Source organism: Gorilla gorilla, chromosome 18 (genome assembly GCF_029281585.2).
Source record: "Gorilla gorilla gorilla isolate KB3781 chromosome 18, NHGRI_mGorGor1-v2.1_pri, whole genome shotgun sequence".
NCBI classification, from domain to species: domain Eukaryota; kingdom Metazoa; phylum Chordata; class Mammalia; order Primates; family Hominidae; genus Gorilla; species Gorilla gorilla.
In genome coordinates this window covers 56240968-56385146 of record NC_073242.2, presented here as the reverse complement: position 1 = coordinate 56385146, position 144179 = coordinate 56240968, and positions in this window count along the sequence as shown.

The following is a 144179-nucleotide window of genomic DNA, read 5'->3' as shown; positions in this document are numbered from 1 at the left end:
GAATGGAATCAACCCGAGTAGAACGGAATGGAATGGAATGGAATTGAATGGAACAGAATTCAATGGAATGGAATGGAATGGAATGGAATGGAATGGAATGGAATGGAATGGAATGGAATTCAATGGAATGGAATGGAATGGAATGGAATGGAATGGAATGGAATCGAATGGAATCGAATGGAATCGAATGGAATCGAATGGAATCGAATGGAATCGAATGGAATCGAATGGAATGGAATGGAATAGAATGGAATCAATCCGAGTAGAACGGAACGGAATGGAACGGAACGGAACGGATCGGAACGGAAAGGAATGGAATGGAATGGAATGGAACGGAATTCAATGCAATGGATCGGAATTCAATGGAATGGAACGGAATGGAACGGAATGGAACGGAACGTAATGGAATGGAATGGAATGGAATGGAATGGAATGGAATGGAAGGGAATGGAACGGAATGGAATGGAACGGAATGGAATGGAATGGAATTCAATGGAATGGAATGGAATGGAATGGAATGGAATGGAATGGAATGGAATCGAATTGAATCGAATGGAGTCGAATGGAATAGAATGGAATCGAATGGAATGGAATGGAATAGAATGGAATCAACCCGAGTAGAACGGAACGGAACGGAACGGAACGGAATGGAACGGAACGGAAAGGAATGGAATGGAATGGAACGGAATTCAATGCAATGGAACGGAATTCAATGGAATGGAACGGAATGGAAAGGAATGGAACGGAACGGAATGGAATGGAAAGGAATGGAATGGAATGGAACGGAATGGAATGGAACGGAACGGAATGGAATGGAATGGAATGGAATGGAATTCAATGGAATGGAATGGAATTCAATGGAATGGAATTCAATGGAATTCAATGGAATGGAATGGAATGGAATGGAATGGAATGGAATTCTATGGAATGGAATGGAATCGAATGGAATGGAATGGAAAGGAATTCAATTGAATGGAATGGAATGGAATGGAATGCAATGGAATGGAATGGAATGGAATGGAATGTAATTCAATGGAATGGAATGGAATGGAATGGAATGGAATTCTATTGAATGGAATTCAATGGAATAGAATGGAATGGAATGGAATCAACACAAGTAGAAAGGAATGGAACGGAACGGAACGGAATGGAATGGAATGAATCCGAGTAGAACGGAATGGAATGGAATGGAATGGAATGGAATGGAATGGAATGGAATGGAATAGAATGGAAACAACCCGAGTAGAACGGAATGGAACGGAATGGAACGGAATGGAACGGAACGGAAAGGAACGGAACGGAACGGAATTCAATGCAATGGAACGGAATGGAATGGAATTCAATGGAATGGAACGGAATTCAATGGAATGGAATGGAATGGAATGGAACGGAACGGAACGGAACGGAACGGAACGGAATGGAACGGAATTCAGTGGAATGGAATGGAATGGAATGGAATTCAATGGAATGGAATGGAATGGAATGGAATGGAATGGAATGGAATGGAATGGAATCGAATGTAATCGAATGGAATCGAATGGAATGGAATGGAATAGAATGGAATCAACCCGAGTAGAATTGAATGGAATGGAATGGAATGGAATGGAATAGAATTGAATGGAATGGAACGGAATTCAATGGAATGGAATGGAATGGAATGGAATGGAATTCAATGGAATGGAATGGAATCGAATGGAATCGAATGGAATCAAATGGAATGGAATGGAATAGAATGGAATCAACCCGAGTGGAATGGAACGGAACGGAACGGAACGGAACGGAACGGAACGGAATGGAATAGAATGGAATCAACCCGAGTAGAACGGAATGGAATGGAATGGAATGGAATGGAACAGAATTCAATGGAATGGAATGGAATGGAATGGAATTCAATGGAATGGAATGGAATGGAATGGAATGGAATTCAATGGAATGGAATGGAATGGATTGGAATGGAATGGAATCGAATGGAATCGAATGGAATCGAATGGAATGGAATGGAATAGAATGGAATCAATCCGAGTAGAACGGAACGGAACGGAATGGAACGGAACGTAATGGAATGGAATGGAATGGAATGGAATGGAATGGAATGGAATGGAATGGAATGGAATGGAATTCAATTGAATGGAATGGAATGGAATGGAATGGAATGGAATGGAATCGAATGGAATCGAATGGAATCGAATGGAATGGAATGGAATAGAATGGAATCAACCCGAGTAGAATGGAATGGAATGGAATGGAATGGAATGGAATGGAATCGAATGGAATGGAATTCGATGGAATGGAATGGAATGGAATGGAATGGAATGGAATGGAATGGAAAGCAATGGAATTCAAATGGAATGGAATGGAATGGAATCGAATGGAATCGAATGGAATGTAAAGGAATAGAATGGAATCAACCCGAGTAGAATGGAACAGAACGGAACGGAACGGAACGGAAAGGAATGGAATTCAATGGAACGGAATTCAATGGAATGGAATGGAATGGAATGGAATTCAATGGAATGGAATGGAATTCAATGGAATGGAATGGAATGGAATGGAATGGAATGGAATGGAATTCGATGGAATGGAATGGAATGGAATGGAATGGAATGGAATGGAATTCAATTGAATGGAATGGAATGGAATGGAATCGAATGGAATCGAATGGAATCGAATGGAATCGAATGGAATGGAATGTAATAGAATGGAATCAACCCGAGTAGAATGGAATGGAATGGAATGGAATGGAATGGAATGGAATGGAATGGAATGGAATGGAATGGAATGGAATGGAATTCGATGGAATGGAATGGAATGGAATGGAATGGAATGGAATGGAATGGAATGGAATGGAATGGAATTCCATGGAATGGAATGGAATTCGATGGAATGGAATGGAATGGAATGAAATGGAATGGAATGGAATGGAATTCGAATGGAATGGAATGGAATGGAATGGAATGGAATGGAATTCCAATGGAATGGAATGGAATGGAATGGAATGGAATGGAATGGAATTGAACGGAATTCAATGGAATGGAATTGAAAGGAATGGAATTCAATGGAATGGAATGGAATTCAATGGAATTCAATGGAATGGAATGGAATGGAATGGAATGGAATGGAATGGAATGGAATGGAATGGAATTCCATGGAATGGAATGGAATCGAGTGGAATGGAATGGAATGGAATTCAATGGAATGGAATGGAATGGAATGGAATTCAATGGAATGGAATGGAATTCAATGGAATGGAATGGAATGGAATGGAATCGAATTGAATCGAATGGAATCGAATGGAATAGAATGGAATCGAATGGAATGGAATGTAATAGAATGGAATCAACCCGAGTAGAATGGAATGGAATGGAATGGAATGGAATGGAATGGAATGGAATGGAATGGAATGGAATGGAATGGAATTCGATGGAATGGAATGGAATGGAATGGAATGGAACGGAATGGAATGGAATGGAATTCAAATGGAATGGAATGGAATGGAATGGAATTGAATGGAATGGAACGGAATTCAATGGAATGGAATGGAATGGAACGGAATTCAATGGAATGGAATGGAATCGAATGGAATCGAATGGAATCGAATGGAATCGAATGGAATCGAATGGAATCGAATGGAATCGAATGCAATGGAATGGAATAGAATGGAATCAACCCGAGTGGAATGGAATGGAACGGAAAGGAACGGAACGGAACGGAATGGAATAGAATGGAATCAACCCGAGTAGAACGCAATGGAATGGAATGGAATTGAATGGAACAGAATTCAATGGAATGGAATGGAATGGAATGGAATGGAATGGAATGGAATGGAATGGAATGGAATGGAATTCAATGGAATGGAATGGAATGGAATGGAATGGAATCGAATGGAATCGAATGGAATCGAATGGAATCGAATGGAATCGAATGGAATGGAATGGAATAGAATGGAATCAATCCGAGTAGAACGGAACGGAATGGAACGGAACGGAACGGAACGGAACGGAAAGGAATGGAATGGAATGGAATGGAATGGAACGGAATGGAATGGAACGGAATGGAATGGAATGGAATTCAATGGAATGGAATGGAATGGAATGGAATGGAATCGAATTGAATCGAATGGAATCGAATGGAATAGAATGGAATCGAATGGAATGGAATGGAATAGAATGGAATCAACCCGAGTAGAATGGAACGGAACGGAACGGAACGGAATGGAACGGAACGGAAAGGAATGGAATGGAATGGAACGGAATTCAATGCAATGGAACGGAATTCAATGGAATGGAACGGAATGGAAAGGAATGGAACGGAACGGAATGGAATGGAAAGGAATGGAATGGAATGGAACGGAATGGAATGGAACGGAATGGAATGGAATGGAATGGAATGGAATTCAATGGAATGGAATGGAATTCAATGGAATGGAAATCAATGGAATTCAATGGAATGGAATGGAATGGAATGGAATGGAATGGAATTCAATGGAATGGAATGGAATCGAATGGAATGGAATGGAAAGGAATTCAATTGAATGGAATGGAATGGAATGGAATGGAATGGAATGGAATGGAATGGAATGGAATGGAATTCAATGGAATGGAATGGAATGGAATGGAATGGAATTCTATTGAATGGAATTCAATGGAATAGAATGGAATGGAATGGAATCAACACAAGTAGAAAGGAATGGAACAGAACGGAACGGAACGGAACGGAATGGAATGGAATGAATCCGAGTAGAACGGAATGGAATGGAATGGAATGGAATGGAATGGAATGGAATGGAATGGAATAGAATGGAAACAACCCGAGTAGAACGGAATGGAACGGAATGGAACGGAATGGAACGGAACGGAAAGGAACGGAACGGAACGGAATTCAATGCAATGGAACGGAATGGAATGGAATTCAATGGAATGGAACGGAATTCAATGGAATGGAATGGAATGGAATTGAACGGAACGGAACGGAACGGAACGGAACGGAATGGAATGGAATTCAGTGGAATGGAATGGAATGGAATGGAATTCAATGGAATGGAATGGAATGGAATGGAATGGAATGGAATGGAATGGAATCGAATGGAATCCAATGGAATCGAATGGAATGGAATGGAATAGAATGGAATCAACCCGAGTAGAATGCAATGGAATGGAATGGAATGGAATGGAATAGAATTGAATGAAATGGAACGGAATGGAATGGAATTCGATGGAATGGAATGGAATGGAATGGAATGGAATGGAATGGAATTCAATGGAATGGAATGGAATTCAATGGAATGGAATGGAATTCGATGGAATGGAATGGAATGGAATGAAATGGAATGGAATGGAATGGAATTCGAATGGAATGGAATGGAATGGAATGAAATGGAATGGAATTCGAATTGAATGGAATGGAATGGAATGGAATGGAATGGAATGGAATTGAACGGAATTCAAAGGAATGGAATGGAAAGGAATGGAATTCAATGGAATGGAATGGAATTCAATGGAATTCAATGGAATGGAATGGAATGGAATGGAATGGAATGGAATGGAATGGAATTCCATGGAATGGAATGGAATCGAGTGGAATGGAATGGAATGGAATTCAATGGAATGGAATGGAATGGAATGGAATTCAATGGAATGGAATGGAATGGAATGGAATGGAATGGAATGGAATGGAATGGAATGGAATGGAATCGAATGGAATCGAATGGAATAGAATGGAATCGAATGGAATGGAATGGAATAGAATGGAATCAACCCGAGTAGAATGGAATGGAATGGAATGGAATGGAACGGAATGGAATGGAATGGAATTGAAATGGAATGGAATGGAATGGAATGGAATTGAATGGAATGGAACGGAATTCAATGGAATGGAATGGAATGGAACGGAATTCAATGGAATGGAATGGAATGGAATGGAATCGAATGGAATCGAATGGTATCGAATGGAATCGAATGGAATGGATTGGAATAGAATGGAACCAACCCGAGTGGAATGGAATGGAACGGAAAGGAACGGAACGGAACGGAACGGAACGGAATGGAATAGAATGGAATCAACCCGAGTAGAACGGAATGGAATGGAATGGAATTGAATGGAACAGAATTCAATGGAATGGAATGGAATGGAATGGAATTCAATGGAATGGAATGGAATGGAATGGAATGGAATGGAATGGAATGGAATGGAATTCAATGGAATGGAATGGAATGGAATGGAATGGAATGGAATGGAATGGAATCGAATGGAATCGAATGGAATCGAATGGAATGGAATGGAATGGAATGGAATAGAATGGAATCAATCCGAGTAGAACGGAACGGAACGGAACGGAACGGAGCGGAACGGAAAGGAATGGAATGGAATGGAATGGAACGGAATTCAATGCAATGGATCGGAATTCAATGGAATGGAACGGAATGGAACGGAATGGAACGGAAAGTAATGGAATGGAATGGAATGGAATGGAATGGAATGGAATGGAATGGAATGGAATGGAACGGAATGGAATGGAACGGAATGGAATCGAATGGAATTCAATGGAATGGAATGGAATGGAATGGAATGGAATGGAATGGAATGGAATCGAATTGAATCGAATGGAATCGAATGGAACAGAATGGAATCGAATGGAATGGAATGGAATAGAATGGAATCAACCCGAGTAGAACGGAACGGAACGGAACGGAACGGAATGGAATGGAACGGAAAGGAATGGAATGGAATGGAACGGAATTCAATGCAATGGAACGGAATTCAATGGAATGGAACGGAATGGAACGGAATGGAACGGAACGGAATGGAATGGAAAGGAATGGAATGGAATGGAACGGAATGGAATGGAAAGGAATGGAATGGAATGGAATGGAATGGAATTCGATGGAATGGAATGGAATTCAATGGAATGGAATTCAATGGAATTCAATGGAATGGAATGGAATGGAATGGAATGGAATGGAATGGAATTCAATGGAATGGAGTGGAATCGAATGGAATGGAATGGAAAGGAATTCAATTGAATGGAATAGAATGGAATGGAATGGAATGGAATGGAATGGAATGGAATGGAATGGAATTCAATGAAATGGAATGGAATGGAATGGAATGGAATGGAATTCTATGGAATGGAATTCAATGGAATAGAATGGAATGGAATGGAATCAACACAAGTAGAAAGGAATGGAACGGAACGGAACGGAACGGAACGGAATGGAATGGAATGAATCCGAGTAGAACGGAATGGAATGGAATGGAATGGAATTCAATGGAATAGAATGGAATGTAATGTAATGGAATGGAATGGAATGGAATGGAATGGAATCGAATGGAATCGAATGGAATCGATTGGAATGGAATGGAATGGAATGGAATGGAATGGAATGGAACGGAATGGAAGGAATGGAATGGAATTCAATGGAATAGAATGGAATGGAATGGAATGGAATGGAATGGAATCGAATGGACTTGAATGGAATCGAATGGAATGTAATGGAATAGAATGGAATCAACCCGAGTAGAACGGAATGGAATGGAATGGAATGGAATGGAATGGAACGGAATGGAACGGAACGGAATGGAACGGAGCGGAACGGAATGGAACGCAACGCAACGGAACGGAACGGAATGGAACGGAACTGAAAGGAATGGAATGGAATGAAATCAACCCGAGCAGAACGGAATGGAATGGAGTGGAACGGAATGGAATTCAATGGAATAGAATGGAATGGAATGGAATGGAATGGAATGGAATGGAATGGAATCGAATGGAATCGAATGGAATAGAATGGAATGGATTGGAATAGAATGGAATCAACCCGAGTAGAGCGGAATGGAATGGAATGGAACGGAATGGAACGAACCCGAATAGAACGGAACTGAACTGAATGGAACGGAACGGAACGGAACGGAACGGAGTGAAATGGAATGGAATGGAATCGAATGGAACCGAATGGAATGGAATGGAATGGAATGGAATGGAATGGAATGGAACGGAAAGGAACGGAACGCAACGGAATGGAATGGAATGATAAACCCGAGTAGAACGGAATGGAATGGAATGGAATGGAATGGAATGGAACGAACCCGAGTAGAACGGAACAGAACGGAACGGAACGGAACGGAACGGAACGGAACGGAATGGAGTGAAATGGAATGGAATGGAATCGAATGGAATGGAATGGAATGGAATGGAATGGAATCGAATCGAATCGAATGGAATCGAATGGAATGGAATGGAATGGAATGGAATGGAATAGAATCGAATCGAATCGAATGGAATCGAATTTAATGGAATGGAATGGAATGGAATGGAATGGAATGGAATTCAATGGAATGGAACGGAATTCAATGGAATGGAACGGAATGGAATGGAACGGAACGGAACGGAACGGAACGGAATGGAATGGAATGAACCCGAGTAGAACGGAATGGAATGGAATGGAATGGAATCGAATAGAATGGAATGGAATAGAATGGAATCAACCCGAGTAGAACGGAATGGAACGGAATGGAATGGAATGGAACGGAACGGAACGGAACGGAATTCAATGGAATGGAACGGAATGGAATGGAATTCAATGGAATGGAACGGAATTCAATGGAATGGAATGGAATGGAATGGAACGGAACGGAACGGAACGGAACGGAACGGAACGGAATGGAATGGAATTCAATGATATGGAATGGAATGGAATGGAATGGAATGGAATGGAATGGAATTGAATGGAATGGAACGGAATTCAATGGAATGGAATGGAATGGAATGGAATTCAATGGAATGGAATGCAATCGAATGGAATCGAATGGAATCGAATGGAATCGATTGGAATCGAATGGAATCAACACGAGTGGAATGGAACGGAACGGAACGGAACGGAACGGAACGGAATGGAATAGAATTGAATCAACCCGAGTAGAACGGAATGGAATGGAATGGAATTGAATGGAACAGAATTCAATGGAATGGAATGGAATGGAATGGAATTCAATGGAATGGAATGGAATGGAATGGAATGGAATGGAATTCAATGGAATGGAATGGAATGGAATGGAATGGAATGGAATGGAATGGAATGGAATCGAATGGAATCGAATGGAATCGAATGGAATGGAATGGAATAGAATGGAATCAATCCGAGTAGAACGGAACGGAACGGAACGGAACGGAAAGGAATGGAATGGAATGGAAGGGAATTCAATGCAATGGATCGGAATTCAATGGAATGGAACGGAATGGAACGGAAAGTAATGGAACGGAATGGAATGGAATGGAATGGAATGGAACGGAATGGAATGGAACGGAATGGAATGGAATGGAATTCAATGGAATGGAATGGAATGGAATGGAATGGAATGGAATGGAATGGAATCGAATTGAATCGAATGGAATCGAATGGAATAGAATGGAATAGAATGGAATGGAATGGAATAGAATGGAATCAACCCGAGTAGAACGGAAAGGAACGGAACGGAACGGAACGGAAAGGAATGGAATGGAATGGAACGGAATTCAATGCAATGGAACGGAATTCAATGGAATGGAACGGAATGGAACGGAATGGAACGGAACGGAATGGAAAGGAATGGAATGGAATGGAATGGAATGGAACGGAATGGAATGGAACGGAATGGAATGGAATGGAATGGAATGGAATGGAATTCAATGGAATGGAATGGAATGGAATGGAATGGAATGGAATGGAATTCAATGGAATGGAATGGAATCGAATGGAATGGAATGGAATGGAATTCCATGGAATTCCATGGAATGGAATGGAATGGAATGGAATGGAATGGAATTCCATGGAATGGAATGGAATGGAATGGAATGGAATGGAATTCCATGGAATGGAATGGAATGGAATGGAATGGAATGGAATGGAATTCAATGGAATAGAATGGAATGGAATGAAATCAACACAAGTAGAAAGGAATGGAACGGAACGGAATGGAATGGAATGAACCCGAGTAGAACGGAATGGAATGGAATGGAATGGAATGGAAGGGAATGGAATCGAGTGGAATGGAATGGAATAGAATGGAATCAACCCGAGTAGAACGGAATGGAATGGAATGGAACGGAATGGAACGGAACGGAACGGAACGGAACGGAACGGAACGGAATTCAATGGAATGGAACGGAATGGAATGGAATTCAATGGAATGGAACGGAATTCAATGGAATGGAATTCAATGGAATGGAATGGAATGGAATGGAATTCAATGGAATGGAATTCAATGGAGTGGAATGGAATGGAATGGAATGGAATGGAACGGAATTCAATGGAATGGAATGGAATGGAATGGAATTCAATGGAATGGAATGGAATTCAATGGAATGGAATGGAATGGAATGGAATGGAATGGAATGGAATGGAATGGAATCGAATGGAATCGAATGGAATCGAATGGAATCGAATGGAATGGAATGGAATAGAATGGAATCAACCCGAGAGGAATGGAATGGAATGGAATGGTATGGAATGGAATGGAATGGAATGGTATGGAATGGAATGGAATGGAATGGAATGCAATGGAATGGAATGGAACGGAATTCAATGGAATGGAATGGAATGGAATGGAATTCTATGGAATGGAATGGAATCGAATGGAATCAAATGGAATCGAATGGAATCGAATGGAATCGAATGGAATGGAATGGAATGGAATGGAATAGAATGGAATCAACCCGAGTGGAATGGAACGGAACGGAACGGAACGGAACGGAACGGAACGGAACGGAATGGAATAGAATGGAATCAACCCGAGTAGAACGGAATGGAATGGAATGGAATTGAATGGAACAGAATTCAATGGAATGGAATGAAATGGAATGGAATTCAATGGAATGGAATGGAATGGAATGGAATGGAATGGAATGGAATGGAGTTCAATGGAATGGAATGGAATGGAATGGAATGGAATGGAATGGAATGGAATGGAATCGAATGGAATCGAATGGAATCGAATGGAATGGAATGGAATAGAATGGAATCAATCCGAGTAGAACGGAATGGAATGGAACGGAACGGAACGGAAAGGAATGGAATGGAATGGAACGGAATTCAATGCAATGGATCGGAATTCAATGGAATGGAACGGAATGGAACGGAATGGAACGGAACGTAATGGAATGGAATGGAATGGAATGGAATGGAACGGAATGGAATGGAATGGAATTCAATGGAATGGAATGGAATGGAATGGAATGGAATCGAATTGAATCGAATGGAATCGAATGGAATAGATTGGAATGGAATGGAATGGAATGGAATAGAATGGAATCAACCCGAGTAGAACGGAACGGAACGGAACGGAACGGAACGGAAAGGAATGGAATGGAATGGAACGGAATTCAATGCAATGGATCGGAATTCAATGGAATGGAACGGAATGGAACGGAACGTAATGGAATGGAATGGAATGGAATGGAATGGAACGGAATGGAATGGAACGGAACGGAATGGAATAGAATGGAATCAAACCGAGTAGAACGGAACGGAACGGAACGGAACGGAATGGAAAGGAATGGAATGGAATGGAATTGAATGGAATGGAACGGAATTCAATGGAATGGAATGGAATGGAATGGAATTCAATGGAATGGAATGGAATCGAATGGAATCGAATGGAATCGAATGGATTCGAATGGAATCGAATGGAATCGAATGGAATGGAATGGAATAGAATGGAATCAACCCGAGTAGAACGGAAAGGAACGGAATGGAACGGAATGGAACGGAACGGAACGGAACGGAACGGAACAGAATTCAATGGAATGGAACGGAATGGAATGGAATTCAATGGAATGGAACGGAATTCAATGGAATGGAATGGAATGGAATGGAACGGAACGGAACGGAACGGAACGAAACGGAACGGAACGGAATGGAACGGAACGGAATGGAATGGAATTCAATGGAATGGAATGGAATTCAATGGAATGGAATTCAATGGAATGGAATGGAATGGAATGGAATTGAATGGAACGGAATTCAATGGAATGGAATGGAATGGAATGGAATTCAATGGAATGGAATGGAATTCAATGGAATGGAATGGAATGGAATGGAATGGAATGGAATGGAATGGAATCGAATGGAATCGAATGGAATCGAATGGAATCGAATGGAATGGAATGGAATAGAATGGAATCAACCCGAGAGGAATGGAATTGAATGGAATGCTATGGAATGGAATGGAATGGAATGGAATGGAATGGAATGGAATGGAATGGAATGGAATGGAATGGAATTCAAATGGAATGGAATGGAATGGAATGCAATGGAATGGAATGGAACGGAATTCAATGGAATGGAATGGAATGGAATGGAATTCTATGGAATGGAATGGAATCGAATGGAATGGAATCGAATTGAATCGAATGGAATCGAATGGAATAGATTGGAAACGAATGGAATGGAATGGAATAGAATGGAATCAACCCGAGTAGAACGGAACGGAATGGAACGGAACGGAACGGAAAGGAATGGAATGGAATGGAACGGAATTCAATGCAATGGATCGGAATTCAATGGAATGGAACGGAATGGAACGGAACGTAATGGAATGGAATGGAATGGAATGGAATGGAATGGAATGGAACGGAATGGAATGGAACGGAATGGAATGGAATGGAATTCAATGGAATGGAATGGAATGGAATGGAATCGAATTGAATAGAATGGAATCGAATGGAATAGAATGGAATCGAATGGAATGGAATGGAATAGAATGGAATCAACCGGAGTAGAACGGAACGGAACGGAACGGAAAGGAATGGAATGGAATGAACCCGAGTAGAACGGAATGGAATGGAATGGAATGGAATCGAATGGAATGGAATCGAGTGGAATGGAATGGAATAGAATGGAATCAACCCGAGTAGAACGGAATGCAACGGAATGGAACGGAATGGAACGGAACGGAACGGAACGGAACGGAACGGAATTCAATGGAATGGAACGGAATGGAATGGAATTCAATGGAATGGAACGGAATTCAATGGAATGGAATGGAATGGAATGGAACGGTACGGAACGGAACGGAATGGAACGGAACGGAATGGAATGGAATTCCATGGAATGGAATGGAATGGAATGGAATTCAATGTAATGGAATTCAATGGAATGGAATGGAATGGAATGGAATGGAATGGAACGGAATTCAATGGAATGGAATGGAATGGAATGGAATGGAATGGAATGGAATGGAATGGAATGGAATGGAATGGGATTCAATGGAATGGAATGGAATGGAATGGAATGGAATGGAATGGAATGGAATGGAATGGAATTCAATTGAATGGAATGGAATGGAATGGAATCGAATGGAATCGATTGGAATCGAATGGAATCGAATGGAATGGAATGTAATAGAATGGAATCAACCCGAGTAGAATGGAATGGAATGGAATGGAATGGAATGGAATGGAATGGAATGGAATGGAATTCAAATGGAATGGAATGGAATGGAATGGAATGGAATGGAATGGAATGGAACGGAATTCAATGGAATGGAATGGAATGGAATGGAATTCAATGGAATGGAATGGAATCGAATGGAATCGAATGGAATCGAATGGAATCTAATGGAATCGAGTGGAATGGAATGGAATGGAATGGAATAGAATGGAATCAACCCGAGTGGAATGGAACGGAACGGAACGGAACGGAACGGAACGGAATGGAATAGAATGGAATCAACCCGAGTAGAACGGAATGGAATGGAATGGAATGGAATGGAACAGAATTCAATGGAATGGAATGGAATGGAATGGAATTCAATGGAATGGAATGGAATGGAATTGAATGGAATGGAATGGAGTTCAATGGAATGGAATGGAATGGAATGGAATGGAATGGAATGGAATGGAATGGAATGGAGTCGAATGGAATCGAATGGAATCGAATGGAATCGAATGGAATGGAATGGAATAGAATGGAATCAATCCGAGTAGAACGGAACCGAACGGAACGGAACGGAACGGAAAGGAATGGAATGGAATGGAACGGAATTCCATGCAATGGATCGGAATTCAATGGAATGGAACGGAATGGAACGGAATGGAAGGGAATGTAATGTAATGTAATGTAATGGAATGGAATGGAATGGAACGGAATGGAATGGAACGGAATGGAATGGAATGGAATTCAATGGAATGGAATGGAATGGAATGGAATGGAATGGAATGGAATCGAATTGAATCGAATGGAATCGAATGGAATAGAATGGAATCGAATGGAATGGAATGGAATAGAATGGAAACAACCCGAGTAGAACGGAACGGAACGGAACGGAACGGAACGGAAAGGAATGGAATGGAATGAACCCGAGTAGAACGGAATGGAATGGAATGGAATGGAATCGAATGGAATGGAATCGAGTGGAATGGAATGGAATAGAATGGAATCAACCCGAGTAGAACGGAATGGAACGGAATGGAACGGAATGGAACGGAACGGAACGGAACGGAACGGAACGGAACGGAATTCAATGGAATGGAACGGAATGGAATGGAATTCAATGGAATGGAACGGAATTCAATGGAATGGAATGGAATGGAATGGAACGGTACGGAACGGAACGGAATGGAACGGAACGGAATGGAATGGAATTCCATGGAATGGAATGGAATGGAATGGAATTCAATGTAATGGAATTCAATGGAATGGAATGGAATGGAATGGAATGGAATGGAACGGAATTCAATGGAATGGAATGGAATGGAATGGAATGGAATGGAATGGAATGGAATGGAATGGAATGGAATTCAATGGAATGGAATGGAATGGAATGGAATGGAATGGAATGGAATTCAATTGAATGGAATGGAATGGAATGGAATCGAATGGAATCGATTGGAATCGAATGGAATCGAATGGAATGGAATGTAATAGAATGGAATCAACCCGAGTAGAATGGAATGGAATGGAATGGAATGGAATGGAATGGAATGGAATGGAATGGAATTCAAATGGAATGGAATGGAATGGAATGGAATGGAATTGAATGGAATGGAACGGAATTCAATGGAATGGAATGGAATGGAATGGAATTCAATGGAATGGAATGGAATCGAATGGAATCGAATGGAATCGAATGGAATCTAATGGAATCGAGTGGAATGGAATGGAATGGAATGGAATAGAATGGAATCAACCCGAGTGGAATGGAACGGAACGGAACGGAACGGAACGGAACGGAATGGAATAGAATGGAATCAACCCGAGTAGAACGGAATGGAATGGAATGGAATGGAATGGAACAGAATTCAATGGAATGGAATGGAATGGAATGGAATTCAATGGAATGGAATGGAATGGAATTGAATGGAATGGAATGGAGTTCAATGGAATGGAATGGAATGGAATGGAATGGAATGGAATGGAATGGAATGGAATGGAATGGAGTCGAATGGAATCGAATGGAATCGAATGGAATCGAATGGAATGGAATGGAATAGAATGGAATCAATCCGAGTAGAACGGAACCGAACGGAACGGAACGGAACGGAAAGGAATGGAATGGAATGGAACGGAATTCCATGCAATGGATCGGAATTCAATGGAATGGAACGGAATGGAACGGAATGGAAGGGAATGTAATGTAATGGAATGGAATGGAATGGAATGGAATGGAACGGAATGGAATGGAACGGAATGGAATGGAATGGAATTCAATGGAATGGAATGGAATGGAATGGAATGGAATGGAATGGAATCGAATTGAATCGAATGGAATCAAATGGAATAGAATGGAATCGAATGGAATGGAATGGAATGGAATGGAATAGAATGGAATCAACCCGAGTAGAACGGAAAGGAACGGAATGGAATGGAATGGAACGGAACGGAATGGAACGGAACGGAACAGAATTCAATGGAATGGAACGAAATGGAATGGAATTCAATGGAATGGAACGGAATTCAATGGAATGGAATGGAATGGAATGGAACGGAACGGAACGGAACGAAACGGAGCGGAACGGAACGGAACGGAATGGAATGGAATTCAATGGAATGGAATGGAATGGAATGGAATGGAATGGAATTCGATGGAATGGAATGGAACGGAATGGAATGGAATGGAATGGAATGGAATGGAATGGAATTCAATTGTATGGAATGGAATGGAATGGAATCGAATGGAATCGAATGGAATCGAATGGAATGGAATGGAATAGAATGGAATCAACCCGAGTAGAATGGAATGGAATGGAATGGAATGGAATGGAATGGAATGGAATGGAATGGAATGGAATTCGATGGAATAGAATGGAATGGAATGGAATGGAATGGAATGGAATGGAAATTAATTCTATGGAATGGAATGGAATGGAATGGAATGGAATGGAATGGAATTCATTGGAATGGAATTCAATGGAATTCAATGGAATGGAATGGAATGGAATGGAATGGAATGGAATGGAAAGGAATGGAATGGAATGGAATTCAATGGAATCGAATGGAATCGAATGGAATGGAATGGAATGGAATTCAATGGAATGGAAAGGAATTCAATGGAATGGAATGGAATGGAATGGAATGGAATGGAATGGAATGGAATGGAATGGAATGGAATGGAATGGAATGGAATGGAATGGAATGGAATGGAATTCGATGGAATGGAATGGAATGGAATGGAATGGAACAGAATTGAATGGAATGGAATGGAATGGAATGGAATTCAATGGAATGGAATGGAATGGAATGGAATGGAATGGAACGGAATGGAATGGAACGGAATGGAATGGAATGGAATTCAATGGAATGGAATGGAATGGAATGGAATGGAATGGAATCGAATTGAATAGAATGGAATCGAATGGAATAGAATGGAATCGAATGGAATGGAATGGAATAGAATGGAATCAACCCGAGTAGAACGGAACGGAACGGAACGGAAAGGAATGGAATGGAATGAACCCGAGTAGAACGGAATGGAATGGAATGGAATGGAATCGAATGGAATGGAATCGAGTGGAATGGAATGGAATAGAATGGAATCAACCCGAGTAGAACGGAATGGAACGGAATGGAACGGAATGGAACGGAACGGAACGGAACGGAACGGAACGGAATTCAATGGAATGGAACGGAATGGAATGGAATTCAATGGAATGGAACGGAATTCAATGGAATGGAATGGAATGGAATGGAACGGTACGGAACGGAACGGAATGGAACCGAACGGAATGGAATGGAATTCCATGGAATGGAATGGAATGGAATGGAATTCAATGTAATGGAATTCAATGGAATGGAATGGAATGGAATGGAATGGAATGGAATGGAACGGAATTCAATGGAATGGAATGGAATGGAATGGAATGGAATGGAATGGAATGGAATTCAATGGAATGGAATGGAATGGAATGGAATGTAATGGAATTCAATTGAATGGAATGGAGTGGAATGGAATCGAATGGAATCGAATGGAATCGAATGGAATCGAATGGAATGGAATGTAATAGAATGGAATCAACCCGAGTAGAATGGAATGGAATGGAATGGAATGGAATGGAATGGAATGGAATGGAATGGAATGGAATGGAATTCAAATGGAATGGAATGGAATGGAATGGAATGGAATTGAATGGAATGGAACTGAATTCAATGGAATGGAATGGAATGGAATGGAATTCAATGGAATGGAATGGAATCGAATGGAATCGAATGGAATCGAATGGAATCGAATGGAATGGAATGGAATGGAATGGAATGGAATGGAATGGAATAGAATGGAATCAACCCGAGTGGAACGGAACGGAACGGAACGGAACGGAACGGAACGGAATGGAATAGAATGGAATCAACCCGAGTAGAACGGAATGGAACGGAATGGAACGGAACGGAACGGAACGGAACGGAACGGAATTCAATGGAATGGAACGGAATGGAATGGAATTCAATGGAATGGAACGGAATTCAATGGAATGGAATGGAATGGAATGGAATGGAATGGAATGGAATGGAATGGAACGGAATGGAATGGAACGGAATGGAGTGGAATGGAATTCAATGGAATGGAATGGAATGGAATGGAATGGAATGGAATGGAATGGAATCGAATTGAATCGAATGGAATCGAATGGAATAGAATGGAATGGAATGGAATGGAATGGAATAGAATGGAAACAACCCGAGTAGAACGGAACGGAACGGAACGGAACGGAACGGAACGGAAAGGAATGGAATGGAATGAACCCGAGTAGAACGGAATGGAATGGAATGGAATGGAATCGAATGGAATGGAATCGAGTGGAATGGAATGGAATAGAATGGAATCAACCCGAGTAGAACGGAATGGAACGGAATGGAACGGAATGGAACGGAACGGAACGGAACGGAACGGAACGGAATTCAATGGAATGGAACGGAATGGAATGGAATTCAATGGAATGGAACGGAATTCAATGGAATGGAATGGAATGGAATGGAATGGTACGGAACGGAACGGAATGGAACGGAATGGAATGGAATGGAATTCCATGGAATGGAATGGAATGGAATGGAATTCAATGTAATGGAATTCAATGGAATGGAATGGAATGGAATGGAATGGAATGGAACGGAATTCAATGGAATGGAATGGAATGGAATGGAATGGAATGGAATGGAATGGAATGGAATGGAATGGAATTCAATGGAATGGAATGGAATGGAATTCAACGGAATGGAATGGAATTCAATTGAATGGAATGGAATGGAATGGAATCGAATGGAATCGATTGGAATCGAATGGAATCGAATGGAATGGAATGTAATAGAATGGAATCAACCCGAGTAGAATGGAATGGAATGGAATGGAATGGAATGGAATGGAATGGAATGGAATGGAATGGAATGGAATGGAATTCAAATGGAATGGAATGGAATGGAATGGAATGGAATTGAATGGAATGGAACGGAATTCAATGGAATGGAATGGAATTCAATGGAATGGAATGGAATCGAATGGAATCGAATGGAATCGAATGGAATCTAATGGAATCGAGTGGAATGGAATGGAATGGAATAGAATAGAATGGAATCAACCCGAGTGGAATGGAACGGAACGGAACGGAACGGAACGGAACGGAATGGAATAGAATGGAATCAACCCGAGTAGAACGGAATGGAATGGAATGGAATGGAATGGAACAGAATTCAATGGAATGGAATGGAATGGAATGGAATTCAATGGAATGGAATGGAATGGAATTGAATGGAATGGAATGGAGTTCAATGGAATGGAATGGAATGGAATGGAATGGAATGGAATGGAATGGAATGGAATGGAATGGAGTCGAATGGAATCGAATGGAATCGAATGGAATCGAATGGAATGGAATGGAATAGAATGGAATCAATCCGAGTAGAACGGAACCGAACGGAACGGAACGGAACGGAAAGGAATGGAATGGAATGGAACGGAATTCCATGCAATGGATCGGAATTCAATGGAATGGAACGGAATGGAACGGAATGGAAGGGAATGTAATGTAATGGAATGGAATGGAATGGAATGGAATGGAACGGAATGGAATGGAACGGAATGGAATGGAATGGAATTCAATGGAATGGAATGGAATGGAATGGAATGGAATCGAATTGAATCGAATGGAATCGAATGGAATAGAATGGAATCGAATGGAATGGAATGGAATAGAATGGAAACAACCCGAGTAGAACGGAACGGAACGGAACGGAACGGAACGGAACGGAAAGGAATGGAATGGAATGGAATTGAATGGAATGGAACGGAATTCAATGGAATGGAATGGAATGGAATGGAACGGTACGGAACGGAACGGAATGGAACGGAATGGAATGGAATGGAATTCAATGGAATGGAATGGAATTCAATTGAATGGAATGGAATGGAATGGAATCGAATGGAATCGATTGGAATCGAATGGAATCGAATGGAATGGAATGTAATAGAATGGAATCAACCCGAGTAGAATGGAATGGAATGGAATGGAATGGAATGGAATGGAATGGAATGGAATGGAATGGAATGGAATGGAATTCAAATGGAATGGAATGGAATGGAATGGAATGGAATTGAATGGAATGGAACGGAATTCAATGGAATGGAATGGAATTCAATGGAATGGAATGGAATCGAATGGAATCGAATGGAATCGAATGGAATCTAATGGAATCGAGTGTAATGGAATGGAATGGAATAGAATAGAATGGAATCAACCCGAGTGGAATGGAACGGAACGGAACGGAACGGAACGGAACGGAATGGAATAGAATGGAATCAACCCGAGTAGAACGGAATGGAATGGAATGGAATGGAATGGAACAGAATTCAATGGAATGGAATGGAATGGAATGGAATTCAATGGAATGGAATGGAATGGAATTGAATGGAATGGAATGGAGTTCAATGGAATGGAATGGAATGGAATGGAATGGAATGGAATGGAATGGAGTCGAATGGAATCGAATGGAATCGAATGGAATCGAATGGAATGGAATGGAATAGAATGGAATCAATCCGAGTAGAACGGAACCGAACGGAACGGAACGGAACGGAAAGGAATGGAATGGAATGGAACGGAATTCCATGCAATGGATCGGAATTCAATGGAATGGAACGGAATGGAACGGAATGGAAGGGAATGTAATGTAATGGAATGGAATGGAATGGAATGGAATGGAACGGAATGGAATGGAACGGAATGGAATGGAATGGAATTCAATGGAATGGAATGGAATGGAATGGAATGGAATCGAATTGAATCGAATGGAATCGAATGGAATAGAATGGAATCGAATGGAATGGAATGGAATAGAATGGAAACAACCCGAGTAGAAAGGAACGGAACGGAACGGAACGGAACGGAACGGAAAGGAATGGAATGGAATGGAATTGAATGGAATGGAACGGAATGGAATGGAATGGAATTCGATGGAATGGAATGGAACGGAATGGAATGGAATGGAATGGAATGGAATGGAATGGAATTCAATTGAATGGAATGGAATGGAATGGAATGGAATGGAATCGAATGGAATCGAATGGAATCAATGAAATAGAATGGAATCAACCCGAGTAGAATGGAATGGAATGGAATGGAATGGAATGGAATGGAATGGAATGGAATGGAATGGAATGGAATGGAATTCGATGGAATAGAATGGAATGGAATGGAATGGAATGGAATGGAAATTAATTCAATGGAATGGAATGGAATGGAATGGAATGGAATGGAATGGAATTCATTGGAATGGAATTCAATGGAATTCAATGGAATGGAATGGAATGGAATGGAATGGAATGGAATGGAAAGGAATGGAATGGAATGGAATTCAATGGAATCGAATGGAATGGAATGGAATGGAATGGAATGGAATTCAATGGAATGGAAACGAATGGAATGGAATGGAATTCAATGGAATCGAATGGAATGGAATGGAATGGAATGGAATGGAATTCAATGGAATGGAAAGGAATTCAATGGAATGGAATGGAATGGAATGGAATGGAATGGAATGGAATCGAATGGAATCGAATGGAATCGAATGGAATCGAATGGAATCGAATGGAATGGAATGGAATAGAATGGAATAAACCCGAGTAGAAGGGAACGGAACGGAACGGAAAGGAATGGAATGGAATGGAAAGGAATTCAATGCAATGGATCAGAATTCAATGGAATGGAACGGAATGGAACGGAATGGAACGGAACGGAATGGAATTGAATGGAATGGAATGGAATGGAATGGAACATAATGGAATGGAACGGAATGGAATGGAATGGAAGTCAATGGAATGGAATGGAATTCCATGGAATGGAATGGAATGGAATGGAATTCAATGGAATGGGATGGAATGGAATGGAATGGAATGGAATTCAATGGAATGGAATGGAATGGAATGGAATCGAATGGAATCGAATGGAATGGAATGGAATGGAATGGAATAGAATGGAATCAACCCGAGTAGAATGGAATGGAATGGAATGGAATGGAATGGAATTCAAATGGAATGGAACGGAATGGAATGGAATGGAACGGAATTCAATGGAATGGAATGGATTGGAATGGAATTCAATGGAATGGAATTCAATGGAATGGAATGGAATGGAATGGAATGGAATGGAATGGAATTCAATGGAATGGAATGGAATCGAATGGAATGGAATGGAATGGAATTCAATGGAATGGAATGGAATTCAATGGAATGGAATGGAATGGAATTCAATGGAATGGAATGGAATGGAATTCAATGGAATGGAATGGAATGGAATGGAATGGAATGGAATCGAATTGAATCGAATAGAATCGAATGGAATAGAATGGAATCGAATGGAATGGAATGGAATAGAATGGAATCAACCCTAGTAGAACGGAACGGAACGGAACGGAACGGAACGGAACGGAAAGGAATTGAATGGAATGGAACGGAATTCAATGCAATGGAACGGAATTCAATGGAATGGAACGGAATGGAACGGAATGGAACGGAACGGAATGGAATGGAATGGAACGGAATGGAATGGAACGGAATGGAATGGAATGGAATGGAATGGAATTCCATGGAATGGAATGGAATGGAATGGAACGGAACGGAACGGAACGGAACGGAACGGAACGGACTGGAATGGAATTCAATGGAATGGAATGGAATGGAATGGAATTCAATGGTATGGAATTCAATGGAATGGAATGGAATGGAATGGAATGGAATGGAACGGACTTCAATGGAATGGAATGGAATGGAATGGAATTCAATGGAATGGAATGGAATTCAATGGAATGGAATTCAATGGAATGGAATGGAATGGAATGGAATGGAATCGAATGGAATCGAATGGAATCGAATGGAATCGAATGGAATGGAATGGAATAGAATGGAATCATCCCGAGTAGAATGGAATGGAATGGAATGGAATGGAATGGAACGGAATGGAATGGAATGGAATTCAAATGGAATGGAATGGAATGGAATGGAATGGAATGGAATGGAACGGAATTCAATGGAATGGAATGGAATGGAACGGAATTCAATGGAATGGAATGGAATCGAATGGAATCGAATGGAATCGAATGGAATCGAATGGAATCGAATGGAATCGAATGGAATCGAATGCAATGGAATGGAATAGAATGGAACCAACCCGAGTGGAATGGAATGGAACGGAAAGGAACGGAACTGAACGGAACGGAACGGAATGGAATAGAATGGAATCAACCCGAGTAGAACGGAATGGAATGGAATGGAATTGAATGGAACAGAATTCAATGGAATGGAATGCAATGGAATGGAATTCAATGGAATGGAATGGAATGGAATGGAATGGAATGGAATGGAATGGAGTTCAATGGAATGGAATGGAATGGAATGGAATGGAATGGAATGGAATGGAATGGAATGGAATCGAATGGAATCGAATGGAATGGAATGGAATAGAATGGAATCAATCCGAGTAGAACGGAATGGAACGGAACGGAACGGAACGGAAAGGAATGGAATGGAATGGAACGGAATTCAATGCAATGGATCGGAATTCAATGGAATGGAACGGAATGGAAAGGAATGGAACGGAACGTAATGGAATGGAACGGAATGGAATGGAACGGAATGGAATGGAATGGAATTCAATGGAATGGAATGGAATGGAATGGAATGGAATCGAATTGAATCGAATGGAATCGAATGGAATAGATTGGAATCGAATGGAATGGAATGGAATAGAATGGAATCAACCCGAGTAGAACGGAACGGAACGGAACGGAACGGAACGGAAAGGAATGGAATGGAATGGAACGGAATTCAATGCAATGGATCGGAATTCAATGGAATGGAACGGAATGGAACGGAACGTAATGGAATGGAATGGAATGGAATGGAATGGAATGGAATGGAACGGAATGGAATGGAACGGAATGGAATGGAATGGAATTCAATGGAATGGAATGGAATGGAATGGAATGGAATGGAATGGAATCGAATTGAATAGAATGGAATCGAATGGAATAGAATGGAATGGAATGGAATGGAATGGAATAGAATGGAATCAACCCGAGTAGAACGGAACGGAACGGAACGGAAAGGAATGGAATGGAATGAACCCGAGTAGAACGGAATGGAATGGAATGGAATGGAATCGAATGGAATGGAATCGAGTGGAATGGAATGGAATAGAATGGAATCAACCCGAGTAGAACGGAATGGAACGGAATGGAACGGAATGGAACGGAACGGAACGGAACGGAACGGAACGGAATTCAATGGAATGGAACGGAATGGAATGGAATTCAATGGAATGGAACGGAATTCAATGGAATGGAATGGAATGGAATGGAACGGTACGGAACGGAACGGAATGGAACCGAACGGAATGGAATGGAATTCCATGGAATGGAATGGAATGGAATGGAATTCAATGTAATGGAATTCAATGGAATGGAATGGAATGGAATGGAATGGAATGGAATGGAACGGAATTCAATGGAATGGAATGGAATGGAATGGAATGGAATGTAATGGAATGGAATTCAATGGAATGGAATGGAATGGAATGGAATGTAATGGAATTCAATTGAATGGAATGGAGTGGAATGGAATCGAATGGAATCGAATGGAATCGAATGGAATCGAATGGAATGGAATGTAATAGAATGGAATCAACCCGAGTAGAATGGAATGGAATGGAATGGAATGGAATGGAATGGAATGGAATGGAATGGAATGGAATGGAATGGAATTCAAATGGAATGGAATGGAATGGAATGGAATGGAATTGAATGGAATGGAACTGAATTCAATGGAATGGAATGGAATGGAATGGAATTCAATGGAATGGAATGGAATCGAATGGAATCGAATGGAATCGAATGGAATCGAATGGAATGGAATGGAATGGAATGGAATGGAATGGAATGGAATGGAATGGAATAGAATGGAATCAACCCGAGTGGAATGGAACGGAACGGAACGGAACGGAACGGAACGGAATGGAATAGAATGGAATCAACCCGAGTAGAACGGAATGGAATGGAATGGAATGGAATGGAATGGAATGGAATGGAATGGAACGGAATGGAATGGAACGGAATGGAATGGAATGGAATTCAATGGAATGGAATGGAATGGAATGGAATGGAATGGAATGGAATGGAATCGAATTGAATAGAATGGAATCGAATGGAATAGAATGGAATCGAATGGAATGGAATGGAATAGAATGGAATCAACCCGAGTAGAACGGAACGGAACGGAACTGAAAGGAATGGAATGGAATGAACCCGAGTAGAACGGAATGGAATGGAATGGAATGGAATCGAATGGAATGGAATCGAGTGGAATGGAATGGAATAGAATGGAATCAACCCGAGTAGAACGGAATGGAACGGAATGGAACGGAATGGAACGGAACGGAACGGAACGGAACGGAACGGAATTCAATGGAATGGAACGGAATGGAATGGAATTCAATGGAATGGAACGGAATTCAATGGAATGGAATGGAATGGAATGGAACGGTACGGAACGGAACGGAATGGAACGGAACGGAATGGAATGGAATTCCATGGAATGGAATGGAATGGAATGGAATTCAATGTAATGGAATTCAATGGAATGGAATGGAATGGAATGGAATGGAATGGAACGGAATTCAATGGAATGGAATGGAATGGAATGGAATGGAATGGAATGGAATGGAATTCAATGGAATGTAATGGAATGGAATGGAATGGAATGGAATTCAATTGAATGGAATGGAATGGAATGGAATCGAATGGAATCGAATGGAATCGAATGGAATCGAATGGAATGGAATGCAATAGAATGTAATCAACCCGAGTAGAATGGAATGGAATGGAATGGAATGGAATGGAATGGAATGGAATGGAATGGAATGGAATGGAATTCAAATGGAATGGAATGGAATGGAATGGAATGGAATTGAATGGAATGGAACGGAATTCAATGGAATGGAATGGAATGGAATGGAATTCAATGGAATGGAATGGAATCGAATGGAATCGAATGGAATCGAATGGAATCGAATGGAATGGAATGGAATGGAATGGAATGGAATGGAATAGAATGGAATCAACCCGAGTGGAATGGAACGGAACGGAACGGAACGGAACGGAATGGAATAGAATGGAATCAACCCGAGTAGAACGGAATGGAATGGAATGGAATGGAATGGAACAGAATTCAATGGAATGGAATGGAATGGAATGGAATTCAATGGAATGGAATGGAATGGAATGGAATGGAATGGAATGGAATGGAGTTCAATGGAATGGAATGGAATGGAATGGAATGGAATGGAATGGAATGGAATGGAGTCGAATGGAATCGAATGGAATCGAATGGAATGGAATGGAATGGAATGGAATAGAATGGAATCAATCCGAGTAGAACTGAACGGAACGGAACGGAACGGAACGGAAAGGAATGGAATGGAATGGAACGGAATTCAATGCAATGGATCGGAATTCAATGGAATGGAACGGAATGGAACGGAATGGAAGGGAATGTAATGTAATGGAATGGAATGGAATGGAATGGAATGGAACGGAATGGAATGGAACGGAATGGAATGGAATGGAATTCAATGGAATGGAATGGAATGGAATGGAATGGAATGGAATTGAATCGAATTGAATCGAATGGAATCGAATGGAATAGAATGGAATCGAATGGAATGGAATGGAATAGAATGGAAACAACCCGAGTAGAACGGAACGGAACGGAACGGAACGGAATGGAACGGAAAGGAATGGAATGGAATGGAATTGAATGGAATGGAACGGAATTCAATGGAATGGAATGGAATGGAATGGAATTCAATGGAATGGAATGGAATCGAATGGAATCGAATGGAATCGAATGGATTCGAATGGAATCGAATGGAATCGAATGGAATGGAATGGAATAGAATGGATTCAACCCGAGTAGAACGGAAAGGAACGGAATGGAACGGAATGGAACGGAACGGAATGGAACGGAACGGAACAGAATTCAATGGAATGGAACGAAATGGAATGGAATTCAATGGAATGGAACGGAATTCAATGGAATGGAATGGAATGGAATGGAATGGAATTCGATGGAATAGAATGGAATGGAATGGAATGGAATGGAATGGAAATTAATTCAATGGAATGGAATGGAATGGAATGGAATGGAATGGAATGGAATTCATTGGAATGGAATTCAATGGAATTCAATGGAATGGAATGGAATGGAATGGAATGGAATGGAAAGGAATGGAATGGAAGGGAATTCAATGGAATCGAATGGAATCGAATGGAATGGAATGGAATGGAATTCAATGGAATGGAAAGGAATTCAATGGAATGGAATGGAATGGAATGGAATGGAATCGAATGGAATCGAATGGAATCGAATGGAATCGAATGGAATCGAATGGAATGGAATGGAATAGAATGGAATCAACCCGAGTAGAACGGAACGGAACGGAACGGAAAGGAATGGAATGGAATGGAAAGGAATTCAATGCAATGGATCGGAATTCAATGGAATGGAACGGAATAGAACGGAATGGAACGGAACGGAATGGAATGGAATGGAATGGAATGGAATGGAATGGAACATAATGGAATGGAACGGAATGGAATGGAATGGAATTCAATGGAATGGAATGGAATTCCATGGAATGGAATGGAATGGAATTGAATTCCATGGAATGGAATGGAATGGAATGGAATTCAATGGAATGGGATGGAATGGAATGGAATGGAATGGAATTCAATGGAATTGAATGGAATGGAATGGAATCGAATGGAATCGAATGGAATCGAATGGAATGGAATGGAATAGAATGGAATCAACCCGAGTAGAATGGAATGGAATGGAATGGAATGGAATGGAATTCAAATGGAATGGAACGGAATGGAATGGAATGGAACGGAATTCAATGGAATGGAATGGATTGGAATGGAATTCAATGGAATGGAATGGAATTCAATGGAATGGAATTCAATGGAATGGAATGGAATGGAATGGAATGGAATGGAATGGAATGGAATCGAATGGAATCGAATGGAATGGAATGGAATAGAATGGAATCAACCCGAGTAGAATGGAATGGAATGGAATGGAATGGAATGGAATTCAAATGGAATGGAACGGAATGGAATGCAATGGAACGGAATTCAATGGAATGGAATGGATTGGAATGGAATTCAATGGAATGGAATGGAATTCAATGGAATGGAATTCAATGGAATGGAATGGAATGGAATGGAATGGAATGGAATGGAATGGAATCGAATGGAATGGAATGGAATGGAATTCAATGGAATGGAATGGAATTCAATGGAATGGAATGGAATGGAATGGAATGGAATGGAATGGAATGGAATTCAATGGAATGGAATGGAATGGAATGGAATGGAATGGAATGGAATCGAATTGAATCGAATGGAATCGAATGGAATAGAATGGAATCGAATGGAATGGAATGGAATAGAATGGAATCAACCCGAGTAGAACGGAACGGAACGGAACGGAACGGAACGGAAATGAAAGGAATGGAATGGAATGGAACGGAATTCAATGCAATGGAACGGAATTCAATGGAATGGAACGGAATGGAATGGAATGGAACGGAACGGAATGGAATGGAATGGAATGGAATGGAACGGAATGGAATGGAACGGAATGGAATGGAAAGGAATGGAATGGAATTCCATGGAATGGAATGGAATGGAATGGAATTCCATGGAATGGAATGGAATGGAATGGAACGGAACGGAACGGAACGGAACGGAACGGAACGGACTGGAATGGAATTAAATGGAATGGAATGGAATGGAATGGAATTCAATGGTATGGAATTCAATGGAATGGAATGGAGTGGAATGGAATGGAATGGAACGGACTTCAGTGGAATGGAATGGAATGGAATGGAATTCAATGGAATGGAATGGAATTCAATGGAATGGAATTCAATGGAATGGAATGGAATGGAATGGAATGGAATCGAATGGAATCGAATGGAATCGAATGGCATCGAATGGAATCGAATGGAATGGAATGGAATAGAATGGAATCAACCCGAGTAGAATGGAATGGAATGGAATGGAATGGAATGGAATGGAATTCAAATGGAATGGAACGGAATGGAATGGAATGGAACGGAATTCAATGGAATGGAATGGATTGGAATGGAATTCAATGGAATGGAATGGAATTCAATGGAATGGAATTCAATGGAATGGAATGGAATGGAATGGAATGGAATGGAATGGAATGGAATCGAATGGAATGGAATGGAATGGAATTCAATGGAATGGAATGGAATTCAATGGAATGGAATGGAATGGAATGGAATGGAATGGAATGGAATGGAATTCAATGGAATGGAATGGAATGGAATGGATTGGAATGGAATCGAATTGAATCGAATGGAATCGAATGGAATAGAATGGAATCGAATGGAATGGAATGGAATAGAATGGAATCAACCCGAGTAGAACGGAACGGAACGGAACGGAACGGAACGGAACTGAAAGGAATGGAATGGAATGGAACGGAATTCAATGCAATGGAACGGAATTCAATGGAATGGAACGGAATGGAATGGAATGGAACGGAACGGAATGGAATGGAATGGAATGGAATGGAATGGAATGGAATGGAATTCCATGGAATGGAATGGAATGGAATGGAATTCCATGGAATGGAATGGAATGGAATGGAATTCCATGGAATGGAATGGAATGGAATGGAATTCCATGGAATGGAATGGAATGGAATGGAACGGAACGGAACGGAACGGAACGGAACGGAACGGACTGGAATGGAATTCAATGGAATGGAATGGAATGGAATGGAATTCAATGGTATGGAATTCAATGGAATGGAATGGAGTGGAATGGAATGGAATGGAACGGACTTCAATGGAATGGAATGGAATGGAATGGAATTCTATGGAATGGAATGGAATGGAATGGAATGGAATTCCATGGAATGGAATGGAATGGAATGGAATGGAATGGAATGGAATGGAATTCAATGGAATGGAATGGAGTGGAATGGAATGGAATCGAATGGAATTGAATGGAATCGAATGGAATCAAATGGGATCGAATGGAATGGAATGGAATAGAATGGAATCAACCCGAGTAGAATGGAATGGAATGGAATGGAATGGAATGGGATGGAATGGAATGGAATGGAATGGAATGGAATGGAATGGAATTCAATGGAATGGAATGGAATGGAATGGAATGGAATGGAATGGAATGGAATGGAATGGAATGGAATGGAATGGAATGGAATGGAATTCCATGGAATGGAATGGAATGGAATGGAATTCAATGGAATGGAAAGGAATGGAATCGAATGGAATGGAATGGAATGGAATGGAATGGAATGGAATGGAATAGAATGGAATCAACCTGAGTAGAACGGAATGGAATGGAATGGAATGTAATGGAATGGAATGGAATGGAATGGAATGGAATGGAATGGAATGTACCAAAGTAGAACGGAAAGGAATGGAATGGAATGGAATGGAATGGAATGGAATGGAACGGAATGTACCCGAGTAGAACGGAATGGAATGGAATGGAATGGATTGGAATGGAATGGAATGGAATGGAATGGAATGTAACCGAGTAGAACGGAATGGAATGTAATTGAATGGAATGTAACTGAGTTGAACGGAACGGAATGGAATGGAATGGAATGGAATGGAATGGAATGGAATGGAATTGAGTGCAATGCAATGCAATGGAATGCAATGGAATGGAAAGGAATGGAATGGAATGGAATGGAATCTACCCGAGTAGAACGGAATGGAATGGAATTGAATGGAATGTAACCGAGTAGAACGGAACGGAATGGAATGGAATGGAATGGAATGCAATGGAATGGAATGGAATGGAATGGAATGGAATGGAATGGAATGGAATGGAATGGACACCAGTAGAATGGAATGGAATGGAATGGAATGGAATGGAATGGAATGGAATGGAATGGAATCTACCCGAGTAGAACGGAATGGAACGGATTGGAATGGAATGGAATGGACAGGAGCAGAACGGAATGGAATGCAATGGAATGGAATGGAATGTAACCGAGCAGAACGGAATGGAATGAAATGGAAATGGAAAGGGAATGGAAATGGAACGGGAATGGAAATGGAACGGGAACGGAAATGGAACGGGAATGGAAATGGAACGGGAACGGAAACGGAACGAGAACGGAAATGGAACGGGAACGGAAACGGAACGGGAACGGAAATGGAACGGGAATGGTAATGGAACGGGAATGGAAATGGAACGGGAATGGAAATGGAACGGGAATGGAAATGGATCGGGAATGGAAATGGAACGGGAATGGTAATGGAACTGGAATGGAAATGGAACGGGAATGGAAAAGAAACGGGAATGGAAATGGAACGGGAATGGAAATGGAATGGGAATGGAAATGGAATGGAATGGAATGGAATGGAATGGAATGGAATGGAATGTACCGGAGTGGAGTGGAGTGGAGTGGAGTGGAGTAGAGTGCACTGGAACGGAATGGAATGGAATGGAATGGAATGGAACGGAACGGAATGTACCCGAGAAGCACGGAATGGAATGGAATGGAATGGAATGGAATGGAATGGAATGGAATGGAATGGAATGTACCGGAGTGGAGTGGAGTGGAATGGAGTGGAGTGGAGTGGAGTGGAGTGGAATGGAATGGAATGGAATGGAATGGAATGGAATGGAATGGAATGCAATGGAATGCAATGGAATGGAAAGGAATGGAATGGAATGGAATGGAATGGAATGGAATGGAATGGACACCAGTAGAATGGAATGGAATGGAATGGAATGGAATGGAATGGAATGGAATGGAATGGAATTCAATGGAATGGAATGGATTGGAATGGAATGGAATGGAATGGAATGGAATGTAACCGAGTAGAACGGAATGGAATGTAATTGAATGGAATGTAACCGAGTTGAACGGAACGGAATGGAATGGAATGGAATGGAATGGAATGGAATGGAATGGAATGGAATGGAATTGAGTGCAATGCAATGCAATGGAATGCAATGGAATGGAAAGGAATGGAATGGAATGGAATGAAATCTACCCGAGTAGAACGGAATGGAATGGAATTGAATGGAATTTAACCGAGTAGAACGGAACGGAATGGAATGGAATGGAATGGAATGCAATGGAATGGAATGGAATGGAATGGAATGGAATGGAATGGAATGGAATGGAATGGAATGGAATGGACACCAGTAGAATGGAATGGAATGGAATGGAATGGAATGGAATGGAATGGAATGGAATGGAATGGAATGGAATGGAATCTACCCGAGTAGAACGGAATGGAACGGATTGGAATGGAATGGAATGGACAGGAGCAGAACGGAATGGAATGCAATGGAATGGAAAGGAATGTACCCGAGCAGAACGGAATGGAATGAAATGGAAATGGAAAGGGAATGGAAATGGAACGGGAATGGAAATGGAACGGGAACGGAAATGGAACGGGAATGGAAATGGAACGGGAACGGAAACGGAACGAGAACGGAAATGGAACGGGAACGGAAACGGAACGGGAACGGAAATGGAACGGGAATGGTAATGGAACGGGAAAGGAAATGGAACGGGAATGGAAATGGAACGGGAATGGAAATGGATCGGGAATGGAAATGGAACGGGAATGGTAATGGAACTGGAATGGAAATGGAACGGGAATGGAAATGGATCGGGAATAGAAATGGAACGGGAATGGTAATGGAACTGGAATGGAAATGGAACGGGAATGGAAAAGAAACGGGAATGGAAATGGAACGGGAATGGAAATGGAATGGGAATGGAAATGGAATGGAATGGAATGGAATGGAATGGAATGGAATGTACCGGAGTGGAGTGGAGTGGAATGGAGTGGAGTGGAGTGGAGTGGAGTGGAATGGAATGGAATGGAATGGAATGGAATGGAATGGAATGGAATGCAATGGAATGCAATGGAATGCAATGGAATGGAAAGGAATGGAATGGAATGGAATGGAATGGAATTCCATGGAATGGAATGGAATGGAATGGAATGGAATGGAATTCCATGGAATGGAATGGAATGGAATGGAATGGAATGGAATGGAATGGAATTCCATGGAATGGAATGGAATGGAATGGAATTCAATGGAATGGAATGGAATGGAATCGAATGGAATGGAATGGAATGGAATGGAATGGAATGGAATGGAATGGAATGGAATGGAATGGAATAGAATGGAATCAACCCGAGTAGAACGGAATGGAATGGAATGGAATGGAATGGAATGGAATGGAATGGAATGGAATGGAATGTACCCGAGTAGAACGGAATGGAATGGAATGGAATGGATTGGAATGGAATGGAATGGAATGGAATGGAATGTAACCGAGTAGAACGGAATGGAATGTAATTGAATGGAATGTAACCGAGTTGAACGGAACGGAATGGAATGGAATGGAATGGAATGGAATGGAATGGAATGGAATGGAATGGAATTGAGTGCAATGCAATGCAATGGAATGCAATGGAATGGAAAGGAATGGAATGGAATGGAATCTACCCGAGTAGAACGGAATGGAATGGAATTGAATGGAATGTAACCGAGTAGAACGGAACGGAATGGAATGGAATGGAATGGAATGGAATGCAATGGAATGGAATGGAATGTAATGGAATGGAATGGAATGGAATGGAATGGAATGGAATGGACACCAGTAGAATGGAATGGAATGGAATGGAATGGAATGGAATGGAATGGAATGGAATGGAATCTACCCGAGTAGAACGGAATGGAACGGAATGGAATGGAATGGAATGGACAGGAGCAGAACGGAATGGAATGCAATGGAATGGAATGGAATGTACCGGAGCAGAACGGAATGGAATGAAAAGGAAATGGAAAGGGAATGGAAATAGAACGGGAATGGAAATGGAACGGGAACGGAAATGGAACGGGAATGGAAATGGAACGGGAACGGAAATGGAACGGGAATGGAAATGGAACGGGAACGGAAACGGAACGAGAACGGAAATGGAACGGGAACGGAAACGGAACGGGAACGGAAATGGAACGGGAATGGTAACGGAACGGGAATGGAAATGGAACGGGATTGGAAAAGGAACGGGAATGGAAATGGATCGGGAATGGAAATGGAACGGGAATGGTAATGGAACTGGAATGGAAATGGATCGGGAATGGAAAAGAAACGGGAATGGAAATGGAACGGGAATGGAAATGGAATGGGAATGGAAATGGAATGGAATGGAATGGAATGGAATGGAATGGAATGGAATGTACCGGAGTGGAGTGGAGTGGAGTGGAGTGGAGTAGAGTGCACTGGAACGGAATGGAATGGAATGGAATGGAATGGAACGGAACGGAATGTACCCGAGAAGCACGGAATGGAATGGAATGGAATGGAATGGAATGGAATGGAATGTACCGGAGTGGAGTGGAGTGGAATGGAGTGGAGTGGAGTGGAGTGGAGTGGAATGGAATGGAATGGAATGGAATGGAATGGAATGGAATGGAATGGAATGCAATGGAATGCAATGGAATGGAAAGGAATGGAATGGAATGGAATGGAATGGAATGGAATGGAATGGAATGGAATGGAATGGAATGGACACCAGTAGAATGGAATAGAATGGAATGGAATGGAATGGAATGGAATGGAATGGAATGGAATGGAATTCAATGGAATGGAATGGAATGGAATGGAATTCTATGGAATGGAATGGAATGGAATGGAATTCAATGGAATGGAATGGAATGGAATGGAATTCTATGGAATGGAATGGAGTGGAATCGAATGGAATCGAATGGAATCGAATGGAATGGAATGGAATAGAATGGAATCAACCCGAGTAGAACGGAACGGAACGCAAAGGAACGGAACGGAACGGAACGGGACGGAAAGGAACGGAATGGAATGGAATGGAACGGAATTCCATGGAATGGAATGGAATGGAATGGAATTCAATGGAATGGAATGGAATGGAATGGAATGGAATGCAATGGAATTCAATGGAATGGAATGGAATGGAATGGAATGGAATGGAATTCAATGGAATGGAACGGAATGGATTGGAATGGAATGGAATAGAATGGAATCAACCCGAGTAGAACGGAACGGAACACAACGGAATGGAACGGAACGCAACGGAACGGAACGGAACGGAACGGAACGGAATGGAATGGAATGGAACGGAATTCAGTGGAATGGAATGGAATGGAATGGAATTCTATGGAATTCCATGGAATGGAATGGAATGGAATTCCATGGAATGGAATGGAATGGAATGGAATGGAATGGAATGGAATTCAATGGAATGGAATGGAGTGGAATGGAATGGAATCGAATGGAATTGAATGGAATCGAATGGAATCAAATGGGATCGAATGGAATGGAATGGAATAGAATGGAATCAACCCGAGTAGAACGGAATGGAATGGAATGGAATGGAATGGGATGGAATGGAATGGAATGGAATGGAATGGAATGGAATTCAATGGAATGGAATGCAATGGAATGGAATGGAATGGAATGGAATTCAATGGAATGGAATGGAACGGAATGGAATTCAATGGAATGGAATGGAATGGAATGGAATGGAATGGAATTCAATGGAATGGAATGGAATGGAATGGAATGGAATGGAATGGAATGGAATGGAATGGAATGTACCAAAGTAGAACGGAATGGAATGGAATGGAATGGAATGGAATGGAATGTACCCGAGTAGAACGGAATGGAATGGAATGGAATGGATTGGAATGGAATGGAATGGAATGGAATGGAATGTAACCGAGTAGAACGGAATGGAATGTAATTGAATGGAATGTAACCGAGTTGAACGGAACGGAATGGAATGGAATGGAATGGAATGGAATGGAATGGAATGAAATGGAATGGAATTGAGTGCAATGCAATGCAATGGAATGCAATGGAATGGAAAGGAATGGAATGGAATGGAATGGAATCTACCCGAGTAGAACGGAATGGAATGGAATTGAATGGAATGTAACCGAGTAGAACGGAACGGAATGGAATGGAATGGAATGGAATGCAATGGAATGGAATGGAATGGAATGGAATGGAATGGAATGGAATGGAATGGACACCAGTAGAATGGAATGGAATGGAATGGAATGGAATGGAATGGAATGGAATGGAATGGAATGGAATGGAATGGAATGGAATGGAATCTACCCGAGTAGAACGGAATGGAACGGATTGGAATGGAATGGAATGGACAGGAGCAGAACGGAATGGAATGCAATGGAATGGAATGGAATGTACCCGAGCAGAACGGAATGGAATGAAATGGAAATGGAAAGGGAATGGAAATGGAACGGGAATGGAAATGGAACGGGAACGGAAATGGAACGGGAATGGAAATGGAACGGGAACGGAAACGGAACGAGAACGGAAATGGAACGGGAACGGAAACGGAACGGGAACGGAAATGGAACGGGAAGGGAAATGGAACGGGAAGGGAAATGGAACGGGAACGGAAACGGAACGAGAACGGAAATGGAACGGGAACGGAAACGGAACGGGAACGGAAATGGAACGGGAATGGTAACGGAACGGGAATGGAAATGGAACGGGAATGGAGAAGGAACGGGAAGGGAAATGGATCGGGAATGGAAATGGAACGGGAATGGTAATGGAACTGGAATGGAAATGGAACGGGAATGGAAAAGAAACGGGAATGGAAATGGAACGGGAATGGAAATGGAATGGGAATGGAAATGGAATGGAATGGAATGGAATGGAATGTACCGGAGTGGAGTGGAGTGGAGTGGAGTGGAGTAGAGTGCACTGGAACGGAATGGAATGGAATGGAATGGAATGGAACGGAACGGAATGTACCCGAGAAGCACGGAATGGAATGGAATGGAATGGAATGGAATGGAATGGAATGTACCGGAGTGGAGTGGAGTGGAATGGAGTGGAGTGGAGTGGAGTGGAGTGGAATGGAATGGAATGGAATGGAATGGAATGGAATGGAATGGAATGGAATGGAATGCAATGGAATGCAATGGAATGGAAAGGAATGGAATGGAATGGAATGGAATGGAATGGAATAGAATGGAATGGAATGGAGACCAGTAGAATGGAATGGAATGGAATGGAATGGAATGGAATAGAATGGAATGGAATGGAGACCAGTAGAATGGAATGGAATGGAATGGAATGGAATGGAATGGAATGGAATGGAATGGAATGGAATTCAATGGAATGGAATGGAATGGAATGGAAATCAATGGAATGGAATGGAATGGAATGGAATGGAATTCAATGGAATGGAATGGAATGGAATGGAATGGAATGGAATGGAATGGAATGGAATTCCATGGAATGGAATGGAATGGAATGGAATTCAATGGAATGGAATGGAATGGAATCGAATGGAATGGAATGGAATGGAATGGAATGGAATGGAATGGAATAGAATGGAATCAACCTGAGTAGAACGGAATGGAATGGAATGGAATGTAATGGAATGGAATGGAATGGAATGGAATGGAATGGAATGGAATGTACCAAAGTAGAACGGAAAGGAATGGAATGGAATGGAATTGAATGGAATGGAATGGAACGGAATGTACCCGAGTAGAACGGAATGGAATGGAATGGAATGGATTGGAATGGAATGGAATGGAATGGAATGGAATGTAACCGAGTAGAACGGAATGGAATGTAATTGAATGGAATGTAACTGAGTTGAACGGAACGGAATGGAATGGAATGGAATGGAATGGAATGGAATGGAATGGAATTGAGTGCAATGCAATGCAATGGAATGCAATGGAATGGAAAGGAATGGAATGGAATGGAATGGAATCTACCCGAGTAGAACGGAATGGAATGGAATTGAATGGAATGTAACCGAGTAGAACGGAACGGAATGGAATGGAATGGAATGGAATGCAATGGAATGGAATGGAATGGACACCAGTAGAATGGAATGGAATGGAATGGAATGGAATGGAATGGAATGGAATAGAATGGAATGGAATCTACCCGAGTAGAACGGAATGGAACGGATTGGAATGGAATGGAATGGACAGGAGCAGAACGGAATGGAATGCAATGGAATGGAATGGAATGTACCCGAGCAGAACGGAATGGAATGAAATGGAAATGGAAAGGGAATGGAAATGGAACGGGAATGGAAATGGAACGGGAACGGAAATGGAACGGGAATGGAAATGGAACGGGAACGGAAACGGAACGAGAACGGAAATGGAACGGGAACGGAAACGGAACGGGAAAGGAAATGGAACGGGAAGGGAAATGGAACGGGAAGGGAAATGGAACGGGAACGGAAACGGAACGAGAACGGAAATGGAACGGGAACGGAAACGGAACGGGAACGGAAATGGAACGGGAATGGTAACGGAACGGGAATGGAAATGGAACGGGAATGGAAAAGGAACGGGAATGGAAATGGATCGGGAATGGAAATGGAACGGGAATGGTAATGGAACTGGAATGGAAATGGAACGGGAATGGAAAAGAAACGGGAATGGAAATGGAACGGGAATGGAAATGGAATGGGAATGGAAATGGAATGGAATGGAATGGAATGGAATGTACCGGAGTGGAGTGGAGTGGAGTGGAGTGGAGTAGAGTGCACTGGAACGGAATGGAATGGAATGGAATGGAATGGAACGGAACGGAATGTACCCGAGAAGCACGGAATGGAATGGAATGGAATGGAATGGAATGGAATGGAATGTACCGGAGTGGAGTGGAGTGGAATGGAGTGGAGTGGAGTGGAGTGGAGTGGAATGGAATGGAATGGAATGGAATGGAATGGAATGGAATGGAATGCAATGGAATGCAATGGAATGGAAAGGAATGGAATGGAATGGAATGGAATGGAATGGAATAGAATGGAATGGAATGGACACCAGTAGAATGGAATGGAATGGAATGGAATGGAATGGAATGGAATGGAATGGAATGGAATGGAATTCAATGGAATGGAATGGAATGGAATGGAATGGAATTCAATGGAATGGAATGGAATGGAATGGAATGGAATGGAATGGAATGGAATGGAATAGAATGGAATGGAATGGACACCAGTAGAATGGAATGGAATGGAATGGAATGGAATGGAATGGAATGGAATGGAATGGAATGGAATTCAATGGAATGGAATGGAATGGAATGGAATTCAATGGAATGGAATGGAATGGAATGGAATTCAATGGAATGGAACGGAATGGATTGGAATGGAATGGAATAGAATGGAATCAATCCGAGTAGAACGGAACGGAACACAACGGAACGGAACGGAACGCAACGGAACGGAACGGAACGGAACGGAACGGAATGGAATGGAATGGAACGGAACTCAGTGGAATGGAATGGAATGGAATGGAATTCTATGGAATGGAATGGAATGGAATGGAATGGAATTCCATGGAATGGAATGGAATGGAATGGAATGGAATGGAATGGAATGGAATTCAATGGAATGGAATGGAGTGGAATGGAATGGAATCGAATGGAATTGAATGGAATCGAATGGAATCAAATGGGATCGAATGGAATGGAATGGAATAGAATGGAATCAACCCGAGTAGAATGGAATGAAATGGAATGGAATGGAATGGGATGGAATGGAATGGAATGGAATGGAATGGAATGGAATTCAATGGAATGGAATGGAATGGAATGGAATGGAATGGAATGGAATTCAATGGAATGGAATGGAACGGAATGGAATGGAATGGAATGGAATGGAATGGAATGGAATAGAATGGAATCAACCTGAGTAGAACGGAATGGAATGGAATGGAATGTAATGGAATGGAATGGAATGGAATGGAATGGAATGGAATGTACCAAAGTAGAACGGAAAGGAATGGAATGGAATGGAATGGAATGGAATGGAATGGAACGGAATGTACCCGAGTAGAACGGAATGGAATGGAATGGAATGGATTGGAATGGAATGGAATGGAATTCCATGGAATGGAATGGAATGGAATGGAATGGAATGGAATGGAATGGAATGGAATGGAATACAATGGAATGGAATGGAGTGGAATGGAATGGAATCGAATGGAATTGAATGGAATCGAATGGAATCAAATGGGATCGAATGGAATGGAATGGAATAGAATGGAATCAACCCGAGTAGAACGGAATGGAATGGAATGGAATGGAATGGGATGGAATGGAATGGAATGGAATGGAATGGAATGGAATTCAATGGAATGGAATGGAATGGAATGGAATGGAATGGAATGGAATTCAAAGGAATGGAATGGAACGGAATGGAATGGAATGGAATGGAATGGAATGGAATGGAATGGAATGGAATGGAATTCAATGGAATGGAATGGAATGGAATGGAATGGAATGGAATGGAATGGAATGGAATGGAATGGAATTCCATGGAATGGAATGGAATGGAATGGAATTCAATGGAATGGAATGGAATGGAATCGAATGGAATGGAATGGAATGGAATGGAATGGAATGGAATGGAATAGAATGGAATCAACCTGAGTAGAACGGAATGGAATGGAATGGAATGGAATGGAATGGAATGGAATTGAATGGAATGGAATGGAATGGAATGTACCAAAGTAGAACGGAAAGGAATGGAATGGAATGGAATGGAATGGAATGGAATGGAACGGAATGTACCCGAGTAGAACGGAATGGAATGGAATGGAATGGATTGGAATGGAATGGAATGGAATGGAGTGGAATGTAACCGAGTAGAACGGAATGGAATGTAATTGAATGGAATGTAACTGAGTTGAACGGAACGGAATGGAATGGAATGGAATGGAATGGAATGGAATGGAATGGAATTGAGTGCAATGCAATGCAATGGAATGCAATGGAATGGAAAGGAATGGAATGGAATGGAATGGAATCTACCCGAGTAGAACGGAATGGAATGGAATTGAATGGAATGTAACCGAGTAGAACGGAACGGAATGGAATGGAATGGAATGGAATGCAATGGAATGGAATGGAATGGAATGGAATGGAATGGAATGGACACCAGTAGAATGGAATGGAATGGAATGGAATGGAATGGAATGGAATGGAATGGAATGGAATGGAATGGAATGGAATGGAATCTACCCGAGTAGAACGGAATGGAACGGATTGGAATGGAATGGAATGGACAGGAGCAGAACGGAATGGAATGCAATGGAATGGAATGGAATGTACCCGAGCAGAACGGAATGGAATGAAATGGAAATGGAAAGGGAATGGAAATGGAACGGGAATGGAAATGGAACGGGAACGGAAATGGAACGGGAATGGAAATGGAACGGGAACGGAAACGGAACGAGAACGGAAATGGAACGGGAACGGAAACGGAACGGGAACGGAAATGGAACGGGAAGGGAAATGGAACGGGAAGGGAAATGGAACGGGAACGGAAACGGAAAGAGAACGGAAATGGAACGGGAACGGAAACGGAACGGGAACGGAAATGGAACGGGAATGGTAACGGAACGGGAATGGAAATGGAACGGGAATGGAAAAGGAACGGGAATGGAAATGGATCGGGAATGGAAATGGAACGGGAATGGTAATGGAACTGGAATGGAAATGGAACGGGAATGGAAAAGAAACGGGAATGGAAATGGAACGGGAATGGAAATGGAATGGGAATGGAAATGGAATGGAATGGAATGGAATGGAATGGAATGGAATGTACCGGAGTGGAGTGGAGTGGAATGGAGTGGAGTGGAGTGGAGTGGAATGGAATGGAATGGAATGGAATGGAATGGAATGGAATGCAATGGAATGCAATGGAATGGAAAGGAATGGAATGGAATGGAATGGAATGGAATGGAATGGAATGGAATGGAATGGACACCAGTAGAATGGAATGGAATGGAATGGAATGGAATGGAATGGAATGGAATTCAATGGAATGGAATGGAATGGAATGGAATTCAATGGAATGGAATGGAATGGAATGGAATGGAATTCAATGGAATGGAATGGAATGGAATGGAATGGAATGGAATGGAATGGAATGGAATGGAATGGAATTCAATGGAATGGAATGGAGTGGAATGGAATGGAATCGAATGGAATTGAATGGAATCGAATGGAATCAAATGGGATCGAATGGAATGGAATGGAATAGAATGGAATCAACCCGAGTGGAACGGAATGGAATGGAATGGAATGGAATGGGATGGAATGGAATGGAATGGAATGGAATGGAATGGAATGGAATTCAATGGAATGGAATGGAATGGAATGGAATGGAATGGAATGGAATGGAATGGAATGGAATTCAATGGAATGGAATGGAACGGAATGGAATTCAATGGAATGGAATGGAATGGAATGGAATGGAATTCAATGGAATGGAATGGAATGGAATGGAATGGAATGGAATGGAATGGAATTCCATGGAATGGAATGGAATGGAATGGATTTCCATGGAATGGAATGGAATGGAATCGAATGGAATGGAATGGAATGGAATGGAATGGAATGGAATGGAATGGAATAGAATGGAATCAACCCGAGTAGAACGGAATGGAATGGAATGGAATGGAATGGAATGGAATGGAATGGAATGGAATGGAATGGAATGGAATGGAATGGAATGTACCAAAGTAGAACGGAATGGAATGGAATGGAATGGAATGGAATGGAATGGAATGGAATGGAATGTACCCGAGTAGAACGGAAAGGAATGGAATGGAATGGATTGGAATGGAATGGAATGGAATGGAATGGAATGTAACCGAGTAGAACGGAATGGAATGTAATTGAATGGAATGTAACCGAGTTGAACGGAACGGAATGGAATGGAATGGAATGGAATGGAATGGAATGGAATGGAATGGAATGGAATTGAGTGCAATGCAATGCAATGGAATGCAATGGAATGGAAAGGAATGGAATGGAATGGAATGGAATCTACCCGAGTAGAACGGAATGGAATGGAATTGAATGGAATGTAACCGAGTAGAACGGAACGGAATGGAATGGAATGGAATGGAATGCAATGGAATGGAATGGAATGGAATGGAATGGAATGGAATGGAATGGACACCAGTAGAATGGAATGGAATGGAATGGAATGGAATGGAATGGAATGGAATGGAATGGAATGGAATGGAATGGAATCTACCCGAGTAGAACGGAATGGAACGGATTGGAATGGAATGGAATGGACAGGAGCAGAACGGAATGGAATGCAATGGAATGGAATGGAATGTACCCGAGCAGAACGGAATGGAATGAAATGGAAATGGAAAGGGAATGGAAATGGAACGGGAATGGAAATGGAACGGGAACGGAAATGGAACGGGAATGGAAATGGAACGGGAACGGAAACGGAACGAGAACGGAAATGGAACGGGAACGGAAACGGAACGGGAACGGAAATGGAACGGGAAGGGAAATGGAACGGGAAGGGAAATGGAACGGGAACGGAAACGGAACGAGAACGGAAATGGAACGGGAACGGAAACGGAACGGGAACGGAAATGGAACGGGAATGGTAACGGAACGGGAATGGAAATGGAACGGGAATGGAAAAGGAACGGGAATGGAAATGGATCGGGAATGGAAATGGAACGGGAATGGTAATGGAACTGGAATGGAAATGGAACGGGAATGGAAAAGAAACGGGAATGGAAATGGAACGGGAATGGAAATGGAATGGGAATGGAAATGGAATGGAATGGAATGGAATGGAATGTAACGGAGTGGAGTGGAGTGGAGTGGAGTGGAGTAGAGTGCACTGGAACGGAATGGAATGGAATGGAATGGAATGGAACGGAACGGAATGTACCCGAGAAGCACGGAATGGAATGGAATGGATTGGAATGGAATGGAATGGAATGTACCGGAGTGGAGTGGAGTGGAATGGAGTGGAGTGGAGTGGAGTGGAGTGGAATGGAATGGAATGGAATGGAATGGAATGGAATGGAATGGAATGGAATGCAATGGAATGCAATGGAATGGAAAGGAATGGAATGGAATGGAATGGAATGGAATGGAATAGAATGGAATGGAATGGACACCAGTAGAATGGAATGGAATGGAATGGAATGGAATGGAATGGAATGGAATGGAATGGAATGGAATGGAATTCAATGGAATGGAATGGAATGGAATGGAATTCAATGGAATGGAATGGAATGGAATGGAATGGAATTCAATGGAATGGAATGGAATGGAATGGAATGGAATGGAATTCCATGGAATGGAATGGAATGGAATGGAATGGAATGGAATGGAATGGAATTCAATGGAATGGAATGGAATGGAATCGAATGGAATGGAATGGAATGGAATGGAATGGAATGGAATAGAATGGAATCAACCTGAGTAGAACGGAATGGAATGGAATGGAATGTAATGGAATGGAATGGAATGGAATGGAATGGAATGGAATGGAATGTACCAAAGTAGAACGGAAAGGAATGGAATGGAATGGAATTGAATGGAATGGAATGGAACGGAATGTACCCGAGTAGAACGGAATGGAATGGAATGGAATGGATTGGAATGGAATGGAATGGAATGGAATGGAATGTAACCGAGTAGAACGGAATGGAATGTAATTGAATGGAATGTAACTGAGTTGAACGGAACGGAATGGAATGGAATGGAATGGAATGGAATGGAATGGAATTGAGTGCAATGCAATGCAATGGAATGCAATGGAATGGAAAGGAATGGAATGGAATGGAATGGAATCTACCCGAGTAGAACGGAATGGAATGGAATTGAATGGAATGTAACCGAGTAGAACGGAACGGAATGGAATGGAATGGAATGGAATGCAATGGAATGGAATGGAATGGAATGGAATGGAATGGAATGGAATGGAATGGACACCAGTAGAATGGAATGGAATGGAATGGAATGGAATGGAATGGAATGGAATGGAATGGAATGGAATGGAATCTACCCGAGTAGAACGGAATGGAACGGATTGGAATGGAATGGAATGGACAGGAGCAGAACGGAATGGAATGCAATGGAATGGAATGGAATGTACCCGAGCAGAACGGAATGGAATGAAATGGAAATGGTAAGGGAATGGAAATGGAACGGGAATGGAAATGGAACGGGAACGGAAATGGAACGGGAATGGAAATGGAACGGGAACGGAAACGGAACGAGAACGGAAATGGAACGGGAACGGAAACGGAACGGGAACGGAAATGGAACGGGAAGGGAAATGGAACGGGAAGGGAAATGGAACGGGAACGGAAACGGAACGAGAACGGAAATGGAACGGGAACGGAAACGGAACGGGAACGGAAATGGAACGGGAATGGTAACGGAACGGGAATGGAAATGGAACGGGAATGGAAAAGGAACGGGAATGGAAATGGATCGGGAATGGAAATGGAACGGGAATGGTAATGGAACTGGAATGGAAATGGAACGGGAATGGAAAAGAAACGGGAATGGAAATGGAACGGGAATGGAAATGGAATGGGAATGGAAATGGAATGGAATGGAATGGAATGGAATGTACCGGAGTGGAGTGGAGTGGAGTGGAGTGGAGTAGAGTGCACTGGAACGGAATGGAATGGAATGGAATGGAATGGAACGGAACGGAATGTACCCGAGAAGCACGGAATGGAATGGAATGGAATGGAATGGAATGGAATGGAATGTACCGGAGTGGAGTGGAGTGGAATGGAGTGGAGTGGAGTGGAGTGGAGTGGAATGGAATGGAATGGAACGGAATGGAATGGAATGGAATGGAATGGAATGCAATGGAATGCAATGGAATGGAAAGGAATGGAATGGAATGGAATGGAATGGAATGGAATGGAATAGAATAGAATGGAATGGACACCAGTAGAATGGAATGGAATGGAATGAAATGGAATGGAATGGAATGGAATGGAATTCAATGGAATGGAATTCAATGGAATGGAATTCAATGGAATGGAATGGAATGGAATGGAATGGAATGGAATGGAATGGAATGGAATAGAATGGAATGGAATGGACACCAGTAGAATGGAATGGAATGGAATGGAATGGAATGGAATGGAATGGAATGGAATGGAATGGAATGGAATTCAATGGAATGGAATGGAATGGAATGGAATTCAATGGAATGGAATGGAATGGAATGGAATTCAATGGAATGGAATGGAATGGAATGGAATTCAATGGAATGGAACGGAATGGATTGGAATGGAATGGAATAGAATGGAATCAACCCGAGTAGAACGGAACGGAACACAACGGAACGGAACGGAACGCAACGGAACGGAACGGAACGGAACGGAACGGAATGGAATGGAATGGAACGGAACTCAGTGGAATGGAATGGAATGGAATGGAATTCTATGGAATGGAATGGAATGGAATGGAATGGAATGGAATGGAATGGAATGGAATGGAATTCAATGGAATGGGATGGAGTGGAATGGAATGGAATCGAATGGAATTGAATGGAATCGAATGGAATCAAATGGGATCGAATGGAATGGAATGGAGTAGAATGGAATCAACCCGAGTAGAATGGAATGGAATGGAATGGAATGGAATGGAATGGGATGGAATGGAATGGAATGGAATGGAATGGAATGGAATTCAATGGAATGGAATGGAATGGAATGGAATGGAATGGAATGGAATGGAATTCAATGGAATGGAATGGAACGGAATGGAATGGAATGGAATGGAATGGAATGGAATGGAATTCAATGGAATGGAATGGAATGGAATGGAATGGAATGGAATGGAATGGAATGGAATTGGAATGGAATGGAATTCCATGGAATGGAATGGAATGGAATGGAATTCAATGGAATGGAAAGGAATGGAATCGAATGGAATGGAATGGAATGGAATGGAATGGAATGGAATGGAATGGAATGGAATGGAATAGAATGGAATCAACCTGAGTAGAACGGAATGGAATGGAATGGAATTCAATGGAATGGAATGGAATGGAATGGAATTCAATGGAATGGAATGGAATGGAATGGAATTCAATGGAATGGAACGGAATGGATTGGAATGGAATGGAATAGAATGGAATCAACCCGAGTAGAACGGAACGGAACACAACGGAACGGAACGGAACGCAACGGAACGGAACGGAACGGAATGGAACGGAATGGAATGGAATGGAACGGAACTCAGTGGAATGGAATGGAATGGAATGGAATTCTATGGAATGGAATGGAATGGAATGGAATGGAATGGAATGGAATGGAATGGAATGGAATGGAATGGAATTCAATGGAATGGGATGGAGTGGAATGGAATGGAATCGAATGGAATTGAATGGAATCGAATGGAATCAAATGGGATCGAATGGAATGGAATGGAGTAGAATGGAATCAACCCGAGTAGAATGGAATGGAATGGAATGGAATGGAATGGGATGGAATGGAATGGAATGGAATGGAATGGAATGGAATTCAATGGAATGGAATGGAATGGAATGGAATGGAATGGAATGGAATTCAATGGAATGGAATGGAACGGAATGGAATGGAATGGAATGGAATGGAATGGAATGGAATTCAATGGAATGGAATGGAATGGAATGGAATGGAATGGAATGGAATGGAATGGAATTGGAATGGAATGGAATGGAATGGAATGGAATGGAATGGAATGGAATTCAATGGAATGGAAAGGAATGGAATCGAATGGAATGGAATGGAATGGAATGGAATGGAATGGAATGGAATGGAATAGAATGGAATCAACCTGAGTAGAACGGAATGGAATGGAATGGAATGTAATGGAATGTAATGGAATGGAATGGAATGGAATGGAATGGAATGTACCAAAGTAGAACGGAAAGGAATGGAATGGAATGGAATGGAATGGAATGGAATGGAACGGAATGTACCCGAGTAGAACGGAATGGAATGGAATGGAATGGATTGGAATGGAATGGAATGGAATTCCATGGAATGGAATGGAATGGAATGGAATGGAATGGAATGGAATGGAATGGAATGGAATGGAATTCAATGGAATGGAATGGAGTGGAATGGAATGGAATCGAATGGAATTGAATGGAATCGAATGGAATCAAATGGGATCGAATGGAATGGAATGGAATAGAATGGAATCAACCCGAGTAGAACGGAATGGAATGGAATGGAATGGAATGGGATGGAATGGAATGGAATGGAATGGAATGGAATGGAATTCAATGGAATGGAATGCAATGGAATGGAATGGAATGGAATGGAATGGAATGGAATTCCATGGAATGGAATGGAATGGAATGGAATTCAATGGAATGGAATGGAATGGAATCGAATGGAATGGAATGGAATGGAATGGAATGGAATGGAATGGAATAGAATGGAATCAACCTGAGTAGAACGGAATGGAATGGAATGGAATGTAATGGAATGGAATGGAATGGAATGGAATGGAATGGAATGGAATGTACCAAAGTAGAACGGAAAGGAATGGAATGGAATGGAATTGAATGGAATGGAATGGAACGGAATGTACCCGAGTAGAACGGAATGGAATGGAATGGAATGGATTGGAATGGAATGGAATGGAATGGAATGGAATGTAACCGAGTAGAACGGAATGGAATGTAATTGAATGGAATGTAACTGAGTTGAACGGAACGGAATGGAATGGAATGGAATGGAATGGAATGGAATGGAATGGAATTGAGTGCAATGCAATGCAATGGAATGCAATGGAATGGAAAGGAATGGAATGGAATGGAATGGAATCTACCCGAGTAGAACGGAATGGAATGGAATTGAATGGAATGTAACCGAGTAGAACGGAACGGAATGGAATGGAATGGAATGGAATGCAATGGAATGGAATGGAATGGACACCAGTAGAATGGAATGGAATGGAATGGAATGGAATGGAATGGAATGGAATAGAATGGAATGGAATCTACCCGAGTAGAACGGAATGGAACGGATTGGAATGGAATGGAATGGACAGGAGCAGAACGGAATGGAATGCAATGGAATGGAATGGAATGTACCCGAGCAGAACGGAATGGAATGAAATGGAAATGGAAAGGGAATGGAAATGGAACGGGAATGGAAATGGAACGGGAACGGAAATGGAACGGGAATGGAAATGGAACGGGAACGGAAACGGAACGAGAACGGAAATGGAACGGGAACGGAAACGGAACGGGAAAGGAAATGGAACGGGAAGGGAAATGGAACGGGAAGGGAAATGGAACGGGAACGGAAACGGAACGAGAACGGAAATGGAACGGGAACGGAAACGGAACGGGAACGGAAATGGAACGGGAATGGTAACGGAACGGGAATGGAAATGGAACGGGAATGGAAAAGGAACGGGAATGGAAATGGATCGGGAATGGAAATGGAACGGGAATGGTAATGGAACTGGAATGGAAATGGAACGGGAATGGAAAAGAAACGGGAATGGAAATGGAACGGGAATGGAAATGGAATGGGAATGGAAATGGAATGGAATGGAATGGAATGGAATGTACCGGAGTGGAGTGGAGTGGAGTGGAGTGGAGTAGAGTGCACTGGAACGGAATGGAATGGAATGGAATGGAATGGAACGGAACGGAATGTACCCGAGAAGCACGGAATGGAATGGAATGGAATGGAATGGAATGGAATGGAATGTACCGGAGTGGAGTGGAGTGGAATGGAGTGGAGTGGAGTGGAGTGGAGTGGAATGGAATGGAATGGAATGGAATGGAATGGAATGGAATGGAATGCAATGGAATGCAATGGAATGGAAAGGAATGGAATGGAATGGAATGGAATGGAATGGAATAGAATGGAATGGAATGGACACCAGTAGAATGGAATGGAATGGAATGGAATGGAATGGAATGGAATGGAATGGAATGGAATGGAATTCAATGGAATGGAATGGAATGGAATGGAATGGAATTCAATGGAATGGAATGGAATGGAATGGAATGGAATGGAATGGAATGGAATGGAATAGAATGGAATGGAATGGACACCAGTAGAATGGAATGGAATGGAATGGAATGGAATGGAATGGAATGGAATGGAATGGAATGGAATTCAATGGAATGGAATGGAATGGAATGGAATTCAATGGAATGGAATGGAATGGAATGGAATTCAATGGAATGGAACGGAATGGATTGGAATGGAATGGAATAGAATGGAATCAATCCGAGTAGAACGGAACGGAACACAACGGAACGGAACGGAACGCAACGGAACGGAACGGAACGGAACGGAACGGAATGGAATGGAATGGAACGGAACTCAGTGGAATGGAATGGAATGGAATGGAATTCTATGGAATGGAATGGAATGGAATGGAATGGAATTCCATGGAATGGAATGGAATGGAATGGAATGGAATGGAATGGAATGGAATTCAATGGAATGGAATGGAGTGGAATGGAATGGAATCGAATGGAATTGAATGGAATCGAATGGAATCAAATGGGATCGAATGGAATGGAATGGAATAGAATGGAATCAACCCGAGTAGAATGGAATGAAATGGAATGGAATGGAATGGGATGGAATGGAATGGAATGGAATGGAATGGAATGGAATTCAATGGAATGGAATGGAATGGAATGGAATGGAATGGAATGGAATTCAATGGAATGGAATGGAACGGAATGGAATGGAATGGAATGGAATGGAATGGAATGGAATAGAATGGAATCAACCTGAGTAGAACGGAATGGAATGGAATGGAATGTAATGGAATGGAATGGAATGGAATGGAATGGAATGGAATGTACCAAAGTAGAACGGAAAGGAATGGAATGGAATGGAATGGAATGGAATGGAATGGAACGGAATGTACCCGAGTAGAACGGAATGGAATGGAATGGAATGGATTGGAATGGAATGGAATGGAATTCCATGGAATGGAATGGAATGGAATGGAATGGAATGGAATGGAATGGAATGGAATGGAATACAATGGAATGGAATGGAGTGGAATGGAATGGAATCGAATGGAATTGAATGGAATCGAATGGAATCAAATGGGATCGAATGGAATGGAATGGAATAGAATGGAATCAACCCGAGTAGAACGGAATGGAATGGAATGGAATGGAATGGGATGGAATGGAATGGAATGGAATGGAATGGAATGGAATTCAATGGAATGGAATGGAATGGAATGGAATGGAATGGAATGGAATTCAAAGGAATGGAATGGAACGGAATGGAATGGAATGGAATGGAATGGAATGGAATGGAATGGAATGGAATGGAATTCAATGGAATGGAATGGAATGGAATGGAATGGAATGGAATGGAATGGAATGGAATGGAATGGAATTCCATGGAATGGAATGGAATGGAATGGAATTCAATGGAATGGAATGGAATGGAATCGAATGGAATGGAATGGAATGGAATGGAATGGAATGGAATGGAATAGAATGGAATCAACCTGAGTAGAACGGAATGGAATGGAATGGAATGGAATGGAATGGAATGGAATTGAATGGAATGGAATGGAATGGAATGTACCAAAGTAGAACGGAAAGGAATGGAATGGAATGGAATGGAATGGAATGGAATGGAACGGAATGTACCCGAGTAGAACGGAATGGAATGGAATGGAATGGATTGGAATGGAATGGAATGGAATGGAGTGGAATGTAACCGAGTAGAACGGAATGGAATGTAATTGAATGGAATGTAACTGAGTTGAACGGAACGGAATGGAATGGAATGGAATGGAATGGAATGGAATGGAATGGAATTGAGTGCAATGCAATGCAATGGAATGCAATGGAATGGAAAGGAATGGAATGGAATGGAATGGAATCTACCCGAGTAGAACGGAATGGAATGGAATTGAATGGAATGTAACCGAGTAGAACGGAACGGAATGGAATGGAATGGAATGGAATGCAATGGAATGGAATGGAATGGAATGGAATGGAATGGAATGGACACCAGTAGAATGGAATGGAATGGAATGGAATGGAATGGAATGGAATGGAATGGAATGGAATGGAATGGAATGGAATGGAATCTACCCGAGTAGAACGGAATGGAACGGATTGGAATGGAATGGAATGGACAGGAGCAGAACGGAATGGAATGCAATGGAATGGAATGGAATGTACCCGAGCAGAACGGAATGGAATGAAATGGAAATGGAAAGGGAATGGAAATGGAACGGGAATGGAAATGGAACGGGAACGGAAATGGAACGGGAATGGAAATGGAACGGGAACGGAAACGGAACGAGAACGGAAATGGAACGGGAACGGAAACGGAACGGGAACGGAAATGGAACGGGAAGGGAAATGGAACGGGAAGGGAAATGGAACGGGAACGGAAACGGAAAGAGAACGGAAATGGAACGGGAACGGAAACGGAACGGGAACGGAAATGGAACGGGAATGGTAACGGAACGGGAATGGAAATGGAACGGGAATGGAAAAGGAACGGGAATGGAAATGGATCGGGAATGGAAATGGAACGGGAATGGTAATGGAACTGGAATGGAAATGGAACGGGAATGGAAAAGAAACGGGAATGGAAATGGAACGGGAATGGAAATGGAATGGGAATGGAAATGGAATGGAATGGAATGGAATGGAATGGAATGGAATGTACCGGAGTGGAGTGGAGTGGAATGGAGTGGAGTGGAGTGGAGTGGAATGGAATGGAATGGAATGGAATGGAATGGAATGGAATGCAATGGAATGCAATGGAATGGAAAGGAATGGAATGGAATGGAATGGAATGGAATGGAATGGAATGGAATGGAATGGACACCAGTAGAATGGAATGGAATGGAATGGAATGGAATGGAATGGAATGGAATTCAATGGAATGGAATGGAATGGAATGGAATTCAATGGAATGGAATGGAATGGAATGGAATGGAATTCAATGGAATGGAATGGAATGGAATGGAATGGAATGGAATGGAATGGAATGGAATGGAATGGAATTCAATGGAATGGAATGGAGTGGAATGGAATGGAATCGAATGGAATTGAATGGAATCGAATGGAATCAAATGGGATCGAATGGAATGGAATGGAATAGAATGGAATCAACCCGAGTGGAACGGAATGGAATGGAATGGAATGGAATGGGATGGAATGGAATGGAATGGAATGGAATGGAATGGAATGGAATTCAATGGAATGGAATGGAATGGAATGGAATGGAATGGAATGGAATGGAATGGAATGGAATTCAATGGAATGGAATGGAACGGAATGGAATTCAATGGAATGGAATGGAATGGAATGGAATGGAATTCAATGGAATGGAATGGAATGGAATGGAATGGAATGGAATGGAATGGAATTCCATGGAATGGAATGGAATGGAATGGATTTCCATGGAATGGAATGGAATGGAATCGAATGGAATGGAATGGAATGGAATGGAATGGAATGGAATGGAATGGAATAGAATGGAATCAACCCGAGTAGAACGGAATGGAATGGAATGGAATGGAATGGAATGGAATGGAATGGAATGGAATGGAATGGAATGGAATGGAATGGAATGTACCAAAGTAGAACGGAATGGAATGGAATGGAATGGAATGGAATGGAATGGAATGGAATGGAATGTACCCGAGTAGAACGGAAAGGAATGGAATGGAATGGATTGGAATGGAATGGAATGGAATGGAATGGAATGTAACCGAGTAGAACGGAATGGAATGTAATTGAATGGAATGTAACCGAGTTGAACGGAACGGAATGGAATGGAATGGAATGGAATGGAATGGAATGGAATGGAATGGAATGGAATTGAGTGCAATGCAATGCAATGGAATGCAATGGAATGGAAAGGAATGGAATGGAATGGAATGGAATCTACCCGAGTAGAACGGAATGGAATGGAATTGAATGGAATGTAACCGAGTAGAACGGAACGGAATGGAATGGAATGGAATGGAATGCAATGGAATGGAATGGAATGGAATGGAATGGAATGGAATGGAATGGACACCAGTAGAATGGAATGGAATGGAATGGAATGGAATGGAATGGAATGGAATGGAATGGAATGGAATGGAATGGAATCTACCCGAGTAGAACGGAATGGAACGGATTGGAATGGAATGGAATGGACAGGAGCAGAACGGAATGGAATGCAATGGAATGGAATGGAATGTACCCGAGCAGAACGGAATGGAATGAAATGGAAATGGAAAGGGAATGGAAATGGAACGGGAATGGAAATGGAACGGGAACGGAAATGGAACGGGAATGGAAATGGAACGGGAACGGAAACGGAACGAGAACGGAAATGGAACGGGAACGGAAACGGAACGGGAACGGAAATGGAACGGGAAGGGAAATGGAACGGGAAGGGAAATGGAACGGGAACGGAAACGGAACGAGAACGGAAATGGAACGGGAACGGAAACGGAACGGGAACGGAAATGGAACGGGAATGGTAACGGAACGGGAATGGAAATGGAACGGGAATGGAAAAGGAACGGGAATGGAAATGGATCGGGAATGGAAATGGAACGGGAATGGTAATGGAACTGGAATGGAAATGGAACGGGAATGGAAAAGAAACGGGAATGGAAATGGAACGGGAATGGAAATGGAATGGGAATGGAAATGGAATGGAATGGAATGGAATGGAATGTAACGGAGTGGAGTGGAGTGGAGTGGAGTGGAGTAGAGTGCACTGGAACGGAATGGAATGGAATGGAATGGAATGGAACGGAACGGAATGTACCCGAGAAGCACGGAATGGAATGGAATGGATTGGAATGGAATGGAATGGAATGTACCGGAGTGGAGTGGAGTGGAATGGAGTGGAGTGGAGTGGAGTGGAGTGGAATGGAATGGAATGGAATGGAATGGAATGGAATGGAATGGAATGGAATGCAATGGAATGCAATGGAATGGAAAGGAATGGAATGGAATGGAATGGAATGGAATGGAATAGAATGGAATGGAATGGACACCAGTAGAATGGAATGGAATGGAATGGAATGGAATGGAATGGAATGGAATGGAATGGAATGGAATGGAATTCAATGGAATGGAATGGAATGGAATGGAATTCAATGGAATGGAATGGAATGGAATGGAATGGAATTCAATGGAATGGAATGGAATGGAATGGAATGGAATGGAATTCCATGGAATGGAATGGAATGGAATGGAATGGAATGGAATGGAATGGAATTCAATGGAATGGAATGGAATGGAATCGAATGGAATGGAATGGAATGGAATGGAATGGAATGGAATAGAATGGAATCAACCTGAGTAGAACGGAATGGAATGGAATGGAATGTAATGGAATGGAATGGAATGGAATGGAATGGAATGGAATGGAATGTACCAAAGTAGAACGGAAAGGAATGGAATGGAATGGAATTGAATGGAATGGAATGGAACGGAATGTACCCGAGTAGAACGGAATGGAATGGAATGGAATGGATTGGAATGGAATGGAATGGAATGGAATGGAATGTAACCGAGTAGAACGGAATGGAATGTAATTGAATGGAATGTAACTGAGTTGAACGGAACGGAATGGAATGGAATGGAATGGAATGGAATGGAATGGAATTGAGTGCAATGCAATGCAATGGAATGCAATGGAATGGAAAGGAATGGAATGGAATGGAATGGAATCTACCCGAGTAGAACGGAATGGAATGGAATTGAATGGAATGTAACCGAGTAGAACGGAACGGAATGGAATGGAATGGAATGGAATGCAATGGAATGGAATGGAATGGAATGGAATGGAATGGAATGGAATGGAATGGACACCAGTAGAATGGAATGGAATGGAATGGAATGGAATGGAATGGAATGGAATGGAATGGAATGGAATGGAATCTACCCGAGTAGAACGGAATGGAACGGATTGGAATGGAATGGAATGGACAGGAGCAGAACGGAATGGAATGCAATGGAATGGAATGGAATGTACCCGAGCAGAACGGAATGGAATGAAATGGAAATGGTAAGGGAATGGAAATGGAACGGGAATGGAAATGGAACGGGAACGGAAATGGAACGGGAATGGAAATGGAACGGGAACGGAAACGGAACGAGAACGGAAATGGAACGGGAACGGAAACGGAACGGGAACGGAAATGGAACGGGAAGGGAAATGGAACGGGAAGGGAAATGGAACGGGAACGGAAACGGAACGAGAACGGAAATGGAACGGGAACGGAAACGGAACGGGAACGGAAATGGAACGGGAATGGTAACGGAACGGGAATGGAAATGGAACGGGAATGGAAAAGGAACGGGAATGGAAATGGATCGGGAATGGAAATGGAACGGGAATGGTAATGGAACTGGAATGGAAATGGAACGGGAATGGAAAAGAAACGGGAATGGAAATGGAACGGGAATGGAAATGGAATGGGAATGGAAATGGAATGGAATGGAATGGAATGGAATGTACCGGAGTGGAGTGGAGTGGAGTGGAGTGGAGTAGAGTGCACTGGAACGGAATGGAATGGAATGGAATGGAATGGAACGGAACGGAATGTACCCGAGAAGCACGGAATGGAATGGAATGGAATGGAATGGAATGGAATGGAATGTACCGGAGTGGAGTGGAGTGGAATGGAGTGGAGTGGAGTGGAGTGGAGTGGAATGGAATGGAATGGAACGGAATGGAATGGAATGGAATGGAATGGAATGCAATGGAATGCAATGGAATGGAAAGGAATGGAATGGAATGGAATGGAATGGAATGGAATGGAATAGAATAGAATGGAATGGACACCAGTAGAATGGAATGGAATGGAATGAAATGGAATGGAATGGAATGGAATGGAATTCAATGGAATGGAATTCAATGGAATGGAATTCAATGGAATGGAATGGAATGGAATGGAATGGAATGGAATGGAATGGAATGGAATAGAATGGAATGGAATGGACACCAGTAGAATGGAATGGAATGGAATGGAATGGAATGGAATGGAATGGAATGGAATGGAATGGAATGGAATTCAATGGAATGGAATGGAATGGAATGGAATTCAATGGAATGGAATGGAATGGAATGGAATTCAATGGAATGGAATGGAATGGAATGGAATTCAATGGAATGGAACGGAATGGATTGGAATGGAATGGAATAGAATGGAATCAACCCGAGTAGAACGGAACGGAACACAACGGAACGGAACGGAACGCAACGGAACGGAACGGAACGGAACGGAACGGAATGGAATGGAATGGAACGGAACTCAGTGGAATGGAATGGAATGGAATGGAATTCTATGGAATGGAATGGAATGGAATGGAATGGAATGGAATGGAATGGAATGGAATGGAATTCAATGGAATGGGATGGAGTGGAATGGAATGGAATCGAATGGAATTGAATGGAATCGAATGGAATCAAATGGGATCGAATGGAATGGAATGGAGTAGAATGGAATCAACCCGAGTAGAATGGAATGGAATGGAATGGAATGGAATGGAATGGGATGGAATGGAATGGAATGGAATGGAATGGAATGGAATTCAATGGAATGGAATGGAATGGAATGGAATGGAATGGAATGGAATGGAATTCAATGGAATGGAATGGAACGGAATGGAATGGAATGGAATGGAATGGAATGGAATGGAATTCAATGGAATGGAATGGAATGGAATGGAATGGAATGGAATGGAATGGAATGGAATTGGAATGGAATGGAATTCCATGGAATGGAATGGAATGGAATGGAATTCAATGGAATGGAAAGGAATGGAATCGAATGGAATGGAATGGAATGGAATGGAATGGAATGGAATGGAATGGAATGGAATGGAATAGAATGGAATCAACCTGAGTAGAACGGAATGGAATGGAATGGAATTCAATGGAATGGAATGGAATGGAATGGAATTCAATGGAATGGAATGGAATGGAATGGAATTCAATGGAATGGAACGGAATGGATTGGAATGGAATGGAATAGAATGGAATCAACCCGAGTAGAACGGAACGGAACACAACGGAACGGAACGGAACGCAACGGAACGGAACGGAACGGAATGGAACGGAATGGAATGGAATGGAACGGAACTCAGTGGAATGGAATGGAATGGAATGGAATTCTATGGAATGGAATGGAATGGAATGGAATGGAATGGAATGGAATGGAATGGAATGGAATGGAATGGAATTCAATGGAATGGGATGGAGTGGAATGGAATGGAATCGAATGGAATTGAATGGAATCGAATGGAATCAAATGGGATCGAATGGAATGGAATGGAGTAGAATGGAATCAACCCGAGTAGAATGGAATGGAATGGAATGGAATGGAATGGGATGGAATGGAATGGAATGGAATGGAATGGAATGGAATTCAATGGAATGGAATGGAATGGAATGGAATGGAATGGAATGGAATTCAATGGAATGGAATGGAACGGAATGGAATGGAATGGAATGGAATGGAATGGAATGGAATTCAATGGAATGGAATGGAATGGAATGGAATGGAATGGAATGGAATGGAATGGAATTGGAATGGAATGGAATGGAATGGAATGGAATGGAATGGAATGGAATTCAATGGAATGGAAAGGAATGGAATCGAATGGAATGGAATGGAATGGAATGGAATGGAATGGAATGGAATGGAATAGAATGGAATCAACCTGAGTAGAACGGAATGGAATGGAATGGAATGTAATGGAATGTAATGGAATGGAATGGAATGGAATGGAATGGAATGTACCAAAGTAGAACGGAAAGGAATGGAATGGAATGGAATGGAATGGAATGGAATGGAACGGAATGTACCCGAGTAGAACGGAATGGAATGGAATGGAATGGATTGGAATGGAATGGAATGGAATTCCATGGAATGGAATGGAATGGAATGGAATGGAATGGAATGGAATGGAATGGAATGGAATGGAATTCAATGGAATGGAATGGAGTGGAATGGAATGGAATCGAATGGAATTGAATGGAATCGAATGGAATCAAATGGGATCGAATGGAATGGAATGGAATAGAATGGAATCAACCCGAGTAGAACGGAATGGAATGGAATGGAATGGAATGGGATGGAATGGAATGGAATGGAATGGAATGGAATGGAATGGAATTCAATGGGATGGAATGGAATGGAATGGAATGGAATGGAATGGAATTCAATGGAATGGAATGGAACGGAATGGAATGGAATGGAATGGAATGGAATGGAATGGAATGGAATTCAATGGAATGGAATGGAATGGAATGGAATGGAATGGAATGGAATGGAATTCCATGGAATGGAATGGAATGGAATTCCATGGAATGGAATGGAATGGAATGGAATTCAATGGAATGGAATGGAATGGAATCGAATGGAATGGAATGGAATGGAATGGAATGGAATGGAATGGAATAGAATGGAATCAACCTGAGTAGAACGGAATGGAATGGAATGTAATGTAATGGAATGGAATGGAATGGAATGGAATGGAATGGAATGGAATGTACCAAAGTAGAACGGAAAGGAATGGAATGGAATGGAATGGAATGGAATGGAATGGAATGGAACGGAATGTACCCGAGTAGAACGGAATGGAATGGAATGGAATGGATTGGAATGGAATGGAATGGAATGGAATGGAATGTAACCGAGTAGAACGGAATGGAATGTAATTGAATGGAATGTAACTGAGTTGAACGGAACGGAATGGAATGGAATGGAATGGAATGGAATGGAATGGAATGGAATGGAATTGAGTGCAATGCAATGCAATGGAATGCAATGGAATGGAAAGGAATGGAATGGAATGGAATGGAATCTACCCGAGTAGAACGGAATGGAATGGAATTGAATGGAATGTAACCGAGTAGAACGGAACGGAATGGAATGGAATGGAATGGAATGCAATGGAATGGAATGGAATGGAATGGAATGGAATGGAATGGAATGGACACCAGTAGAATGGAATGGAATGGAATGGAATGGAATGGAATGGAATGGAATGGAATGGAATGGAATGGAATGGAATCTACCCGAGTAGAACGGAATGGAACGGATTGGAATGGAATGGAATGGACAGGAGCAGAACGGAATGGAATGCAATGGAATGGAATGGAATGTACCCGAGCAGAACGGAATGGAATGAAATGGAAATGGAAAGGGAATGGAAATGGAACGGGAATGGAAATGGAACGGGAACGGAAATGGAACGGGAATGGAAATGGAACGGGAACGGAAACGGAACGAGAACGGAAATGGAACGGGAACGGAAACGGAACGGGAACGGAAATGGAACGGGAAGGGAAATGGAACGGGAAGGGAAATGGAACGGGAACGGAAACGGAACGAGAACGGAAATGGAACGGGAACGGAAACGGAACGGGAACGGAAATGGAACGGGAATGGTAACGGAACGGGAATGGAAATGGAACGGGAATGGAAAAGGAACGGGAATGGAAATGGATCGGGAATGGAAATGGAACGGGAATGGTAATGGAACTGGAATGGAAATGGAACGGGAATGGAAAAGAAACGGGAATGGAAATGGAACGGGAATGGAAATGGAATGGGAATGGAAATGGAATGGAATGGAATGGAATGGAATGTACCGGAGTGGAGTGGAGTGGAGTGGAGTGGAGTAGAGTGCACTGGAACGGAATGGAATGGAATGGAATGGAATGGAACGGAACGGAATGTACCCGAGAAGCACGGAATGGAATGGAATGGAATGGAATGGAATGGAATGGAATGGAATGTACCGGAGTGGAGTGGAGTGGAATGGAGTGGAGTGGAGTGGAGTGGAGAGGAATGGAATGGAATGGAATGGAATGGAATGGAATGGAATGGAATGGAATGGAATGGAATAGAATGGAATGGAATGGACACCAGTAGAATGGAATGGAATGGAATGGAATGGAATGGAATGGAATGGAATGGAATTCCATGGAATGGAATGGAATGGAATGGAATTCAATGGAATGGAATGGAATGGAATGGAATGGAATGGAATGGAATGGAATGGAATGGAATAGAATGGAATGGAATGGACACCAGTAGAATGGAATGGAATGGAATGGAATGGAATGGAATGGAATGGAATGGAATGGAATGGAATTCAATGGAATGGAATGGAATGGAATGGAATTCAATGGAATGGAATGGAATGGAATGGAATTCAATGGAATGGAATGGAATGGAATGGAATTCAATGGAATGGAACGGAATGGATTGGAATGGAATGGAATAGAATGGAATCAACCCGAGTAGAACGGAACGGAACACAACGGAACGGAACGGAACGCAACAGAACGGAACGGAACGGAACGGAACGGAATGGAATGGAATGGAACGGAACTCAGTGGAATGGAATGGAATGGAATGGAATTCTATGGAATGGAATGGAATGGAATTCCATGGAATGGAATGGAATGGAATGGAATGGAATGGAATGGAATTCAATGGAATGGAATGGAGTGGAATGGAATGGAATCGAATGGAATTGAATGGAATCGAATGGAATCAAATGGGATCGAATGGAATGGAATGGAATAGAATGGAATCAACCCGAGTAGAATGGAATGGAATGGAATGGAATGGAATGGGATGGAATGGAATGGAATGGAATGGAATGGAATGGAATGGAATTCAATGGAATGGAATGGAATGGAATGGAATGGAATGGAATGGAATGGAATGGAATGGAATGGAATGGAATTCCATGGAATGGAATGGAATGGAATGGAATTCAATGGAATGGAAAGGAATGGAATGGAATGGAATGGAATGGAATGGAATGGAATGGAATGGAATGGAATAGAATGGAATCAACCTGAGTAGAACGGAATGGAATGGAATGGAATGTAATGGAATGGAATGGAATAGAATGGAATGGAATGGAATGGAATGGAATGTACCAAAGTAGAACGGAAAGGAATGGAATGGAATGGAATGGAATGGAATGGAATGGAACGGAATGTACCCGAGTAGAACGGAATGGAATGGAATGGAATGGATTGGAATGGAATGGAATGGAATGGAATGGAATGGAATGGAATGTAACCGAGTAGAACGGAATGGAATGTAATTGAATGGAATGTAACTGAGTTGAACGGAACGGAATGGAATGGAATGGAATGGAATGGAATGGAATGGAATGGAATTGAGTGCAATGCAATGCAATGGAATGCAATGGAATGGAAAGGAATGGAATGGAATGGAATGGAATCTACCCGAGTAGAACGGAATGGAATGGAATTGAATGGAATGTAACCGAGTAGAACGGAACGGAATGGAATGGAATGGAATGGAATGCAATGGAATGGAATGGAATGGAATGGAATGGAATGGAATGGAATGGAATGGAATGGAATGGACACCAGTAGAATGGAATGGAATGGAATGGAAAGGAATGGAATGGAATGGAATGGAATGGAATCTACCCGAGTAGAACGGAATGGAACGGATTGGAATGGAATGGAATGGACAGGAGCAGAACGGAATGGAATGCAATGGAATGGAATGGCATGTAACCGAGCAGAACGGAATGGAATGAAATGGAAATGGAAAGGGAATGGAAATGGAACGGGAATGGAAATGGAACGGGAACGGAAATGGAACGGGAATGGAAATGGAACGGGAACGGAAACGGAACGAGAACGCAAATGGAACGGGAACGGAAACGGAACGGGAACGGAAATGGAACGGGAATGGTAATGGAACGGGAATGGAAATGGAACGGGAATGGAAATGGAACGGGAACGGAAACGGAACGAGAACGCAAATGGAACGGGAACGGAAACGGAACGGGAACGGAAATGGAACGGGAATGGTAATGGAACGGGAATGGAAATGGAACGGGAATGGAAATGGAACGGGAATGGAAATGGATCGGGAATGGAAATGGAACGGGAATGGTAATGGAACGGGAATGGAAATGGAACGGGAATGGAAAAGAAACGGGAATGGAAATGGAACGGGAATGGAAATGGAATGGGAATGGAAATGGAATGGAATGGAATGGAATGGAATGGAATGGAATGTACCGGAGTGGAGTGGAGTGGAGTGGAGTGGAGTAGAGAGCACTGGAACGGAATGGAATGGAATGGAATGGAATGGAACGGAACGGAATGTACCCGAGAAGCACGGAATGGAATGGAATGGAATGGAATGGAATGGAATGGAATGGAATGGAATGTACCGGAGTGGAGTGGAGTGGAATGGAGTGGAGTGGAGTGGAGTGGAGTGGAATGGAATGGAATGGAATGGAATGGAATGGAATGGAATGCAATGGAATGCAATGGAATGGAAAGGAATGGAATGGAATGGAATGGAATGGAATGGAATGGAATGGAATGGACACCAGTAGAATGGAATGGAATGGAATGGAATGGAATTCAATGGAATGGAACGGAATGGATTGGAATGGAATGGAATAGAATGGAATCAACCCGAGTAGAACGGAACGGAACACAACGGAACGGAACGGAACGCAACGGAACGGAACGGAACGGAACGGAACGGAATGGAATGGAATGGAACGGAACTCAGTGGAATGGAATGGAATGGAATGGAATTCTATGGAATGGAATGGAATGGAATGGAATGGAATTCCATGGAATGGAATGGAATGGAATGGAATGGAATGGAATGGAATGGAATTCAATGGAATGGAATGGAGTGGAATGGAATGGAATCGAATGGAATTGAATGGAATCGAATGGAATCAAATGGGATCGAATGGAATGGAATGGAATAGAATGGAATCAACCCGAGTAGAATGGAATGGAATGGAATGGAATGGAATGGGATGGAATGGAATGGAATGGAATGGAATGGAATGGAATGGAATTCAATGGAATGGAATGGAATGGAATGGAATGGAATGGAATGGAATGGAATGGAATTCCATGGAATGGAATGGAATGGAATGGAATGGAATTCCATGGAATGGAATGGAATGGAATTCCATGGAATGGAATGGAATGGAATGGAATTCAATGGAATGGAATGGAATGGAATCGAATGGAATGGAATGGAATGGAATGGAATGGAATGGAATGGAATAGAATGGAATCAACCTGAGTAGAACGGAATGGAATGGAATGTAATGTAATGGAATGGAATGGAATGGAATGGAATGGAATGGAATGGAATGTACCAAAGTAGAACGGAAAGGAATGGAATGGAATGGAATGGAATGGAATGGAATGGAATGGAACGGAATGTACCCGAGTAGAACGGAATGGAATGGAATGGAATGGATTGGAATGGAATGGAATGGAATGGAATGGAATGTAACCGAGTAGAACGGAATGGAATGTAATTGAATGGAATGTAACTGAGTTGAACGGAACGGAATGGAATGGAATGGAATGGAATGGAATGGAATGGAATGGAATGGAATTGAGTGCAATGCAATGCAATGGAATGCAATGGAATGGAAAGGAATGGAATGGAATGGAATGGAATCTACCCGAGTAGAACGGAATGGAATGGAATTGAATGGAATGTAACCGAGTAGAACGGAACGGAATGGAATGGAATGGAATGGAATGGAATGCAATGGAATGGAATGGAATGGAATGGAATGGAATGGAATGGAATGGACACCAGTAGAATGGAATGGAATGGAATGGAATGGAATGGAATGGAATGGAATGGAATGGAATGGAATGGAACGGAATCTACCCGAGTAGAACGGAATGGAACGGATTGGAATGGAATGGAATGGACAGGAGCAGAACGGAATGGAATGCAATGGAATGGAATGGAATGTACCCGAGCAGAACGGAATGGAATGAAATGGAAATGGAAAGGGAATGGAAATGGAACGGGAATGGAAATGGAACGGGAACGGAAATGGAACGGGAATGGAAATGGAACGGGAACGGAAACGGAACGAGAACGGAAATGGAACGGGAACGGAAACGGAACGGGAACGGAAATGGAACGGGAAGGGAAATGGAACGGGAAGGGAAATGGAACGGGAACGGAAACGGAACGAGAACGGAAATGGAACGGGAACGGAAACGGAACGGGAACGGAAATGGAACGGGAATGGTAACGGAACGGGAATGGAAATGGAACGGGAATGGAAAAGGAACGGGAATGGAAATGGATCGGGAATGGAAATGGAACGGGAATGGTAATGGAACTGGAATGGAAATGGAACGGGAATGGAAAAGAAACGGGAATGGAAATGGAACGGGAATGGAAATGGAATGGGAATGGAAATGGAATGGAATGGAATGGAATGGAATGTACCGGAGTGGAGTGGAGTGGAGTGGAGTGGAGTAGAGTGCACTGGAACGGAATGGAATGGAATGGAATGGAATGGAACGGAACGGAATGTACCCGAGAAGCACGGAATGGAATGGAATGGAATGGAATGGAATGGAATGGAATGGAATGTACCGGAGTGGAGTGGAGTGGAATGGAGTGGAGTGGAGTGGAGTGGAGAGGAATGGAATGGAATGGAATGGAATGGAATGGAATGGAATGGAATGGAATGGAATGGAATGGAATGGAATAGAATGGAATGGAATGGACACCAGTAGAATGGAATGGAATGGAATGGAATGGAATGGAATGGAATGGAATGGAATTCCATGGAATGGAATGGAATGGAATGGAATTCAATGGAATGGAATGGAATGGAATGGAATGGAATGGAATGGAATGGAATGGAATGGAATAGAATGGAATGGAATGGACACCAGTAGAATGGAATGGAATGGAATGGAATGGAATGGAATGGAATGGAATGGAATGGAATGGAATTCAATGGAATGGAATGGAATGGAATGGAATTCAATGGAATGGAATGGAATGGAATGGAATTCAATGGAATGGAATGGAATGGAATGGAATTCAATGGAATGGAACGGAATGGATTGGAATGGAATGGAATAGAATGGAATCAACCCGAGTAGAACGGAACGGAACACAACGGAACGGAACGGAACGCAACAGAACGGAACGGAACGGAACGGAACGGAATGGAATGGAATGGAACGGAACTCAGTGGAATGGAATGGAATGGAATGGAATTCTATGGAATGGAATGGAATGGAATTCCATGGAATGGAATGGAATGGAATGGAATGGAATGGAATGGAATTCAATGGAATGGAATGGAGTGGAATGGAATGGAATCGAATGGAATTGAATGGAATCGAATGGAATCAAATGGGATCGAATGGAATGGAATGGAATAGAATGGAATCAACCCGAGTAGAATGGAATGGAATGGAATGGAATGGAATGGGATGGAATGGAATGGAATGGAATGGAATGGAATGGAATGGAATTCAATGGAATGGAATGGAATGGAATGGAATGGAATGGAATGGAATGGAATGGAATGGAATGGAATTCCATGGAATGGAATGGAATGGAATGGAATTCAATGGAATGGAAAGGAATGGAATGGAATGGAATGGAATGGAATGGAATGGAATGGAATGGAATGGAATAGAATGGAATCAACCTGAGTAGAACGGAATGGAATGGAATGGAATGTAATGGAATGGAATGGAATGGAATGGAATGGAATGGAATGGAATGGAATGTACCAAAGTAGAACGGAAAGGAATGGAATGGAATGGAATGGAATGGAATGGAATGGAACGGAATGTACCCGAGTAGAACGGAATGGAATGGAATGGAATGGATTGGAATGGAATGGAATGGAATGGAATGGAATGGAATGGAATGTAACCGAGTAGAACGGAATGGAATGTAATTGAATGGAATGTAACTGAGTTGAACGGAACGGAATGGAATGGAATGGAATGGAATGGAATGGAATGGAATGGAATTGAGTGCAATGCAATGCAATGGAATGCAATGGAATGGAAAGGAATGGAATGGAATGGAATGGAATCTACCCGAGTAGAACGGAATGGAATGGAATTGAATGGAATGTAACCGAGTAGAACGGAACGGAATGGAATGGAATGGAATGGAATGCAATGGAATGGAATGGAATGGAATGGAATGGAATGGAATGGAATGGAATGGAATGGAATGGACACCAGTAGAATGGAATGGAATGGAATGGAAAGGAATGGAATGGAATGGAATGGAATGGAATCTACCCGAGTAGAACGGAATGGAACGGATTGGAATGGAATGGAATGGACAGGAGCAGAACGGAATGGAATGCAATGGAATGGAATGGCATGTAACCGAGCAGAACGGAATGGAATGAAATGGAAATGGAAAGGGAATGGAAATGGAACGGGAATGGAAATGGAACGGGAACGGAAATGGAACGGGAATGGAAATGGAACGGGAACGGAAACGGAACGAGAACGCAAATGGAACGGGAACGGAAACGGAACGGGAACGGAAATGGAACGGGAATGGTAATGGAACGGGAATGGAAATGGAACGGGAATGGAAATGGAACGGGAACGGAAACGGAACGAGAACGCAAATGGAACGGGAACGGAAACGGAACGGGAACGGAAATGGAACGGGAATGGTAATGGAACGGGAATGGAAATGGAACGGGAATGGAAATGGAACGGGAATGGAAATGGATCGGGAATGGAAATGGAACGGGAATGGTAATGGAACGGGAATGGAAATGGAACGGGAATGGAAAAGAAACGGGAATGGAAATGGAACGGGAATGGAAATGGAATGGGAATGGAAATGGAATGGAATGGAATGGAATGGAATGGAATGGAATGTACCGGAGTGGAGTGGAGTGGAGTGGAGTGGAGTAGAGAGCACTGGAACGGAATGGAATGGAATGGAATGGAATGGAACGGAACGGAATGTACCCGAGAAGCACGGAATGGAATGGAATGGAATGGAATGGAATGGAATGGAATGGAATGGAATGTACCGGAGTGGAGTGGAGTGGAATGGAGTGGAGTGGAGTGGAGTGGAGTGGAATGGAATGGAATGGAATGGAATGGAATGGAATGGAATGCAATGGAATGCAATGGAATGGAAAGGAATGGAATGGAATGGAATGGAATGGAATGGAATGGAATGGAATGGACACCAGTAGAATGGAATGGAATGGAATGGAATGGAATTCAATGGAATGGAACGGAATGGATTGGAATGGAATGGAATAGAATGGAATCAACCCGAGTAGAACGGAACGGAACACAACGGAACGGAACGGAACGCAACGGAACGGAACGGAACGGAACGGAACGGAATGGAATGGAATGGAACGGAACTCAGTGGAATGGAATGGAATGGAATGGAATTCTATGGAATGGAACGGAATGGAATGGAATGGAACGGAACTCAGTGGAATGGAATGGAATGGAATGGAATTCTATGGAATGGAATGGAATGGAATGGAATGGAACGGAACGGAATGTACCCGAGAAGCACGGAATGGAATGGAATGGAATGGAATGGAATGGAATGGAATGGAATGGAATGGAATGGAATGTACCGGAGTGGAGTGGAGTGGAATGGAGTGGAGTGGAGTGGAGTGGAGTGGAATGGAATGGAATGGAATGGAATGGAATGGAATGGAATGCAATGGAATGCAATGGAATGGAAAGGAATGGAATGGAATGGAATGGAATGGAATGGAATGGAATGGACACCAGTAGAATGGAATGGAATGGAATGGAATGGAATGGAATGGAATGGAATGGAATGGAATTCAATGGAATGGAATGGATTGGAATGGAATGGAATGGAATGGAATGGAATGTAACCGAGTAGAACGGAATGGAATGTAATTGAATGGAATGTAACCGAGTTGAACGGAACGGAATGGAATGGAATGGAATGGAATGGAATGGAATGGAATGGAATGGAATGGAATGGAATTGAGTGCAATGCAATGCAATGGAATGCAATGGAATGGAAAGGAATGGAATGGAATGGAATGAAATCTACCCGAGTAGAACGGAATGGAATGGAATTGAATGGAATGTAACCGAGTAGAACGGAACGGAATGGAATGGAATGGAATGGAATGCAATGGAATGGAATGGAATGGAATGGAATGGAATGGAATGGAATGGAATGGAATGGAATGGACACCAGTAGAATGGAATGGAATGGAATGGAATGGAATGGAATGGAATGGAATGGAATGGAATCTACCCGAGTAGAACGGAATGGAACGGATTGGAATGGAATGGAATGGACAGGAGCAGAACGGAATGGAATGCAATGGAATGGAAAGGAATGTACCCGAGCAGAACGGAATGGAATGAAATGGAAATGGAAAGGGAATGGAAATGGAACGGGAATGGAAATGGAACGGGAACGGAAATGGAACGGGAATGGAAATGGAACGGGAACGGAAACGGAACGAGAACGGAAATGGAACGGGAACGGAAACGGAACGGGAACGGAAATGGAACGGGAATGGTAATGGAACGGGAAAGGAAATGGAACGGGAATGGAAATGGAACGGGAATGGAAATGGATCGGGAATGGAAATGGAACGGGAATGGTAATGGAACTGGAATGGAAATGGAACGGGAATGGAAATGGATCGGGAATGGAAATGGAACGGGAATGGTAATGGAACTGGAATGGAAATGGAACGGGAATGGAAAAGAAACGGGAATGGAAATGGAACGGGAATGGAAATGGAATGGGAATGGAAATGGAATGGAATGGAATGGAATGGAATGGAATGGAATGTACCGGAGTGGAGTGGAGTGGAATGGAGTGGAGTGGAGTGGAGTGGAGTGGAATGGAATGGAATGGACTGGAATGGAATGGAATGGAATGCAATGGAATGCAATGGAATGGAAAGGAATGGAATGGAATGGAATGGAATGGAATGGAATGGAATGGAATTCCATGGAATGGAATGGAATGGAATGGAATGGAATGGAATGGAATTCCATGGAATGGAATGGAATGGAATGGAATGGAATGGAATGGAATTCCATGGAATGGAATGGAATGGAATGGAATTCAATGGAATGGAATGGAATGGAATCGAATGGAATGGAATGGAATGGAATGGAATGGAATGGAATGGAATGGAATGGAATAGAATGGAATCAACCCGAGTAGAACGGAATGGAATGGAATGGAATGGAATGGAATGGAATGGAATGGAATGGAATGGAATGTACCCGAGTAGAACGGAATGGAATGGAATGGAATGGATTGGAATGGAATGGAATGGAATGGAATGGAATGTAACCGAGTAGAACGGAATGGAATGTAATTGAATGGAATGTAACCGAGTTGAACGGAACGGAATGGAATGGAATGGAATGGAATGGAATGGAATGGAATGGAATGGAATGGAATTGAGTGCAATGCAATGCAATGGAATGCAATGGAATGGAAAGGAATGGAATGGAATGGAATGGAATGGAATCTACCCGAGTAGAACGGAATGGAATGGAATTGAATGGAATGTAACCGAGTAGAACGGAACGGAATGGAATGGAATGGAATGGAATGGAATGCAATGGAATGGAATGGAATGGAATGGAATGGAATGGAATGGAATGGAATGGACACCAGTAGAATGGAATGGAATGGAATGGAATGGAATGGAATGGAATGGAATGGAATGGAATGGAATCTACCCGAGTAGAACGGAATGGAACGGAATGGAATGGAATGGAATGGACAGGAGCAGAACGGAATGGAATGCAATGGAATGGAATGGAATGTACCCGAGCAGAACGGAATGGAATGAAAAGGAAATGGAAAGGGAATGGAAATAGAACGGGAATGGAAATGGAACGGGAACGGAAATGGAACGGGAATGGAAATGGAACGGGAACGGAAATGGAACGGGAATGGAAATGGAACGGGAACGGAAACGGAACGAGAACGGAAATGGAACGGGAACGGAAACGGAACGGGAACGGAAATGGAACGGGAATGGTAACGGAACGGGAATGGAAATGGAACGGGAATGGAAAAGGAACGGGAATGGAAATGGATCGGGAATGGAAATGGAACGGGAATGGTAATGGAACTGGAATGGAAATGGATCGGGAATGGAAAAGAAACGGGAATGGAAATGGAACGGGAATGGAAATGGAATGGGAATGGAAATGGAATGGAATGGAATGGAATGGAATGGAATGGAATGGAATGTACCGGAGTGGAGTGGAGTGGAGTGGAGTGGAGTAGAGTGCACTGGAACGGAATGGAATGGAATGGAATGGAATGGAACGGAACGGAATGTACCCGAGAAGCACGGAATGGAATGGAATGGAATGGAATGGAATGGAATGGAATGTACCGGAGTGGAGTGGAGTGGAATGGAGTGGAGTGGAGTGGAGTGGAGTGGAGTGGAATGGAATGGAATGGAATGGAATGGAATGGAATGCAATGGAATGCAATGGAATGGAAAGGAATGGAATGGAATGGAATGGAATGGAATGGAATGGAATGGAATGGAATGGACACCAGTAGAATGGAATAGAATGGAATGGAATGGAATGGAATGGAATGGAATGGAATGGAATGGAATGGAATTCAATGGAATGGAATGGAATGGAATGGAATTCTATGGAATGGAATGGAATGGAATGGAATTCAATGGAATGGAATGGAATGGAATGGAATTCTATGGAATGGAATGGAGTGGAATCGAATGGAATCGAATGGAATGGAATGGAATGGAATGGAATAGTATGGAATCAACCCGAGTAGAACGGAACGGAACGCAACGGAACGGAACGGAACGGAACGGGACGGAAAGGAACGGAATGGAATGGAATGGAACGGAATTCCATGGAATGGAATGGAATGGAATGGAATTCAATGGAATGGAATGGAATGGAATGGAATGGAATGCAGTGGAATTCAATGGAATTCCATGGAATGGAATGGAATGGAATGGAATTCAATGGAATGGAACGGAATGGATTGGAATGGAATGGAATAGAATGGAATCAACCCGAGTAGAACGGAACGGAACACAACGGAATGGAACGGAACGCAACGGAACGGAACGGAACGGAACGGAACGGAATGGAATGGAATGGAACGGAATTCAGTGGAATGGAATGGAATGGAATGGAATTCTATGGAATGGAATGGAATGGAATGGAATGGAATTCCATGGAATGGAATGGAATGGAATGGAATGGAATGGAATGGAATGGAATTCAATGGAATGGAATGGAGTGGAATGGAATGGAATCGAATGGAATTGAATGGAATCGAATGGAATCAAATGGGATCGAATGGAATGGAATGGAATAGAATGGAATCAACCCGAGTAGAACGGAATGGAATGGAATGGAATGGAATGGGATGGAATGGAATGGAATGGAATGGAATGGAATGGAATTCAATGGAATGGAATGCAATGGAATGGAATGGAATGGAATGGAATTCAATGGAATGGAATGGAACGGAATGGAATTCAATGGAATGGAATGGAATGGAATGGAATGGAATGGAATTCAATGGAATGGAATGGAATGGAATGGAATGGAATGGAATGGAATGGAATGGAATTCCATGGAATGGAATGGAATGGAATGGAATTCAATGGAATGGAATGGAATGGAATCGAATGGAATGGAATGGAATGGAATGGAATGGAATGGAATGGAATGGAATAGAATGGAATCAACCTGAATAGAACGGAATGGAATGGAATGGAATGGAATGGAATGGAATGTAATGGAATGGAATGGAATGGAATCGAATGGAATGGAATGTACCAAAGTAGAACGGAATGGAATGGAATGGAATGGAATGGAATGGAATGGAATGGAATGGAATGTACCCGAGTAGAACGGAATGGAATGGAATGGAATTGATTGGAATGGAATGGAATGGAATGGAATGGAATGGAATGTAACCGAGTAGAACGGAATGGAATGTAATTGAATGGAATGTAACCGAGTTGAACGGAACGGAATGGAATGGAATGGAATGGAATGGAATGGAATGGAATGGAATGGAATGGAATTGAGTGCAATGCAATGCAATGGAATGCAATGGAATGGAAAGGAATGGAATGGAATGGAATGGAATCTACCCGAGTAGAACGGAATGGAATGGAATTGAATGGAATGTAACCGAGTAGAACGGAACGGAATGGAATGGAATGGAATGGAATGCAATGGAATGGAATGGAATGGAATGGAATGGAATGGAATGGAATGGAATGGACACCAGTAGAATGGAATGGAATGGAATGGAATGGAATGGAATGGAATGGAATGGAATGGAATGGAATGGAATCTACCCGAGTAGAACGGAATGGAACGGATTGGAATGGAATGGAATGGACAGGAGCAGAACGGAATGGAATGCAATGGAATGGAATGGAATGTACCCGAGCAGAACGGAATGGAATGAAATGGAAATGGAAAGGGAATGGAAATGGAACGGGAATGGAAATGGAACGGGAACGGAAATGGAACGGGAATGGAAATGGAACGGGAACGGAAACGGAACGAGAACGGAAATGGAACGGGAACGGAAACGGAACGGGAACGGAAATGGAACGGGAATGGTAATGGAACGGGAATGGAAATGGAACGGGAATGGAAATGGAACGGGAATGGAAATGGATCGGGAATGGAAATGGAACGGGAATGGTAATGGAACTGGAATGGAAATGGAACGGGAATGGAAATGGATCGGGAATGGAAATGGAACGGGAATGGTAATGGAACTGGAATGGAAATGGAACGGGAATGGAAAAGAAACGGGAATGGAAATTTAACGGGAATGGAAATGGAATGGGAATGGAAATGGAATGGAATGGAATGGAATGGAATGGAATGGAATGTAATGGAATGTACCGGAGTGGAGTGGAGTGGAATGGAGTGGAGTGGAGTGGAGTGGAGTGGAATGGAATGGAATGGAATGGAATGGAATGGAATGGAATGGAATGCAATGGAATGCAATGGAATGGAAAGGAATGGAATGGAATGGAATGGAATGGAATGGAATGTACCGGAGTGGAGTGGAGTGGAATGGAGTGGAGTGGAGTGGAGTGGAGTGGAATGGAATGGAATGGAATGGAATGGAATGGAATGGAATGCAATGGAATGCAATGGAATGGAAAGGAATGGAATGGAATGGAATGGAATGGAATGGAATGGACACCAGTAGAATGGAATGGAATGGAATGGAATGGAATGGAATGGAATGGAATGGAATTCAATGGAATGGAATGGAATGGAATGGAATGGAATGGAATGGAATGGAATGGAATGGAATTCAATGGAATGGAATGGAGTGGAATGGAATGGAATCGAATGGAATTGAATGGAATCGAATGGAATCAAATGGGATCGAATGGAATGGAATGGAATAGAATGGAATCAACCCGAGTAGAACGGAATGGAATGGAATGGAATGGAATGGGATGGAATGGAATGGAATGGAATGGAATGGAATGGAATGGAATTCAATGGAATGGAATGGAATGGAATGGAATGGAATGGAATGGAATGGAATGGAATGGAATGGAATGGAATTCAATGGAATGGAATGGAACGGAATGGAATTCAATGGAATGGAATGGAATGGAATGGAATGGAATTCAATGGAATGGAATGGAATGGAATGGAATGGAATTCAATGGAATTCCATGGAATGGAATGGAATGGAATGGAATTCAATGGAATGGAATGGAATGGAATCGAATGGAATGGAATGGAATGGAATGGAATGGAATGGAATGGAATGGAATGGAATAGAATGGAATCAACCCGAGTAGAACGGAATGGAATGGAATGGAATGGAATGGGATGGAATGGAATGGAATGGAATGGAATGGAATGGAATGGAATTCAATGCAATGGAATGGAATGGAATGGAATGGAATGGAATGGAATGGAATTCCATGGAATGGAATGGAATGGAAAGGAATTCAATGGAATGGAATGGAATGGAATGGAATGGAATGGAATGGAATGGAATGGAATGGAATGGAATGGAATGGAATTCAATGGAATGGAATGGAATTCAATGGAATGGAATGGAATGGAATGGAATGGAATTGAGTGCAATGCAATGCAATGGAATGCAATGGAATGGAAAGGAATGGAATGGAATCGAACGGAATCTACCCGAGTAGAACTGAATGGAATGGAATTGAATGGAATGTAACCGAGTAGAACGGAACGGAATGGAATGGAATGGAATGGAATGGAATGCAATGGAATGGAATGTACCAAAGTAGAACGGAAAGGAATGGAATGGAATGGAATGGAATGGAATGGAATGGAACGGAATGTACCCGAGTAGAACGGAATGGAATGGAATGGAATGGATTGGAATGGAATGGAATGGAATGGAATGGAATGTAACCGAGTAGAACGGAATGGAATGTAATTGAATGGAATGTAACCGAGTTGAACGGAACGGAATGGAATGGAATGGAATGGAATGGAATGGAATGGAATGGAATGGAATGGAATTGAGTGCAATGCAATGCAATGGAATGCAATGGAATGGAAAGGAATGGAATGGAATGGAATGGAATCTACCCGAGTAGAACGGAATGGAATGGAATTGAATGGAATGTAACCGAGTAGAACGGAACGGAATGGAATGGAATGCAATGGAATGGAATGGAATGGAATGGAATGGAATGGAATGGACACCAGTAGAATGGAATGGAATGGAATGGAATGGAATGGAATGGAATGGAATGGAATGGAATGGAATGGAATGGAATGGAATGGAATGGAATGGAATCTACCCGAGTAGAACGGAATGGAACGGATTGGAATGGAATGGAATGGACAGGAGCAGAACGGAATGGAATGCAATGGAATGGAATGGAATGTACCCGAGCAGAACGGAATGGAATGAAATGGAAATGGAAAGGGAATGGAAATGGAACGGGAATGGAAATGGAAGGGGAACGGAAATGGAACGGGAATGGAAATGGAACGGGAACGGAAACGGAACGAGAACGGAAATGGAACGGGAACGGAAACGGAACGGGAACGGAAATGGAACGGGAATGGTAATGGAACGGGAATGGAAATGGAACGGGAATGGAAATGGAACGGGAATGGAAATGGATCGGGAATGGAAATGGAACGGGAATGGTAATGGAACTGGAATGGAAATGGAACGGGAATGGAAAAGAAACGGGAATGGAAATGGAACGGGAATGGAAATGGAATGGGAATGGAAATGGAATGGAATGGAATGGAATGGAATGGAATGGAATGTACCGGAGTGGAGTGGAGTGGAGTGGAGTGGAGTAGAGAGCACTGGAACGGAATGGAATGGAATGGAATGGAATGGAATGGAATGGAATGGAATGGAATGTACCGGAGTGGAGTGGAGTGGAATGGAGTGGAGTGGAGTGGAGTGGAGTGGAATGGAATGGAATGGAATGGAATGGAATGGAATGGAATGCAATGGAATGCAATGGAATGGAAAGGAATGGAATGGAATGGAATGGAATGGAATGGAATGGAATGGACACCACTAGAATGGAATGGAATGGAATGGAATGGAATGGAATGGAATGGAATCTACCCGAGTAGAACGGAATGGAATGGAATTGAATGGAATGTAACCGAGTAGAACGGAACGGAATGGAATGGAATGGAATGGAATGCAATGGAATGGAATGGAATGGAATGGAATGGAATGGAATGGAATGGAATGGAATGGACACCAGTAGAATGGAATGGAATGGAATGGAATGGAATGGAATGGAATGGAATGGAATGGAATGGAATGGAATCTACCCGAGTAGAACGGAATGGAACGGATTGGAATGGAATGGAATGGACAGGAGCAGAACGGAATGGAATGCAATGGAATGGAATGGAATGTACCCGAGCAGAACGGAATGGAATGAAATGGAAATGGAAAGGGAATGGAAATGGAACGGGAATGGAAATGGAACGGGAAAGGAAATGGAACGGGAATGGAAATGGAACGGGAACGGAAACGGAACGAGAACGGAAATGGAACGGGAACGGAAACGGAACGGGAACGGAAATGGAACGGGAATGGTAATGGAACGGGAATGGAAATGGAACGGGAATGGAAATGGAACGGGAATGGAAATGGATCGGGAATGGAAATGGAACGGGAATGGTAATGGAACTGGAATGGAAATGGAACGGGAATGGAAATGGATCGGGAATGGAAATGGAACGGGAATGGTAATGGAACTGGAATGGAAATGGAACGGGAATGGAAAAGAAACGGGAATGGAAATGGAACGGGAATGGAAATGGAATGGGAATGGAAATGGAATGGAATGGAATGGAATGGAATGGAATGGAATGTACCGGAGTGGAGTGGAATGGAATGGAGTGGAGTGGAGTGGAGTGGAGTGGAATGGAATGGAATGGAATGGAATGGAATGGAATGGAATGCAATGGAATGCAATGGAATGGAAAGGAATGGAATGGAATGGAATGGAATGGAATGGAATGGAATGGAATGGACACCAGTAGAATGGAATGGAATGGAATGGAATGGAATGGAATGGAATGGAATGGAATGGAATTCAATGGAATGGAATGGAATTCAATGGAATGGAATGGAATGGAATGGAATGGAATTCAATGGAATGGAATGGAATGGAATGGAATGGAATGGAATGGAATGGAATGGAATGGAATGGAATTCAATGGAATGGAATGGAGTGGAATGGAATGGAATCGAATGGAATTGAATGGAATCGAATGGAATCAAATGGGATCGAATGGAATGGAATGGAATAGAATGGAATCAACCCGAGTAGAACGGAATGGAATGGAATGGAATGGAATGGGATGGAATGGAATGGAATGGAATGGAATGGAATGGAATGGAATTCAATGGAATGGAATGGAATGGAATGGAATGGAATGGAATGGAATGGAATGGAATGGAATTCAATGGAATGGAATGGAACGGAATGGAATTCAATGGAATGGAATGGAATGGAATGGAATGGAATTCAATGGAATGGAATGGAATGGAATGGAATGGAATTCAATGGAATTCCATGGAATGGAATGGAATGGAATGGAATTCAATGGAATGGAATGGAATGGAATCGAATGGAATGGAATGGAATGGAATGGAATGGAATGGAATGGAATGGAATGGAATAGAATGGAATCAACCCGAGTAGAACGGAATGGAATGGAATGGAATGGAATGGAATGGAATGGAATGGAATGTAACCGAGTAGAACGGAATGGAATGTAATTGAATGGAATGTAACCGAGTTGAACGGAACGGAATGGAATGGAATGGAATGGAATGGAATGGAATGGAATTGAGTGCAATGCAATGCAATGGAATGCAATGGAATGGAAAGGAATGGAATGGAATGGAATGGAATGGAATCTACCCGAGTACAACGGAATGGAATGGAATTGAATGGAATGTAACCGAGTAGAACGGAACGGAATGGAATGGAATGCAATGGAATGGAATGCAATGGAATGGAATGGAATGGAATGGAATGGAATGGAATGGAATGGACACCAGTAGAATGGAATGGAATGGAATGGAATGGAATGGAATGGAATGGAATGGAATGGAATGGAATGGAATGGAATGGAATCTACCCTAGTAGAACGGAATGGAACGGAATGGAATGGAATGGAATGGACAGGAGCAGAACGGAATGGAATGCAATGGAATGGAATGGAATGTACCCGAGCAGAACGGAATGGAATGAAATGGAAATGGAAAGGGAGTGGAAATAGAACGGGAATGGAAATGGAACGGGAACGGAAATGGAACAGGAATGGAAATGGAACGGGAACGGAAATGGAACAGGAAGGGAAATGGAACGGGAACGGAAACGGAACGAGAACGGAAATGGAACGGGAATGGTAACGGAACGGGAATGGAAATGGAACGGGAATGGAAAAGGAACGGGAATGGAAATGGATCGGGAATGGAAATGGAACGGGAATGGTAATGGAACTGGAATGGAAATGGAACGGGAATGGAAAAGAAACGGGAATGGAAATGGAACGGGAATGGAAATGGAATGGGAATGGAAATGGAATGGAATGGAATGGAATGGAATGGAATGGAATGTACCGGAGTGGAGTGGAGTGGAGTGGAGTGGAGTAGAGTGCACTGGAACGGAATGGAATGGAATGGAATGGAATGGAACGGAACGGAATGTACCGGAGTGGAGTGGAGTGCAATGGAGTGGAGTGGAGTGGAGTGGAGGGGAATGGAATGGAATGGAATGGAATGGAATGGAATGGAATGCAATGGAATGCAATGGAATGGAAAGGAATGGAATGGAATGGAATGGAATGGAATGGAATAGAATGGAATGGAATGGACACCAGTAGAATGGAATGGAATGGAATGGAATGGAATGGAATGGAATGGAATGGAATGGAATGGAATGGAATTCAATGGAATGGAATGGAATGGAATGGAATGGAATGGAATTCAATGGAATGGAATGGAATGGAATGGAATTCAATGGAATGGAATGGAATGGAATGGAATTCAATGGAATGGAATGGAATGGAATGGAATTCTATGGAATGGAATGGAGTGGAATCGAATGGAATCGAATGGAATCGAATGGAATGGAATGGAATAGAATGGAATCAACCCGAGTAGAACGGAACGGAACGCAACGGAACGGAACGGAACGGAACGGGACGGAAAGGAACGGAATGGAATGGAATGGAACGGAATTCCATGGAATGGAATGGAATGGAATGGAATGGAATGGAATGGAATGGAATGGAATGGAATGGAATTCAATGGAATGGAATGGAATGGAATGGAATGGAATGGAATGGAATTCTATGGAATGGAACGGAATGGATTGGAATGGAATGGAATAGAATGGAATCAACCCGAGTAGAACGGAACGGAACACAACGGAACGGAACGGAGCGCAACGGAACGGAACGGAACGGAACGGAACGGAATGGAATGGAATGGAACGGAATTCAGTGGAATGGAATGGAATGGAATGGAATTCTATGGAATGGAATGGAATGGAATGGAATGGAATTCCATGGAATGGAATGGAATGGAATGGAATGGAATTCAATGGAATGGAATGGAGTGGAATGGAATGGAATCGAATGGAATTGAATGGAATCGAATGGAATCAAATGGGATCGAATGGAATGGAATGGAATAGAATGGAATCAACCCGAGTAGAACGGAATGGAATGGAATGGAATGGAATGGGATGGAATGGAATGGAATGGAATGGAATGGAATGGAATTCAATGGAATGGAATGGAATGGAATGGAATGGAATGGAATGGAACGGAATGGAATGGAATGGAATGGAATGGAATGGAATTCCATGGAATGGAATGGAATGGAATGGAATGGAATGGAATAGAATGGAATCAACCTGAGTAGAACGGAATGGAATGGAATGGAATGTAATGGAATGGAATGTAATGGAATGGAATGGAATGGAATGGAATGTACCAAAGTAGAACGGAAAGTAATGGAATGGAATGGAATGGAATGGAATGGAATGGAACGGAAAGTACCCGAGTAGAACGGAATGGAATGGAATGGAATGGATTGGAATGGAATGGAATGGAATGGAATGGAATGTAACCGAGTAGAACGGAATGGAATGTAATTGAATGGAATGTTACTGAGTTGAACGGAACGGAATGGAATGGAATGGAATGGAATGGAATGGAATGGAATGGAATTGAGTGCAATGCAATGCAATGGAATGCAATGGAATGGAAAGGAATGGAATGGAATGGAATGGAATCTACCCGAGTAGAACGGAATGGAATGGAATTGAATGGAATGTAACCGAGTAGAACGGAACGGAATGGAATGGAATGGAATGGAATGCAATGGAATGGAATGGAATGGAATGGAATGGAATGGAATGGAATGGAATGGACACCAGTAGAATGGAATGGAATGGAATGGAATGGAATGGAATGGAATGGAATGGAATGGAATGGAATGGAATTCCATGGAATGGAATGGAATGGAATGGATTTCCATGGAATGGAATGGAATGGAATCGAATGGAATGGAATGGAATGGAATGCAATGGAATGGAATGGAATGGAATAGAATGGAATCAACCCGAGTAGAACGGAATGGAATGGAATGGAATGGAATGGAATGGAATGGAATGGAATGGAATGGAATGGAATGTACCAAAGTAGAACGGAATGGAATGGAATGGAATGGAATGGAATGGAATGGAATGGAATGGAATGTACCCGAGTAGAACGGAATGGAATGGAATGGAATGGATTGGAATGGAATGGAATGGAATGGAATGGAATGTAACCGAGTAGAACGGAATGGAATGTAATTGAATGGAATGTAACCGAGTTGAACGGAACGGAATGGAATGGAATGGAATGGAATGGAATGGAATGGAATGGAATGGAATGGAATTGAGTGCAATGCAATGCAATGGAATGCAATGGAATGGAAAGGAATGGAATGGAATGGAATGGAATCTACCCGAGTAGAACGGAATGGAATGGAATTGAATGGAATGTAACCGAGTAGAACGGAACGGAATGGAATGGAATGGAATGGAATGGAATGCAATGGAATGGAATGGAATGGAATGGAATGGAATGGAATGGAAAGGAATGGAATGTAACCGAGTAGAACGGAATGGAATGTAATTGAATGGAATGTAACCGAGTTGAACGGAACGGAATGGAATGGAATGGAATGGAATGGAATGGAATGGAATGGAATTGAGTGCAATGCAATGCAATGGAATGCAATGGAATGGAAAGGAATGGAATGGAATGGAATGGAATGGAATCTACCCGAGTAGAACGGAATGGAATGGAATTGAATGGAATGTAACCGAGTAGAACGGAACGGAATGGAATGGAATGCAATGGAATGGAATGCAATGGAATGGAATGGAATGGAATGGAATGGAATGGAATGGAATGGACACCAGTAGAATGGAATGGAATGGAATGGAATGGAATGGAATGGAATGGAATGGAATGGAATGGAATGGAATGGAACGGAACGGAATGTACCCGAGAAGCACGGAATGGAATGGAATGGATTGGAATGGAATGGAATGGAATGTACCTGAGTAGAGTGGAGTGGAATGGAGTGGAGTGGAGTGGAGTGGAGTGGAGTGGAATGGAATGGAATGGAATGGAATGGAATGGAATGGAATGGAATGGAATGCAATGGAATGCAATGGAATGGAAAGGAATGGAATGGAATGGAATGGAATGGAATGGAATAGAATGGAATGGAATGGACACCAGTAGAATGGAATGGAATGGAATGGAATGGAATGGAATGGAATGGAATGGAATGGAATGGAATGGAATTCAATGGAATGGAATGGAATGGAATGGAATTCAATGGAATGGAATGGAATGGAATGGAATGGAATTCAATGGAATGGAATGGAATGGAATGGAATGGAATGGAATTCCATGGAATGGAATGGAATGGAATGGAATGGAATGGAATGGAATTCAATGGAATGGAATGGAATGGAATCGAATGGAATGGAATGGAATGGAATGGAATGGAATGGAATAGAATGGAATCAACCTGAGTAGAACGGAATGGAATGAAATGGAATGTAATGGAATGGAATGGAATGGAATGGAATGGAATGGAATGTACCAAAGTAGAACGGAAAGGAATGGAATGGAATGGAATGGAATGGAATGGAATGGAACGGAATGTACCCGAGTAGAACGGAATGGAATGGAATGGAATGGATTGGAATGGAATGGAATGGAATGGAATGGAATGTAACCGAGTAGAACGGAATGGAATGTAATTGAATGGAATGTAACTGAGTTGAACGGAACGGAATGGAATGGAATGGAATGGAATGGAATGGAATGGAATTGAGTGCAATGCAATGCAATGGAATGCAATGGAATGGAAAGGAATGGAATGGAATGGAATGGAATCTACCCGAGTAGAACGGAATGGAATGGAATTGAATGGAATGTAACCGAGTAGAACGGAACGGAATGGAATGGAATGGAATGGAATGCAATGGAATGGAATGGAATGGAATGGAATGGAATGGAATGGAATGGAATGGACACCAGTAGAATGGAATGGAATGGAATGGAATGGAATGGAATGGAATGGAATGGAATGGAATGGAATCTACCCGAGTAGAACGGAATGGAACGGATTGGAATGGAATGGAATGGACAGGAGCAGAACGGAATGGAATGCAATGGAATGGAATGGAATGTACCCGAGCAGAACGGAATGGAATGAAATGGAAATGGTAAGGGAATGGAAATGGAACGGGAATGGAAGTGGAACGGGAACGGAAATGGAACGGGAATGGAAATGGAACGGGAACGGAAACGGAACGAGAACGGAAATGGAACGGGAACGGAAACGGAACGGGAACGGAAATGGAACGGGAAGGGAAATGGAACGGGAAGGGAAATGGAACGGGAACGGAAACGGAACGAGAACGGAAATGGAACGGGAACGGAAACGGAACGGGAACGGAAATGGAACGGGAATGGTAACGGAACGGGAATGGAAATGGAACGGGAATGGAAAAGGAACGGGAATGGAAATGGATCGGGAATGGAAATGGAACGGGAATGGTAATGGAACTGGAATGGAAATGGAACGGGAATGGAAAAGAAACGGGAATGGAAATGGAACGGGAATGGAAATGGAATGGGAATGGAAATGGAATGGAATGGAATGGAATGGAATGTACCGGAGTGGAGTGGAGTGGAGTGGAGTGGAGTAGAGTGCACTGGAACGGAATGGAATGGAATGGAATGGAATGGAACGGAACGGAATGTACCCGAGAAGCACGGAATGGAATGGAATGGAATGGAATGGAATGGAATGTACCGGAGTGGAGTGGAGTGGAATGGAGTGGAGTGGAGTGGAGTGGAGTGGAGTGGAATCGAATGGAATGGAATGGAATGGAATGCAATGGAATGGAATGGAATGGAATAGAATGGAATCAACCCGAGTAGAACGGAATGGAATGGAATGGAATGGAATGGAATGGAATGGAATGGAATGGAATGGAATGGAATGTACCAAAGTAGAACGGAATGGAATGGAATGGAATGGAATGGAATGGAATGGAATGGAATGGAATGTACCCGAGTAGAACGGAATGGAATGGAATGGAATGGATTGGAATGGAATGGAATGGAATGGAATGGAATGTAACCGAGTAGAACGGAATGGAATGTAATTGAATGGAATGTAACCGAGTTGAACGGAACGGAATGGAATGGAATGGAATGGAATGGAATGGAATGGAATGGAATGGAATGGAATTGAGTGCAATGCAATGCAATGGAATGCAATGGAATGGAAAGGAATGGAATGGAATGGAATGGAATCTACCCGAGTAGAACGGAATGGAATGGAATTGAATGGAATGTAACCGAGTAGAACGGAACGGAATGGAATGGAATGGAATGGAATGGAATGCAATGGAATGGAATGGAATGGAATGGAATGGAATGGAATGGAATGGAATGGAATGGAATGGAATGGAATGGAATGTAACCGAGTAGAACGGAATGGAATGTAATTGAATGGAATGTAACCGAGTTGAACGGAACGGAATGGAATGGAATGGAATGGAATGGAATGGAATGGAATGGAATTGAGTGCAATGCAATGCAATGGAATGCAATGGAATGGAAAGGAATGGAATGGAATGGAATGGAATGGAATCTACCCGAGTAGAACGGAATGGAATGGAATTGAATGGAATGTAACCGAGTAGAACGGAACGGAATGGAATGGAATGCAATGGAATGGAATGCAATGGAATGGAATGGAATGGAATGGAATGGAATGGAATGGAATGGACACCAGTAGAATGGAATGGAATGGAATGGAATGGAATGGAATGGAATGGAATGGAATGGAATGGAATGGAATGGAATGGAACGGAACGGAATGTACCCGAGAAGCACGGAATGGAATGGAATGGATTGGAATGGAATGGAATGGAATGTACCTGAGTAGAGTGGAGTGGAATGGAGTGGAGTGGAGTGGAGTGGAGTGGAGTGGAATGGAATGGAATGGAATGGAATGGAATGGAATGGAATGGAATGGAATGCAATGGAATGCAATGGAATGGAAAGGAATGGAATGGAATGGAATGGAATGGAATGGAATAGAATGGAATGGAATGGACACCAGTAGAATGGAATGGAATGGAATGGAATGGAATGGAATGGAATGGAATGGAATGGAATGGAATGGAATTCAATGGAATGGAATGGAATGGAATGGAATTCAATGGAATGGAATGGAATGGAATGGAATGGAATTCAATGGAATGGAATGGAATGGAATGGAATGGAATGGAATTCCATGGAATGGAATGGAATGGAATGGAATGGAATGGAATGGAATTCAATGGAATGGAATGGAATGGAATCGAATGGAATGGAATGGAATGGAATGGAATGGAATGGAATAGAATGGAATCAACCTGAGTAGAACGGAATGGAATGAAATGGAATGTAATGGAATGGAATGGAATGGAATGGAATGGAATGGAATGGAATGTACCAAAGTAGAACGGAAAGGAATGGAATGGAATGGAATGGAATGGAATGGAATGGAACGGAATGTACCCGAGTAGAACGGAATGGAATGGAATGGAATGGATTGGAATGGAATGGAATGGAATGGAATGGAATGTAACCGAGTAGAACGGAATGGAATGTAATTGAATGGAATGTAACTGAGTTGAACGGAACGGAATGGAATGGAATGGAATGGAATGGAATGGAATGGAATTGAGTGCAATGCAATGCAATGGAATGCAATGGAATGGAAAGGAATGGAATGGAATGGAATGGAATCTACCCGAGTAGAACGGAATGGAATGGAATTGAATGGAATGTAACCGAGTAGAACGGAACGGAATGGAATGGAATGGAATGGAATGCAATGGAATGGAATGGAATGGAATGGAATGGAATGGAATGGAATGGAATGGACACCAGTAGAATGGAATGGAATGGAATGGAATGGAATGGAATGGAATGGAATGGAATGGAATCTACCCGAGTAGAACGGAATGGAACGGATTGGAATGGAATGGAATGGACAGGAGCAGAACGGAATGGAATGCAATGGAATGGAATGGAATGTACCCGAGCAGAACGGAATGGAATGAAATGGAAATGGTAAGGGAATGGAAATGGAACGGGAATGGAAGTGGAACGGGAACGGAAATGGAACGGGAATGGAAATGGAACGGGAACGGAAACGGAACGAGAACGGAAATGGAACGGGAACGGAAACGGAACGGGAACGGAAATGGAACGGGAAGGGAAATGGAACGGGAAGGGAAATGGAACGGGAACGGAAACGGAACGAGAACGGAAATGGAACGGGAACGGAAACGGAACGGGAACGGAAATGGAACGGGAATGGTAACGGAACGGGAATGGAAATGGAACGGGAATGGAAAAGGAACGGGAATGGAAATGGATCGGGAATGGAAATGGAACGGGAATGGTAATGGAACTGGAATGGAAATGGAACGGGAATGGAAAAGAAACGGGAATGGAAATGGAACGGGAATGGAAATGGAATGGGAATGGAAATGGAATGGAATGGAATGGAATGGAATGTACCGGAGTGGAGTGGAGTGGAGTGGAGTGGAGTAGAGTGCACTGGAACGGAATGGAATGGAATGGAATGGAATGGAACGGAACGGAATGTACCCGAGAAGCACGGAATGGAATGGAATGGAATGGAATGGAATGGAATGTACCGGAGTGGAGTGGAGTGGAATGGAGTGGAGTGGAGTGGAGTGGAGTGGAATGGAATGGAATGGAACGGAATGGAATGGAATGGAATGGAATGGAATGCAATGGAATGCAATGGAATGGAAAGGAATGGAATGGAATGGAATGGAATGGAATGGAATAGAATGGAATGGAATGGACACCAGTAGAATGGAATGGAATGGAATGAAATGGAATGGAATGGAATGGAATGGAATTCAATGGAATGGAATGGAATGGAATGGAATTCAATGGAATGGAATGGAATGGAATGGAATGGAATGGAATGGAATGGAATAGAATGGAATGGAATGGACACCAGTAGAATGGAATGGAATGGAATGGAATGGAATGGAATGGAATGGAATGGAATGGAATGGAATGGAATGGAATGGAATGGAATGGAATGGAATGGAATTCAATGGAATGGAATGGAATGGAATGGAATTCAATGGAATGGAATGGAATGGAATGGAATTCAATGGAATGGAACGGAATGGATTGGAATGGAATGGAATAGAATGGAATCAACCCGAGTAGAACGGAACGGAACACAACGGAACGGAACGGAACGCAACGGAACGGAACGGAACGGAACGGAACGGAATGGAATGGAATGGAACGGAACTCAGTGGAATGGAATGGAATGGAATGGAATTCTATGGAATGGAATGGAATGGAATGGAATGGAATGGAATGGAATGGAATGGAATGGAATGGAATGGAATTCAATGGAATGGAATGGAGTGGAATGGAATGGAATCGAATGGAATTGAATGGAATCGAATGGAATCAAATGGGATCGAATGGAATGGAATGGAATAGAATGGAATCAACCCGAGTAGAATGGAATGGAATGGAATGGAATGGAATGGGATGGAATGGAATGGAATGGAATGGAATGGAATGGAATTCAATGGAATGGAATGGAATGGAATGGAATGGAATGGAATGGAATTCAATGGAATGGAATGGAACGGAATGGAATGGAATGGAATGGAATGGAATGGAATGGAATTCAATGGAATGGAATGGAATGGAATGGAATGGAATGGAATGGAATGGAATGGAATTGGAATGGAATGGAATTCCATGGAATGGAATGGAATGGAATGGAATTCAATGGAATGGAAAGGAATGGAATCGAATGGAATGGAATGGAATGGAATGGAATGGAATGGAATGGAATGGAATAGAATGGAATCAACCTGAGTAGAACGGAATGGAATGGAATGGAATGGAATGGAATGGAATGGAATGGAATGGAATGGAATGGAATGTACCAAAGTAGAACGGAAAGGAATGGAATGGAATGGAATGGAATGGAATGGAATGGAACGGAATGTACCCGAGTAGAACGGAATGGAATGGAATGGAATGGAATGGAATTCAATGGAATGGAATGGAGTGGAATGGAATGGAATCGAATGGAATTGAATGGAATCGAATGGAATCAAATGGGATCGAATGGAATGGAATGGAATAGAATGGAATCAACCCGAGTAGAACGGAATGGAATGGAATGGAATGGAATGGGATGGAATGGAATGGAATGGAATGGAATGGAATGGAATGGAATGGAATGGAATGGAATGGAATGGAATGGAATTCCATGGAATGGAATGGAATGGAATGGAATTCAATGGAATGGAATGGAACGGAATGGAATTCAATGGAATGGAATGGAATGGAATGGAATGGAATTCAATGGAATGGAATGGAATGGAATGGAATGGAATTCAATGGAATTCCATGGAATGGAATGGAATGGAATGGAATTCAATGGAATGGAATGGAATGGAATCGAATGGAATGGAATGGAATGGAATGGAATGGAATGGAATGGAATGGAATGGAATGGAATGGAATAGAATGGAATCAACCCGAGTAGAACGGAATGGAATGGAATGGAATGGAATGGAATGGAATGGAATGGAATGTAACCGAGTAGAACGGAATGGAATGTAATTGAATGGAATGTAACCGAGTTGAACGGAACGGAATGGAATGGAATGGAATGGAATGGAATGGAATGGAATGGAATGGAATGGAATGGAATTGAGTGCAATGCAATGCAATGGAATGCAATGGAATGGAAAGGAATGGAATGGAATGGAATGGAATCTACCCGAGTAGAACGGAATGGAATGGAATTGAATGGAATGTAACCGAGTAGAACGGAACGGAATGGAATGGAATGGAATGGAATGGAATGCAATGGAATGGAATGGAATGGAATGGAATGGAATGGAATGGAATGTAACCGAGTAGAACGGAATGGAATGTAATTGAATGGAATGTAACCGAGTTGAACGGAACGGAATGGAATGGAATGGAATGGAATGGAATGGAATGGAATGGAATTGAGTGCAATGCAATGCAATGGAATGCAATGGAATGGAAAGGAATGGAATGGAATGGAATGGAATGGAATCTACCCGAGTAGAACGGAATGGAATGGAATTGAATGGAATGTAACCGAGTAGAACGGAACGGAATGGAATGGAATGCAATGGAATGGAATGCAATGGAATGGAATGGAATGGAATGGAATGGAATGGAATGGAATGGAATGGACACCAGTAGAATGGAATGGAATGGAATGGAATGGAATGGAATGGAATGGAATGGAATGGAATGGAATGGAATGGAATGGAATCTACCCTAGTAGAACGGAATGGAACGGAATGGAATGGAATGGAATGGACAGGAGCAGAACGGAATGGAATGCAATGGAATGGAATGGAATGTACCCGAGCAGAACGGAATGGAATGAAATGGAAATGGAAAGGGAATGGAAATAGAACGGGAAAGGAAATGGAACGGGAACGGAAATGGAACAGGAATGGAAATGGAACGGGAACAGAAATGGAACAGGAAGGGAAATGGAACGGGAACGGAAACGGAACGAGAACGGAAATGGAACGGGAATGGTAACGGAACGGGAATGGAAATGGAACGGGAATGGAAAAGGAACGGGAATGGAAATGGATCGGGAATGGAAATGGAACGGGAATGGTAATGGAACTGGAATGGAAATGGAACGGGAATGGAAAAGAAACGGGAATGGAAATGGAACGGGAATGGAAATGGAATGGGAATGGAAATGGAATGGAATGGAATGGAATGGAATGGAATGGAATGTACCGGAGTGGAGTGGAGTGGAGTGGAGTGGAGTAGAGTGCACAGGAACGGAATGGAATGGAATGGAATGGAATGGAACGGAACGGAATGTACCGGAGTGGAGTGGAGTGCAATGGAGTGGAGTGGAGTGGAGTGGAGTGGAATGGAATGGAATGGAATGGAATGGAATGGAATGGAATGCAATGGAATGCAATGGAATGGAAAGGAATGGAATGGAATGGAATGGAATGGAATGGAATAGAATGGAATGGAATGGACACCAGTAGAATGGAATGGAATGGAATGGAATGGAATGGAATGGAATGGAATGGAATGGAATGGAATTCAATGGAATGGAATGGAATGGAATGGAATTCAATGGAATGGAATTCAATGGAATGGAATGGAATGGAATGGAATGGAATGGAATGGAATGGAATGGAATGGACACCAGTAGAATGGAATGGAATGGAATGGAATGGAATGGAATGGAATGGAATGGAATGGAATGGAATTCAATGGAATGGAATGGAATGGAATGGAATTCAATGGAATGGAATGGAATGGAATGGAATTCAATGGAATGGAATGGAATGGAATGGAATTCTATGGAATGGAATGGAGTGGAATCGAATGGAATCGAATGGAATCGAATGGAATGGAATGGAATAGAATGGAATCAACCCGAGTAGAACGGAACGGAACGCAACGGAACGGAACGGAACGGAACGGGACGGAAAGGAACGGAATGGAATGGAATGGAACGGAATTCCATGGAATGGAATGGAATGGAATGGAATGGAATGGAATGGAATGGAATGGAATGGAATGGAATTCAATGGAATGGAATGGAATGGAATGGAATGGAATGGAATGGAATTCTATGGAATGGAACGGAATGGATTGGAATGGAATGGAATAGAATGGAATCAACCCGAGTAGAACGGAACGGAACACAACGGAACGGAACGGAACGCAACGGAACGGAACGGAACGGAACGGAACGGAATGGAATGGAATGGAACGGAATTCAGTGGAATGGAATGGAATGGAATGGAATTCTATGGAATGGAATGGAATGGAATGGAATGGAATTCCATGGAATGGAATGGAATGGAATGGAATGGAATTCAATGGAATGGAATGGAGTGGAATGGAATGGAATCGAATGGAATTGAATGGAATCGAATGGAATCAAATGGGATCGAATGGAATGGAATGGAATAGAATGGAATCAACCCGAGTAGAATGGAATGGAATGGAATGGAATGGAATGGGATGGAATGGAATGGAATGGAATGGAATGGAATGGAATTCAATGGAATGGAATGGAATGGAATGGAATGGAATGGAATGGAATTCAATGGAATGGAATGGAACGGAATGGAATGGAATGGAATGGAATGGAACGGAATGGAATGGAATGGAATGGAATGGAATGGAATGGAATTCCATGGAATGGAATGGAATGGAATGGAATGGAATGGAATAGAATGGAATCAACCTGAGTAGAACGGAATGGAATGGAATGGAATGTAATGGAATGGAATGTAATGGAATGGAATGGAATGGAATGGAATGTACCAAAGTAGAACGGAAAGTAATGGAATGGAATGGAATGGAATGGAATGGAATGGAACGGAATGTACCCGAGTAGAACGGAATGGAATGGAATGGAATGGATTGGAATGGAATGGAATGGAATGGAATGGAATGTAACCGAGTAGAACGGAATGGAATGTAATTGAATGGAATGTTACTGAGTTGAACGGAACGGAATGGAATGGAATGGAATGGAATGGAATGGAATGGAATGGAATTGAGTGCAATGCAATGCAATGGAATGCAATGGAATGGAAAGGAATGGAATGGAATGGAATGGAATCTACCCGAGTAGAACGGAATGGAATGGAATTGAATGGAATGTAACCGAGTAGAACGGAACGGAATGGAATGGAATGGAATGGAATGCAATGGAATGGAATGGAATGGAATGGAATGGAATGGAATGGAATGGAATGGAATGGAATGGACACCAGTAGAATGGAATGGAATGGAATGGAATGGAATGGAATGGAATGGAATGGAATGGAATGGAATTCCATGGAATGGAATGGAATGGAATGGATTTCCATGGAATGGAATGGAATGGAATCGAATGGAATGGAATGGAATGGAATGGAATGGAATGGAATGGAATGGAATAGAATGGAATCAACCCAAGTAGAACGGAATGGAATGGAATGGAATGGAATGGAATGGAATGGAATGGAATGGAATGGAATGTACCAAAGTAGAACGGAATGGAATGGAATGGAATGGAATGGAATGGAATGGAATGGAATGGAATGTACCCGAGTAGAACGGAATGGAATGGAATGGAATGGATTGGAATGGAATGGAATGGAATGGAATGGAATGTAACCGAGTAGAACGGAATGGAATGTAATTGAATGGAATGTAACCGAGTTGAACGGAACGGAATGGAATGGAATGGAATGGAATGGAATGGAATGGAATGGAATGGAATGGAATTGAGTGCAATGCAATGCAATGGAATGCAATGGAATGGAAAGGAATGGAATGGAATGGAATGGAATCTACCCGAGTAGAACGGAATGGAATGGAATTGAATGGAATGTAACCGAGTAGAACGGAACGGAATGGAATGGAATGGAATGGAATGCAATGGAATGGCATGGAATGGAATGGAATGGAATGGAATGGAATGGAATGGAATGGACACCAGTAGAATGGAATGGAATGGAATGGAATGGAATGGAATGGAATGGAATGGAATGGAATGGAATGGAATCTACCCGAGTAGAACGGAATGGAACGGATTGGAATGGAATGGAATGGAGAGGAGCAGAACGGAATGGAATGCAATGGAATGGAATGGAATGTACCCGAGCAGAACGGAATGGAATGAAATGGAAATGGAAAGGGAATGGAAATGGAACGGGAATGGAAATGGAACGGGAACGGAAATGGAACGGGAATGGAAATGGAACGGGAACGGAAAAGAAACGAGAACGGAAATGGAACGGGAACGGAAACGGAACGGGAACGGAAATGGAACGGGAAGGGAAATGGAACGGGAAGGGAAATGGAACGGGAACGGAAACGGAACGAGAACGGAAATGGAACGGGAACGGAAACGGAACGGGAACGGAAATGGAACGGGAATGGTAACGGAACGGGAATGGAAATGGAACGGGAATGGAAAAGGAACGGGAATGGAAATGGATCGGGAATGGAAATGGAACGGGAATGGTAATGGAACTGGAATGGAAATGGAACGGGAATGGAAAAGAAACGGGAATGGAAATGGAACGGGAATGGAAATGGAATGGGAATGGAAATGGAATGGAATGGAATGGAATGGAATGTACCGGAGTGGAGTGGAGTGGAGTGGAGTGGAGTAGAGTGCACTGGAACGGAATGGAATGGAATGGAATGGAATGGAACGGAACGGAATGTACCCGAGAAGCACGGAATGGAATGGAATGGAATGGAATGGAATGGAATGGAATGTACCGGAGTGGAGTGGAGTGGAATGGAGTGGAGTGGAGTGGAGTGGAGTGGAGTGGAATGGAATGGAATGGAATGGAATGGAATGGAATGGAATGGAATGGAATGCAATGGAATGCAATGGAATGGAAAGGAATGGAATGGAATGGAATGGAATAGAATGGAATCGAATGGAATCGAATGGAATCGAATGGAATGGAATGGAATAGAATGGAATCAACCCGAGTAGAATGGAATGGAATGGAATGGAATGGAATGGAATGGAATGGAATTCAAATGGAATGTAATGGAATGGAATGCAATGGAATCAACCCGAGTGGAATGGAACGGAACGGAACGGAACGGAACGGAACGGAATGGAACGGAATGGAATAGAATGGAATCAACCCGAGTAGAACGGAATGGAATGGAATGGAATTGAATGGAACAGAATTCAATGGAATGGAATGGAATGGAATGGAATTCCATGGAATGGAATGGAATGGAATGGAATGGAATGGAATGGAGTTCAATGGAATGGAATGGAATGGAATGGAATGGAATGGAATGGAATGGAATGGAATCGAATGGAATCGAATGGAATCGAATGGAATCGAATGGAATGGAATGGAATAGAATGGAATCAATCCGAGTAGAACGGAATGGAACGGAACGGAATGGAACGGAAAGGAATGGAATGGAATGGAATGGAATGTAACCGAGTAGAACGGAATGGAATGTAATTGAATGGAATGTTACTGAGTTGAACGGAACGGAATGGAATGGAATGGAATGGAATGGAATGGAATGGAATGGAATTGAGTGCAATGCAATGCAATGGAATGCAATGGAATGGAAAGGAATGGAATGGAATGGAATGGAATCTACCCGAGTAGAACGGAATGGAATGGAATTGAATGGAATGTAACCGAGTAGAACGGAACGGAATGGAATGGAATGGAATGGAATGCAATGGAATGGAATGGAATGGAATGGAATGGAATGGAATGGAATGGAATGGAATGGACACCAGTAGAATGGAATGGAATGGAATGGAATGGAATGGAATGGAATGGAATGGAATGGAATGGAATTCCATGGAATGGAATGGAATGGAATGGATTTCCATGGAATGGAATGGAATGGAATCGAATGGAATGGAATGGAATGGAATGGAATGGAATGGAATGGAATGGAATAGAATGGAATCAACCCAAGTAGAACGGAATGGAATGGAATGGAATGGAATGGAATGGAATGGAATGGAATGGAATGGAATGTACCAAAGTAGAACGGAATGGAATGGAATGGAATGGAATGGAATGGAATGGAATGGAATGGAATGTACCCGAGTAGAACGGAATGGAATGGAATGGAATGGATTGGAATGGAATGGAATGGAATGGAATGGAATGTAACCGAGTAGAACGGAATGGAATGTAATTGAATGGAATGTAACCGAGTTGAACGGAACGGAATGGAATGGAATGGAATGGAATGGAATGGAATGGAATGGAATGGAATGGAATTGAGTGCAATGCAATGCAATGGAATGCAATGGAATGGAAAGGAATGGAATGGAATGGAATGGAATCTACCCGAGTAGAACGGAATGGAATGGAATTGAATGGAATGTAACCGAGTAGAACGGAACGGAATGGAATGGAATGGAATGGAATGCAATGGAATGGCATGGAATGGAATGGAATGGAATGGAATGGAATGGAATGGACACCAGTAGAATGGAATGGAATGGAATGGAATGGAATGGAATGGAATGGAATGGAATGGAATGGAATGGAATCTACCCGAGTAGAACGGAATGGAACGGATTGGAATGGAATGGAATGGAGAGGAGCAGAACGGAATGGAATGCAATGGAATGGAATGGAATGTACCCGAGCAGAACGGAATGGAATGAAATGGAAATGGAAAGGGAATGGAAATGGAACGGGAATGGAAATGGAACGGGAACGGAAATGGAACGGGAATGGAAATGGAACGGGAACGGAAAAGAAACGAGAACGGAAATGGAACGGGAACGGAAACGGAACGGGAACGGAAATGGAACGGGAAGGGAAATGGAACGGGAAGGGAAATGGAACGGGAACGGAAACGGAACGAGAACGGAAATGGAACGGGAACGGAAACGGAACGGGAACGGAAATGGAACGGGAATGGTAACGGAACGGGAATGGAAATGGAACGGGAATGGAAAAGGAACGGGAATGGAAATGGATCGGGAATGGAAATGGAACGGGAATGGTAATGGAACTGGAATGGAAATGGAACGGGAATGGAAAAGAAACGGGAATGGAAATGGAACGGGAATGGAAATGGAATGGGAATGGAAATGGAATGGAATGGAATGGAATGGAATGTACCGGAGTGGAGTGGAGTGGAGTGGAGTGGAGTAGAGTGCACTGGAATGGAATGGAATGGAATGGAATGGAATGGAACGGAACGGAATGTACCCGAGAAGCACGGAATGGAATGGAATGGAATGGAATGGAATGGAATGGAATGTACCGGAGTGGAGTGGAGTGGAATGGAGTGGAGTGGAGTGGAGTGGAGTGGAGTGGAATGGAATGGAATGGAATGGAATGGAATGGAATGGAATGGAATGGAATGCAATGGAATGCAATGGAATGGAAAGGAATGGAATGGAATGGAATGGAATAGAATGGAATCGAATGGAATCGAATGGAATCGAATGGAATGGAATGGAATAGAATGGAATCAACCCGAGTAGAATGGAATGGAATGGAATGGAATGGAATGGAATGGAATGGAATTCAAATGGAATGTAATGGAATGGAATGCAATGGAATCAACCCGAGTGGAATGGAACGGAACGGAACGGAACGGAACGGAACGGAATGGAACGGAATGGAATAGAATGGAATCAACCCGAGTAGAACGGAATGGAATGGAATGGAATTGAATGGAACAGAATTCAATGGAATGGAATGGAATGGAATGGAATTCCATGGAATGGAATGGAATGGAATGGAATGGAATGGAATGGAGTTCAATGGAATGGAATGGAATGGAATGGAATGGAATGGAATGGAATGGAATGGAATCGAATGGAATCGAATGGAATCGAATGGAATCGAATGGAATGGAATGGAATAGAATGGAATCAATCCGAGTAGAACGGAATGGAACGGAACGGAATGGAACGGAAAGGAATGGAATGGAATGGAATGGAATGGAATGGAACGGAATGGAATGGAACGGAATGGAATGGAATGGAATTCAATGGAATGGAATGGAATGGAATGGAATGGAATGGAATGGAATGGAATCGAATTGAATCGAATGGAATCGAATGGAATAGATTGGAATCGAATGGAATGGAATGGAATAGAATGGAATCAAACCGAGTAGAACGGAACGGAACGGAACGGAACGGAAAGGAATGGAATGGAATGGAACGGAATTCAATGCAATGGAACGGAATTCAATGGAATGGAACGGAATGGAACGGAATGGAACGGAACGTAATGGAATGGAATGGAATGGAATGGAATGGAACGGAATGGAATGGAACGGAATGGAATGGAATGGAATTCAATGGAATGGAATGGAATGGAATGGAATGGAATGGAATCGAATGGAATCGAATTGAATCGAATGGAATCGAATGGAATAGAATGGAATCGAATGGAATGGAATGGAATAGAATGGAATCAACCCGAGTAGAACGGAACGGAACGGAACGGAACGGAACGGAACGGAAAGGAATGGAATGGAATGGAACGGAATTCAATGCAATGGAACGGAATTCAATGGAATGGAACGGAATGGAATGGAATGGAAAGGAATGGAATGGAATGGAACGGAATGGAATGGAACGGAATGGAATGGAATGAAATGGAATGGAATTCAATGGAATGGAATGGAATTCAATGGAATGGAATTCAATGGAATTCAATGGAATGGAATGGAATGGAATGGAATTCAATGGAATGAAATGGAATCGAATGGAATGGAATGGAATGGAATTCAATGGAATGGAATGGAATGGAATTCAATGGAATGGAATGGAATGGAATGGAATGGAATGGAATGGAATTCCATGGAATGGAATGGAATGGAATGGAATGGAATGGAATGGAATTCAATGGAATGGAATGGAATTCAATGGAATGGAATGGAATTCAATGGAATGGAATGGAATGGAATGGAAAGGAATGGAACAGAACGGAATTCAATGGAATGGAATGGAATGGAATGGAATGCAATGGAATGGAATCGAATGGAATCGAATTGAATCGAATGGAATCGAATGGAATCGAATGGAATCGAATGGAATGGAATGGAATAGAATGGAATGAACCCGAGTAGAATGGAATGGAAAGAATGGAATGGAATGGAAAGGAATGGAATGGAATTCGAATGGAATGGAATGGAATGGAATGGAATGGAATGGAATTGAACGGAATTCAATGGAATGGAATGGAAAGGAATGGAATTCAATGGAATGGAATGGAATTCAATGGAATGGAATGGAATGGAATGGAATGGAATGGAATGGAATGGAATGGAATGGAATGGAAAGGAATGGAATTCCATGGAATGGAATGGAATCGAATGGAATGGAATGGAATGTAATTCAATGGAATGGAATGGAATTCAATGGAATGGAATGGAATGGAATGGAATTCAATGTAATGGAATTCAATGGAATGGAATGGAATGGAAAGGAATGGAACGGAACGGAATTCAATGGAATGGAATGGAATGGAATGGAATTCAATGGAATGGAATGGAATTCAATGGAATGGAATGGAATGGAATGGAAAGGAATGGAACGGAACGGAATTCAATGGAATGGAATGGAATGGAATGGAATTCAATGGAATGGAATGGAATGGAATGGAATGGAATGGAATGGAATGGAATGGAATGGAATGGAATCGAATGGAATCGAATGGAATCGAATGGAATCGAATGGAATGGAATGGATAGAATGGAATCAACCCGAGTAGAATGGAATGGAATGGAATGGAATGGAATGGAATTGAATGGAATGGAATGGAATGGAATTCAAATGGAATGGAATGGAATGGAATGGAATGGAATTCAAATGGAATGGAACGGAATGGAATGGAATGGAATGGAATGGAACGGAATTCAATGGAATGGAATGGAATGGAATGGAATTCAATGGAATGGAATGGAATGGAATCGAATCGAATGGAATCGAATGGAATCGAATGGAATCGAATGGAATGGAATGGAATAGAATGGAATCAATCCGAGTAGAACGGTACGGAACGGAACGGAACGGAATGGAAAGGAATGGAATGGAATGGAACGGAATTCAATGCAATGGATCGGAATTCAATGGAATGGAACGGAATGGAACGGAATGGAAGGGAATGAAATGTAATGTAATGGAATGGAATGGAATGGAATGGAACGGAATGGAATGGAACGGAATGGAATGGAATGGAATTCAATGGAATGGAATGGAATGGAATGGAATGGAATGGAATCGAATTGAATCGAATGGAATCGAATGGAATAGAATGGAATCGAATGGAATGGAATGGAATAGAATGGAATCAACCCGAGTAGAACGGAACGGAATGGAACGGAACGGAACGGAACGGAAAGGAATGGAATGGAATGGAATTGAATGGAATGGAACGGAATTCAATGGAATGGAATGGAATGGAATGGAATTCAATGGAATGGAATGGAATCGAATGGAATCGAATGGAATCGAATGGATTCGAATGGAATCGAATGGAATCGAATGGAATGGAATGGAATAGAATGGAATCAATCCGAGTAGAACGGAAAGGAACGGAATGGAACGGAATGGAACGGAACGGAACGGAACGGAACGGAACAGAATTCAATGGAATGGAACGGAATGGAATGGAATTCAATGGAATGGAACGGAATTCAATGGAATGGAATGGAATGGAATGGAATTCAATGGAATGGAATTCAATGGAATGGAATGGAATGGAATGGAATGTAATGGAACGGAATTCAATGGAATGGAATGGAATGGAATGGAATTCAATGGAATGGAATGGAATTCTATGGAATGGAATGGAATGGAATGGAATCGAATGGAATCGAATGGAATCGAATGGAATCGAATGGAATGGAATGGAATAGAATGGAATCAACCCGAGTAGAATGGAATGGAATGGAATGGAATGGAATGGAATGGAATGGAATGGAATGGAATGGAATTCAAATGGAATGGAATGGAATGGAATGCAATAGAATGGAATGGAACGGAATTCAATGGAATGGAATGGAATGGAATGGAATTCAATGGAATGGAATGGAATCGAATGGAATCGAATGGAATCGAATGGAATCGAATGGAATGGAATGGAATGGAATGGAATGGAATAGAATGGAATCAACCCGAGTGGAATGGAACGGAACGGAACGGAACGGAACGGAACGGAATGGAATAGAATGGAATCAACCCGAGAAGAACGGAATGGAATGGAATGGAATTGAATGGAACAGAATTCAATGGAATGGAATGGAATGGAATGGAATTCAATGGAATGGAATGGAATGGAATGGAATGGAATGGAATGGAATGGAATCGAATGGAATCGAATGGAATCGAATGGAATGGAATGGAATGGAATGGAATAGAATGGAATCAATCCGAGTAGAACGGAATGGAACGGAACGGAACGGAACGGAAAGGAATGGAATGGAATGGAACGGAATTCAATGCAATGGATCGGAATTCAATGGAATGGAACGGAATGGAACGGAATGGAACGGAACATAATGGAATGGAATGGAATGGAATGGAATGGAATGGAACGGAATGGAATGGAATGGAATGGAATGGAATGGAATTCAATGGAATGGAATGGAATGGAATGGAATGGAATGGAATGGAATCGAATTGAATCGAATGGAATCGAATGGAATAGATTGGAATGGAATGGAATGGAATGGAATAGAATGGAATCAACCCGAGTAGAACGGAACGGAACGGAACAGAACGGAAAGGAATGGAATGGAATGGAACGGAATTCAATGCAATGGATCGGAATTCAATGGAATGGAACGGAATGGAACGGAACGTAATGGAATGGAATGGAATGGAATGGAATGGAATGGAATGGAATGGAACAGAATGGAATGGAACGGAATGGAATGGAATGGAATTCAATGGAATGGAATGGAATGGAATGGAATGGAATGGAATGGAATGGAATCGAATTGAATAGAATGGAATCGAATGGAATAGAATGGAATCGAATGGAATGGAATGGAATAGAATGGAATCAACCCGAGTAGAACGGAACGGAACGGAACGGAACGGAACGGAACGGAACGGAAAGGAATGGAATGGAATGAACCCGAGTAGAACGGAATGGAATGGAATGGAACGGAAGGGAACGGAACGGAACGGAACGGAACGGAACGGAATTCAATGGAATGGAACGGAATGGAATGGAATTCAATGGAATGGAACGGAATTCAATGGAATGGAATGGAATGGAATGGAACGGTACGGAACGGAACGGAACGGAACGGAAAGGAATGGAATGGAATGGAATTGAATGGAATGGAACGGAATTCAATGGAATGGAATGGAATGGAATGGAATTCAATGGAATGGAATGGAATCGAATGGAATCGAATGGAATCGAATGGATTCGAATGGAATCGAATGGAATCGAATGGAATGGAATGGAATAGAATGGAATCAACCCGAGTAGAACGGAAAGGAACGGAATGGAACGGAATGGAACGGAACGGAACGGAACGGAACGGAACAGAATTCAATGGAATGGAACGGAATGGAATGGAATTCAATGGAATGGAACGGAATTCAATGGAATGGAATGGAATGGAATGGAACGGAACGGAACGGAACGGAACGGAACGAAACGGAACGGAACGGAACGGAACGGAACGGAATGGAATGGAATTCAATGGAATGGAATGGAATGGAATGGAATTCAATGGAATGGAATTCAATGGAATGGAATGGAATGGAATGGAATGGAATGGAACGGAATTCAATGGAATGGAATGGAATGGAATGGAATTCAATGGAATGGAATGGAATTCAATGGAATGGAATGGAATGGAATGGAATGGAATGGAATGGAATCGAATGGAATCGAATGGAATCGAATGGAATCGAATGGAATGGAATGGAATAGAATGGAATCAACCCGAGTAGAATGGAATGGAATGGAATGGAATGGAATGGAATGGAATGGAATTCAAATGGAATGTAATGGAATGGAATGCAATGGAATCAACCCGAGTGGAATGGAACGGAACGGAACGGAACGGAACGGAACGGAATGGAACGGAATGGAATAGAATGGAATCAACCCGAGTAGAACGGAATGGAATGGAATGGAATTGAATGGAACAGAATTCAATGGAATGGAATGGAATGGAATGGAATTCCATGGAATGGAATGGAATGGAATGGAATGGAATGGAATGGAGTTCAATGGAATGGAATGGAATGGAATGGAATGGAATGGAATGGAATGGAATGGAATCGAATGGAATCGAATGGAATCGAATGGAATCGAATGGAATGGAATGGAATAGAATGGAATCAATCCGAGTAGAACGGAATGGAACGGAACGGAATGGAACGGAAAGGAATGGAATGGAATGGAATGGAATGGAATGGAACGGAATGGAATGGAACGGAATGGAATGGAATGGAATTCAATGGAATGGAATGGAATGGAATGGAATGGAATGGAATGGAATGGAATCGAATTGAATCGAATGGAATCGAATGGAATAGATTGGAATCGAATGGAATGGAATGGAATAGAATGGAATCAAACCGAGTAGAACGGAACGGAACGGAACGGAACGGAAAGGAATGGAATGGAATGGAACGGAATTCAATGCAATGGAACGGAATTCAATGGAATGGAACGGAATGGAACGGAATGGAACGGAATGTAATGGAATGGAATGGAATGGAATGGAATGGAACGGAATGGAATGGAACGGAATGGAATGGAATGGAATTCAATGGAATGGAATGGAATGGAATGGAATGGAATGGAATCGAATGGAATCGAATTGAATCGAATGGAATCGAATGGAATAGAATGGAATCGAATGGAATGGAATGGAATAGAATGGAATCAACCCGAGTAGAACGGAACGGAACGGAACGGAACGGAACGGAACGGAAAGGAATGGAATGGAATGGAACGGAATTCAATGCAATGGAACGGAATTCAATGGAATGGAACGGAATGGAATGGAATGGAAAGGAATGGAATGGAATGGAACGGAATGGAATGGAACGGAATGGAATGGAATGAAATGGAATGGAATTCAATGGAATGGAATGGAATTCAATGGAATGGAATTCAATGGAATTCAATGGAATGGAATGGAATGGAATGGAATTCAATGGAATGAAATGGAATCGAATGGAATGGAATGGAATGGAATTCAATGGAATGGAATGGAATGGAATTCAATGGAATGGAATGGAATGGAATGGAATGGAATGGAATGGAATTCCATGGAATGGAATGGAATGGAATGGAATGGAATGGAATGGAATTCAATGGAATGGAATGGAATTCAATGGAATGGAATGGAATTCAATGGAATGGAATGGAATGGAATGGAAAGGAATGGAACAGAACGGAATTCAATGGAATGGAATGGAATGGAATGGAATGCAATGGAATGGAATCGAATGGAATCGAATTGAATCGAATGGAATCGAATGGAATCGAATGGAATCGAATGGAATGGAATGGAATAGAATGGAATGAACCCGAGTAGAATGGAATGGAAAGAATGGAATGGAATGGAAAGGAATGGAATGGAATTCGAATGGAATGGAATGGAATGGAATGGAATGGAATGGAATTGAACGGAATTCAATGGAATGGAATGGAAAGGAATGGAATTCAATGGAATGGAATGGAATTCAATGGAATGGAATGGAATGGAATGGAATGGAATGGAATGGAAAGGAATGGAATTCCATGGAATGGAATGGAATCGAATGGAATGGAATGGAATGTAATTCAATGGAATGGAATGGAATTCAATGGAATGGAATGGAATGGAATGGAATTCAATGTAATGGAATTCAATGGAATGGAATGGAATGGAAAGGAATGGAACGGAACGGAATTCAATGGAATGGAATGGAATGGAATGGAATTCAATGGAATGGAATGGAATTCAATGGAATGGAATGGAATGGAATGGAAAGGAATGGAACGGAACGGAATTCAATGGAATGGAATGGAATGGAATGGAATTCAATGGAATGGAATGGAATGGAATGGAATGGAATGGAATGGAATGGAATGGAATGGAATGGAATGGAATCGAATGGAATCGAATGGAATCGAATGGAATCGAATGGAATGGAATGGATAGAATGGAATCAACCCGAGTAGAATGGAATGGAATGGAATGGAATGGAATGGAATTGAATGGAATGGAATGGAATGGAATTCAAATGGAATGGAATGGAATGGAATGGAATGGAATGGAATGGAATGGAACGGAATTCAATGGAATGGAATGGAATGGAATGGAATTCAATGGAATGGAATGGAATGGAATGGAATCGAATGGAATCGAATGGAATCGAATGGAATCGAATGGAATGGAATGGAATAGAATGGAATCAATCCGAGTAGAACGGTACGGAACGGAACGGAATGGAATGGAAAGGAATGGAATGGAATGGAACGGAATTCAATGCAATGGATCGGAATTCAATGGAATGGAACGGAATGGAACGGAATGGAAGGGAATGAAATGTAATGTAATGGAATGGAATGGAATGGAATGGAACGGAATGGAATGGAACGGAATGGAATGGAATGGAATTCAATGGAATGGAATGGAATGGAATGGAATGGAATGGAATCGAATTGAATCGAATGGAATCGAATGGAATAGAATGGAATCGAATGGAATGGAATGGAATAGAATGGAATCAACCCGAGTAGAACGGAACGGAATGGAACGGAACGGAACGGAACGGAAAGGAATGGAATGGAATGGAATTGAATGGAATGGAACGGAATTCAATGGAATGGAATGGAATGGAATGGAATTCAATGGAATGGAATGGAATCGAATGGAATCGAATGGAATCGAATGGATTCGAATGGAATCGAATGGAATCGAATGGAATGGAATGGAATAGAATGGAATCAATCCGAGTAGAACGGAAAGGAACGGAATGGAACGGAATGGAACGGAACGGAACGGAACGGAACGGAACAGAATTCAATGGAATGGAACGGAATGGAATGGAATTCAATGGAATGGAACGGAATTCAATGGAATGGAATGGAATGGAATGGAATTCAATGGAATGGAATTCAATGGAATGGAATGGAATGGAATGGAATGTAATGGAACGGAATTCAATGGAATGGAATGGAATGGAATGGAATTCAATGGAATGGAATGGAATTCTATGGAATGGAATGGAATGGAATGGAATCGAATGGAATCGAATGGAATCGAATGGAATCGAATGGAATGGAATGGAATAGAATGGAATCAACCCGAGTAGAATGGAATGGAATGGAATGGAATGGAATGGAATGGAATGGAATGGAATGGAATGGAATGGAATTCAAATGGAATGGAATGGAATGGAATGCAATAGAATGGAATGGAACGGAATTCAATGGAATGGAATGGAATGGAATGGAATTCAATGGAATGGAATGGAATCGAATGGAATCGAATGGAATCGAATGGAATCGAATGGAATGGAATGGAATGGAATGGAATGGAATAGAATGGAATCAACCCGAGTGGAATGGAACGGAACGGAACGGAACGGAACGGAACGGAATGGAATAGAATGGAATCAACCCGAGAAGAACGGAATGGAATGGAATGGAATTGAATGGAACAGAATTCAATGGAATGGAATGGAATGGAATGGAATTCAATGGAATGGAATGGAATGGAATGGAATGGAATGGAATGGAATGGAATCGAATGGAATCGAATGGAATCGAATGGAATGGAATGGAATGGAATGGAATAGAATGGAATCAATCCGAGTAGAACGGAATGGAACGGAACGGAACGGAACGGAAAGGAATGGAATGGAATGGAACGGAATTCAATGCAATGGATCGGAATTCAATGGAATGGAACGGAATGGAACGGAATGGAACGGAACATAATGGAATGGAATGGAATGGAATGGAATGGAATGGAACGGAATGGAATGGAATGGAATGGAATGGAATGGAATTCAATGGAATGGAATGGAATGGAATGGAATGGAATGGAATGGAATCGAATTGAATCGAATGGAATCGAATGGAATAGATTGGAATGGAATGGAATGGAATGGAATAGAATGGAATCAACCCGAGTAGAACGGAACGGAACGGAACAGAACGGAAAGGAATGGAATGGAATGGAACGGAATTCAATGCAATGGATCGGAATTCAATGGAATGGAACGGAATGGAACGGAACGTAATGGAATGGAATGGAATGGAATGGAATGGAATGGAATGGAATGGAACAGAATGGAATGGAACGGAATGGAATGGAATGGAATTCAATGGAATGGAATGGAATGGAATGGAATGGAATGGAATGGAATGGAATCGAATTGAATAGAATGGAATCGAATGGAATAGAATGGAATCGAATGGAATGGAATGGAATAGAATGGAATCAACCCGAGTAGAACGGAACGGAACGGAACGGAACGGAACGGAACGGAACGGAAAGGAATGGAATGGAATGAACCCGAGTAGAACGGAATGGAATGGAATGGAACGGAAGGGAACGGAACGGAACGGAACGGAACGGAACGGAATTCAATGGAATGGAACGGAATGGAATGGAATTCAATGGAATGGAACGGAATTCAATGGAATGGAATGGAATGGAATGGAACGGTACGGAACGGAACGGAACGGAACGGAAAGGAATGGAATGGAATGGAATTGAATGGAATGGAACGGAATTCAATGGAATGGAATGGAATGGAATGGAATTCAATGGAATGGAATGGAATCGAATGGAATCGAATGGAATCGAATGGATTCGAATGGAATCGAATGGAATCGAATGGAATGGAATGGAATAGAATGGAATCAACCCGAGTAGAACGGAAAGGAACGGAATGGAACGGAATGGAACGGAACGGAACGGAACGGAACGGAACAGAATTCAATGGAATGGAACGGAATGGAATGGAATTCAATGGAATGGAACGGAATTCAATGGAATGGAATGGAATGGAATGGAACGGAACGGAACGGAACGGAACGGAACGAAACGGAACGGAACGGAACGGAACGGAACGGAATGGAATGGAATTCAATGGAATGGAATGGAATGGAATGGAATTCAATGGAATGGAATTCAATGGAATGGAATGGAATGGAATGGAATGGAATGGAACGGAATTCAATGGAATGGAATGGAATGGAATGGAATTCAATGGAATGGAATGGAATTCAATGGAATGGAATGGAATGGAATGGAATGGAATGGAATGGAATCGAATGGAATCGAATGGAATCGAATGGAATCGAATGGAATGGAATGGAATAGAATGGAATCAACCCGAGTAGAATGGAATGGAATGGAATGGAATGGAATGGAATGGAATGGAATTCAAATGGAATGTAATGGAATGGAATGCAATGGAATCAACCCGAGTGGAATGGAACGGAACGGAACGGAACGGAACGGAACGGAATGGAACGGAATGGAATAGAATGGAATCAACCCGAGTAGAACGGAATGGAATGGAATGGAATTGAATGGAACAGAATTCAATGGAATGGAATGGAATGGAATGGAATTCCATGGAATGGAATGGAATGGAATGGAATGGAATGGAATGGAGTTCAATGGAATGGAATGGAATGGAATGGAATGGAATGGAATGGAATGGAATGGAATCGAATGGAATCGAATGGAATCGAATGGAATCGAATGGAATGGAATGGAATAGAATGGAATCAATCCGAGTAGAACGGAATGGAACGGAACGGAATGGAACGGAAAGGAATGGAATGGAATGGAATGGAATGGAATGGAACGGAATGGAATGGAACGGAATGGAATGGAATGGAATTCAATGGAATGGAATGGAATGGAATGGAATGGAATGGAATGGAATGGAATCGAATTGAATCGAATGGAATCGAATGGAATAGATTGGAATCGAATGGAATGGAATGGAATAGAATGGAATCAAACCGAGTAGAACGGAACGGAACGGAACGGAACGGAAAGGAATGGAATGGAATGGAACGGAATTCAATGCAATGGAACGGAATTCAATGGAATGGAACGGAATGGAACGGAATGGAACGGAACGTAATGGAATGGAATGGAATGGAATGGAATGGAACGGAATGGAATGGAACGGAATGGAATGGAATGGAATTCAATGGAATGGAATGGAATGGAATGGAATGGAATGGAATCGAATGGAATCGAATTGAATCGAATGGAATCGAATGGAATAGAATGGAATCGAATGGAATGGAATGGAATAGAATGGAATCAACCCGAGTAGAACGGAACGGAACGGAACGGAACGGAACGGAACGGAAAGGAATGGAATGGAATGGAACGGAATTCAATGCAATGGAACGGAATTCAATGGAATGGAACGGAATGGAATGGAATGGAAAGGAATGGAATGGAATGGAACGGAATGGAATGGAACGGAATGGAATGGAATGAAATGGAATGGAATTCAATGGAATGGAATGGAATTCAATGGAATGGAATTCAATGGAATTCAATGGAATGGAATGGAATGGAATGGAATTCAATGGAATGAAATGGAATCGAATGGAATGGAATGGAATGGAATTCAATGGAATGGAATGGAATGGAATTCAATGGAATGGAATGGAATGGAATGGAATGGAATGGAATGGAATTCCATGGAATGGAATGGAATGGAATGGAATGGAATGGAATGGAATTCAATGGAATGGAATGGAATTCAATGGAATGGAATGGAATTCAATGGAATGGAATGGAATGGAATGGAAAGGAATGGAACAGAACGGAATTCAATGGAATGGAATGGAATGGAATGGAATGCAATGGAATGGAATCGAATGGAATCGAATTGAATCGAATGGAATCGAATGGAATCGAATGGAATCGAATGGAATGGAATGGAATAGAATGGAATGAACCCGAGTAGAATGGAATGGAAAGAATGGAATGGAATGGAAAGGAATGGAATGGAATTCGAATGGAATGGAATGGAATGGAATGGAATGGAATGGAATTGAACGGAATTCAATGGAATGGAATGGAAAGGAATGGAATTCAATGGAATGGAATGGAATTCAATGGAATGGAATGGAATGGAATGGAATGGAATGGAATGGAATGGAATGGAAAGGAATGGAATTCCATGGAATGGAATGGAATCGAATGGAATGGAATGGAATGTAATTCAATGGAATGGAATGGAATTCAATGGAATGGAATGGAATGGAATGGAATTCAATGTAATGGAATTCAATGGAATGGAATGGAATGGAAAGGAATGGAACGGAACGGAATTCAATGGAATGGAATGGAATGGAATGGAATTCAATGGAATGGAATGGAATTCAATGGAATGGAATGGAATGGAATGGAAAGGAATGGAACGGAACGGAATTCAATGGAATGGAATGGAATGGAATGGAATTCAATGGAATGGAATGGAATGGAATGGAATGGAATGGAATGGAATGGAATGGAATGGAATGGAATCGAATGGAATCGAATGGAATCGAATGGAATCGAATGGAATGGAATGGATAGAATGGAATCAACCCGAGTAGAATGGAATGGAATGGAATGGAATGGAATGGAATTGAATGGAATGGAATGGAATGGAATTCAAATGGAATGGAATGGAATGGAATGGAATGGAATTCAAATGGAATGGAACGGAATGGAATGGAATGGAATGGAATGGAACGGAATTCAATGGAATGGAATGGAATGGAATGGAATTCAATGGAATGGAATGGAATGGAATGGAATCGAATGGAATCGAATGGAATCGAATGGAATCGAATGGAATGGAATGGAATAGAATGGAATCAATCCGAGTAGAACGGTACGGAACGGAACGGAACGGAATGGAAAGGAATGGAATGGAATGGAACGGAATTCAATGCAATGGATCGGAATTCAATGGAATGGAACGGAATGGAACGGAATGGAAGGGAATGAAATGTAATGTAATGGAATGGAATGGAATGGAACGGAATGGAATGGAACGGAATGGAATGGAATGGAATTCAATGGAATGGAATGGAATGGAATGGAATGGAATGGAATCGAATTGAATCGAATGGAATCGAATGGAATAGAATGGAATCGAATGGAATGGAATGGAATAGAATGGAATCAACCCGAGTAGAACGGAACGGAATGGAACGGAACGGAACGGAACGGAAAGGAATGGAATGGAATGGAATTGAATGGAATGGAACGGAATTCAATGGAATGGAATGGAATGGAATGGAATTCAATGGAATGGAATGGAATCGAATGGAATCGAATGGAATCGAATGGATTCGAATGGAATCGAATGGAATCGAATGGAATGGAATGGAATAGAATGGAATCAATCCGAGTAGAACGGAAAGGAACGGAATGGAACGGAATGGAACGGAACGGAACGGAACGGAACGGAACAGAATTCAATGGAATGGAACGGAATGGAATGGAATTCAATGGAATGGAACGGAATTCAATGGAATGGAATGGAATGGAATGGAATTCAATGGAATGGAATTCAATGGAATGGAATGGAATGGAATGGAATGTAATGGAAGGGAATTCAATGGAATGGAATGGAATGGAATGGAATTCAATGGAATGGAATGGAATTCTATGGAATGGAATGGAATGGAATGGAATCGAATGGAATCGAATGGAATCGAATGGAATCGAATGGAATGGAATGGAATAGAATGGAATCAACCCGAGTAGAATGGAATGGAATGGAATGGAATGGAATGGAATGGAATGGAATGGAATGGAATGGAATTCAAATGGAATGGAATGGAATGGAATGCAATAGAATGGAATGGAACGGAATTCAATGGAATGGAATGGAATGGAATGGAATTCAATGGAATGGAATGGAATCGAATGGAATCGAATGGAATCGAATGGAATCGAATGGAATGGAATGGAATGGAATGGAATGGAATAGAATGGAATCAACCCGAGTGGAATGGAACGGAACGGAACGGAACGGAACGGAACGGAATGGAATAGAATGGAATCAACCCGAGAAGAACGGAATGGAATGGAATGGAATTGAATGGAACAGAATTCAATGGAATGGAATGGAATGGAATGGAATTCAATGGAATGGAATGGAATGGAATGGAATGGAATGGAATGGAATGGAATCGAATGGAATCGAATGGAATCGAATGGAATGGAATGGAATGGAATGGAATAGAATGGAATCAATCCGAGTAGAACGGAATGGAACGGAACGGAACGGAACGGAAAGGAATGGAATGGAATGGAACGGAATTCAATGCAATGGATCGGAATTCAATGGAATGGAACGGAATGGAACGGAATGGAACGGAACATAATGGAATGGAATGGAATGGAATGGAATGGAATGGAACGGAATGGAATGGAATGGAATGGAATGGAATGGAATTCAATGGAATGGAATGGAATGGAATGGAATGGAATGGAATGGAATGGAATCGAATTGAATCGAATGGAATCGAATGGAATAGATTGGAATGGAATGGAATGGAATGGAATAGAATGGAATCAACCCGAGTAGAACGGAACGGAACGGAACAGAACGGAAAGGAATGGAATGGAATGGAACGGAATTCAATGCAATGGATCGGAATTCAATGGAATGGAACGGAATGGAACGGAACGTAATGGAATGGAATGGAATGGAATGGAATGGAATGGAATGGAATGGAACAGAGTGGAATGGAACGGAATGGAATGGAATGGAATTCAATGGAATGGAATGGAATGGAATGGAATGGAATGGAATGGAATCGAATTGAATAGAATGGAATCGAATGGAATAGAATGGAATCGAATGGAATGGAATGGAATAGAATGGAATCAACCCGAGTAGAACGGAACGGAACGGAACGGAACGGAACGGAACGGAACGGAAAGGAATGGAATGGAATGAACCCGAGTAGAACGGAATGGAATGGAATGGAACGGAAGGGAACGGAACGGAACGGAACGGAACGGAACGGAATTCAATGGAATGGAACGGAATGGAATGGAATTCAATGGAATGGAACGGAATTCAATGGAATGGAATGGAATGGAATGGAACGGTACGGAACGGAACGGAACGGAACGGAACGGAATGGAATGGAATTCCATGGAATGGAATGGAATGGAATGGAATTCAATGTAATGGAATTCAATGGAATGGAATGGAATGGAATGGAACGGAATTCAATGTAATGGAATGGAATGGAATGGAATCGAATGGAATCGAATGGAATCGAATGGAATCGAATGGAATCGAATGTAATAGAATGGAATCAAACCGAGTAGAATGGAATGGAATGGAATGGAATGGAATGGAATGGAATGGAATGGAATGGAATGGAATGGAATGAAATTGAAAGGAATGGAACGGAATTCAATGGAATGGAATGGAATGGAATGGAATCCAATGGAATGGAATGGAATGGAATGGAATCGAATGGAATCGAATGGAATCGAATGGAATCGAATGGAATCGAATGGAATGGAATGGAATGGAATGGAATGGAATGGAATTCGATGGAATGGAATGGAATGGAATGGAATGGAATGGAATGGAATGGAATGGAATTCAATGGAATGGAATGGAATTCGATGGAATGGAATGGAATGGAATTCTATGGAATGGAATGGAATGGAATGGAATGGAATTCAATGGAATGAAATGGAATGGAATGGAATGGAATCGAAAGGAATCGAATGGAATCGAATGGAATGGAATGGAATAGAATGGAATCAACCCGAGTAGAATGGAATGGAATGGAATGGAATGGAATGGAATGGAATGGAATGGAATGGAATTCGAATGGAATGGAATGGAATGGAATGGAATGGAATGGAATGGAATTGAACGGAATTCAATGGAATGGAACGGAAAGGAATGGAATTCAATGGAATGGAATGGAATTCAATGGAATTCAAAGGAATGGAATGGAATGGTATGGAATGGAATGGAATGGAAAGGAATGGAATTCCATGGAATGGAATGGAATCGAATGGAATGGAATGGAATGGAATTCAATGGAATGGAATGGAATTCAATGGAATGGAATGGAATGGAATGGAATTCAATGTAATGGAATTCAATGGAATGGAATGGAATGGAAAGGAATGGAATGGAACGGAATTCATTGGAATGGAATGGAATGGAATGGAATTCAATGGAATGGAATGGAATTCAATGGAATGGAATGGAATGGAATGGAATGGAATGGAATGGAATTCAATTGAATGGAATGGAATGGAATGGAATCGAATGGAATCGAATGGAATCGAATGGAATCGAATGGAATGGAATGTAATAGAATGGAATCAACCCGAGTAGAATGGAATGGAATGGAATGGAATGGAATGGAATGGAATAGAATGGAATGGAATGGAATGGAATGGAATTCGATGGAATGGAATGGAACGGAATGGAATGGAATCGAATGGAATGGAATTCTATGGAATGGAATGGAATGGAATGGAATGGAATGGAATGAAATGGAATTCCATGGAATGGAATGGAATCGAATGGAATGGAATTCCATGGAATGGAATGGAATCGAATGGAATGGAATGGAATGGAATTCAATGGAATGGAATGGAATTCAATGGAATGGAATGGAATGGAATGGAATGGAATTCTATGGAATGGAATGGAATGGAATGGAATCGAATGGAATCGAATGGAATCGAATGGAATCGAATGGAATGGAATGGAATAGAATGGAATCAACCAGAGTAGAATGGAATGGAATGGAATGGAATGGAATGGAATGGAATGGAATGGCATGGAATGGAATGGAATTGAATGGAATGGAATGGAATGGAATTCAAATGGAATGGAATGGAATGGAATGGAATGGAATTGAATGGAATGGAACGGAATTAAATGGAATGGAATGGAATGGAATGGAATTCAATGGAATGGAATGGAATGGAATGGAATCGAATGGAATCGAATGGAATCGAATGGAATCGAATGGAATCGAATGGAATGGAATGGAATAGAATGGAATCAACCCGAGTGGAATGGAACGGAACGGAACGGAACGGAACGGAATGGAATAGGATGGAATCAACCCGAGTAGAACGGAATGGAATGGAATGGAATGGAACAGAATTCAAAGGAATGGAATGGAATGGAATGGAATTCAATGGAATGGAATGGAATGGAATGGAATGGAATGGAATGGAATGGAATGGAGTCGAATGGAATCGAATGGAGTTCAATGGAATGGAATGGAATGGAATGGAATGGAATGGAATGGAATGGAATGGAGTCGAATGGAATCGAATGGAATCGAATGGATTCGAATGGAATGGAATGGAATAGAATGGAATCAATCCGAGTAGAACGGTACGGAACGGAACCGAACGGAATGGAAAGGAATGGAATGGAATGGAACGGAATTCAATGCAATGGATCGGAATTCAATGGAATGGAACGGAATGGAACGGAATGGAAGGGAATGTAATGGAATGGAATGGAATGGAATGGAATGGAATGGAATGGAACGGAATGGAATGGAACGGAATGGAATGGAATGGAATTCAATGGAATGGAATGGAATGGAATGGAATGGAATGGAATCGAATTGAATCGAATGGAATCGAATGGAATAGAATGGAATCGAATGGAATGGAATGGAATAGAATGGAATCAACCCTTGTAGAACGGAACGGAACGGAACGGAACGGAAAGGAATGGAATGGAATGGAATTGAATGGAATGGAACGGAATTCAATGGAATGGAATGGAATGGAATGGAATTCAATGGAATGGAATGGAATCGAATGGAATCGAATGGAATCGGAATGGAATGGAATGGAATGGAATGGAATGGAATGGAATGGAATTCAATGGAATGGAATGGAATTCGATGGAATGGAATGGAATGGAATTCAATGGAATGGAATGGAATGGAATGGAATGGAATCGAAAGGAATCGAATGGAATCGAATAGAATGGAATGGAATAGAATGGAATCAACCCCAGTAGAATGGAATGGAATGGAATGGAATGGAATGGAATGGAATTCGAATGGAATGGAATGGAATGGAATGGAATGGAATGGAATTGAACGGAATTCAATGGAATGGAATGGAAAGGAATGGAATTCAATGGAATGGAATGGAATTCAATGGAATTCAATGGAATGGAATGGAATGAAATGGAATGGAATGGAATGGAATGGAATTCAATGGAATGGAATGGAATGGAATGGAATTCAATGGAATGGAATGGAATGGAATGGAATGGAATGGAATGGAATGGAATGGAATGGAATAGAATGGAATAGAATGGAATGGAATGGACACCAGTAGAATGGAATGGAATGGAATGGAATGGAATGGAATGGAATGGAATGGAATTCAATGGAATGGAATGGAATGGAATGGAATTCAATGGAATGGAATGGAATGGAATGGAATTCAATGGAATGGAACGGAATGGATTGGAATGGAATGGAATAGAATGGAATCAACCCGAGTAGAACGGAACGGAACACAACGGAACGGAACGGAACGCAACGGAACGGAACGGAACGGAACGGAACGGAATGGAATGGAATGGAACGGAACTCAGTGGAATGGAATGGAATGGAATGGAATTCTATGGAATGGAATGGAATGGAATGGAATGGAATTCCATGGAATGGAATGGAATGGAATGGAATGGAATGGAATGGAATGGAATTCAATGGAATGGAATGGAGTGGAATGGAATGGAATCGAATGGAATTGAATGGAATCGAATGGAATCAAATGGGATCGAATGGAATGGAATGGAATAGAATGGAATCAACCCGAGTAGAATGGAATGGAATGGAATGGAATGGAATGGGATGGAATGGAATGGAATGGAATGGAATGGAATGGAATTCAATGGAATGGAATGGAATGGAATGGAATGGAATGGAATGGAATTCAATGGAATGGAATGGAACGGAATGGAATGGAATGGAATGGAATGGAATGGAATGGAATTCAATGGAATGGAATGGAATGGAATGGAATGGAATGGAATGGAATGGAATGGAATGGAATTGGAATGGAATGGAATTCCATGGAATGGAATGGAATGGAATGGAATTCAATGGAATGGAAAGGAATGGAATCGAATGGAATGGAATGGAATGGAATGGAATGGAATGGAATGGAATGGAATAGAATGGAATCAACCTGAGTAGAACGGAATGGAATGGAATGGAATGTAATGGAATGGAATGGAATGGAATGGAATGGAATGGAATGGAATGTACCAAAGTAGAACGGAAAGGAATGGAATGGAATGGAATGGAATGGAATGGAATGGAACGGAATGTACCCGAGTAGAACGGAATGGAATGGAATGGAATGGATTGGAATGGAATGGAATGGAATTCCATGGAATGGAATGGAATGGAATGGAATGGAATGGAATGGAATGGAATGGAATGGAATGGAATGGAATTCAATGGAATGGAATGGAACGGAATGGAATGGAATGGAATGGAATGGAATGGAATGGAATTCAATGGAATGGAATGGAATGGAATGGAATGGAATGGAATGGAATGGAATGGAATGGAATGGAATGGAATGGAATAGAATGGAATCAATCCGAGTAGAACGGAATGGAACGGAACGGAACGGAACGGAAAGGAATGGAATGGAATGGAACGGAATTCAATGCAATGGATCGGAATTCAATGGAATGGAACGGAATGGAACGGAATGGAACGGAACATAATGGAATGGAATGGAATGGAATGGAATGGAATGGAACGGAATGGAATGGAATGGAATGGAATGGAATGGAATTCAATGGAATGGAATGGAATGGAATGGAATGGAATGGAATGGAATGGAATCGAATTGAATCGAATGGAATCGAATGGAATAGATTGGAATGGAATGGAATGGAATGGAATAGAATGGAATCAACCCGAGTAGAACGGAACGGAACGGAACAGAACGGAAAGGAATGGAATGGAATGGAACGGAATTCAATGCAATGGATCGGAATTCAATGGAATGGAACGGAATGGAACGGAACGTAATGGAATGGAATGGAATGGAATGGAATGGAATGGAATGGAATGGAACAGAGTGGAATGGAACGGAATGGAATGGAATGGAATTCAATGGAATGGAATGGAATGGAATGGAATGGAATGGAATGGAATGGAATCGAATTGAATAGAATGGAATCGAATGGAATAGAATGGAATCGAATGGAATGGAATGGAATAGAATGGAATCAACCCGAGTAGAACGGAACGGAACGGAACGGAACGGAACGGAACGGAACGGAAAGGAATGGAATGGAATGAACCCGAGTAGAACGGAATGGAATGGAATGGAACGGAAGGGAACGGAACGGAACGGAACGGAACGGAACGGAATTCAATGGAATGGAACGGAATGGAATGGAATTCAATGGAATGGAACGGAATTCAATGGAATGGAATGGAATGGAATGGAACGGTACGGAACGGAACGGAACGGAACGGAACGGAATGGAATGGAATTCCATGGAATGGAATGGAATGGAATGGAATTCAATGTAATGGAATTCAATGGAATGGAATGGAATGGAATGGAACGGAATTCAATGTAATGGAATGGAATGGAATGGAATCGAATGGAATCGAATGGAATCGAATGGAATCGAATGGAATCGAATGTAATAGAATGGAATCAAACCGAGTAGAATGGAATGGAATGGAATGGAATGGAATGGAATGGAATGGAATGGAATGGAATGGAATGGAATGAAATTGAAAGGAATGGAACGGAATTCAATGGAATGGAATGGAATGGAATGGAATCCAATGGAATGGAATGGAATGGAATGGAATCGAATGGAATCGAATGGAATCGAATGGAATCGAATGGAATCGAATGGAATGGAATGGAATGGAATGGAATGGAATGGAATTCGATGGAATGGAATGGAATGGAATGGAATGGAATGGAATGGAATGGAATGGAATTCAATGGAATGGAATGGAATTCGATGGAATGGAATGGAATGGAATTCTATGGAATGGAATGGAATGGAATGGAATGGAATTCAATGGAATGAAATGGAATGGAATGGAATGGAATCGAAAGGAATCGAATGGAATCGAATGGAATGGAATGGAATAGAATGGAATCAACCCGAGTAGAATGGAATGGAATGGAATGGAATGGAATGGAATGGAATGGAATGGAATGGAATTCGAATGGAATGGAATGGAATGGAATGGAATGGAATGGAATGGAATTGAACGGAATTCAATGGAATGGAACGGAAAGGAATGGAATTCAATGGAATGGAATGGAATTCAATGGAATTCAAAGGAATGGAATGGAATGGTATGGAATGGAATGGAATGGAAAGGAATGGAATTCCATGGAATGGAATGGAATCGAATGGAATGGAATGGAATGGAATTCAATGGAATGGAATGGAATTCAATGGAATGGAATGGAATGGAATGGAATTCAATGTAATGGAATTCAATGGAATGGAATGGAATGGAAAGGAATGGAATGGAACGGAATTCATTGGAATGGAATGGAATGGAATGGAATTCAATGGAATGGAATGGAATTCAATGGAATGGAATGGAATGGAATGGAATGGAATGGAATGGAATTCAATTGAATGGAATGGAATGGAATGGAATCGAATGGAATCGAATGGAATCGAATGGAATCGAATGGAATGGAATGTAATAGAATGGAATCAACCCGAGTAGAATGGAATGGAATGGAATGGAATGGAATGGAATGGAATAGAATGGAATGGAATGGAATGGAATGGAATTCGATGGAATGGAATGGAACGGAATGGAATGGAATCGAATGGAATGGAATTCTATGGAATGGAATGGAATGGAATGGAATGGAATGGAATGAAATGGAATTCCATGGAATGGAATGGAATCGAATGGAATGGAATTCCATGGAATGGAATGGAATCGAATGGAATGGAATGGAATGGAATTCAATGGAATGGAATGGAATTCAATGGAATGGAATGGAATGGAATGGAATGGAATTCTATGGAATGGAATGGAATGGAATGGAATCGAATGGAATCGAATGGAATCGAATGGAATCGAATGGAATGGAATGGAATAGAATGGAATCAACCAGAGTAGAATGGAATGGAATGGAATGGAATGGAATGGAATGGAATGGAATGGCATGGAATGGAATGGAATTGAATGGAATGGAATGGAATGGAATTCAAATGGAATGGAATGGAATGGAATGGAATGGAATTGAATGGAATGGAACGGAATTAAATGGAATGGAATGGAATGGAATGGAATTCAATGGAATGGAATGGAATGGAATGGAATCGAATGGAATCGAATGGAATCGAATGGAATCGAATGGAATCGAATGGAATGGAATGGAATAGAATGGAATCAACCCGAGTGGAATGGAACGGAACGGAACGGAACGGAACGGAATGGAATAGGATGGAATCAACCCGAGTAGAACGGAATGGAATGGAATGGAATGGAACAGAATTCAAAGGAATGGAATGGAATGGAATGGAATTCAATGGAATGGAATGGAATGGAATGGAATGGAATGGAATGGAATGGAATGGAGTCGAATGGAATCGAATGGAGTTCAATGGAATGGAATGGAATGGAATGGAATGGAATGGAATGGAATGGAATGGAGTCGAATGGAATCGAATGGAATCGAATGGATTCGAATGGAATGGAATGGAATAGAATGGAATCAATCCGAGTAGAACGGTACGGAACGGAACCGAACGGAATGGAAAGGAATGGAATGGAATGGAACGGAATTCAATGCAATGGATCGGAATTCAATGGAATGGAACGGAATGGAACGGAATGGAAGGGAATGTAATGGAATGGAATGGAATGGAATGGAATGGAATGGAATGGAACGGAATGGAATGGAACGGAATGGAATGGAATGGAATTCAATGGAATGGAATGGAATGGAATGGAATGGAATGGAATCGAATTGAATCGAATGGAATCGAATGGAATAGAATGGAATCGAATGGAATGGAATGGAATAGAATGGAATCAACCCTTGTAGAACGGAACGGAACGGAACGGAACGGAAAGGAATGGAATGGAATGGAATTGAATGGAATGGAACGGAATTCAATGGAATGGAATGGAATGGAATGGAATTCAATGGAATGGAATGGAATCGAATGGAATCGAATGGAATCGGAATGGAATGGAATGGAATGGAATGGAATGGAATGGAATGGAATTCAATGGAATGGAATGGAATTCGATGGAATGGAATGGAATGGAATTCAATGGAATGGAATGGAATGGAATGGAATGGAATCGAAAGGAATCGAATGGAATCGAATAGAATGGAATGGAATAGAATGGAATCAACCCCAGTAGAATGGAATGGAATGGAATGGAATGGAATGGAATGGAATTCGAATGGAATGGAATGGAATGGAATGGAATGGAATGGAATTGAACGGAATTCAATGGAATGGAATGGAAAGGAATGGAATTCAATGGAATGGAATGGAATTCAATGGAATTCAATGGAATGGAATGGAATGAAATGGAATGGAATGGAATGGAATGGAATTCAATGGAATGGAATGGAATGGAATGGAATTCAATGGAATGGAATGGAATGGAATGGAATGGAATGGAATGGAATGGAATGGAATAGAATGGAATAGAATGGAATGGAATGGACACCAGTAGAATGGAATGGAATGGAATGGAATGGAATGGAATGGAATGGAATGGAATTCAATGGAATGGAATGGAATGGAATGGAATTCAATGGAATGGAATGGAATGGAATGGAATTCAATGGAATGGAACGGAATGGATTGGAATGGAATGGAATAGAATGGAATCAACCCGAGTAGAACGGAACGGAACACAACGGAACGGAACGGAACGCAACGGAACGGAACGGAACGGAACGGAACGGAATGGAATGGAATGGAACGGAACTCAGTGGAATGGAATGGAATGGAATGGAATTCTATGGAATGGAATGGAATGGAATGGAATGGAATTCCATGGAATGGAATGGAATGGAATGGAATGGAATGGAATGGAATGGAATTCAATGGAATGGAATGGAGTGGAATGGAATGGAATCGAATGGAATTGAATGGAATCGAATGGAATCAAATGGGATCGAATGGAATGGAATGGAATAGAATGGAATCAACCCGAGTAGAATGGAATGGAATGGAATGGAATGGAATGGGATGGAATGGAATGGAATGGAATGGAATGGAATGGAATTCAATGGAATGGAATGGAATGGAATGGAATGGAATGGAATGGAATTCAATGGAATGGAATGGAACGGAATGGAATGGAATGGAATGGAATGGAATGGAATGGAATTCAATGGAATGGAATGGAATGGAATGGAATGGAATGGAATGGAATGGAATGGAATGGAATTGGAATGGAATGGAATTCCATGGAATGGAATGGAATGGAATGGAATTCAATGGAATGGAAAGGAATGGAATCGAATGGAATGGAATGGAATGGAATGGAATGGAATGGAATGGAATGGAATAGAATGGAATCAACCTGAGTAGAACGGAATGGAATGGAATGGAATGTAATGGAATGGAATGGAATGGAATGGAATGGAATGGAATGGAATGTACCAAAGTAGAACGGAAAGGAATGGAATGGAATGGAATGGAATGGAATGGAATGGAACGGAATGTACCCGAGTAGAACGGAATGGAATGGAATGGAATGGATTGGAATGGAATGGAATGGAATTCCATGGAATGGAATGGAATGGAATGGAATGGAATGGAATGGAATGGAATGGAATGGAATGGAATGGAATTCAATGGAATGGAATGGAACGGAATGGAATGGAATGGAATGGAATGGAATGGAATGGAATTCAATGGAATGGAATGGAATGGAATGGAATGGAATGGAATGGAATGGAATGGAATGGAATGGAATGGAATTCCATGGAATGGAATGGAATGGAATGGAATTCAATGGAATGGAATGGAATGGAATCGAATGGAATGGAATGGAATGGAATGGAATGGAATGGAATGGAATAGAATGGAATCAACCTGAGTAGAACGGAATGGAATGGAATGGAATGTAATGGAATGGAATGGAATGGAATGGAATGGAATGGAATGGAATGGAATGTACCAAAGTAGAACGGAAAGGAATGGAATGGAATGGAATGGAATGGAATGGAATGGAACGGAATGTACCCGAGTAGAACGGAATGGAATGGAATGGAATGGATTGGAATGGAATGGAATGGAATGGAATGGAATGTAACCGAGTAGAACGGAATGGAATGTAATTGAATGGAATGTAACTGAGTTGAACGGAACGGAATGGAATGGAATGGAATGGAATGGAATGGAATGGAATGGAATGGAATTGAGTGCAATGCAATGCAATGGAATGCAATGGAATGGAAAGGAATGGAATGGAATGGAATGGAATGGAATCTACCCGAGTAGAACGGAATGGAATGGAATTGAATGGAATGTAACCGAGTAGAACGGAACGGAATGGAATGGAATGGAATGGAATGCAATGGAATGGAATGGAATGGAATGGAATGGAATGGAATGGACACCAGTAGAATGGAATGGAATGGAATGGAATGGAATGGAATGGAATGGAATGGAATGGAATGGAATGGAATGGAATCTACCCGAGTAGAACGGAATGGAACGGATTGGAATGGAATGGAATGGACAGGAGCAGAACGGAATGGAATGCAATGGAATGGAATGGAATGTACCCGAGCAGAACGGAATGGAATGAAATGGAAATGGAAAGGGAATGGAAATGGAACGGGAATGGAAATGGAACGGGAACGGAAATGGAACGGGAATGGAAATGGAACGGGAACGGAAACGGAACGAGAACGGAAATGGAACGGGAACGGAAACGGAACGGGAACGGAAATGGAACGGGAAGGGAAATGGAACGGGAAGGGAAATGGAACGGGAACGGAAACGGAACGAGAACGGAAATGGAACGGGAACGGAAACGGAACGGGAACGGAAATGGAACGGGAATGGTAACGGAACGGGAATGGAAATGGAACGGGAATGGAAAAGGAACGGGAATGGAAATGGATCGGGAATGGAAATGGAACGGGAATGGTAATGGAACTGGAATGGAAATGGAACGGGAATGGAAAAGAAACGGGAATGGAAATGGAACGGGAATGGAAATGGAATGGGAATGGAAATGGAATGGAATGGAATGGAATGGAATGTACCGGAGTGGAGTGGAGTGGAGTGGAGTGGAGTAGAGTGCACTGGAACGGAATGGAATGGAATGGAATGGAATGGAACGGAACGGAATGTACCCGAGAAGCACGGAATGGAATGGAATGGAATGGAATGGAATGGAATGGAATGTACCGGAGTGGAGTGGAGTGGAATGGAGTGGAGTGGAGTGGAGTGGAGTGGAATGGAATGGAATGGAATGGAATGGAATGGAATGGAATGGAATGGAATGGAATGGAATGGAATGGAATAGAATGGAATGGAATGGACACCAGTAGAATGGAATGGAATGGAATGGAATGGAATGGAATGGAATGGAATGGAATTCCATGGAATGGAATGGAATGGAATGGAATTCAATGGAATGGAATGGAATGGAATGGAATGGAATGGAATGGAATGGAATGGAATAGAATGGAATGGAATGGACACCAGTAGAATGGAATGGAATGGAATGGAATGGAATGGAATGGAATGGAATGGAATGGAATGGAATTCAATGGAATGGAATGGAATGGAATGGAATTCAACGGAATGGAATGGAATGGAATGGAATTCAACGGAATGGAATGGAATGGAATGGAATTCAATGGAATGGAATGGAATGGAATGGAATTCAATGGAATGGAACGGAATGGATTGGAATGGAATGGAATAGAATGGAATCAACCCGAGTAGAACGGAACGGAACACAACGGAACGGAACGGAACGCAACGGAACGGAACGGAACGGAACGGAACGGAATGGAATGGAATGGAACGGAACTCAGTGGAATGGAATGGAATGGAATGGAATTCTATGGAATGGAATGGAATGGAATGGAATGGAATTCCATGGAATGGAATGGAATGGAATGGAATGGAATGGAATGGAATTCAATGGAATGGAATGGAGTGGAATGGAATGGAATCGAATGGAATTGAATGGAATCGAATGGAATCAAATGGGATCGAATGGAATGGAATGGAATAGAATGGAATCAACCCGAGTAGAATGGAATGGAATGGAATGGAATGGAATGGGATGGAATGGAATGGAATGGAATGGAATGGAATGGAATGGAATTCAATGGAATGGAATGGAATGGAATGGAATGGAATGGAATGGAATGGAATGGAATGGAATGGAATTCCATGGAATGGAATGGAATGGAATGGAATTCCATGGAATGGAATGGAATGGAATGGAATTCAATGGAATGGAAAGGAATGGAATGGAATGGAATGGAATGGAATGGAATGGAATGGAATGGAATGGAATAGAATGGAATCAACCTGAGTAGAACGGAATGGAATGGAATGGAATGTAATGGAATGGAATGGAATGGAATGGAATGGAATGGAATGGAATGGAATGGAATGTACCAAAGTAGAACGGAAAGGAATGGAATGGAATGGAATGGAATGGAATGGAATGGAACGGAATGTACCCGAGTAGAACGGAATGGAATGGAATGGAATGGATTGGAATGGAATGGAATGGAATGGAATGGAATGGAATGGAATGGAATGGAATGGAATGGAATGTAACCGAGTAGAACGGAATGGAATGTAATTGAATGGAATGTAACTGAGTTGAACGGAACGGAATGGAATGGAATGGAATGGAATGGAATGGAATTGAGTGCAATGCAATGCAATGGAATGCAATGGAATGGAAAGGAATGGAATGGAATGGAATGGAATCTACCCGAGTAGAACGGAATGGAATGGAATTGAATGGAATGTAACCGAGTAGAACGGAACGGAATGGAATGGAATGGAATGGAATGCAATGGAATGGAATGGAATGGAATGGAATGGAATGGAATGGAATGGAATGGAATGGACACCAGTAGAATGGAATGGAATGGAATGGAATGGAATGGAATGGAATGGAATGGAATGGAATCTACCCGAGTAGAACGGAATGGAACGGATTGGAATGGAATGGAATGGACAGGAGCAGAACGGAATGGAATGCAATGGAATGGAATGGAATGTAACCGAGCAGAACGGAATGGAATGAAATGGAAATGGAAAGGGAATGGAAATGGAACGGGAATTGAAATGGAACGGGAACGGAAATGGAACGGGAATGGAAATGGAACGGGAACGGAAACGGAACGAGAACGCAAATGGAACGGGAACGGAAACGGAACGGGAACGGAAATGGAACGGGAATGGTAATGGAACGGGAATGGAAATGGAACGGGAATGGAAATGGAACGGGAATGGAAATGGATCGGGAATGGAAATGGAACGGGAATGGTAATGGAACTGGAATGGAAATGGAACGGGAATGGAAAAGAAACGGGAATGGAAATGGAACGGGAATGGAAATGGAATGGGAATGGAAATGGAATGGAATGGAATGGAATGGAATGGAATGGAATGTACCGGAGTGGAGTGGAGTGGAGTGGAGTGGAGTAGAGAGCACTGGAACGGAATGGAATGGAATGGAATGGAATGGAACGGAACGGAATGTACCCGAGAAGCACGGAATGGAATGGAATGGAATGGAATGGAATGGAATGGAATGGAATGGAATGTACCGGAGTGGAGTGGAGTGGAATGGAGTGGAGTGGAGTGGAGTGGAGTGGAATGGAATGGAATGGAATGGAATGGAATGGAATGCAATGGAATGGAAAGGAATGGAATGGAATGGAATGGAATGGAATGGAATGGAATGGAATGGACACCAGTAGAATGGAATGGAATGGAATGGAATGGAATTCAATGGAATGGAACGGAATGGATTGGAATGGAATGGAATAGAATGGAATCAACCCGAGTAGAACGGAACGGAACACAACGGAACGGAACGGAACGCAACGGAACGGAACGGAACGGAACGGAATGGAATGGAATGGAACGGAACTCAGTGGAATGGAATGGAATGGAATGGAATTCTATGGAATGGAATGGAATGGAATGGAATGGAATTCCATGGAATGGAATGGAATGGAATGGAATGGAATGGAATGGAATTCAATGGAATGGAATGGAGTGGAATGGAATGGAATCGAATGGAATTGAATGGAATCGAATGGAATCAAATGGGATCGAATGGAATGGAATGGAATAGAATGGAATCAACCCGAGTAAAATGGAATGGAATGGAATGGAATGGAATGGGATGGAATGGAATGGAATGGAATGGAATGGAATGGAATGGAATTCAATGGAATGGAATGGAATGGAATGGAATGGAATGGAATGGAATGGAATGGAATGGAATGGAATTCCATGGAATGGAATGGAATGGAATGGAATTCCATGGAATGGAATGGAATGGAATGGAATTCAATGGAATGGAAAGGAATGGAATGGAATGGAATGGAATGGAATGGAATGGAATGGAATGGAATGGAATAGAATGGAATCAACCTGAGTAGAACGGAATGGAATGGAATGGAATGTAATGGAATGGAATGGAATGGAATGGAATGGAATGGAATGGAATGGAATGGAATGTACCAAAGTAGAACGGAAAGGAATGGAATGGAATGGAATGGAATGGAATGGAATGGAACGGAATGTACCCGAGTAGAACGGAATGGAATGGAATGGAATGGATTGGAATGGAATGGAATGGAATGGAATGGAATGGAATGGAATGGAATGGAATGGAATGGAATGTAACCGAGTAGAACGGAATGGAATGTAATTGAATGGAATGTAACTGAGTTGAACGGAACGGAATGGAATGGAATGGAATGGAATGGAATGGAATTGAGTGCAATGCAATGCAATGGAATGCAATGGAATGGAAAGGAATGGAATGGAATGGAATGGAATCTACCCGAGTAGAACGGAATGGAATGGAATTGAATGGAATGTAACCGAGTAGAACGGAACGGAATGGAATGGAATGGAATGGAATGCAATGGAATGGAATGGAATGGAATGGAATGGAATGGAATGGAATGGAATGGAATGGAATGGACACCAGTAGAATGGAATGGAATGGAATGGAATGGAATGGAATGGAATGGAATGGAATGGAATCTACCCGAGTAGAACGGAATGGAACGGATTGGAATGGAATGGAATGGACAGGAGCAGAACGGAATGGAATGCAATGGAATGGAATGGAATGTAACCGAGCAGAACGGAATGGAATGAAATGGAAATGGAAAGGGAATGGAAATGGAACGGGAATTGAAATGGAACGGGAACGGAAATGGAACGGGAATGGAAATGGAACGGGAACGGAAACGGAACGAGAACGCAAATGGAACGGGAACGGAAACGGAACGGGAACGGAAATGGAACGGGAATGGTAATGGAACGGGAATGGAAATGGAACGGGAATGGAAATGGAACGGGAATGGAAATGGATCGGGAATGGAAATGGAACGGGAATGGTAATGGAACTGGAATGGAAATGGAACGGGAATGGAAAAGAAACGGGAATGGAAATGGAACGGGAATGGAAATGGAATGGGAATGGAAATGGAATGGAATGGAATGGAATGGAATGGAATGGAATGTACCGGAGTGGAGTGGAGTGGAGTGGAGTGGAGTAGAGAGCACTGGAACGGAATGGAATGGAATGGAATGGAATGGAACGGAACGGAATGTACCCGAGAAGCACGGAATGGAATGGAATGGAATGGAATGGAATGGAATGGAATGGAATGGAATGTACCGGAGTGGAGTGGAGTGGAATGGAGTGGAGTGGAGTGGAGTGGAGTGGAATGGAATGGAATGGAATGGAATGGAATGGAATGCAATGGAATGGAAAGGAATGGAATGGAATGGAATGGAATGGAATGGAATGGAATGGAATGGACACCAGTAGAATGGAATGGAATGGAATGGAATGGAATTCAATGGAATGGAACGGAATGGATTGGAATGGAATGGAATAGAATGGAATCAACCCGAGTAGAACGGAACGGAACACAACGGAACGGAACGGAACGCAACGGAACGGAACGGAACGGAACGGAACGGAATGGAATGGAATGGAACGGAACTCAGTGGAATGGAATGGAATGGAATGGAATTCTATGGAATGGAATGGAATGGAATGGAATGGAATTCCATGGAATGGAATGGAATGGAATGGAATGGAATGGAATGGAATGGAATTCAATGGAATGGAATGGAGTGGAATGGAATGGAATCGAATGGAATTGAATGGAATCGAATGGAATCAAATGGGATCGAATGGAATGGAATGGAATAGAATGGAATCAACCCGAGTAGAATGGAATGGAATGGAATGGAATGGAATGGGATGGAATGGAATGGAATGGAATGGAATGGAATGGAATGGAATTCAATGGAATGGAATGGAATGGAATGGAATGGAATGGAATGGAATGGAATGGAATTCCATGGAATGGAATGGAATGGAATGGAATTCAATGGAATGGAAAGGAATGGAATCGAATGGAATGGAATGGAATGGAATGGAATGGAATGGAATGGAATAGAATGGAATCAACCTGAGTAGAACGGAATGGAATGGAATGGAATGGAATGTAATGGAATGGAATGGAATGGAATGGAATGGAATGGAATGTACCAAAGTAGAACGGAAAGGAATGGAATGGAATGGAATGGAATAGAATGGAATGGAACGGAATGTACCCGAATAGAACGGAATGGAATGGAATGGAATGGATTGGAATGGAATGGAATGGAATGGAATGGAATGTAACCGAGTAGAACGGAATGGAATGTAATTGAATGGAATGTAACTGAGTTGAACGGAACGGAATGGAATGGAATGGAATGGAATGGAATGGAATGGAATGGAATTGAGTGCAATGCAATGCAATGGAATGCAATGGAATGGAAAGGAATGGAATGGAATGGAATGGAATCTACCCGAGTAGAACGGAATGGAATGGAATTGAATGGAATGTAACCGAGTAGAACGGAACGGAATGGAATGGAATGGAATGGAATGCAATGGAATGGAATGGAATGGAATGGAATGGAATGGAATGGAATGGAATGGACACCAGTAGAATGGAATGGAATGGAATGGAATGGAATGGAATGGAATGGAATGGAATGGAATCTACCCGAGTAGAACGGAATGGAACGGATTGGAATGGAATGGAATGGACAGGAGCAGAACGGAATGGAATGCAATGGAATGGAATGGAATGTAACCGAGCAGAACGGAATGGAATGAAATGGAAATGGAAAGGGAATGGAAATGGAACGGGAATGGAAATGGAACGGGAACGGAAATGGAACGGGAATGGAAATGGAACGGGAACGGAAACGGAACGAGAACGGAAATGGAACGGGAACGGAAACGGAACGGGAAAGGAAATGGAACGGGAATGGTAATGGAACGGGAATGGAAATGGAACGGGAATGGAAATGGAACGGGAATGGAAATGGATCGGGAATGGAAATGGAACGGGAATGGTAATGGAACTGGAATGGAAATGGAACGGGAATGGAAAAGAAACGGGAATGGAAATGGAACGGGAATGGAAATGGAATGGGAATGGAAATGGAATGGAATGGAATGGAATGGAATGGAATGGAATGGAATGTACCGGAGTGGAGTGGAGTGGAGTGGAGTGGAGTAGAGTGCACTGGAACGGAATGGAATGGAATGGAATGGAATGGAACGGAACGGAATGTACCCGAGAAGCACGGAATGGAATGGAATGGAATGGAATGGAATGGAATGGAATGGAATGGAATGGAATGTACCGGAGTGGAGTGGAGTGGAATGGAGTGGAGTGGAGTGGAGTGGAGTGGAGTGGAATGGAATGGAATGGAATGGAATGGAATGGAATGCAATGGAATGCAATGGAATGGAAAGGAATGGAATGGAATGGAATGGAATGGAATGGAATGGAATGGAATGGAATGGAATGGAATGGAATGGACACCAGTAGAATGGAATGGAATGGAATGGAATGGAATGGAATGGAATGGAATGGAATGGAATGGAATGGAATCTACCCGAGTAGAACGGAATGGAACGGATTGGAATGGAATGGAATGGACAGGAGCAGAACGGAATGGAATGCAATGGAATGGAATGGAATGTAACCGAGCAGAACGGAATGGAATGAAATGGAAATGGAAAGGGAATGGAAATGGAACGGGAATGGAAATGGAACGGGAACGGAAATGGAACGGGAATGGAAATGGAACGGGAACGGAAACGGAACGAGAACGCAAATGGAACGGGAACGGAAACGGAACGGGAACGGAAATGGAACGGGAATGGTAATGGAACGGGAATGGAAATGGAACGGGAATGGAAATGGAACGGGAATGGAAATGGATCGGGAATGGAAATGGAACGGGAATGGTAATGGAACTGGAATGGAAATGGAACGGGAATGGAAAAGAAACGGGAATGGAAATGGAACGGGAATGGAAATGGAATGGGAATGGAAATGGAATGGAATGGAATGGAATGGAATGGAATGGAATGTACCGGAGTGGAGTGGAGTGGAGTGGAGTGGAGTAGAGAGCACTGGAACGGAATGGAATGGAATGGAATGGAATGGAACGGAACGGAATGTACCCGAGAAGCACGGAATGGAATGGAATGGAATGGAATGGAATGGAATGGAATGGAATGGAATGGAATGTACCGGAGTGGAGTGGAGTGGAATGGAGTGGAGTGGAGTGGAGTGGAGTGGAATGGAATGGAATGGAATGGAATGGAATGGAATGGAATGCAATGGAATGCAATGGAATGGAAAGGAATGGAATGGAATGGAATGGAATGGAATGGAATGGAATGGACACCAGTAGAATGGAATGGAATGGAATGGAATGGAATTCAATGGAATGGAACGGAATGGATTGGAATGGAATGGAATAGAATGGAATCAACCCGAGTAGAACGGAACGGAACACAACGGAACGGAACGGAACGCAACGGAACGGAACGGAACGGAACGGAACGGAATGGAATGGAATGGAACGGAACTCAGTGGAATGGAATGGAATGGAATGGAATTCTATGGAATGGAATGGAATGGAATGGAATGGAATTCCATGGAATGGAATGGAATGGAATGGAATGGAATGGAATGGAATGGAATTCAATGGAATGGAATGGAGTGGAATGGAATGGAATCGAATGGAATTGAATGGAATCGAATGGAATCAAATGGGATCGAATGGAATGGAATGGAATAGAATGGAATCAACCCGAGTAGAATGGAATGGAATGGAATGGAATGGAATGGGATGGAATGGAATGGAATGGAATGGAATGGAATGGAATGGAATTCAATGGAATGGAATGGAATGGAATGGAATGGAATGGAATGGAATGGAATGGAATGGAATGGAATGGAATGGAATGGAATGGAATTCCATGGAATGGAATGGAATGGAATGGAATTCAATGGAATGGAAAGGAATGGAATCGAATGGAATGGAATGGAATGGAATGGAATGGAATGGAATGGAATAGAATGGAATCAACCTGAGTAGAACGGAATGGAATGGAATGGAATGTAATGGAATGGAATGGAATGGAATGGAATGGAATGGAATGGAATGTACCAAAGTAGAACGGAAAGGAATGGAATGGAATGGAATGGAATGGAATGGAATGGAACGGAATGTACCCGAGTAGAACGGAATGGAATGGAATGGAATGGATTGGAATGGAATGGAATGGAATGGAATGGAATGTAACCGAGTAGAACGGAATGGAATGTAATTGAATGGAATGTAACTGAGTAGAACGGAACGGAATGGAATGGAATGGAATGGAATGGAATGGAATGGAATGGAATTGAGTGCAATGCAATGCAATGGAATGCAATGGAATGGAAAGGAATGGAATGGAATGGAATGGAATCTACCCGAGTAGAACGGAATGGAATGGAATTGAATGGAATGTAACCGAGTAGAACGGAACGGAATGGAATGGAATGGAATGGAATGCAATGGAATGGAATGGAATGGAATGGAATGGAATGGAATGGAATGGAATGGAATGGACACCAGTAGAATGGAATGGAATGGAATGGAATGGAATGGAATGGAATGGAATGGAATGGAATGGAATCTACCCGAGTAGAACGGAATGGAACGGATTGGAATGGAATGGAATGGACAGGAGCAGAACGGAATGGAATGCAATGGAATGGAATGGAATGTAACCGAGCAGAACGGAATGGAATGAAATGGAAATGGAAAGGGAATGGAAATGGAACGGGAATGGAAATGGAACGGGAACGGAAATGGAACGGGAATGGAAATGGAACGGGAACGGAAACGGAACGAGAACGGAAATGGAACGGGAACGGAAACGGAACGGGAACGGAAATGGAACGGGAATGGTAATGGAACGGGAATGGAAATGGAACGGGAATGGAAATGGAACGGGAATGGAAATGGATCGGGAATGGAAATGGAACGGGAATGGTAATGGAACTGGAATGGAAATGGAACGGGAATGGAAAAGAAACGGGAATGGAAATGGAACGGGAATGGAAATGGAATGGGAATGGAAATGGAATGGAATGGAATGGAATGGAATGGAATGGAATGGAATGTACCGGAGTGGAGTGGAGTGGAGTGGAGTGGAGTAGAGTGCACTGGAACGGAATGGAATGGAATGGAATGGAATGGAACGGAACGGAATGTACCCGAGAAGCACGGAATGGAATGGAATGGAATGGAATGGAATGGAATGGAATGGAATGGAATGGAATGTACCGGAGTGGAGTGGAGTGGAATGGAGTGGAGTGGAGTGGAGTGGAGTGGAATGGAATGGAATGGAATGGAATGGAATGGAATGGAATGCAATGGAATGCAATGGAATGGAAAGGAATGGAATGGAATGGAATGGAATGGAATGGAATGGAATGGACACCAGTAGAATGGAATGGAATGGAATGGAATGGAATGGAATGGAATGGAATGGAATGGAATTCAATGGAATGGAATGGATTGGAATGGAATGGAATGGAATGGAATGGAATGTAACCGAGTAGAACGGAATGGAATGTAATTGAATGGAATGTAACCGAGTTGAACGGAACGGAATGGAATGGAATGGAATGGAATGGAATGGAATGGAATGGAATGGAATTGAGTGCAATGCAATGCAATGGAATGCAATGGAATGGAAAGGAATGGAATGGAATGGAATGAAATCTACCCGAGTAGAACGGAATGGAATGGAATTGAATGGAATTTAACCGAGTAGAACGGAACGGAATGGAATGGAATGGAATGGAATGCAATGGAATGGAATGGAATGGAATGGAATGGAATGGAATGGAATGGAATGGAATGGAATGGACACCAGTAGAATGGAATGGAATGGAATGGAATGGAATGGAATGGAATGGAATCTACCCGAGTAGAACGGAATGGAACGGATTGGAATGGAATGGAATGGACAGGAGCAGAACGGAATGGAATGCAATGGAATGGAAAGGAATGTACCCGAGCAGAACGGAATGGAATGAAATGGAAATGGAAAGGGAATGGAAATGGAACGGGAATGGAAATGGAACGGGAACGGAAATGGAACGGGAATGGAAATGGAACGGGAACGGAAACGGAACGAGAACGGAAATGGAACGGGAACGGAAACGAAACGGGAACGGAAATGGAACGGGAATGGTAATGGAACGGGAAAGGAAATGGAACGGGAATGGAAATGGAACGGGAATGGAAATGGATCGGGAATGGAAATGGAACGGGAATGGTAATGGAACTGGAATGGAAATGGAACGGGAATGGAAATGGATCGGGAATGGAAATGGAACGGGAATGGTAATGGAACTGGAATGGAAATGGAACGGGAATGGAAAAGAAACGGGAATGGAAATGGAACGGGAATGGAAATGGAATGGGAATGGAAATGGAATGGAATGGAATGGAATGGAATGGAATGGAATGTACCGGAGTGGAGTGGAGTGGAATGGAGTGGAGTGGAGTGGAGTGGAGTGGAATGGAATGGAATGGAATGGAATGGAATGGAATGGAATGCAATGGAATGCAATGGAATGCAATGGAATGGAAAGGAATGGAATGGAATGGAATGGAATGGAATTCCATGGAATGGAATGGAATGGAATGGAATGGAATGGAATTCCATGGAATGGAATGGAATGGAATGGAATGGAATGGAATGGAATGGAATTCCATGGAATGGAATGGAATGGAATGGAATTCAATGGAATGGCATGGAATGGAATCGAATGGAATGGAATGGAATGGAATGGAATGGAATGGAATGGAATGGAATGGAATGGAATGGAATAGAATGGAATCAACCCGAGTAGAACGGAATGGAATGGAATGGAATGGAATGGAATGGAATGGAATGGAATGGAATGGAATGTACCCGAGTAGAACGGAATGGAATGGAATGGAATGGATTGGAATGGAATGGAATGGAATGGAATGGAATGTAACCGAGTAGAACGGAATGGAATGTAATTGAATGGAATGTAACCGAGTTGAACGGAACGGAATGGAATGGAATGGAATGGAATGGAATGGAATGGAATGGAATGGAATGGAATTGAGTGCAATGCAATGCAATGGAATGCAATGGAATGGAAAGGAATGGAATGGAATGGAATCTACCCGAGTAGAACGGAATGGAATGGAATTGAATGGAATGTAACCGAGTAGAACGGAACGGAATGGAATGGAATGGAATGGAATGGAATGCAATGGAATGGAATGGAATGGAATGGAATGGAATGGAATGGAATGGAATGGACACCAGTAGAATGGAATGGAATGGAATGGAATGGAATGGAATGGAATGGAATGGAATGGAATCTACCCGAGTAGAACGGAATGGAACGGAATGGAATGGAATGGAATGGACAGGAGCAGAACGGAATGGAATGCAATGGAATGGAATGGAACGTACCCGAGCAGAACGGAATGGAATGAAAAGGAAATGGAAAGGGAATGGAAATAGAACGGGAATGGAAATGGAACGGGAACGGAAATGGAACGGGAATGGAAATGGAACGGGAACGGAAATGGAACGGGAATGGAAATGGAACGGGAACGGAAACGGAACGAGAACGGAAATGGAACGGGAACGGAAACGGAACGGGAACGGAAATGGAACGGGAATGGTAACGGAACGGGAATGGAAATGGAACGGGATTGGAAAAGGAACGGGAATGGAAATGGATCGGGAATGGAAATGGAACGGGAATGGTAATGGAACTGGAATGGAAATGGATCGGGAATGGAAAAGAAACGGGAATGGAAATGGAACGGGAATGGAAATGGAATGGGAATGGAAATGGAATGGAATGGAATGGAATGGAATGGAATGGAATGGAATGTACCGGAGTGGAGTGGAGTGGAGTGGAGTGGAGTAGAGTGCACTGGAACGGAATGGAATGGAATGGAATGGAATGGAACGGAACGGAATGTACCCGAGAAGCACGGAATGGAATGGAATGGAATGGAATGGAATGGAATGGAATGTACCGGAGTGGAGTGGAGTGGAATGGAGTGGAGTGGAGTGGAGTGGAGTGGAATGGAATGGAATGGAATGGAATGGAATGGAATGGAATGGAATGCAATGGAATGCAATGGAATGGAAAGGAATGGAATGGAATGGAATGGAATGGAATGGAATGGAATGGAATGGAATGGAATGGAATGGACACCAGTAGAATGGAATAGAATGGAATGGAATGGAATGGAATGGAATGGAATGGAATGGAATGGAATGGAATTCAATGGAATGGAATGGAATGGAATGGAATTCTATGGAATGGAATGGAATGGAATGGAATTCAATGGAATGGAATGGAATGGAATGGAATTCTATGGAATGGAATGGAGTGGAATCGAATGGAATCGAATGGAATCGAATGGAATGGAATGGAATAGAATGGAATCAACCCGAGTAGAACGGAACGGAACGCAAAGGAACGGAACGGAACGGAACGGGACGGAAAGGAACGGAATGGAATGGAATGGAACGGAATTCCATGGAATGGAACGGAATGGAATGGAATTCAATGGAATGGAATGGAATGGAATGGAATGGAATGCAATGGAATTCAATGGAATGGAATGGAATGGAATGGAATGGAATGGAATTCAATGGAATGGAACGGAATGGATTGGAATGGAATGGAATAGAATGGAATCAACCCGAGTAGAACGGAACGGAACACAACGGAATGGAACGGAACGCAACGGAACGGAACGGAACGGAACGGAACGGAATGGAATGGAATGGAACGGAATTCAGTGGAATGGAATGGAATGGAATGGAATTCTATGGAATTCCATGGAATGGAATGGAATGGAATTCCATGGAATGGAATGGAATGGAATTCCATGGAATGGAATGGAATGGAATGGAATGGAATGGAATGGAATTCAATGGAATGGAATGGAGTGGAATGGAATGGAATCGAATGGAATTGAATGGAATCGAATGGAATCAAATGGGATCGAATGGAATGGAATGGAATAGAATGGAATCAACCCGAGTAGAACGGAATGGAATGGAATGGAATGGAATGGGATGGAATGGAATGGAATGGAATGGAATGGAATGGAATTCAATGGAATGGAATGCAATGGAATGGAATGGAATGGAATGGAATTCAATGGAATGGAATGGAACGGAATGGAATTCAATGGAATGGAATGGAATGGAATGGAATGGAATGGAATTCAATGGAATGGAATGGAATGGAATGGAATGGAATGGAATGGAATGGAATGGAATGGAATGTACCAAAGTAGAACGGAATGGAATGGAATGGAATGGAATGGAATGGAATGTACCCGAGTAGAACGGAATGGAATGGAATGGAATGGATTGGAATGGAATGGAATGGAATGGAATGGAATGTAACCGAGTAGAACGGAATGGAATGTAATTGAATGGAATGTAACCGAGTTGAACGGAACGGAATGGAATGGAATGGAATGGAATGGAATGGAATGGAATGAAATGGAATGGAATTGAGTGCAATGCAATGCAATGGAATGCAATGGAATGGAAAGGAATGGAATGGAATGGAATGGAATCTACCCGAGTAGAACGGAATGGAATGGAATTGAATGGAATGTAACCGAGTAGAACGGAACGGAATGGAATGGAATGGAATGGAATGCAATGGAATGGAATGGAATGGAATGGAATGGAATGGAATGGAATGGAATGGAATGGACACCAGTAGAATGGAATGGAATTGAATGGAATGGAATGGAATGGAATGGAATGGAATGGAATGGAATGGAATGGAATCTACCCGAGTAGAACGGAATGGAACGGATTGGAATGGAATGGAATGGACAGGAGCAGAACGGAATGGAATGCAATGGAATGGAATGGAATGTACCCGAGCAGAACGGAATGGAATGAAATGGAAATGGAAAGGGAATGGAAATGGAACGGGAATGGAAATGGAACGGGAACGGAAATGGAACGGGAATGGAAATGGAACGGGAACGGAAACGGAACGAGAACGGAAATGGAACGGGAACGGAAACGGAACGGGAACGGAAATGGAACGGGAAGGGAAATGGAACGGGAAGGGAAATGGAACGGGAACGGAAACGGAACGAGAACGGAAATGGAACGGGAACGGAAACGGAACGGGAACGGAAATGGAACGGGAATGGTAACGGAACGGGAATGGAAATGGAACGGGAATGGAGAAGGAACGGGAAGGGAAATGGATCGGGAATGGAAATGGAACGGGAATGGTAATGGAACTGGAATGGAAATGGAACGGGAATGGAAAAGAAACGGGAATGGAAATGGAACGGGAATGGAAATGGAATGGGAATGGAAATGGAATGGAATGGAATGGAATGGAATGTACCGGAGTGGAGTGGAGTGGAGTGGAGTGGAGTAGAGTGCACTGGAACGGAATGGAATGGAATGGAATGGAATGGAACGGAACGGAATGTACCCGAGAAGCACGGAATGGAATGGAATGGAATGGAATGGAATGGAATGGAATGTACCGGAGTGGAGTGGAGTGGAATGGAGTGGAGTGGAGTGGAGTGGAGTGGAATGGAATGGAATGGAATGGAATGGAATGGAATGGAATGGAATGGAATGCAATGGAATGCAATGGAATGGAAAGGAATGGAATGGAATGGAATGGAATGGAATGGAATAGAATGGAATGGAATGGAGACCAGTAGAATGGAATGGAATGGAATGGAATGGAATGGAATGGAATAGAATGGAATGGAATGGAGACCAGTAGAATGGAATGGAATGGAATGGAATGGAATGGAATGGAATGGAATGGAATGGAATGGAATTCAATGGAATGGAATGGAATGGAATGGAAATCAATGGAATGGAATGGAATGGAATGGAATGGAATTCAATGGAATGGAATGGAATGGAATGGAATGGAATGGAATGGAATGGAATGGAATTCCATGGAATGGAATGGAATGGAATGGAATTCAATGGAATGGAATGGAATGGAATCGAATGGAATGGAATGGAATGGAATGGAATGGAATGGAATGGAATAGAATGGAATCAACCTGAGTAGAACGGAATGGAATGGAATGGAATGTAATGGAATGGAATGGAATGGAATGGAATGGAATGGAATGTACCAAAGTAGAACGGAAAGGAATGGAATGGAATGGAATTGAATGGAATGGAATGGAACGGAATGTACCCGAGTAGAACGGAATGGAATGGAATGGAATGGATTGGAATGGAATGGAATGGAATGGAATGGAATGTAACCGAGTAGAACGGAATGGAATGTAATTGAATGGAATGTAACTGAGTTGAACGGAACGGAATGGAATGGAATGGAATGGAATGGAATGGAATGGAATGGAATTGAGTGCAATGCAATGCAATGGAATGCAATGGAATGGAAAGGAATGGAATGGAATGGAATGGAATCTACCCGAGTAGAACGGAATGGAATGGAATTGAATGGAATGTAACCGAGTAGAACGGAACGGAATGGAATGGAATGGAATGGAATGCAATGGAATGGAATGGAATGGAATGGAATGGAATGGACACCAGTAGAATGGAATGGAATGGAATGGAATGGAATGGAATGGAATGGAATGGAATGGAATGGAATCTACCCGAGTAGAACGGAATGGAACGGATTGGAATGGAATGGAATGGACAGGAGCAGAACGGAATGGAATGCAATGGAATGGAATGGAATGTACCCGAGCAGAACGGAATGGAATGAAATGGAAATGGAAAGGGAATGGAAATGGAACGGGAATGGAAATGGAACGGGAACGGAAATGGAACGGGAATGGAAATGGAACGGGAACGGAAACGGAACGAGAACGGAAATGGAACGGGAACGGAAACGGAACGGGAAAGGAAATGGAACGGGAAGGGAAATGGAACGGGAAGGGAAATGGAACGGGAACGGAAACGGAACGAGAACGGAAATGGAACGGGAACGGAAACGGAACGGGAACGGAAATGGAACGGGAATGGTAACGGAACGGGAATGGAAATGGAACGGGAATGGAAAAGGAACGGGAATGGAAATGGATCGGGAATGGAAATGGAACGGGAATGGTAATGGAACTGGAATGGAAATGGAACGGGAATGGAAAAGAAACGGGAATGGAAATGGAACGGGAATGGAAATGGAATGGGAATGGAAATGGAATGGAATGGAATGGAATGGAATGTACCGGAGTGGAGTGGAGTGGAGTGGAGTGGAGTAGAGTGCACTGGAACGGAATGGAATGGAATGGAATGGAATGGAACGGAACGGAATGTACCCGAGAAGCACGGAATGGAATGGAATGGAATGGAATGGAATGGAATGGAATGTACCGGAGTGGAGTGGAGTGGAATGGAGTGGAGTGGAGTGGAGTGGAGTGGAATGGAATGGAATGGAATGGAATGGAATGGAATGGAATGGAATGCAATGGAATGCAATGGAATGGAAAGGAATGGAATGGAATGGAATGGAATGGAATGGAATAGAATGGAATGGAATGGACACCAGTAGAATGGAATGGAATGGAATGGAATGGAATGGAATGGAATGGAATGGAATGGAATGGAATTCAATGGAATGGAATGGAATGGAATGGAATTCAATGGAATGGAATGGAATGGAATGGAATGGAATGGAATGGAATGGAATGGAATAGAATGGAATGGAATGGACACCAGTAGAATGGAATGGAATGGAATGGAATGGAATGGAATGGAATGGAATGGAATGGAATGGAATTCAATGGAATGGAATGGAATGGAATGGAATTCAATGGAATGGAATGGAATGGAATGGAATTCAATGGAATGGAACGGAATGGATTGGAATGGAATGGAATAGAATGGAATCAACCCGAGTAGAACGGAACGGAACACAACGGAACGGAACGGAACGCAACGGAACGGAACGGAACGGAACGGAACGGAATGGAATGGAATGGAACGGAACTCAGTGGAATGGAATGGAATGGAATGGAATGGAATGGAATTCAATGGAATGGAATGGAGTGGAATGGAATGGAATCGAATGGAATTGAATGGAATCGAATGGAATCAAATGGGATCGAATGGAATGGAATGGAATAGAATGGAATCAACCCGAGTAGAATGGAATGAAATGGAATGGAATGGAATGGGATGGAATGGAATGGAATGGAATGGAATGGAATGGAATTCAATGGAATGGAATGGAATGGAATGGAATGGAATGGAATGGAATTCAATGGAATGGAATGGAACGGAATGGAATGGAATGGAATGGAATGGAATGGAATGGAATAGAATGGAATCAACCTGAGTAGAACGGAATGGAATGGAATGGAATGTAATGGAATGGAATGGAATGGAATGGAATGGAATGGAATGTACCAAAGTAGAACGGAAAGGAATGGAATGGAATGGAATGGAATGGAATGGAATGGAACGGAATGTACCCGAGTAGAACGGAATGGAATGGAATGGAATGGATTGGAATGGAATGGAATGGAATTCCATGGAATGGAATGGAATGGAATGGAATGGAATGGAATGGAATGGAATGGAATGGAATACAATGGAATGGAATGGAGTGGAATGGAATGGAATCGAATGGAATTGAATGGAATCGAATGGAATCAAATGGGATCGAATGGAATGGAATGGAATAGAATGGAATCAACCCGAGTAGAACGGAATGGAATGGAATGGAATGGAATGGGATGGAATGGAATGGAATGGAATGGAATGGAATGGAATTCAATGGAATGGAATGGAATGGAATGGAATGGAATGGAATGGAATTCAAAGGAATGGAATGGAACGGAATGGAATGGAATGGAATGGAATGGAATGGAATGGAATGGAATGGAATGGAATTCAATGGAATGGAATGGAATGGAATGGAATGGAATGGAATGGAATGGAATGGAATTCCATGGAATGGAATGGAATGGAATGGAATTCAATGGAATGGAATGGAATGGAATCGAATGGAATGGAATGGAATGGAATGGAATGGAATGGAATGGAATAGAATGGAATCAACCTGAGTAGAACGGAATGGAATGGAATGGAATGGAATGGAATGGAATGGAATTGAATGGAATGGAATGGAATGGAATGTACCAAAGTAGAACGGAAAGGAATGGAATGGAATGGAATGGAATGGAATGGAATGGAACGGAATGTACCCGAGTAGAACGGAATGGAATGGAATGGAATGGATTGGAATGGAATGGAATGGAATGGAGTGGAATGTAACCGAGTAGAACGGAATGGAATGTAATTGAATGGAATGTAACTGAGTTGAACGGAACGGAATGGAATGGAATGGAATGGAATGGAATGGAATGGAATGGAATTGAGTGCAATGCAATGCAATGGAATGCAATGGAATGGAAAGGAATGGAATGGAATGGAATGGAATCTACCCGAGTAGAACGGAATGGAATGGAATTGAATGGAATGTAACCGAGTAGAACGGAACGGAATGGAATGGAATGGAATGGAATGCAATGGAATGGAATGGAATGGAATGGAATGGAATGGAATGGACACCAGTAGAATGGAATGGAATGGAATGGAATGGAATGGAATGGAATGGAATGGAATGGAATGGAATGGAATGGAATCTACCCGAGTAGAACGGAATGGAACGGATTGGAATGGAATGGAATGGACAGGAGCAGAACGGAATGGAATGCAATGGAATGGAATGGAATGTACCCGAGCAGAACGGAATGGAATGAAATGGAAATGGAAAGGGAATGGAAATGGAACGGGAATGGAAATGGAACGGGAACGGAAATGGAACGGGAATGGAAATGGAACGGGAACGGAAACGGAACGAGAACGGAAATGGAACGGGAACGGAAACGGAACGGGAACGGAAATGGAACGGGAAGGGAAATGGAACGGGAAGGGAAATGGAACGGGAACGGAAACGGAAAGAGAACGGAAATGGAACGGGAACGGAAACGGAACGGGAACGGAAATGGAACGGGAATGGTAACGGAACGGGAATGGAAATGGAACGGGAATGGAAAAGGAACGGGAATGGAAATGGATCGGGAATGGAAATGGAACGGGAATGGTAATGGAACTGGAATGGAAATGGAACGGGAATGGAAAAGAAACGGGAATGGAAATGGAACGGGAATGGAAATGGAATGGGAATGGAAATGGAATGGAATGGAATGGAATGGAATGGAATGGAATGTACCGGAGTGGAGTGGAGTGGAATGGAGTGGAGTGGAGTGGAGTGGAATGGAATGGAATGGAATGGAATGGAATGGAATGGAATGCAATGGAATGCAATGGAATGGAAAGGAATGGAATGGAATGGAATGGAATGGAATGGAATGGAATGGAATGGACACCAGTAGAATGGAATGGAATGGAATGGAATGGAATGGAATGGAATGGAATGGAATTCAATGGAATGGAATGGAATGGAATGGAATTCAATGGAATGGAATGGAATGGAATGGAATGGAATTCAATGGAATGGAATGGAATGGAATGGAATGGAATGGAATGGAATGGAATGGAATGGAATGGAATTCAATGGAATGGAATGGAGTGGAATGGAATGGAATCGAATGGAATTGAATGGAATCGAATGGAATCAAATGGGATCGAATGGAATGGAATGGAATAAAATGGAATCAACCCGAGTGGAACGGAATGGAATGGAATGGAATGGAATGGGATGGAATGGAATGGAATGGAATGGAATGGAATGGAATGGAATTCAATGGAATGGAATGGAATGGAATGGAATGGAATGGAATGGAATGGAATTCAATGGAATGGAATGGAACGGAATGGAATTCAATGGAATGGAATGGAATGGAATGGAATGGAATTCAATGGAATGGAATGGAATGGAATGGAATGGAATGGAATGGAATGGAATTCCATGGAATGGAATGGAATGGAATGGATTTCCATGGAATGGAATGGAATGGAATCGAATGGAATGGAATGGAATGGAATGGAATGGAATAGAATGGAATCAACCCGAGTAGAACGGAATGGAATGGAATGGAATGGAATGGAATGGAATGGAATGGAATGGAATGGAATGGAATGGAATGGAATGGAATGGAATGTACCAAAGTAGAACGGAATGGAATGGAATGGAATGGAATGGAATGGAATGGAATGGAATGGAATGTACCCGAGTAGAACGGAAAGGAATGGAATGGAATGGATTGGAATGGAATGGAATGGAATGGAATGGAATGTAACCGAGTAGAACGGAATGGAATGTAATTGAATGGAATGTAACCGAGTTGAACGGAACGGAATGGAATGGAATGGAATGGAATGGAATGGAATGGAATGGAATGGAATGGAATGGAATTGAGTGCAATGCAATGCAATGGAATGCAATGGAATGGAAAGGAATGGAATGGAATGGAATGGAATCTACCCGAGTAGAACGGAATGGAATGGAATTGAATGGAATGTAACCGAGTAGAACGGAACGGAATGGAATGGAATGGAATGGAATGCAATGGAATGGAATGGAATGGAATGGAATGGAATGGAATGGAATGGACACCAGTAGAATGGAATGGAATGGAATGGAATGGAATGGAATGGAATGGAATGGAATGGAATGGAATGGAATCTACCCGAGTAGAACGGAATGGAACGGATTGGAATGGAATGGAATGGACAGGAGCAGAACGGAATGGAATGCAATGGAATGGAATGGAATGTACCCGAGCAGAACGGAATGGAATGAAATGGAAATGGAAAGGGAATGGAAATGGAACGGGAATGGAAATGGAACGGGAACGGAAATGGAACGGGAATGGAAATGGAACGGGAACGGAAACGGAACGAGAACGGAAATGGAACGGGAACGGAAACGGAACGGGAACGGAAATGGAACGGGAAGGGAAATGGAACGGGAAGGGAAATGGAACGGGAACGGAAACGGAACGAGAACGGAAAT